Below are 137,182 nucleotides of genomic sequence, written 5' to 3' on the forward strand. Positions count from 1 at the left end.
TTTTTAATCAACAAATCTTTGTTTTGCATTTCTAAGACCCTAGCACTCTTTAAATAGTTAGCATTTACCAGAGGGATATTTTAAATTCAACACACTGCTTCCTTACTGGAGAGATTAGGAAACAGGACACCACATTACAGCCTCACCGCCCCTGTCCGGGGCTCTCGGAAATTTGTTTTTGTTACATCCATGCAGCATGGAGAAGGGCTTTCCCATGCTTGTCTCCAGCTTCATGAGATCTTTTCTCCCCAAAATCAGAACATTTACAGCTCATAGGAACCAAACCATCTACTGAGACCATGTGAAAAACATCTCTGTGCAAAGATGGGAGAAAAAGTAACGGTGTCACAGACATCTTTTATGAAAAATCCTTTCCTTAGGATTTTTCTTCCTGAGAGGCCTCAGGAACAAAATGTAAACATTGATTATCTGCTGCTGTGGAATGCAACAAGTAGATCTTTGATTAGCCCATGTTGGTTGTTTCTAATTAATGGCCAGTCACAGTCAGCTTGCTCAGACAGACTCCGAGCCACAAACCTTTGTTATCATTTCTTGTTTTTCTATTCTTAGCTGGCCTTCTGATGAAATCCTTTCTTCTATTCTTTTACTGTGGTTTTAATGTAATATATATCATAAAATAATAAATCAAGCCTTCTGAAACATGGAGTCAGATCCTCGTCTCTTCCCTCATCCTAAGAACCCTGTGAACATGGTCACATAACGGGAACAGCACAAGGACACAGTCTCAAACTACGTCAGGGAAGGTATGGGTTGGATATTAGGAAAAAGTTTTTCACCAAAAGAATAATAAAGCACTGGAATGCTCTTCCCAGGGAGGTGGTGGAATCACCATCTCTGGATGTGTTTAAACAAAGCCTGGACATGGCACTGGGTGCTATGGTCTGGGTGAGGTGTTGGGGCACAGGTTGGACTCGATGATCTCAGAGGTCTCTTCCAACCTCATCATTCTGGGATTCTGGGATTCGGGGATTCTGTGATTCCTTGTGACCTCCAAATCCCTGAGGTTGGGAAAGCCCTCCAAGATCATTGGATCCAACCTGTGACCTGTCCCCACTTTGTCGACCCAGAGCCCTGAGTGCCACCACGTCCAGCTGTTCCTTGGGCACCTCCAGGGATGGGGATTTTACAGGGGCCTGGATCTTTCAGGGGCCCTGACGGGCACCCAAATATCCCTGTTGAGAGGAGTTGGGGCACAGGTTGGACTCGATGATCTCAGAGGTCCCTTCCAACCTCATCATTCTGTGATTTTGTGATTCTGAGAGTCTGCAGCAGGCCCATGAGAACCTCTGCCCACCATCCCTGGGGCATCCTTGCCCCCATGGCCCAGAGGAGCTCCTGCAGAGCAGGTTCTGGGCTGGGCTGGGCACGGCTGGGGCTGTCCCCGCTGTCCCCCAGCACTGCTGGCCCGTGCCTGGGGCGTGCCAGGCTTCCCCAGCGTGCTTCCCCCTCACCAACAGTGCATGTGAGCCAGGGGGGCTCAGCTCCCTGCTCGGGTTTCAAGGTCAGCCTGAAAGCAGAGACGTTGGGATCCTCTTTCAGGCTGCACAGGGACCCCTCCTTGCTCAGCTTGCTTGGCACAAATGTCAGGGCTGAGAATAACCCGGGCCAGGCCTGGGGCGAAGGTGCCCACGCCAATCATAGGAGAGGCAGCAGAAAATGCCCACAGGGAATGGCCCCAACCCACAGGGAGCAGCCTCAGGGCCCTGGGGGTGCTGTGAGGGGCCAATCTGGACCCAATCCTAGTGGGTTTGGTCTGGAATCCTGCTGGGAAGGGGCTGGGTGATCCTTGTCCTCACAGAGGACACCATTCAGTGCTGCTGCCTGCTCTCCCCCTGGTGCCACAGATGTGGCACTTGGGGTCAGGGTGTGACACTCATGGATGTGATTATGGTGGCGCTGGGTTGGTGGTTGGACTGGATGATCCTGGAGATGTCCGTCGTTGATGATTCTGTGCCTGTGGTTGTGCCAGGCTGGTGACAAATGATCAAAGGGCCACTGGTGCAGGCTCTCAGCAGGACAGTGACAGCAGGGAGGGTGGGGACACAACCAACAGCCCTTTGGGCTGGAGCAGGTGGAGGAGGACAAGGTGAAATCTTCAGACCAGGCAGAGGGGGATAAGGTGCTGGACCAGGTGATGGGGGACAAGGTGACCTCTTCAGACCCCTCTCTGCAGTGGCGACAGGCCCAAGCCTCCCCACTGCTCACTCACCCCCTTCCCCCAGGCCAGCAGCACGACCCTCGCGTTGGGGATGAACTTTCCCCTTCTGACGAACTCAGCTTGGCCCCGGCACCTCCTGAGCTGACCCTGGGCCGGCAGCCGAGCCCCCTCCCCACCCCTGGGACCCCCTGCAAGCAGCATAAAAGCGCCCTGGGCTCGGGGATCGCTCCAACACCCTCCCACGCAGCCGGCCCAGATCAAAGCCAGCGCCAGGAATCAAAGCATGTGACAGGCAGGTGTCCGTCCCCTCGACAGGGCCGCGATTAATCACAGGGTCTATCCCACAAGGAGATCAAACCGGCCCTCCTGCGGCTGCTGCTTAAAGCCTGCCTTCAAGTTAGCCTAATTAAAGTTTTCCCCCGGCCTCCCCCGTGCCTGCCCGGCTGACTGCTGTCCCATGACCGCCCCTTTCACTCCCTAAAACAAAGGATGCACTCAGCAGCTCCGGGCAGCCGGAGCGCCTGCCCTGGCCATGCTTGGCCGGTCCTTTCTTCTGGAACCTGGCAGGAGACCCTTCCCCACATCCCCACCGCACCGAGCCCTGCGCCCACCCGGGCACAGCCTCCCCACCTTTACATCACCCGAAATTCCCCATTTATTCCACCTGGAACTCCCCACTTTTCCTCCCGCTAAGCTGGGAGAGGATCAGCTGAAAAGCATCACTCAGAAGTATTTTCAGAACCCACAGAACGGCGGTGGGACCTCATGGTCTCCATCCCCCTCGCCGAGATTCTCCTCTTGCCGTGACATCAAGAGCGGCATTTTGATGAGAAGCAAAGGAATTGCTCCCCTCCAGCGAGGCTTGGCTTTGAAATGCTGCAGGGCTGCATAAAAGCGATGCAGGGGGAGAACCAAGCCGTTTCTGTAACCAAAAACTCGGGGAAGGGGGGAGGTTAAATGCACATTTTAGACATGTCACGTTATGAAGAAGTTTTCAGGTTTTTTCCCTTCCCCTTAAATGTGCGCGGGGGGAAGAAGAAAGGGGAAGATCACACGGTTTCACGGCGAGGCCACTCACAGTGGGGAAATCAATCATTGCCATGGCAAAACCCACTCCAAACAGCTCCGGCACAATCAGGGTTCACCCCTGGCTGCACCCGGGGAAGGACAGAGGGACCGGGAGGAACGACTGAGCCGGGGATGCTCAGCTTGGTTACAGCCCCTCACTCTGCTCTCGCTCCTCGCTCACCCAGGGCCAGCAGAGCGGAATGAGGCTGGTGGAGATTGATGGCCATGAGGCAGAGCAGGAACCAGCCTAGGCTGACTCTGGCACGGGCACAAAGCACCTCTGACAGCCTCCCTGCGCTCCTCCCCGTCACCGCTCCAGCGCCTGCCCCAAACCTGACCTTTTTTTTTTTATTTCCACAGGAGCGTTTCCAAAAGCAGCGTTCCTTCCCCAGCCCCAGCACAGGGATTTGGTGGCTGTGGTCTGAGGAGGTCACCTTGTCCCCTTGTACCTGGTCCAACAAGGTCACCTTGTCTCCCTCCACCTGGTCTTGTCAACCTCCACCTGGTCCAACAAGGTCACCTTGTCCCCCTTCACCTGATCTGAAGATGTCACCTTGTCCCCCTCCACCTGGTCTGAAGAGGTCACCTTGTCCCTCTCGCACAGATTTGGCAATTTGCACAGCTGCTCCTCATCCCCGCTTTGATGTCCCCCCTCTCTGTTTTCCTGGCGGGGTTCCGGGGGTCAGGACAGCAAAAAGGGTTCAGCAGGAGGGTTCAGGGCAGCACCCAAAATTTCAGGTTCTTCCCAGTGCCCAGCACAAGCATCCTCCCACTGAGGCTCCTGCAAAGCTTGGAAATTTGGGCTGTCCCAAATTAACAGGGGAGTCCCCTGTTAAAAAAAACAAAAAACCAAGGCAGGGGTTTTGTGCAGCTCACACACACACAGCCTAATGCAATGTTGTTCTGGTCTTGGCCTTACATTATTAATAATAATAACTGTAAAATTCTGTTACCCACAACGTGGATTTAAGTAGCCAGATAAAGGCCTGAGAGCTGCACAATCTGCTCCTGGGGGAGCTTGTAATCTAAATAAGATTTTTTTTTTAAAGCCCAAGATAATAATGATAATGCTAATAACAATAATATAATAATTCCTCTTTTTAGCCTGCTTCAAGATCTAGATCTTATCCTAAACAAGAAAGTCATTCTAAACCCTGGAGAATGCATTGAGAATTAATATTGATTATTAGGAATAATATTCATACCAGGAATGGCATTGCAGTGTCTAGGGAAAGGATTCCTCCAGGGCCAGGTAATAATCACAATCATATTTAGTGTCTGCACTGTACTTTGTGTCCCAAACCTGATTAACCCCTTCTGCACCACATTCCTGGAGGCAGCACTTGCGCCACTGGAACACCTTTCATGGGAGAACTCCCCAAACTTGGAACACCTGACCCAGTAGCAAACACGACCCCAGGAGGGCTGGGAGGGTCCTCAGGAGCCAACAGGGTCCTGCTGCCCCTCCAGCCACCCCAACCCCTCCAATCTCAGCCCCCTCCCCTGCTCCAGCTGTGCCAGGTTCTCTGGGAGACCACACAATGTGCCTGACATGCCATTTAATACAACACAATGAAATATTGAAAAGGCTTTCAAAACTCAACGTGTTGAGGCAGAAATCTATGGAAGATGTTTAATACTAATTCTATTAGGCATCTGAGTTAATGAATCACAACTGTAAGAAATCATGATAATCCAGCAGGCATTAGTGACAGATTAGCTTCAGAGCTACCATAAAAGTGCCATAATGCTTACCTAGCGGGGTGATTAATGCCACCAATCCATAATGGCATTATGAGGGATGGAGCAGCACGGGCTGGCAGCCCCTCTGCCCCTCACCTCACACCTCACAGCCTCCAGCAGGCTCTGCCTGAATAGAAACCCCCATGGGGCCCGCCCTGTTCTGCTCTCCCTCATCCCAGCCAGGGATGCTGCAGGTGCTGGCACTCAGGAAGGGGTGGGAGGTCACAAACAGGAGCTCAGGAGCCCCAGTCCTGGTGTGGGAGCTGCTCCGGGGGCTCTGAGGGTCATGGTAGGAACAGCAGGACTTGGTGAGGGAGGTGCTCACAGGTGTCAAAGAGAAGCTCCTGTGCTGTGATGTTCCAGCTGTTCCTCCAAGGCACTCCCAGCTGAGACTTCAAAGTTTGGACTCCCTGATTTTGGAGCCCTTTTCCATCCTAAGTGATTCTGAGTCTGTGATTTGGCAAACCCTGAAGGTGGACTCAATGATCTTGGAGCCCTTTTCCATCCTAAATGATTCTGAGTCTGTGATTTGGCAAACCCTGAAGATGGACTCAATGATCTCGGAGCCCTTTTCCATCCTAAATGATTCTGAATCTGGGATTTGGCAAACCCTGAAGGTGGACTCAATGATCTTGGAGCCCTTTTCCATCCTAAGTGATTCTGAGTCTGTGATTTGGCAAACCCTGAAGGTGGACTCGATGATCTTGGAGCCCTTTTCCATCCTAAATGATTCTGAGTCTGTGATTTGGCAAACCCTGAAGGTGGACTCAATGATCTGGGGGCCCTTTTCCATCCTAAATGATTCTGTCTGTGATTTGGCAAACCCTGAAGGTGGACTCGATGATCTTGGAGCCCTTTTCCATCCTAAGTGATTCTGAGTCTGTGATTTGGCAAACCCTGAAGGTGGACTCAATGATCTCGGAGCCCTTTTCCATCCTAAATGATTCTGAGTCTGTGATTTGGCAAACCCTGAAGGTGGACTCTGATTTTGGAGCCCTTTTCCATCCTAGATGATTCTGAGTCTGTGATTTGGCAAACCCTGCAGAGCTCGCCTGGCCCCAGGGCTGGCGCTGCCAAAGCTGGAGTCCTTCTCCACTGAGGGTCACACCAGCAGGGCTTGGTGGCTCTCAGCTTCCTTGGCACCTTCCTGGGCACTGTATGTGCCCTCCTGGCCGGGCACTGGCAGTGCTGAGTGTCAGCACAAACCTGAGAGCAAGGAGCTGCTGTTGAATGGAACTCGACGTCTCGTTATGGCTCTTCAGGATTGTTTTCCTACATCTTTATTGCTCAGGTTTGCTTAATTCTGGAGTGGATGTCTGCCAAATTGTCTATCAAATTACTTACTGGCAAGTAAACCAAGATTAGTTCACTTGAGTGCGGCCCTCTTATATTTGACTTATAGCCAAGCAAAATATGGGTTTAATCAAGGGATAAATTGGACATGATGTTTCAATGAAAGATAGCAGGGCACTCTCTGCTCAGCGGAAACAGGGGAAGACAGCACCTGAGGCAGCAGCAGAGGAGGCTCCACGAGAACCAGCTGAGGATGGTGGCTCTGAGCAGCTTGGGGACACAGAAACTCACCCTGCAAACTGCTCGGCTGTGTCCTCCCTCTTGCTTTTTGGTCTCCTTGGTGGGGATGAAATGATGTGGGGACCCTAACTGGGCTTCCCAGTCATTTGTTCCCCACAGTGATGTCCCTTTCTGAGGGTCCCAGGATGATGCAGCTGTGTCCTGTCCAGGTCCTGTCCTCCAGGAAACCCCTCCTGTCCCAGGAGCTGGGTCAGGAGCAGATCCTGCTGTGGTTGCCCAAGGTAGAGCTGAGCAGAGTTGGTGAACTCACACTGACTCAGACTCAGTGGTTCTGATTTGGTGTCTGAGGGAAGAATTTCACCCAGGCCCTGCAGATCCAGAGCCCAAACTACTATAGGATGGGCTTGGTTGGGAGCTGAGGAAGAAGATGAAGATCCTGTGAGGAGCAGGTACCCCACATTTAGGGTTTGTGCTAGCACATCAGCAGCTATGGCTGAAATCTCCATCCAGCTCCTTGTGCTTCACTTTGAGCTTTGAGGAACCAGAGTGAGACATGGGCATGTTCCTGTGCCCCAAAACCTGTTGGCTCTGGGATGGTTCTCTTATGGTATCACTTTTAACACCCAGCTCCATGTGGGCACATTCCTCTTCTTTTCTTCCTCCTCCCCTCCTTAATTTTAAACTCAAAAATCTGATTCCTGAAGGCTAAAAACTGGAAGGTAAATAAAAATAACCCCAAAGTTAATTATACACTTAACAAGTCATGATTTTTTTTAAACCCAGCTCGTTCCTTGTGGGGGTCTGACTCATGGCTCTGAGCACTTGCAGTTGGCGATAATATCTTGCTGTAATTTGAATTAAACCACTTGTAGCAGCGCTCTGTTCTCTAATTTCATTTAGGCCCAGTGGGTGTCCTGTCTTCCTGGAATTTGTTGGCTATCTAATGAGAAGCAGCCCAGCAAAGCCAGCTAATGAAGCAAGGCGGTGTCTGCTGGGGCGAGAGGGATGGCGGGAGGGCTTTGTGGGGCTGCTGACGGGGGCTCCTCGGGCATCAGGTGCTGCCTGAGCTGTCCCTGTGTCCCCATGGTCCCTGCAGCAACCTCTTGACCCAGTGCTGAACTCAGCCCCGAGCTGCAGAGGTGTGTTTGATCCTTGCCATCTGCCCCAGGTCTCCCGTGAAAGGGCTCCTTGATGCTCAGGGCTGTGCCTGAGGGGCCACCGAGGCTGGGGGAGCAGGAGGGAACATGGTGCCCCCACAAACCCTGTGACAAGTGTGGGACACTGTGGGACACGGGTGTGGGACACTGTGGGACACGGGTGTGGGATACTGTGGGACACTGTGTGACCCTGTGGGACACTGTGGGACACGGGTATGGGACACTGTGGGACACGGGTGTGGGACACGGGTGTGGGATACTGTGGGACACTGTGGGACACAGTGTGTGACTCTGTGGGACACTGTGGGACACGGGTGTGGGACACTGTGGGACTCTGTGGGACACGGGTGTGGGACACTGTGGGACACTGTGGGACATGGGTGTGGGATACTGTGTGACACAGTGTGTGACCCTGTGGGACACTGTGGGACATGGGTGTGTTACCCTGTGGGACACTGTGGGACACGGGTGTGGGACACTGTAGGACACAGGTGTGTGACACTGTGTGACCCTGTGGGACACAGGTGTGTGACCCTGTGGGACAATGTGGGACGTGGGTGTGTGATCCTGTGGGACACAGGTGTGTGACCCTGTGGGACACTGTGGGACATGGGTGTGTGAGAGTGGTGGCATGGGGGTGCGACACTGTGGGACACGGGTATGTGACCTTGTGGGACGCTGTGGGACACAGGTATGTGACACTGGGGGACAATGTGGGACATGGTGTGTGACACTGTGGGACATGGGTGTGTGACACTGTGGGATGCTGTGGGACACAGGTGTGTGACACTGTGGGACACGGGTGTGGGACCCTCTGGGACACTCCCCTCCATCTCACAAGTCCTGCCCTGCTCCCCTCCACCCCACATGTCCCACTCCCCTCCATCCCACACGTCCTGCTCCCCTCCATCCCTCATGTCCTGCTCCCCTCCATCCCTCATGTCCTGTTCCCCTCCATCCCACAAATCCTGTTCCCCTCCATCCCACCCATCCCACTCCCCCCATCCCTCATGTCCTGCTCCCCTCCATCCCCCTGTGCCCAGCCCCACGTTGGAGCTCCAGCCCCATGGAGCCGCCTGCTCCCCGTTACCTTGCAGAAAGAACAGGGAGGCTGCAGCCAGTGCTGTTCCTTCAGGGGGAGGAAAAAAAAAAAACAGAAAAAAGAAAAAAGAAGGAAAAACATTTGGGTTTTTATATGTTAAAAAGAGCAAGGGGAGGAAAAAAAGAAAAAAATAAAAAAAGAACAGGCTTGCAAAGAGTTGCTGAGTTGAATTACGGGGGCTGGGGTCGGATGATTAACAACCCTCCCGCATTTCGGCATCGCAGTCATTACTCACTCCAAACCTGAGGCTTCTCAGTTACATACCCCGGCACAGCCCGACCATTTTTTCCATTGACTGAAAACACATTCTGACTGAAAACAAACTTTCGATCCCCGAGGCTTGGCACGCTGCGGGTCCTTCACCGTGTTTAATCAACGGGAAGCTAAACACTTTCAATCTGTGATGGCTCATTTGGAGAGGGAGCTCTGGGCCCTCGCTAGGTGCCAGATATAATAACTCTCCCCTTTTCTTTTCTGAGGCCTACTTTTATAATTTTGCTATTTTTCAATGTCAGACCCATCTTTTGAAGAAATTTTATTGGATTTCCTGCTAGACTTCAGCAAGGATTTTTCTTTCTTTGGCAGAAATATCAAGCAGAACAGGGGAAAAACTCAATCATAATCTTGGAACAAGGATTATTATTAGTTGGGATTTCTTTGTCTGTTTGCACAAACACATTATTTAAGAGCCCAGCAGGTCAGCAAACCCCCAGCTCTGGGGCTCCAGGCCCTGCTGCTGCTGGTCTGTGCTGGGAGGGAGGCAGAGCACAGCAAGGAGAGGCTTGGGGGCTGTTCCCTCCTCAGCCAGGGCATTCCCAAAACCTTTCCAAGGCTTTAAATCTTTGCCCAATCATTCAGCTCTGTGCAAAGCAGGGTCTGGGGGCAGCCAGGTGTTTGGGGGGCTTCTCTGTGCAGGCAGGTCCTGCTGGGTGCAGGCACAGCAGGTGCTGGGAGCAGGGTTTGTGCTGACCCTCCATTTCCCAGCGGGCATTAAAGCCCAGGGGGACCTGCAGGGATGAGCTCATTTCTTCTTTAGCTCTGCAAGTGTCACTGGATGCTTCTGTGCCTCCATCCCAGCTCCCTGCCCATCCTGCTCTGGGGGTCCTGGCAGTCAGAACAGCTTTGGAACCAAAGCTGGGTGTGAGTGAGCACCAACCAGCCCCATCCCTGGGCTCTGGGGTGTGGAACCCACATCCCTGCCCTCCTCCCAGCCCATCCCACCAAGTCCCTGCTGCTGGAGTGAGCTCCTGCCCTCCGAGCTGAGCAGCTTTTGCTGCCTCAAGGTTTTCCAGGGGTTCTCAAGGCTTTCCTTCTTTTTTTTTTTCTTTTTTTTTTCTGCCGGTGTTTGAGGTTAAGAAGAATGCTACAGGATTCAATAAATCGCTTGGCATGGCGTAGGCCAAAACAAGAAAATGTAATTCAGATTAAAGTCACCCTCTGGCTAAACTGATAGTTTATTAAATAAACTGCAGCGCTGCCAATCAACTCTGCTGGCAAGCAATCCTCTGACATTAATCTTTTCTGATGTGATTTAGGGTACACCTGGGCCTTTGTAGAGTATCTCCCATAATTTCTTTCCCATCTCTCTGGATCAAGCTGCTGTGCTTGGCTCCGTTGACAAATTCCCCAAGTAATCCCTCAAAAGATTGGAGAAATGCTCCAAACGCTCCATTAAATTTATTTTCCGTGCTTTAAGAGCCCCAAAACTATGTCCAATAAATAAGTGTTCGCTGTGATTTATTGAAATGCTGCTCTGATTTAGAGTTATAGGAGGGGGGAAATATGTCACCCCTGGGAACTGGGAGCCCAGCCCTGCGAGCAGGACCAGATGTGCTGGTGTGGGCGGGGGGAACCAGCCAGGCCAGGGGGGGCTGCACAGCCCAGAGCTGGACCCCGCTCCCAAGCCCTGCCCCAAAAGGGCCTCCGCTCGAGTTTTCTTGCCTGCAAAATTTATTGTGGTTGTAGTTATTGGGAGAGCCATCAAAAGAGTAATTCTGGCCCTTGTTTTTGCACAGGCCTTTTGATAAATATGATACTTAGAAATATGCCTCCCCCAAGACGGGAAAGCCATAGAGTTAAAATGAAGTAATCTGTCAGTAAACTCGCTGGAATCGAGGCCAAACCGAAACCTGCGAGAGCAGGAGGGGGAGAAGGGAGCCCGTGCTCCGTGGATTTGTATCACTGCAGATAAAAGTGAGGATTTATTGCCAAAGGGCTCTGCTCTGGCTGCTCTGCTGCTGCACGGGCTCCTGCTCTGTGCCCTGGGGGTCCCCTGGATCCTCTCAGGGTTTTGGGGGGCTCAGCCTGGGGGATGCCCCAGCTGGGTTTTCATGCCCAGGGTCTGCAGAGCTGGGTTTTCATGCCCAGGTCCAGCACCTGCAGCACTGGGGAGCTGCAGCTGGTGGGGCAGAAACACTGAAAACACTCAGAGATCTCTGGACAAGGGCAGCTCGTGTGACAGCAGCGATGGCCCCGATAACTCCAGCAGGAGGCAACACAAAAATCCAGTCTGGAGCTCCGGTGTGTGAGCACAGAGAGTGCCTCTGATCCACAGCCAAGCTCCCTGGGTGCTGCTGGGGAGGGGCTGTGCCAGGAGAGCCTGGGGATCAGGAATCAGGGATCAGGGATGTGGGATGTGGGGTCAGGGATGTGGGATTGGCTCCAGACCCACAGTGAGGTCCATGCCCACCTGCAGCCCCCCCTGGGGTACCAGTGCCCCAATATCAGTATGGTGCCCATGGGGTATCTGTGCCCCAAAATCAGGAGGTGTCTGGAGGCATCTGTGCCCCAAAATCAGCATGATGCCTGGGGGGTACCTGTGCTCCAAAATCAGGAGGTGCCCGTGGGGTACCTGTGCCTCAGATTCAGGAGGTGCCCGTGGGGTATCTGTGCCCCAAAATCAGCATTGTGGCCATGGTGTACCTGTGCCCCAAAATCAGGAGGTGCCTGACGGTATCTGTGCCCCAAAATCAGGAGGTGCCCAGCACGTGGCATGTTCCACTTTTCCATCAGCCAAACCAAAGGTGCCATCCACGAGTGAGGAGGCTGCAGATGCACAGGGTGACCTGGACCCAGCCTGGCACCCAAAATGCCCCCAAATCCTGCACCCCCAGGCTGTTCATGTGGCAGAACAGGGGCCAGTGGGTGCTCTGGGCACCCTGACCCTGCCGAGGCCCACGATGAAGAGGAGGATTTGTTATCACAGCTGCCCCACAGCCCTGGGACACTGCAGAGCAGAGGGAGCAGGGAGGGTTTTGGGGAGTTCTGGGACCCTGTCCAGGATCTGGGTCCTGGTGTGGAGAAAGGGGAAGGCAACCAGAGGGGCTGAGCAGGGAGAAGGGGGAAGGAAAGCAGCGAGGAGGAGGCGTGTGTGTGACTGTTCAGAGAAACAGGATTCATGGTAATTTCCTGCCAGATGCCTGAGCTCCTCCGGCACGCAGACGTTTCACATGAGAAATATCAAAGCGTTCCCAGTAACAAATGTACTTCCTGCAGTTCCTCAGATCTGCCTCGGTGCCAGGGAGCGGGGCCGCCCGAGGAGCAGCGCTGCCGCCGCCGTGGGGTCGGGCTGGCTCGGGTCCAGCCCGGCACGGTCCGGTCCGGCTCGGTCCGGGGGATGCGGCACCGCCGGCTCCGGCTGGGAAAGGCACACCGAGATTTTTGGGAAGTGCTGCCCGCTCCTGCCCGGGTGGTTGTGCGCAGATTGGTCCTGACAGCTCGAATTAATCCGTCAGAGTGTGCGATCCGCGCTGGCCCCTGACCCCGTCAGCACCGGCTGAGCCTCTGCCGGCCTCTGTGCCGAGCTCTGTAAACATCCTGATGTGGGGCAGGGAGAGAGGAGGAGGGGGAAACACCCCCAGCACCGAGCTGGGATGGGAATGGGGGAATGTGGGAATGTGGGAATATGGGAATACGGGAATATGGGAATATGGGAATATGGGAATACGGGAATATGGGAATATGGGAATACGGGAATACGGGAAGATGGGAAGATGGGAAGATGGGAAGATGGGAAGATGGGAAGATGGGATGGGAAGATGGGAATAGGGGATGGGATGAGAATATGGGATGGGAATATGGGATGGGAATATAGGATGGGAATATGGGAATATGGGAATATGGGAATATGGGAACATGGGAACATGGGAACATGGGAATATGGGAATATGGGATGTGATGGGATGGGATGGGAATATGGGAATATGAGATGGGATGGGAATATGAGAGGATGGGAATATGGGAATATGGGAATATGGGAATATGGGAATATGGGATAGGATGGGAATATGTAATGGGAATATGGGATGGGAATATGGGAATATGGGATGGGAATGTGGGATGGGATGGGATGAGAATATGGGATGGGAATATGGGAATATGGGAATATGGGATGGGATGCAAAGGAATGAGAATATGGGATGGGATGCAATGGGAATATGGGAATATGAGAATATAGCAATATGGGATGACAGTATGGGAATATGGGATGAGATGGGCTCTCCTGGCCCCTTAAAGCCACCCCCAGAGCTGTGGGTGCTGTTCACTGGCTCCCACCAGCCCAGCCTCAAGATGTCCCTGCTCTCTGGGTTTTTTTCAACAATGTCTCATAGTTTCCCAGTTTTCTTTGCAATTCTTTTTAATGCCTTGAAAAGTTGGTTCAGAATCCCAGTGTAGATAAAACCCACCCAGTGAACTTGATCTGATGATGTTTTTCAAGCTCTTCTCATTGAGAAGGGGAGAATTTAATTTGATTTAGCATTTTTAGTGTGTGGTAAGAGCTGGAAGATGCTGCCAGTGTTCTCCAAGCAGTCAGAGGGCCTTGCCAGGTGCCTCAGCCCTGTGGACCTTGCAGCAAACCTCTTTCCCTCCTGCTAGTGCTTCTCAGCCCAAACAAATGCGTGAGCCTTGTGGGCACAGAGCTCCTGTGCCTGGGAGAAACTCATGCAAAAGACCCAAATAATCATAAATCAATATTAACTCTGCATTGCTTAATATTTCCTGTTTATTGTCTCTTGGCCTGAGAAGTTGGTATTGACCCAGTCAGAACAAAATGCCAATAACTGCAGCCCTTGAAGGTCGGGGAAGATTGATGCCAATGAAACTCCCTGGCCAGTGGTGTGGGCTGGAGCAGGGATGAGCCATGGTGGGACAGAGGCAGCTCCTGATGGGAGGAGTTCAGGCAGGGAGGAACGTGCCATGCCAGAGCCTGGGAATAATCCTCCTCTTGGTCCTCTTGAGTGGTTCAGGGAAGCAGAAAACCTTCCCCAGGTGAATGCACCAACACCTGGAGCTGTTTGTGCCCCTCCTCTGCCAGAACTCTGAGGGACAAGGCTATCACCTGCCCTGGGGCAGTGTCCCCAGGGTTACAGCCCTGCCACAGAGACTTGGCATGACACGGGCCCCAAACTGGTGGGATTCAAGGTGAAAAATTGACTCCTTCCCTCCAACCCATCATTCTTCTCCTTCCCTGCTCATTCCTTGGTGTTTCCCTGCTGTCGGTGTTCCTCTGCCTCCTGCCAGATTTCCCTGATTTCCCACATTTCTCAAATTTCCCCAATATTATGAGAATATTAAATATATGAGAATATGGGATGGGAATATGGGAATATGGGATAGGATGAGAATATGGAATGGGAATATGGGATGGGAATATGAGACTATGGGATGGGAATATGAGAATATGGGATGGCAATATGGGAATATGGGATAGGATGAGAATATAGGACGGGAGTATGGGATAGGATGAGAATATGGGATGGGAATGTGGGATGGGATTATGAGAATATGGGATGGGAATATGGGATGGGATGGGAATATGGGAATATGGGATAGGATGGGAATATGGGATGGGAATATGGGAATATGGGATAGGATGAGAATATGGGATGGGAATATGGGATGGGAATATGGGATGGGAATATGAAAATATGGGATGGGAATATGGGATGGGATGGGAATATGGAAATATGGGATAGGATGGGAATATGGGATAGGAATATGGGATGGAATGGGAATGTGGAAATATGGGATAGGATGAGAATATGGGATGGGAATACGGGATGGCAACATGGGAATACGGGATGGCAATATGGGAATATGGGATGGCAATATGGGAATATGGGAATATGGGAATATGGGAATATGGGATGGGAATATGAGAATATGGGATGGGAATATGGGATGGGATGGGAATGTGGAAATATGGGATAGGATGAGAATATGGGATGGGAATATGGGATGGGATGGGCTCTCCTGGCCCCTCCGCGTCCCCTCAAAGCCACCCCCGGAGCTGTGGGTGCTGCTCACTGTCCCCAGGCCGGTGCCAGCACGCCGGCACGGGGCAGAGCTGGGCAGTGTCCTGGCAGAGCTCCTGCCTTGGGCCAGCCGAGCAGCAGAGCGCGGAGCCGGCGCCGCGGGAAGGGGGGGACGCGTCCCTGGGGAGCGCGGGGCCGCTCCTGGAGCCTGCCCGCTGCCTGTCACGTCTGTCACTTCTCGTTAGTGCCCGTCAGGCGGGTAACACGACCTGACTGATGTAATGGGGCCGACACAGCGGCACAGAGCGGCTCTGGAAATTTTACACCACGCGCTTTCCCGGCCTGGCTCGTTCCTGGAAGCTCGGAGGCGACGCCGTGCCCGGCACAGGGCACAAAGTGTGGCAATGCCACGTGCTGGCCTCCCCTCCTCTCAGGATCTGAGCCTCTGAGAAATGTTAAAAGTCTCTTTTCTCAGCCCGAGAGAAAAGAGACTCTCTCTCTTCATTTCTCGGTCTCAAGGTTGTTTATTGCATCTTATCTATAAAAATTTTTCTCCTGCCCTGCCCAGGTCCATCCAGCAGGACAGTTCCAGGCACTCTGCCTGCCCCCAGGGCGGTGTTATCTTTTTATACTAAAAACTACGTGTACAATATTTACAATAACTTCCCAACACCTATCACCTGTGTTAGACAGTGAGCTTCTACTCTAAACCAATCCAAAAGTGCCACCATCACAGCAGGAGATGGAGGCCAAGAAGAAGAAGGAGAAAGGCTGGACATGCCCAGATCTCTCTATCTCGCTCCCTGGACCGCCATTCTAGAAACCCCAAAATCCACTTTTTTACGCCATGATAACTTCACTATTATTCTGCTTAAACTGTTGAGGCCTGCTGCTCTTCACATAAGGTTGGTAATTTGCTCCATGGGTCATAATCAAACCCACAGGTGTTTTGGGCTCCATGCCAGGGCTTCTGAGCCCCCTTGGCCATCCTAGACAGACAGAGGGATGTCCTGGCTTCCCACACCCTCCCAAAACGGGCATCTCACAGCAGCCCAGGGCGCTTGGGCAGGGCTGGGCTCAGCCCGATCTCGGCTGCCTCGGAGGGAAGGCGCAGGCAGCGCCCGGCCCGGTGCCAGGGCAGGGTGTGGCAGAGCTCGGTGCGCCCTTTGAAGCCAGAGCCGGGCTCGCACCTCACTCGCACCTCGCTGCTTTGGCCCCGGCAGCTCCTGACGCACCGTCTGCTCCATCCCGGCCCCGCGGCGCTCCTGGGGCTGCCGGAGCCGGGATTTGGGGTGTTTTGTGGTGTGGGTCTGGTGGGGAAGGGGGTGATGGAGTGGGGAGTGCTGCCATCCCTCTCACCTCTCTTGCAACCCCTTGCCACGGCACCAGCTTGGACCCTGGGAACCCCCAAAGTGCTTCAGGAGGGTTTTGCTGGAAGGAGGAATAAAGGCATTGGGATCTGGGCTGAGTGCCACGTCTGTGGCAAAAGGAGCGGGGAGAAAACCTCCTCCTGCTGTACCAGGCATGGCAGAGCCTCCCAGCCAGCTGACTCCAGGCAGAGCCATGCAGAGATGGGCTAGGGCCAGCATGGGACGTGGGAATGGGTCTGGAGGGAGGATAAGAAATTAGAAAAGGTGTTTGAGTCCCCTAAGAGTTTCTGTGGGGTGAGGAATGGCAGCACTGAGGTCTCCCCACTCCCTCCTCCCCACCCAGGGCTGACAGCTGCGCTTCCCACATCTGGAACAAACCCCAACAGATACAATTGCATTAAAAGTGCATCGTGTCAGTGCTCCCAGGGAAATTCCTCCTGCCTGGGGAATTTCAGGTCTCCATCCTGGTGCTGGGGCAGGGCAGTACCCACCTTCCTCCCATCATGTGCACAATGGGAGAAAAAGGGATTGCAGCCAGGGTGGGTGGTGGGGACATCACTGGCACTTCCCCACAGCCTTTCTGGATCAATTTACATGGCAGGTTTGGGTGGTTTGTTTGCCAAAAATAGTTGATCACTGCAAGCGAGGAGGAGCAAGCGCATCCGGCACTCCGGGCAGATCGATCCCTCTGCGGTTGTAAATATCCCGGGAAATCAATGGGGGTGGAAAATGGATCTTGTCCATTTTCACTTTTAGCATCTCTTTGGAATAAAAACTGCTATTTTCATAGATGGGAATGGGGAGGTTCACTGGGCAGAGCTGGGTTTTTGTCATTCCCACCGCCATTCCCTGAGCTCTGCTGGTGCAACCCACTGGATGAGGCTGAGCTGTTCCTTTTCATCCTCTGTCCTTCTCTCCTTGGCTCCCTCTGCTGCTCCAGGGCAGCTCCCCGTGCGAATCCTCCACATTTCCAACCCTCCCAGTGCCTCCAGCAGGGATTCAGCCCCGTGCCGAGGTGTGTGGGTGGCAGCCCCTGGCACAGGGTGGGGTTTGCTCTCTCTGATCCCACCAGCTCTTCCCTTCGTTCCAGGTGAGTCCTGACCCCACAGAATGACGTGCACCAAGGGCCTAAACAAAATATTTTCTTCCATTGATGGAAAAAAAACCCTTGAGTCACCCTGGGTAGTGCTGGAAGTGGAATCTTCACCTCTTTGTAATTGCTGTGCAACAGCCACTTGTTAATTACAACATAAAACCTCTTAACCATGTGAGAGATGGATTTATGGATGAAATTCCCTGATCAATATTCACAGCAGCGCCGGGAAGAAACGTGGAGGGGTAGCGGGGAATATTTTTTTTTTTTTTTTAATTCTTTTTAGCAATTATTTCTCTCTGGTTTAATACTGCCCTGACCTTGGAGAACGTAAAAGGAAAAGGCTGAACATGGGAGCCTGTCCCAAGGGAGATGATGTTGCCCATGAAAGAACAAGACACCAAAACTCCTTTGTGGTGCCATAAAACCCTCTCTTATTGCCCAAGGAGATGGGGATGTGGGAGAGTGGCCAGGGCAGGGCAGCTCCAGGGTCCAGGGGCACCTCCAGGGTGCAGGGCCAGCCCCTGGTGTCGCCTCCTTCCCCCTCCAGAAAGGAAGGCAAGGGCTGTGCTGCACCCCAAGGCTGGGTTTGGGAGAAGGGGTTGGGAAGAATGAATCCCAAGGGAGCAGCCAGCCCTGTGGCATTGCCCTGCGTGGCTTTGGCACCCTCCCTGGCAGACCTGCGGGGTTCTGCAGCTCCCGTTCGCCCGGGTTATCGCCGGCTATTGGGGCGGTTTCGGGTGCTTGAACTCTTCCAAAACCTTTGTGAGGCGGCTCCATCCGCTGGCTCGGAGCAGGGAGGGAGCTCGGAGCGTCTCCCTTTGTCTGGGAACGCGGTGCCCATGGCCAGGTCGGTGCCTGGACGTGCCCGGGCAGGCTCCCAGACATTCCTGGAGACGCGCACCCGAGTCCTGGGAGTTCCCAGGGCAATTAGCATCTCTGTGCTCGCCGTGGGTTGGTTCCTCCTCTGTCTAGGCAGCTCCTCCATCAAGGTGTGGAGCTGCCGTGTCTGGCAGTGACGCTCCAGAGTTTAATCAGCGACTTGGCACGACGAGGCAATGCTTGTGCAGCCGTCCCGCGCTGCCCCAGGCCTTCAACCTTGGAGAAAAGATCTGGGGCTGCCTCCAGCGTGTGCAGCATCCCTGTCGGTGCTGCTGGAGCCAGGTGAGGGTGGAACCACCCCAGGCCACCACTCCAGACGCTGATAGGTGTAGAAGCCCTGTCCCCATCACCGTGAGCATCTCTGTGCTAACTGTGGGTTTGTCTCTCCTCTGTCCGGGCTCCATCAAGGTGTGGATCTGCCGTGTCTGGGGGAGTTTAAGCAGTGACTTAGAGCCAAAGCTTGTGCAGCCATCCCGCGCTGCCCCAGGCCTTCAACCTTGGAGAAAAGATCTGGGGCTGCCTCCAGCATGTTCAGCATCCCCGTCGGTGCTGCTGGAGCCAGGATGGGCTGGAATCATCCCAGGCCGCCACTCCAGACACCAATGGGTGCAGCAGCCCCGTCCCCATCACCGTGAGCATCCCTGTGCTAACCCTGGGTTTGTCTCTCCTCTGTCCAGGCTACATCAAGGTGTGGATTTGCCGTGTCTGGGGGAGTTTAATCAGCAACTTAGAGCCAATGCTTGTGCAGCCATCCCGCACTGCCCCAGGGCTTCCTCTGTGACCGTGTTCACAGGGATGAGGGAAGAGATGAGAATGTTGACTCCATGTTTCAGAAGGCTTGATTGATTATTTCATGATATACATTACATTAAAACTATACTAAAAGAATAGAAGAAAGGATTTCATCAGAAGGCTGGCTAAGCTAAGAATAGAAAGGAATGAATAATAAAGGTTTGTGTCTTGGACAGAGAGTCCAAGCTAACTGGGCTGGGATTGGCCATTAATTATAAACATCCAAGATGCATCTGTTGCATTCCACAGCAGCAGATAACCATTGTTTGCATTTTGTTCCTGAGGCCTCTCAGCTTCTCAGGAAGAAAAATCCTAAGGAAAGGATTTTCATTAAAAAATGCCTGCGACATCCTCACCTGGACAAAAAGCGACCTGGGGCTGCCTCCAGCGTGTGCAGCATCCCTGTCGGTGCTGCTGGAGCCAGGATGGGCTGGAACCAGCCCAGGCCACCACTCCAGACACCAATGGGTGCAGCAGCCCCGTCCCCATCACCGTGAGCCGGTGGCACCAGGCAGAGACACCTCTGATGTCTCCAGGGGTGGAAGTCAGCACATGGATAATTACAAGGCAGGGCATCTCCATGCCCTGTGACTAAGGCAGCATGTAGAGCAAAGGTAGAAACGAACCACCAGAAGAGCAAATAAATAAAGAAGGGAGCTTTAATAATGGGGTAATTACCCAGCTTAAGTACACAATCATCTCGCATTTTGCTAAACTTTATGACACATGATGACAAGTTAATAAATGAGATGTCTTACCAGCAGTAAAACAGCTGTTAGCAGCCACCTTGTATGTCTGAGTAGCCCAGAGCAAAAAAACCCACCAAGCCAAATGAAAAGAAACTGGTTATTTCTGTTTGTGAAATAGCCCGGGTAATAAATCACCATTAATGATGCTGTCACTTATCAAAGGGAAAGCTCTTGTTGCAAAAGCCTTTGAAGTCATGGCACCTATAATTTCCTAACTATAAAAAGGTACCTTTGTGCGTGTGTGTGTCATACCTGGAGGTGCCGGGAGTTCAGCCCCGCCCAGCCCCGCAGTGAGGAGGGGGTGCCTGGGCTGCACGGAGCCCTGGATCTGGCAGGGATCGATTAGTGATGGCTTTAAGGTGGTTTTCCTCTCCTCCCTGCGCCTAATAGCTTGTTTAGCCAGGGATATTAGGGTGGTTAATTCATATTAATTAACAGGGATCTAATGCGGTTAAAATAATCAACTTGACATCTGCAGTGGTGGGATGGGCCGGGAGCAGAACTCAGAAGGAGCTCACTGCCCTTGCCCAGCTCTCCTGGGGCAGCACGAAGTTTATAAACGGTGGCCCAGCTGTCACATTGCAGCGAGGATCCTCCTCCCCAGCCTGTCCCAGGCACTGCAGTGCTCTCCCTGCTGCCCCAGCCCTTCACTGCTCAGCCACCGAGCCCGGGGACACGCCAGGGCCACGGTGACAAACGCAGCCCTGCAGAGGAGCAGGCTGGCTGTCAGTCGAGATTAAATCCTCTGTCAGCACGGAGCAGGAGGCACCCGGCTGGAGGAACCTCTCCCTCAGGTGTGAGAGCAGCAGGTAACAGAGCAGAGCACGGGTGACAATGCCCTGTGCATGTTGGGGACAATGAGGAACCAGCAGGGCTCTGGCCTGGGCTGCACAGGGGTGGTGAGGGCAGGGCAGGGCTCCCTCCTGACCCCTCACAGATGGGGAAATGGCATCCATGGTGAGATCTCAGCACCAAAACTGAGCTGGTGAGAGCCCAGAGCTGAGATGGTGAGAGCCCAAAGCTGGGCTAGTGAGAGCCCAAAGCTCTGAGCTGGTGAGAGCCCAAAGCTGAGCTGGTGAGAGCCCAAAGCTGGGCTGGTGGATGCCCAAAGCTGAGCTGGTGGATGCCCAAAGCTGAGCTGGTGAGAGCCCAGGGCTGAGCTGGTGAGAGCCCAAAGCTCTGAGCTGGTGAGAGCCCAAGGCTGAGCTGGTGGATGCCCAAAGCTGAGCTGGTGAGAGCCCAGGGCTCTGAGCTGGTGGGAGCCCAAAGTTGAACTGGTGGATGCCCAGAGATGAGGCTGGTGGATGCCCAAAGTTGAACTGGTGGATGCCCAAGGTTGAGCTGGTGAGAGCCCAAAGCTCTGAGCTGGTGAGAGCCCAAAGCTGAGCTGGTGAGAGCCCAAAGTTGAGCTGGTGAGAGCCCAAATCTGGGCTGGTGAGACCCCAAGGCTGAGCTCACCCCAGCATCACATCCAGCCAAGCCCACCCTGTTGAAGGGGAGGCACAGCCCTGAGTTTGGAGGTTTTTGGCACTGCCAGGGCCAGCAGGGTCACAGCAGGGCAGTGCTGGCCCTGCCCTTGGCTCTCCAGCACAAAGAGGGGAGTTCTGCTCCCCACAACATCCATCTCTGGAGCAGGAATGTGTTTCTCTCCTGGAGACCTAAGGAGGGGGTTTTATTTCCTCCTCCTTGACTACTAAATGAGGCAGCTCCTCTGTAGCTTTGTCATTTCTCTCCTGCTGAAGACACTTTCTTTTCTTCTCATCTGAGCGGCAGGCACCTCACCCGCCTCATAAGCATCTGCTGCAAGGAGTCTTCACCTGTCACCTCTCCCCGAGTGACTTGAGAAAACAGGATAGGAAAGCTATAAATAATTAAGACCCATCCAACACAGGTGCAGCACTAAATATCAAACCTGCCTGAGCATCTCCAGCACTCCCTTGATAGCCAAGGGGAAGCTAACCTAGTTTGGGAGGAGGAGGAGAAGAAAAGCGGGAGCCACATGTGAAAAATTGTGGCCAAACTGGTTTCAGCCCCCATCAAGGGCTGCTGACCCAGGAATAACCCACTTGAGCTGGGCCAAAGGTTCACATCATCCCAAAAGAGCTTGGACAAAGCGCCCAGGAGAGAGGAGGTGCCTGGGGGAGGCAGCCTGTCCTTTCCCCTGGTGTTTGGGGGGCAGAAACAGGAACCTGCTGCCCGCCCGTGCCTTTCCCTGTTAGCTTGCACCATTTCCCACCCCATCCTCTCTCGCAGCTTGTAAGAAGTTAACATCAAAGCCCTGGCAGGGAGGCGATGGCAAGCGCTGGAGAGAGATGTCACATCAGTGTCTGGCTCTCCCAGAGCTGCTGCATTTGAAGCTTTGCTCGTCAAGGCTTCAGGGGAGGGAAGAGAGGCCACATACAAAGAATTCTCCTCCTCGTGGTCCTGCCCTGAGAGCTCAGGAGGGCAGGAGTGCCCTGCCAGGGCCACATACAAAGAATTCTCCTCCTGATGGTCCTGCCCTGAGAGCTCAGGAGGGCAGGAACGCCCAGCCAGGGCTCCTGGGCACCTCTGAGGCTGTAAATCTGCTGCCATCAGGGCATGACGAGATAGGAACTTCCCCTTTGGGCACTTTTCTGTAATTGTTGGTGAGGGCAGCAGCTCAGCAGAGTGTGATTAAATTCCCAAGCGAGCAAGCAGGGAGATAATTAACTTTGGGAACAACTTACCTGTGAGACCAAGTATTCATCACTCGAGGTCTTTGAGGAGCAAGTGATACCCTGCTGAAAGCTCCTGGAGGTGACCCCGCAGCCCGGCCAGTGCGAAATATCCCCCAGGGGTTGGAAAATGCTGATTTACCCAAATCTGAACGATCTGGCAACAAAAGAGAGGCCAGAATTGAATTCTCAATTCTCAGCGGCAGAATGTGCTGTCAGCCTGGGGACAGCAGGGTCACCCCAGCACAGCCACCACCCTGCTCCCCATCCCTGGAGTGACATTCCAGCTCTGCCACCACCCCACGGGGCTCTCTCCACCCACACACAGGCATGCCTGGTATTTTGATTTATTTTTTATGTCTGATTTTCCCCTGGTTCAGGTTGAAATAATGAGCGTTTTGGGGGCAGAGTGTGCTGGGTAGAGCTGGGCTGTCTCTCCTGTCACTTCTGAATTCTGGGAGTGTGCAGGGAGCCTGGCTAGGTGGCATTTGTCTCTCCAAGCACAGAACCAATAAGGTTTTGCCCCAGGGGATGAAGTGCCCAGGTCCTTTTGTGTCTTGGTGGCAGAGGGGCAGGAAGGGGGAAAAGCACCCCACAAAAACCTTTCCAAAAGGTGCAAAACACCCCAAAAACCTTTCCAAAAAGTGCAAAACTGCGCCAAGAAATGAGCTCACAGCCAAATGACTCCTCTGCTCACCCTGTGCAGGGAGGTGACCCCAGCCTGAGCCCCTGCCCTGCTCTCAGCTGCCCCTTGAGCTGCTTTTATTTGGGCTCCGTGGCACAGCCCCAGCAGATTTACAGCCAGGGCTCCTTTGATGTGAGCCCCTGATAAGCATCAGGAATATTTTCGTTCCATGACAATGTCAGCCCCTGGCTCTGCCCGAGGGAGGGGGGGGTTTATGGGCAGCGATGTTTCCTGCAGCCATTGAGGCTGCCGCATTCCTCGGGCAGGCCAGCCAGTAAAAGAGAATCGTAAAACCCCCTCTGGAAGGGTTTATAAACAGAGGGAAGCTTCTCCTTTCAGGGAGAGGATCGGGGAGTATTTCCATTTCAATCAGGGGCATCTCTGGAAGCAGAGCACAAGCAGGCCCGCAGAATTTGTCAGGGGATTAGCTCAGGAACAGAGCAGGGCAGGGTTTTTCCCCTTCACACTCACTGCCTGTTATTCCAAATTAGGCTCTTGGTGCTGGGCCTGGGGGAGGGAGATGGAAAGCAGAAGGAGCTGGGAGAGCGTGGCTGGGGACAGGGACAGGCTGGAGGAGCCCTAAAGCAGGACAGGTAGGGCAGCCGGGCACTCCTGGGGCACACAAGGACACGGTGGCTCAGCTCCTTTTGTTAAAAATAGGTTAGAAACTGTTGGAAAATAATTGATAGGTGGTTAAGCATGTAGTGTTAGTTTGGTTATTGTATTGTAGAAGGGGTTAAAAGGGAAATCCAGTACTCAAGGTACCATAACACACCTCAGTAAAGCGCACCACGAGCCGGCCTGGACAGAACTGTAATGGCCAATCAAGGCCTAAAACCTTCATGCAAATGAAATATACAAAGAAACCAATCCAAAGGGTTGGAAAACCAATCCACGGGTTGGTACTTCGCTGCTGAAAGGAAAACCCAGCGAAATAAAACAGAAACTAGAAACCCAGATATAATATATATAATATATAATATAATACAGATAATATAATATATATATATTATATATTATATAATATACATAATATAATATATATAATATATTATAAAATATAATATATAATATAATATATATAATATAATATATATAATATATAATATGTAATATATAATATATTATATATAATATATAATATATAATATATTATATATTATATATTATATATTATATATTATATATTATATATTATATATTATATATTATATATTATATATTATATATTATATATTATATATATAATATATTATATAAAATATACAATATACTTTATAATATGATTAAAATAATGTATAATATAATCAGAAATATAATAAAATATATAATATATAATATAATTAAATATAAACCCAGTTATAATAAATAGAATATAATCTATAAAATATAATATATGTAATATAATAAAATATAATAAAATATACAACATAATAATATAAAACAATATAATAAGAATATAATAATAAATAATATATAATGTAATCAGAAATATAATAAAATAAGAAATATAATAAAATAGAAACCCAGTTTCTATTTTAACACTCCGGCGCTGCAGCATCCTCGACAGGAACGCTCCTGCTCAGCCCGTGCGTCTGCTTGCTTTAGGCCTTTCTTTTTTTATACTAAATGCTGAAATCACTTTTGTACCAGGAGCCTGCTCTCATTTTTATCACTCTCCTTCCCTCCAGGTACACCGGGATGGCAGGAGAACCCCCCTTGGGCACTTGTAGCCGGACGGATGTGGGGTCCTGGGGTTCCCCCCACCACAGCTCTGCTCCCTGACAGCTGCTGCTGTGATTTATTGGAGGTTTCAGCTCCAATCTGTAAGGCAAAACCGCCGAGCACATTTCCTCCTCTTCCTCCTCCTCCTCGTTGTTCCGCCCCCGCCCCGCCGCAGCTCACACCTGGTATGAACAACCATAAAAACACATCTGCAGTGCTTGGGCAGGAACACACCCGGGAAAGGAACCCCCCCAGGGGCCCTTTGCAGCCTCCAGAGCCGAGTTCCCATTTCCCTTGGGGTTTGGGGATGGATTTTGGGGCAGAAATAGGGATCCCTTGCTCACACATCCCTCCTGGGATTGCCACACTTTGTTTTCCTCCAAGGGTGGTATTACCATCCCTCCTGCTAATCCCAGGCCTGAGTTCTGGGCTTTAAAGACAAATTATTACTGCCCAAGACGTTTGAAGTGCCCTATGGTTGGGAGATTTATGCAGTGATGGTTTTCCTGAACTTTTCCCGATACCACAGGGTCAGGGCAGTGGGGATATTTCAGTCCCTGGAGCAGCAAGGGCCCCTTGGCCTGGTGGTCATGGAGAAGGAGAGCAGCAGCTCCAGGAGTGCAGGTGACCCACCCAGAAAGGGACTGGAAGCACTGGAGGCTCCATCTCTCCATCCCCCTACTCTGGAGGCTTTTCCACAACCTCTCTCTCCTGTTGATCTTCACCTTTCCCATCATTTTCCAGCCTCAATCTTTGTCGTGGCTAATTCATCCCCTTTTTTGTCCTTGTGCCAGTATTGTCCTTTCACTCAGCCAGCTCATCCCCTGCCTGTTGTTTACCCAGCCCTGGCTGTTTGTGGGAGCCATCATTTCCCTGCTCATGGATAAACAACCCGAGCTTGGATGGTTTGCAGGGTTTGCATTTCTTCCCTGGCACCACTGCCATGGGACAAATCCTCATTTCTGCAGCTCCAGCAGCAAGGGAGGTGAATTTTGGGGTGGGAAGGGCACTGTGCCAGCTCCTGCCAGCACCACGGTGAGACTGGCACACAGACTGGCACGAGGAGGAGATGGGGCACTCCGTGCTCAGAGCTTGGGAAGTTTCTTGGCTGGTAGTTTCTTGGTTTCTTGGCTCCTCAGCAGGACAAACAGGTTTGGTGGGTGGTGTGGAAAAGAAGGAGGGATAAAAGAATCCCAACCCAGCAGCTGTCAGTGTCCCCTGCTCTGTCCCCATTGATGTCCCCATGACATTTCTTTCTGCCACGGCTTTCCATAAGTCCCAGGGCAAGGAGGAGCAGAGCTCCCAGCCCAGCCTCCTCCTGCCTTGGCCCATATTTCATCCCCATCGGCCGTGCCTGCGGAGGGAAACCAAGAACTCCGAGCAATTTTAAATGAACTTTCAAAATGATGAACAAAGAGCCCTTGTCCGCGTTCTGCGGGAAATAAATCACCCCAAAATGATAGTTGTGATTCCCAAAAGTACACAGAGAATTGATTTTCTGATGACATTTATCATGATAAACCGGTATGGCAGCACACAGGCACATCTTAAGCTGCAGCTGCTCGGCTCCCTCCCATTTATCACCTGTCCCATCTTGGCTGGCCACGTTTGCACGGTTGCACAAGCGATTATTGCTGCTCAGGACAGCAGTCCTGGGCCAGTCCCAGCTCAGCCCAGGGCTGAGTCAGGCCCAGCCTCAGTGGGAGCAGGGCAGGGAGGCACTGCCAGAGCTGTGGAAACTGCCCGGCTGGACACGAAGCACCTGCAGATCCAAAAACAGGTTGGGTCTGGCTTGGTTTTAAGTCTCCCTCCAGATCTGGGCACTCCAGGAGTGAAAGCTCCCACCTGAAATAGCTGATGTGGGTGTGGGGTGAGGGACTGGGGGTCCTGCTGTGCCAGGGGTGAAGATTCCAAACTCTTCCCATTGCAGCAGGCAGGGCTCTGCCATCCTGAGGTGGCAGAATCGTGGAATCTTTGTGTTTGGAAAAGCTCTCCAAGATCAAATCCTGTCAAATCTGTGCCTGGTTTAAGCCTCCCTCCAGCCCTGGGCAATCCCAGGAGTGAAACCTTCCACCTGAAATAGCTGATCTGTGTGTGGGTGAGGAGCTGGGGCAGGGATGATGATTCCAAACTGCTCCCGTTGCAGCAGGCAGTTGTGGTTCCCAAAAGTGAATCCTGAAGTGACAGAATCATGGAATCAGTGTTTGGAAAAGCTCTCCAAGATCAAATCCTGTCAAATTCACAACCCTGCCACCTTCACCACTAATCCCTGTCCCCGGGTGCCACATCCACATGTTTTTTCAACACTCCCAATGGTGGTGACACCACCACTGCCTTGGGCAGCCTCTTGCAGTGCTCACCACCCTTTCCATGAAGGGATTTTTCCTGACATCCAGCTCACACCAGCTGGGCTGATACCAGCATGAAACTGCCTTGGTTTGGCTTTGGCTCTGCCCAGGAAATCAGGGAATGTGCTGGTAGGGGCAGCATGGATGGGGAGCACAGCCAGTGCCCCCAGACATCCCAAAAAAGAGCTGGAAGTGCAGTTGGGCTTCACAATAAAACCCAAAACTTCCCAGAAGCCAAGGACAGAAAGGAAAGCAGCTCAATTAGGATAACCCTGGATCAAGGAATGTGCTGGTAGGGACAGCATGGATGGGGAGCACAGCCAGTGCCAGAGCCCAGACACCCCAAAAAAGAGCTGGAAGTGCAGTTGGGTTTCACAATAAAAGCCAAAACTTCCCAAAAGCCAAGGGCAGAAAGCAAAGCAGCTCAATTAGGATAACCCTGGGTCAAGGAATGTGCTGGTAGGGGCAGCATGGATGGGGAGCACAGCCAGTGCCAGAGCCCAGACACCCCAAAAAAGAGCTGGAGGTGCAGCTGGGCTTCACAATAAAACCCAAAACTTCCCAGAAGCCAAGGACAGAAAGGAAAGCAGCTCAATTAGGATAACCCTGGATCCCCAGGCAGGGACTGGAGCTCTCAGGGCCGTGCATCTCCCTTTGTCAGAGCCTCCCCCCTCACCTTTATTTGTCTCGCTGCTGCAGCAGCAGGGACGGATTGGCTTTGCAGTTAGTGATTGCACGTCATCACCTGCCCAATTTACAACCCCAGACCCCAAAGAACAGATGTAATAAAGGCAGGCCAGGAAACGGGGATGTTATAAAGCTCAGCAGCCGGCGCAGAGCTCTGTGCAGGGAAGGAAATATTGCAGCCCTGCTCGGGAGCTGCTGAGCAGGGATGGGGGATGTCTGTCTGTCTGTCTGTCCCACAGGGATGGGGGGGGGGTTCGGTCCTGGAGCTGCTGTCCTTGTTTTTAAAATTTTAAAAGTTTAATAGGAGTAAAATGGTTATAAAAATAGGAATACAGTTAGAGTAATAATAATTTGGACAGTTTGAATTAGGACAATATGAGACAACAAATACAAAGAGTTACAGACAGTCTGGGTACCTTTTCTGGTCAAAAGAAGCCCGAAAAAGGACACAGTTGACAAAGGATTAACCCTTAAAAACAACAGCCTGTTGCATATTCTTACACCTCATACATGGTGCATAAATTCCATTCAAACACGGGATTCTGTCTGGGCAGTGTCAACTTCTTCCTCTGAATCCTAACAGCGCCTTTGAGGAAGGAAGAAGTTCATTTCTTCTGATAAAAGAGCATTAAATTCTTTTTCTCTGAAAGATTCAGGTGTCCTGTGGCTGCTATTTCAGTCCCTTATTTTTAAAAAAGTATCTTACATAGCATCATTTCTATTTCAACATTTTGTTATAACCTATAACTGTATTTAACACACTACTTAAGAGAATTAATACAGAATATTATAATTAGAATTATTAATTAAAATTAACAAAATAAAAATATTAATTAAAATTAATAGTTTCGAACACAACACACATAATATTCATTTTAATATTTGCGAAAATCACAAAATAGGCATTTTTCACAGAGGGGCTGCAGGACCCAGGTGGGGCTGGGCACAGTGGGCACAGCTCTGGGCACATGAGGGTTTCTTCCAGAGTTAAATCAGCATTTCCATGGTCTTGGTGCTGTGTTGAGCCCTTGGCTCTTCTCACCAAGGCGAGGGGGGCTCTTATCTCCAGAACCTTTGGAGAAGCCCAGAGCTGCTGTACCAGGAGATGCTCTGTACCCAGAGCAAAGATTTCTGCTCTGTTATTGGCAGCCCTGGAGATGCCAGCCCTCCAAGGGGGGACAGGATAATCACAGGCAGAGATAACGGAGCTGATAACGGGCAGGCCTGGGTCTCCCCCCCTTCCCCAAAGCCACCGCAGAGATCAACTCATTATCGGCAAGTTTTTGTTTAATAACCCAGGGTAATAAAATGCACCTCTGGAGGGCTTTGCCCGGATAAAAGAATGCTTGTGGTGATAAAGAGTTTTGAATTTAGCTGCCACAAAGGAGGCATTAAAGCCCTTTGTCCCGCCAGGCTCTGGGGGTGACCTTGGCCGTGGCTGGACAGACAGCTTGGAAGGACTCACGGATTTCCTGGGGGTCCCCAGGAGCTGGGGTGGGCCTTGTGTTGGTGGTGACAGCAGGATGCAGGTCAGCATCTTCCAGGGAAATGCGATTCCCCAGCAACGGGGTGGGGAAATTGGTTTGGGGCTTTCTCCAGTTCTTTCCCAAAGCTCCAGAGCCAGAGCCTTGGGAAAGAACTGGAGAAAGCCCCAAAACTGGAGCCAGAGCCTTGGAGATGGCACAGGGCAGGAGCAAAGCCTCACCCATGGACCAAAAACACAACCTGGCTACGGTTAAAAATAAGAAAAATAAAAAAGGGGTGAACGGCAACAACAAAAAGTCCAATCCCATATTGCACATGCAGTTTGGAAAGCGACGTTATGCAAATGAGTTCGCTTCAAAAGCTAATCACTTAGAAAGGTCAAAACTCCCAGTCATAATCGGACTAAACAAAAAGCTAATTAGAGGCCTTTGTGTGCCTAAATGAGGCCGGGGAGCTGCCCCTGCTCCCAGGGGTGCCCAGGAGGGCTCTGGCAGGATTACTGGGAGGTGTTTGCTGGTGGAAGCCGCTCCCGAGTGAACGGGAATGATGATCCGGGAGCGGGGCCGTGGGCTGGAGACACAGCGAGCTCAGGGATGAACCAGGACAGGCCCGGGATGGAGCTCTGGGGGTGCGGCCAACACGGGAGTGACGGTGCTGCTTCCTCGCCTTCATCTTCACCTTCATCCCAGCTCCATCCTCACCTTCATCTTCACCTTCATCCCAGCTCCATCCCAGCTCCTTCCTCACCTTCATCTTCACCTTCATCCCAGCCCCATCTCAGCTCCATCCCAGCTCCTTCCCAGCTCCTTCCTCACCTTCATCTTCACCTTCATCCCAGCCCCATCTCAGCTCCATCCCAGCTCCTTCCTCGCCTTCATCTTCACCTTCATCCCAGCTCCATCCCGGCTCCATCCCAGCTCCTTCCCAGCTCCTTCCTCACCTTCATCCCAGCTCCATCCTCACCTTCATCTTTACCTTCATCCCAGCCCCATCTCAGTTCCATCCCAGCTCCATTCTTGCCTTCATCATCACCTTCATCCCAGCTCCATCCCAGATCCTTCGTCACCTTCATCCTCACCTTCACCTTCATCCCAGATCCATCTGCAGCTCCAGCCTTGCCTTCATCCCCAGCTCCATCCTTCCTTCATTTCAGCTTCATTCCCAGCTCCATTCCAGCTCCATCCTTGCCTTCATCTTCACCTTCATCCTCAGCTCCATCCTTGCCTTCATCTTCACCTTCATCTTCAGCTCCATCCTTGCCTTCATCTTCACCTTCATCCCCAGCTCCATCTCAGCTCCATCCTTGCCTTCATCCTCACTCTCATCCTCAGCTCCATCCCAGCTCCATCCCAGCTCCTTCCCAGCTCCTTCCTCACCTTCATCTTCACCTTCATCCTCAACTCCATCCCAGCTCCATCTCACCTCCACCCCATCTCCATCCCAGATCCATCCCATGTCTATCTCACCTCCATCCCAGCTCTATCTTCACCTTCATCTTCACCTTCATCCCATCTCCATCCCATCTCCATCCCACCTCCATCCTCCATCCCATCTCCATCCCAGCTCCCTCCCATCTCCATCCCACCTCCATCCTCCATCCCATCTCCATCCCATCTTCATCCCATCTCCATCCCAGCTCCATCCCAGCTCCATCCCAGCTCCTCCTCCTTTCCCCGCCCCTCGGTTCCGCTGGGTTCCAGAGCGGGGCTGAGCTCCAGGACCCCTCCCCTGTTTTTCCCCGGGCTCTGCCGGTACCGGGGTGGCCCCGGGGCTGCCCCAGAGCCCCACATTCCTCCCGGTGCTCTTTAACCCTTTAACACCTCCCCAGGAGCAGCCCCCGGGCTGTCAGCGGCACCATCGTTCCAGCCGGAGCCCTGTTGCCAAGATATGGATTTGGTTTTAATAACAGTTAGTGCAAACATTGTAAATTTACTGCTGCTAGAGAGAGTTTTTGAAAATGTCCAACTCTGGCCATAATTTTTCACTCGCTCCAGCTGTTTGTGCTCTGCTCATACCTGACGTGCTGCTTTGAAATAGCAATCACTGTATTTATAAGAAGGGAAGGACTCATAAATATGTCAGGAGTGGAATATACAATGCCATATTTCACCATTTTCTATTTTAAAATTGTGAGTTATGGCTACAGAAATGTGGTCCCATTAAAGGTGATATGATGTATTTTGTGTCTTGTTCAGGAGCCCATCCATCACCCAGACAATAAAGAAAACCGCACTTACTTTTTTTCCCTGTAGTCTGTAATTTATGATGCCCAAAAAGCTGTAACCTTTTGGCAGGCTTTGCAGAAACTGCTGCACTGTTAGCAACTAAATAACCTTTTATAAGGTTTTAAATGTGTTGCTACAGTCTCAATGCACTTGCTGTATTGATCCAGAAGATCCTGCAAAAAAGGGGAAAGGAACATGATCTATAACAGGATCGATAACGGTGTATGGATTGTTGAAAGATGCTCCTAATGATTTTTGCCAGCCATCATCGTTCAGCGTGCTGCTCCCCATCTTTGGGGTTTCAGTCTGTGCTCAGATTAATTAACCTGGCCGTGCCAGGGCTGGGGAGGATGTGCTGGGTTCCCAGGGAGACAGGGGGGTGATATTGGGGATCCCTGGGCAGGGAACCACCCCAAACCTACCCCAAGCAGCAGCTTGGGAAGGAGCAGGGTGTGCAGGAGAAACCCTCTTGCAGAAACTTCAAGGAGGGATAATTCTGGTTTTTCCCATGGCAAAGCTCTGTCCTTTCATGTGAAGCATCGGGCATCCATCCACCTTTGGGCACCTCAGGAATGCCCCCAAAGCTGGTGACACCCTGTGTGCCAGCTGCTGGTGCTCTGGCTAGTGGTGTGTGCAGGATTCAATCATTAATCCTCATCCCAGCCTTAAAAGTGCTGAGTGGAAAGCAATTCCATGGAGAAGTCGCTGTGTTCAGAGGGGATTTAATGGAAAATCAAAGGCAGGAGGGGCATGGCCAGGCTCTGGAGAGCCCAGCAGAGCCTCCCTCCCGCACGGCCACCTCGCTCTGTCATTGCTGCTTCCCCCCCCAAAGCAGCCACCAAATCATTATTAACGTTATAAATAAAACGAGAGGGCGAGTTATTAAATGTAAAATATGTGGAGTCCTCCTCGAACTCGCGGCGCAGTTCATAAATATGATGGCTTAATTTCATCTGTAATCCGAGCGGCTGATGAAGCATTACACAGCTCCCTGTTAATTGAAGTTGTTAACAAAGCTGAAGAGGGAGATTATTATGTATAGACTTTTATCCTTCAGGGGTATCATCATAACAGATCATAAATGGAAATGAATTCAGCGCTCCCACGCGCCATCCCAGCTCACGGTTTAGTGCCAGCCATGGGCATGGGACATGGGGTGATGCCCCTGTCCCCTTCCACAGCCCCAGCCAGGCTGGCCAGGGCCCTGCTCTCCTTGCAGCACCTTTGGGATGAGTTTCGGGGTTTGCAGAGCCTTTGGAAGCCTCTGGCTGTGATGTGTGATCATTGCCATGGGCTGGGGCACGCCGTTCCTCAGGGGAGATGGAAAATCCATTCCCAGGCTGCTGAATCCCAGCTCCTCTGAGCTGGGGCCAGTTATTTACTGTGGGGCAGAGGCAGCTCCTGAGGGGGCACCCGGGGCTCCATTTATTTCATTTATTTCCCAGCTCCATGCACAGAGGGTCATTACCACCCCAGACAGGAGCATCCACATTTCCAGCACATCACTCAAAGCAATATTTTCCTTCGGCCTCCAGCTGGCACTGGGCTGTTTGTTATGTGGAGAAGTGGCTGCCAGGTGTTGGAGGCTGTCTGGGAGCAGAATCTCCCTTCCTGTGGCATTCCCTGGTCACTCCTCACACCCCACTGTCTACCCTGGTTTTTAAGATTTTCTAAGCCTTCTGATGCTCACATTCTTGTGGTGAACTTTCTCACACATTTTCTGTAAACAACTCATTGTTTTGCATTCTTTTCTGGAGGAGGAGAAAGTCGATGGAGTGTTGGTTTGCCCAGTGTCATTGGAGAGGTGGCACTGTCACCGTCCAACCCGCTGTCACTTTCGGAAAACTATAAATGTTGGGGTCAGAAAATAAGTTTCCCTTTTGTCTTCTGTAAATAACTCATTGTTTTGCATTCTTTTCTGGAGGAGGAGAAAGTCGATGGACTGTTGGTTTGACCAGTGTCATTGGAGAGGTGGCACTGTCACCCTCCAACCCGCTGTCACTTTTGGAAATCTATAAATGCTGGGGTCAGGAAATAAACTTCCATTTTTTCTTCACCTTGAGAACAGTGGTGTATTCTTGTGTTTTTTCGTGTCCTATAGTGACACCCCACAAAACCCTGGGAGATGCTGCCACATCAAATGGGTGCCAATGCCCAACCCAGGCCCCCAAAACACCCTGTGCACAGCCAGGGGAGCCAGCCAAGGGCTGCAGCCTCCATTTCTGGCTCTGCTGCTTCCAGGTGCACTTATGAAAACACACAATGGCCTTTCCTTCTCCTGGACCCCATCAGCTTTTTCCATCCTGCACGTTATCCAGGAAATTCTCGTCTATACCTTAGAGGAGTTACTGTGATTATCTGGAACACGTTACTCCGCACGCAGCAAATGCAAATTAATGTAGTCCTCACATTTCGCCGTGGCAGTAAAGGGGAATGTTGACATCAGCCTGAAAGTGGAATTAACTTTTGCGTGATGTGGTGCGAGCGCGAGGTGTTGAAACCCGCGGCCGAGGCTTTCCAAGGCACAGTAAAGAACTGTTCTGGCAGCGTTTCCAGGAGCAGAGAGGTGAGCTGAGTGCTCTCTCTGTTCCAGCCTGGATTATTGCTTTCCAAACCCTGCCATTTTGTCTCGCTTACCTCTAATGTGCTCCGTGGTTTATTGCAAGCTCATCTCCTTAGGAGGAGAGAGTTATGGCGCTGTCAGGCTCTCTGATAACGCACCGGCAGCTCCTCCCCAGCTCATCCCTCCTCATCCTCACCTTGGGGACCATCTGAGCTGGACCAGGCAAGGCTGGAGGGCCGTGCCCTGCATTCCCTGGCAGCCCCAGCCCCGCGGATCGCTGTTAACACCTTGTCCCACGGCTTAAATCAGCGGCGAGGCTCAATGGGAAGGAACGGGGCTGAGAGCGCCATCGATCCCTTCTGCTGCCTCCCAAATCCCACAGCCAGCAAAAAAACTGGTGTGGAACATGTCAACAATGTCCTGGGGGCTTCGGGTCTGAGTTCCAAGAGCCCAGAGACTATCTCCAGTCTGGGGGAAGGTGGCACACAGAGCAGCCCAGCATCTTTCCACAGCATGGGGAGACTCTGACTGCTCAACCCAGGAGTCAGCGCCTCCATCCACGGGCTCCCAAATCCCACAGCCAGCAAAAAACCTGGTGTGGAACACGGCAAGAATGTCCTGGGGGCTTCAGGTCTGGGTTCCAAGAGCCCAGAGAGCACCCAGAGTCTGGGGAAAGAGGGTACAGAGCTGGCTGCTTTCTTTCCTTTCCAGACTCTGGCTGCTCATTTTGGCCCTTCCAGGGGTCAGCATCTCCCTCCACGGGCTCCCAAATCCCACAGCCAGCACAAAACCTGGTGTGGAACATGACAAAGATGTCCTGGGGGCTTCGAGTCTGTGGCTCCAGGATGTGCCAAGGCCCCAAGGAGCATCTCCAGTCTGGGGAAGGGGACGCACAGAGCAGCCCAACACCTTTCCACTCCGGCTGCTCATTCTGGCCCTTCCAGGGGTCAGCACTTCCCTCCCTGGCCAGGCTCCAGGACAATTCGAGCTGAGTGGGCTGTAAATGATGAAGAAGGGAAAACAAATGATGCCAGCAGCAAGTGAAGGAAGTGTAGGAGCATTATGTAAAATATTAAATTTAATGCTATTCCATTTTCCATCTCAGTTATTAAATTAACTGAGGACTATGCTTGCGCTTAAAAGATTCCTGTCATATTTTATGCACACGATGATCTCAGAGTAATTCGTGTTAGAAATATGTCATGTTAAATTACAGATCCCAATAAACCTTGCTCAAACTCTGCATTGATCATGCGTGGGAGATAAACTCCTCAGGGCCAGATCCCTGGGCTGGGATGGGACAGAGTGGGGGACAGAGGGGGGAATTTCCTTTCTTCCATCCCCACCAGCTCCAGCATCTCCAAACGCAGGGCTGGGGCCAGGCAGGGCCAGTAGGAGCTCAGGGGACACAGGGGGGACACAGGGAGGACACAGGGGGGGCCATTCCAGGGACAGAAGGCATTGCCTGACATGCTGGCAGAGCTGAGGGGTGACGGCTCTCCCTGCCAGGTGACACTGTTATCAGCAAAGATTTGGTATCGGACATGACACAATGACAATGTCTCTGTGTGGTGTCACCTCTGTTGTCCCAGCTGTCCCCTCCCCACAGCAGCCTCAGTTTCTCTGCTGAGCTCTACAAAGCCCCTGTCCCTCTCCAGTGCTGCTCCAAGACGGCACCCACTCAGAGACAGCCCTCACCCTGCAATGGGGATGCAGCCCTGGTGGCACCCCAAAACCTCAGCCCATGGCTGTGGGTGAGCTCCCAGAGCTGCCAGGCATCAGTGCCTGGCACGGGAGGGCTCCTGAGAGGCAGCCAGAGCTGCATTACCCGGCGCCAGGCTCAGCAGGAGAGGGAAAATGCCAATGATAGTAATGATAGTCCTGGGCTGAAGGGGGGCATTGTCCCTCCCTCCTGCAGCCTCTGGGCACCAGGAACCCAGGGATGCTCCTGCTCTGGGACCACCTGTGGGAGCAATGGGGGTGGGACGGTGGGGATAGATGGAGATGGGAGATCTCTGCAGCCAGGGCTGGGAATTTGGGGTTCATTGCAAAGGGCCCTGCTGGGAGCTGCCAAACACAGCTCAGAGCAGGACCCAAAAGAATTAAGAGAGTGGTAAAGAGAGAGAAGGCAAGAGAGTGGTAAAGAGGATGAGAGTGAGGTTCCCATCCCAATACAATAAATCTTCTTCTGTGTTGAATATTCTGATTCTCACTAACCAATCTAGTCCAAGGTACAAATCCTACAGCATTTACATACAGCCCATAAGAATCATTACATTACCATCCTGTGTTACATTTTGAACCCTACAAACTCCTCTTTGGGCCCTTCTGCCAAGCTGTAGGGTCTGCTCTGAGCCTTGGAGCTGTCTGCAAGCAGAGGGTGTTGTTCCATCCAAAGGGGATCACCTTCAGCCAGCCACACCATTGTTTTCCAGTTGTTCAGTAACTGAGGGATCTCAAAGCTTGCTTTCATTTCCATCTCACTTATAGTTTCTATATTCTCAAAATCTTTTGCCAGGCAATCATATTGATAAGGCTTTCCTGTTCCATCTTCCCCAGCAAGCCTCCTGTGAGGACAGAGCCCCTCTCCCCTGGGGCACAGCCAGCACAGGGGACAGCAGAGCCCTGGGAGGGACACGAGCACCCAGCCCTTGCCCAGAGCCAGCCTGGAGCCTGCCCCACTCCCACAGCCCCCATGTGATCCAGGGCTTGGCTTCTCCTCGCTGAAATCCCCTGCCTGTGCTCAGGAATCACAAGCTCTGCCTGCCCCGAGGCTGCTCCGAGGCTTTTCAGGGCACTTTGGCTCCTGCCTCCCCTTGAAGAGCAGCGTTTGTTCCCTCGGGAGGGCTCCAGGGCCTCCCACCCACCTCCGCACCCTGCCAGGACAGGCTGGGCACCTCCCTGGTGAGGGCTGGAGACCCCCAGCTCTCCTCACCTCGATGGGCACACCCAACGTCCCCAGGCTGCTGCTGCTGAGCCAGAGCCGAGGAGCACCTGGAACCTGTGGGTTCCCTTCCCTTGGAGGGCTCCCCAAGAGCAAAACCATCTCATTATCCATCTGTGACACCAGGGACCCTCAGTGGCACTGGGGTGACCCTGCCAGACCCCAGCCCCACACTGGGGTGACCCATGGTGACACTGGCTGTGATCCTGTGACCCTGGAGACCCCAGCCCCACTCTAGGGTGAACTCTGTGAGCCTGGGCTGTGTTGGGGACCCCAGCCCCACTCTGGGGTGACCCTGCCAGGCCAGGCTGTGTTGGGGACCCCAGCCCCACACTGGGGTGACCCATGGGGGCACTGGCTGTGACCCTGTGACCCTGGAGACCCCAGCTCCACATTAGAGTGACTCATGGGGGCACTGGCTGTGGCCCTGTGACCCTGGAGACCCCAGCCCCACACTGGGGTGACCCTGCCAGGCCGGGATGTGTTGGGGACCCCAACCCTGCACCAGGGTCACCCTGCCAGTCCAGGCTGTGCAGGGGACCCCAGCCCCACACTGGGGTGACCCTGCCAGGCCAGGCTGTGCTGGGGACCCCAGCCTTGCACCAGGGTGACCCTGCCAGGCCAGGCAATATTGGGGACCCCAGCCCCACATTGGGGTGACCCTGCCAGTCCAGGCTATATTGGGGACCCCAGCCCCACACCAGGGTGACCCTGCCAGGCCAGGCTGTATTGGGGACCCCAGCCCTGCACCCCGCAGCCTCTCCCGCTGCCAGGGAGTAATTGGGTGCAGCAGCAAAGCTGCGGGGCTGCTTTCATCCTGCTCCAGGTGGCTGCAATCCAGTGCAGGATTTACAGTGCCCTGACCCTGAGCTGTCAAGAAGGAACAGCCAGATTAATGGGGTGGGCGGGTTCGTGCAATAATCGTTTGTTTGATGTGACAAGCCTGATAGGCGTTGATTTACTTACAGACTGATAGGCTTTTAATTGAGCACCTCCGTCCCAGTCACATCAAAGGCAGAGGTTGACAAGGGGCCCCTTTTACCAAAAGCTGCCGGTGACTGACAGACCCTGGATGCTAATTCTCCCGGGGAGGGGGTTCCCTCTTTTCTCGTGTTTTACTCTCAGGCTGGGCCGGGCCGTGCTGAGAAAGTTCCCGTTCTGCAGCAGAGCCCTCCACTCCCACAAACCAAGATTTTGTTCGTCTCCATCAGAGTTTTGGGGTGCCTTTCCCCCTCCTGCTGCCAGGTGGAGATGCCCGGGGTGTCACAGGGGTTTCCCTGGCACCCACCTCATTCCTGGAGTGCCCTTCTTCACCCCTTTTCTTGGCTACTGAGCCTTTGGGGTTGCTCTGGGTAATAATTCCCCTCCTAAAGGAGAGGAGGGATGTGACCCTCTGCTTGTCACACAGGTCAGTGCCTCGCTGACCCCTCAGGAGCAGCCCAGGTGGGCACTGAGCTCCTGTGCAGCCCATGCCCATCACCTGGCACACGTCTGTGCCACCAAAATGACAAAGGGTGGTGGAAATGAGCAGGGGAGCAGAGGCAGAACCAGCCCACGGTTGGTTTGTGGGTGGTTTTGGGTTCACCCAGATTGTGTGAGTGACCCTGGCTGGGCACACAAAGTCACCTCAAAGTGAGCGTGAGGTGTGTACAGAGCAGGTGTGCACCCCCAGCCCACCAAAACCAAACCCAAGTGGCTCAGACATTTTGTGAAAGACTTATTATTATTATTATTATTATTGTTGTTGTTATTATTGTTATTATTATTATTATTATTATTATTATTATTATTATTGTTGTTGTTATTATTATTGTTATTATTATTATTATTACTATTATTACTATTATTACTATTATTATTACTATTATTATTATTATTATATTAAGATTATGCTCTTAATGGGAAATTTATGGGAATAAAGCACAGCCTTTAACCTGTGGTAGCTGGCTGCACACCCAGCTCCTTTCCCTGTGCCCAGAGGGAGGCACTGACCCCAACAGGAGCAGCCCAGGTGGGCACTGAGCTCCTGTGCAGCCCATGCCCATCACCAGGCACACATCTGTGCCACCAAAATGACAAAGGGTGGTGGAAATGAGCTGGGGAGCAGAGGCAGAACCAGCCCACGGTTGGTTTGTGGGTGGTTTTGGGTTCACCCAGATTGTGTGAGTGACCCTGGCTGGGCACACAAAGTCACCTCAAAGTGAGCGTGAGGTGTGTACAGAGCAGGTGTGCACCCCCAGCCCACCAAAACCAAACCCAAGTGGCTCAGACATTTTGTGAAAGACGACTTATTACTATTATTATTATTAATATTATTAATATTAATATTATTATTATTATTATTATTATTATTATTATTATTATTATTATTATTATTATTATTATTATTATTATTATTATTATTATTATTATATTAAGATTATGCTCTTAATGGGAAATTTATGGGAATAAATCACAGCCTTTAACCTGTGGTAGCTGGCTGCACACCCAGCTCCTTTTCCCTGTGCCCAGAGGGAGGCACTGACCCCAACAGGAGCAGCCCAGGTGGGCACTGAGCTCCTGTGCAGCCCATGCCCATCACCTGGCACACGTCTGTGCCACCAAAATGACAAAGGGTGGTGGAAATGAGCTGGGGAGGAGAGGCAGAACCAGCCCATGGTTGGTTTTTGGTGTCACACGCCCAAATTCTGAGAGTGACCCTGGTGTCTACAGAGCAGGTGTGCACCCCCCAGCCCACCAAAACCAAACCCAAGTGGCTCAGACATTTTGTGAAAGACTTATAGGGGATTATGCTCTTAATGGGAAATTTATGGGAATAAATCACAGCCTTTTCCTCTAACCTGTAGGGTAGCATTTCCCTGAGCCTTTGGGCTGGATTAGCTCTGTCTTATTTATGTTTTAAAGACTGATGTGTTTTTCGCTATCAAAATATAAATTATTTTTACCGTATCAATGATTAAATATTTTTTTTCCTTTGAGATCATAGAGTCCAAAAAAATAAATGTTTCTGAAGAGGCATTCAAAAAATTTAAAAGAAGAAAAAAATCCCTCTGAGAACCCCTTTTGTCATTTGCAACCAATAAAAATGCCTATTGTTATGAAGGGCTCATAAATAATCTGATTTTGGCATGCTTTCATACCATACAGAAAATGAATAAATTAAACTTGATTTACAGCCTTTTTCATTTTTATTAGAGTTGCTCCAAACATTTTCTGTGACGTTCGTGCCAGATGAGCTGCACTGAGTGGTTTGAGGCTCTGGCCCTGGTATTACACAAATTAAGTTGCTTTCATTTGCATAGTTTAATTAACTAATACTGGCAAAGAAAAAAAGGAAACCAGGGGTGAAGGTGAATTTTTTTGGTGGGTGAATGAAAGCACCGAGGCTGATCCCCCAAAGTGCCAGCACAGGGACACGCTGGGGTCCCCATAGTGATTTTGGGGGGGGCCCACTGCGATTTTGGGGGTTCCCATAGCAATTTTGGGGGGTTACCATTGCGATTTTGGGGTCCTCACAGCGATTTTGGGGGAGTCCTCACCGATTTTGGGGGTCCCCATAGGGATTTTGGAGATCCCCGTAGCGATTTTGTGGTTCCCATAGTGATTTTGGGGGTTCCCACAGCGATTTTGGGGTTCCCACAGCGATTCTGGGGATCCCCACAGTGATTTTGGGGGTTCCCACAGCAATTCTGGGGAGTCCTCACAGCGATTTTGGGGTTCCCACAGTGATTTTGGGGGTCCCCAGAAGGATTTGGGGATTCCCATAGTGATTTTGAGGGTCCCCACAGCGATTTTGGGGTTCCCACAGTGATTTTGGGGGTCCCCATAGCGATTTTGGGGGTTCTCATAGTGATTTTGGGGATCTTCATAGCGATTTTGGGAGGTCCGCACCGATTTTGGGGTCCCCACAGTGATTTTGGGGTCCCCACAGTGATTTTGGGGTCCCCACAGCGATTTTGGGGATCCCACAGCGATTTGGGGGGTCCCCATAGCGATTTTGGGGATCCCCATAGCGATTTTGGGGGTTTCCACAGCGATTTTGGGGATCCCCACAGCGATTTTTGGGGGGTGCCAGTGCTGACAGTGATGGAGATTGAGGGATCACCATCACCTCACCTTTAGAGATAAGGGAAACTGAGGCACGGGAGCGTGGCCAAAAACCTGGAAATAAACAGGCAAAACCCCCCAAAACCTGGAAATAAACAGGCAAAACACCCCAAAACCTGGAAATAAACAGGCAAAACACCCCAAAACCTGGAAATAAACAGGCAAAACCCCCCAAAAAGGCCTATTGAAGTGACTCTGACCCCAAGCTCCCTCCCTGCAAAGCTCCTTGGTGAATGTGGGATATTCTCCTCCCTCCCCTTTGTGCAATTTATCCCCTCAGAATTCCCCACCAGGAAACAGCTTCATTACACCAACAACAGGAAGACCCCACTGATTTGTCACACACGGAAAAAAAGCAGCTGTTAGTCACACATCAAGGGAGGGGGGAAAAAAAAAATAAAAATAAAAACCTTCACCTTTTTTGTGCTTTAATGTTTGCAGCATTAATGGCTCTGTGGAGGGAAACAGTCCTGGCCATTCCATAACTAACCATCACCAGCGAGGATCAGTTAATATCCAAGTGTCTTCCTGCTTTTCCTGCTACATGATTGCTTTGGAAAGGAAAGATTAATTCCAACTTTAAAAAAGAAAACACTATTTTTATCATTGCCAGGAGTCTATACGGGCTTAAAAAAGAAAAAGCACTTGCTTGTCGTTTTACATCTTGCAATTTTGTCAGTTGTTTTAAAACATGTCTCCTGTAATAAATAAGATCATTTTTATGCACTTGTTCTGCAGCTAAAAGCGAGGCCTGGTGCTGCGTGGGGAGTGGAGGGGCTGGGATGGAGCAGGGCAGGGAAAAAAGCGCTGAGTCGGGAGGATTTGGTGCCATGGAGCTGCAGGAGGGGATGCAGGGGGGTGAGGGAGGGTTTACCTGGGAAAAGCAGGAGGAAAACAGGCAGTGAGGGGCAGAGAGAGGCTCAGATTTAGGGAGGATTCACCTGGGAAAAGCAGGAGGAAAACAGGCACTGAGGGGCAGAAAAAGGATCAGATTTTAGGGGGATTTACCTGGGAAAAGCAGGAGTAGAAAGGGGCAGAGAGAGGCTCGGATTTAGGGAGGATTTACCTGGGAAAAGCAGGAGGAAAACAGGCAGTGAGGGGCAGAAAGAGGCTCGGATTTAGGGAGGATTTACCTGGGAAAAGCAGGAGTAGAAAGGGGCAGAGAGAGGCTCAGATTTAGGGAGGATTCACCTGGGAAAAGCAGGAGGAAAACAGGCAGTGAGGGGCAGAAAAAGGATCACATTTAGGGAGGATTCACCTGGGAAAAGCAGGAGGAAAACAGGCACTGAGGGGCAGAAAAAGGCTCAGATTTAGGGAGGATTTATCTGGGAAAAGCAGGAGTACAATGGGGCAGAAAGAGGCTCAGATTTAGGGAGGGTTTACCTGGGAAAAGCAGGAGTAGAAAGGGGCAGAGAGAGGCTCAGATTTAGGGAGGATTTACCTGGGAAAAGCAGGAGGAAAACAGGCAGTGAGGGGCAGAAAAAGGCTCAGATTTAGTGAGGATTTATCTGGGAAAAGCAGGAGTAAAACAGGCACTGAGGGGCAGAAACAGGTTCAGATTTAGGGAGGGTTTACCTGGGAAAAGCAGGAGTAGAAAGGGGCAGAGAGAGGCTCAGATTTAGGGAGGATTTACCTGGGGAATAGCAGGAGTACAAAGGCACTGAGGGGCAGATTTAGGGGGGGAGCAAGGGAGGATTTACCTGAGGAACAGCAGGAGTACAAAGGCACTGAGGGGCAGAGAGAGGCTGGGATTTAGGATGTGCCTCACATCCTCCTGCAGCAGGGGCTGGAGCCACCCCCAGCTGCCCCCACAGTGACAGGAACCTCGGTGGGACCCATCCCAGCCTGGCCCCCACACCCCTCACACCTCCAGCTCCCCTCATCCTGCCTGCCCTTAACCTGTGTCCAGCAGCAATGAGACAGGAGAGGTTTATTCCAGAGCCCAAGCCCAGCACAGGAGAGGCCCAGTGATTTAAATTCATATCTTGTCTTATCATATCCCACCAAATTCTCTGTGCAAGCTGCAGCTCCTCCACCCTGCCTGCTCTGCACCCCCTGGCACTCAGGATAGGACACAAAACTCCCTGCTCAGACCCATCCCGAGTTACTGGAACATCCTGAAGTTCAACAAAAACCCAATTCCCCCTTCCCCAGCCTCGCTTCACAGGTCACGAAGACATCAGAGTCCCTGGGCTTCATTAGGGCTCTGCATGGGAACTCGTCCTTGGCAAAATCAAACCAGGGCAAGCCCTGCTTGGGGATGAAAACATCATCAGTCATTGGTGAAAGTGCTCCCCGAGGCTTCTGGGCTCCTTTGGCTTTGCTTCTATTCCAAATATTTTGCTTTTCCTTTGGTGCTGGTGTTATTTTTTTTGGGCAGGGGTCTCCCTGCTTTCATTTGAACTTGTGCAAGCTCTGAGCAGAGAGGGGCTTGTCATGGAGCAGGATTGGACGTGGAACAGGGAAATTTAACTTTCCCCCCTCTGGTTACTGTTCTTAATGGAAACATGGGGCTTTAGGGGAAAGGATCCAACCTGCAGCAGGACGTGGATCCATCACTACCCTCTGATGAAGGAAGGGCTGTTTGCTTGACTCCAGCAAACACAAACTCATCCAGAATGGTGTCTGTGTGCCAGGATCAGGCCTTGGGCATCAGGGGAAGGACAAACAGCCCCGGGGGCACCACAGGAAAGGACAAACAGCCCCAGGGGTATGACAGGAACAGGGAAGTTTAAGTTTCTCCCCTCTGGTTACTGTTCTTAATAAAAACAGGACCCTCATGGGTTTTGGTGCAAAGGATCCAACTTGCACCAGGACGTGGATCCATCACTACCCTCTGATGAAGGAAGGGCTGTTTGCTTGACTCCAGCAAACACAAACCGATCCAGAATGCTCTCTGTGTGCCATGAGCAGGCTTTGGGCATCAGGGGAAGGACAAACAGCCCCGGGGACGTCGCAGGAAAGGACAAACAGCCCTGGGGACCGCGCTGCTCCTGCCCTCGCTCACCCCAGCGATGCTGCCCTTACTCACTCATCCCACCTGGTCTTGGGTTACTCGGTGAGGGCCGTGTTGTTGTTGTTGGCCAACAACCCGAGTGACTTTGAGGAAAGGCTTTTTTTTTCAGTTTCCTCCTTCCCTGAATGGCTCCTTTGAGCGGCAGCGCCTCTCCGCTCACATCCCGCTGTCCGGATTGAATCAATCTTGCGGTCAGCTTTGGGAGGGAGGGGAAAAAAGAAAAAAAAAAAAGAAGAAAAAAGGCTCACAAAGAGGGAGAATTGACAGGTCTGACCCCGGGTGTGATTGATAGGGGTTGGAGGAGCGGGACTGAGCTGGGCCATGCCAGCACTCGCTGGGGAAATGCAGCAAAGCCTTTTTTCCCAGAACCCGGAGCAGCGGGCTCGGAGAGGGGTGGGCACATGAACTTAATAATAGCAACATTGTTGGAACATAAAGCATCTGTCAGGAGTTAATATGATTAATTAGAGGTGTCTGTCTCTCCCCCTTCCCCCCCTCTCCCTTTCTGCGTAGGCAGGAGGGACCTGAAACACAAACCCCTGGAGGGCAGAGGTGGGGCTGGATGGGCACCTGGCCCCACATCGCCTTTCTTTAGGCCAAAGGTGCTCAGTTCCTCAATTCTCATCCCATCCTGGCCCCCAGGATTTTATCCACACCCCCATCCCTTTGCACATCTCCCCTCCAGCCCCCATTCTCCCACCTGAAATCCAGGAAAGGAGCTCTCACCCCGCCTCACATGCAGGACATCACTTGGACAGAGCTCCACGATTTATCCGTGGCTCCTCTGGACAAATTCTGGCTGAGCTCGGCTGTTTTTCACCCCCCTGCAAATCTGAAGCCCCAGGGGTTTGTGGAATTAATTCAAGGATGTCTGGAAAAGGTAACTAGAAATAGGAAGTTAATTGTTGGTGGTTAATTAGTTATACAGCAGCCTGCGCTGGCACCCGAAGATTTTTAAGACTCAGCAAACCAAAGAAAGGAGAAAATGACTGGGAATGAGGAGCTGTGGGTTCATAAGGGAATTGTCACTTTGTGAGAGACCGTTGTGAGGTCAGGCCCCTGGCCTTGGGTGGCACCAGGACGGGCACAGGTGTTGGCTGGTGGCAGGGTACAGCCCCTGGGTGCAGCTTTGGGTGCGGAGCTGTGCCAGGCTGAGCTTATCTAAGCCATGCCATGGCAGCAGTGCCATGCTGTGGTGTGCCAGCTGAGCCATGCTATGCCATGATCAGCCACGCTGGGCATGCCATGCCAGCCGAGCCGAGCTGTGCCACTCCAAGCTGTGCCATGGCGTGTCAGCCACGCCAAGGTGTGTTAGCAGTGCCCTGCTAAGGTGTTCCAGCCAAGCTACACCCAGGTGTGCCAGCAGTGCCATGCCATGCCATGGTAAATTGTGCCAGCAGTGCCATGCCATGCCATGATAAGTTGTGCCAGCAGTGCCATCCCATGCCATGCCATCCAAGCCATGCCATGCCCAGGTGTGCCATGCCATGCCATGGTAAACTGTGCCAGCAGAGTCATCCTATGCCATGTCATGTCATCCAAGCCATGCCATGGTAAATTGTGCCATCAGTGCCATGCCATGCCACACTGTGCTGGCAGTGCTGTGCCATTCCGAGCTGTGCCATGCCATGGTAAACTGTGCCAGCAGTGCCATGCCATGCCGTGCTGTGCCATGCCGTGCCGTGCCGAGCTGTGCCATGCCACGCCGTGCCAGCAGTGCCATGCCATGCCGTACTGTGCCATGCCACGCTGTGCCAGCAGTGCCATGCCATGCCGCGCCGTGCCATGCCGAGCCGTGCCAGCGGCATCACACCGCGCCGTGCCATGCCGCGCCGTGCCATGCCGAGCCGCGCCAGCGCTGCCTCTGCCGCTCGGGCCGGTGCCGCGGTTCTCCCCCGCGCGGCGGCGCGGGGCGGTGGCGGCGGAGCGGCGGCGGCTCGCCCCCCCCCCACCGGCGGCTCTCCCCGCCCCGGGGGCCCGGCCGGGCGCGGATTGGTGCGCGGCGCCGGCCCCCTCGGAGCGCGGCCGCCATCGGGGCTATTTGACGTGTCGGTGGGGCCGGGGAAGGGCTTCGTCTCGCCGGGGCCGCCGCCGCCGCCGCTCCGCCGCCCGCCCGGCCCGGCCCGGCCCCGCGGAGCCCGGGCACCCCCCCCCTTTCCCCCGCCCCAAATGAGCGGCGCTCCCGGCGGGCCCCGGCCGAGGACCCCGCCGAGCCGCGGAGCCGCGGCCGCCCCGTCGCCCCGGCCGCCCCCCGCCGACCCGCTGCGCCAGGCCAGCCGGCTGCCCATCCGCGTCCTGAAGATGCTCAGCGCCCACGGCGGCCACCTCCTGCACCCCGAGTACCTCCAGCCGCTCTCCTCCACGCCCGTCAGCCCCATCGAGGTCAGTGCCCGCCGCCCCCGACCGCGCCTCGCAGCCCCGGAGCCGCGCTCCCGGTCCCCCCGGCCGGGCTCTTCCCAGCCCGGTGCTCCCGGCCGGGCTCTTCCCGGTGCTCCCGGCATTCCTGGCCGGCGCTCCCGCTTCTCCCGGCCGGCTGCTTCTCAGCCTGGCTCTCCCGGCTTTTCCCAGCCCGGCGCTCTCGGTTCTCCGGGCCGGGCTCTTGCTGGTTCTCCCGGCTTTTCTCGGCCGCCGCTCCCGGTTCTCCCGGTTCTCCTGGCCGGGCTCTGCCCTGCCCGGCTCCCCCCACCCCGTTCTTTCCCTCCCCCGCCGCCGCCGCAGCCCCGCTCCCCCTCACCCCACCCGGTCCCTGTTCTCCCCGGCCGGGCGCGTCCCCCCGCCCCGTCCCCCCCATCCCCGCGCCCTGGCTCGGTGCCGGGCCCGGCCCCGGGCTTTCGCCGGTGGGGGGAGGCCGGTGCGGGGGCGCCGTCGGGGTCCCCCCTGACCGGCTCCGCTCCGCCCGCAGCTGGACGCCAAGAAGAGCCCGCTGGCGCTGCTGGCCCAGACCTGCTCGCAGATCGGCAAGCCCGACCCGCCGCCCTCCTCCAAGCTGAACGCCGTGGCGGCCGCCGCGCCCGCCGCCGACAAGGAGCCCTCGGCCCGGCCCGCCGCGCTGAAGCCGCCGGGCAGCGGGGACGCGCCCGCCGAGGACAAGTCGAGCTTCAAGCCCTACTCGAAAGGCGGCGGGGAGCCCCGCAAGGAGGGCGGCGCGGACAAGGCCGGCTTTCGGGTGCCCAGCGCAGCGTGCCCGCCGTTCCCCCCTCACGCCGCCGCCTCCTCGCCCGGCGGTTCCCGCGGGGCTTCGCCGCAGCACCCCGAGCCCAAGGGCGCCGAGGAGAAGAAGGAGCCCGAAGGCGGCAAGCCCAGCCCCGAGGGGACGGGCGGGGCGCTGGGGCGCGGGGTGGTGGAGGCCGGGGCGCACGGCGAGCCCCCCTCGGGCCGCAAGTCGGAGCCCCCCGCGCTGCCGCCCGCCGGCCATGTGGCCCCCGTGTCGCCCTACAAGCCGGGCCACTCCGTGTTCCCCCTGCCGCCCTCCAGCATCGGCTACCACGGCTCCATCGTGGGCGCCTACGCCGGCTACCCGTCCCAGTTCGTGCCCGGGCTGGACCCCACCAAGCCGGGGCTGGTGGGCAGCCAGCTGCCGGGGGCGCTGGGGCTGCCGGGCAAACCGCCCAGCTCCAGCCCGCTCACCGGGGCCTCGCCGCCCTCCTTCATGCAGGGATTATGCCGGGACCCGTACTGCCTGAGCTACCACAGCGCCTCGCACCTGGGCTCCAGCAACTGCTCCAGCTGCGTGCACGACCCCGGCAGCCTCAAGAGCGGATACCCCTTGGTGTACCCCACGCACCCGCTGCACTCGGTGCACACCACGCTCTCCTCCGGCGGCACCCCCAGCCTGCCCGGCCACCCCCTGTACACCTACGGCTTCATGCTGCAGAACGACCCCCTGCCCCACATATGCAACTGGGTGTCTGCCAGCGGACCCTGCGACAAGAGGTTTGCCACCTCGGAGGAGCTGCTCACCCACCTACGGACCCACACGGCCCTGCCGGGGGCCGAGAAACTCTTGGCGGGTTACCCTACCTCCGGGCTGGGCTCCGCGGCCTCCTGCCACCTGCACCTCCCGCCCGCCGCCCCCGGGAGCCCCAACACCTTACCGGCCTCGCTCTCCTTGAGGAGCCCACACACTTTGGGACTAAACAGGTACCACCCCTATGGCAAGAGCCACTTGCCCACGGCCGGCGCCCTGCCCGTGCCCTCCTTGCCAGCTGCCGGACCTTACTACTCCCCGTACGCTCTCTACGGCCAAAGACTCACGTCAGCCTCGGCTTTGGGATATCAGTAACCGGCTCAGCCCCAGCCCCTCGCGCCCTCCTTGGACTCTGTATTTATTACTGTATGTTAGCTTAAAGCTGGGAATATAAGTGCATTATACACCAATGAATCAATGGTATGCAAAAAAAAAAAAAAAGTCTGTGTTCCAAAAAAAAAAAAAATTAACCCGAAAAAAAGAAAAAAAAAAAAATTTCCCTTCTTTACTTTGCAGGTGTGGGGCTTTGGTTTTCCCCTTCTGTTTCTTTTGAATTTTTTTTTCCTTCCCCTTCTTAATTTCCCCCAAGAAATTCTTGCATGACATGGAAAAGCAAAAAAAACAAAAAAAAGGCATTTTCCTCCTTCCCCTCTGCGTTTATCGCTCTGGGATTCTGTTCTCTGCATTTGTAACTTGCAGATGTAATTTTTTTTTGGACTTTTTTCCTTATTTTTAATCTTTGGGGTTTTCAAATTTTTTTTTTCCTTTTAAAATTTTTGTGGTTTATTTTTTTTTTTTCAATTTTACTCCTTCTTTTTGGTTTTTTTTTTTTTTAATTTTTTGCGCTGTGTCCGGGGCCGGGTGGGCTACACCGGTTGGGTGATGCTCACCCCCAGGCCGTGCCCCGCCGGGGGCTGCAGGACCCCGCGTGTCCCCGCTGTGTCGGTGGGGGGACCGGAGGAGCGGCAGGACCGGCGGCCCCGGGCGGGCGGACGAGCCCCGGTAAGTCTGATTTTGTTAATAAACGCCTCTTGGTTGTAACCCACGCTCTGGTGTCGTCTCGTCCCTGCCCGGGGGTCCGGCGGGGTCCCAGCACCATCTAGCGGCGGTACCGGAGGAGCCCCGGGTGCGCTGCTGGCTCCGCGTCCCCGGTGTCCCCATCCCCGCGTGTTCGTGTCCCCCAGGCGTGGCGGCGGAGAGGGAAGGTTCCAGAAGGCGTTTGGCGGGATCGGAGCGGTGCCCGCGGGTGGGCACCCCCTCCCGGGGTGCAGATTTGGGGGTGCAGTTGTGTTCTGGATATCGGTGCGGGGGGATCCCACACCCTGCTGCCGTTGGATGTTTGTGCGGGAGGAGGGTGATGGATGGCTCTGACATGGTCTGGCTCCATCCCCACCGTGCTGGGGGGCTCTGCCTGCTCCATGCCCCAAGGAAAGCGCTTCCACTCCAGCTCTGGGACCCCTTTTCAAGCTCCCCCTGCATGCCCCATTGCCCCACATCACTTATTTTTTTTTGTCTGCCTCGTTCCTGTTGCATTTCAGTGAGTCACGCAATTAATCCCTGTTAATTGCCTTCTCGATATTGCTTTATGCCCTGCGTTTAAATTCCTTTGTGTCCTTTGAGCTGAAAAATAACGCGCTGAGAACAGGGACTACTTTTGCCAAAGGGATTTTGATTTCCCTGTGCCTGAGCGTGCGGCCGCTGGGAGGGCCCAGCTTGGGTTTCCTGTGGCAGTGGGAGAAATTTGGTGGTCTAGGGACCAGTTTGGCTCCGTGCTGAGCTCCCCAAGGCTGATTTTGGGGGTCTGATTTTGGGGGTCTGTGGCTTGGGGATGTGCGGACGTGGCTGGGCTCCGGTTGTGCCCGTGGTGGTGTTGCTCCTTCCAGGTGGGATGTTTGCTGGATGAGAGCTGGGGTTTGCACAGAGGTGTTTGCAGGGCTGGGGCTGGCACAGGGGGTGCTTTGCTGTGGGTGTTTGCTCTGTCCTGTGGGCACAGCAGGAATGGGGTGCCCAGCCCAGGCTGGTGCAGCCCCTCCGGTGTCTGTGCTGGGTGCTGAGCCCTGTGGCAGCTGATGCTGGCCGTGGAGCAGGGTGGCACGGGCGGTGGGCACAGCAGCCCCAGAGTGTTCTCTCTGCTGGCACAGGAGGTACCCAGACCCCCTGGCCCTCGGGAGCATCGCTTCTCGCTGGATGTGGCTCCCGCTCCCCGCAGTGATGCCGCTCGGTGTCGGCCTCACTCGGGCACTGCCAGTGCCCATCGTAAATCCTGGCTGTGGCTTCGTGCTGGGGCCTGTCTCAGGTTCCTGCGCTGGAATTTTGTCCCACCGTGCCCATCCCTGGCTGTGGCTGGGCGCCTCGTGCTACGGGGTGGGAGGATGATGCTGCAGACCCTCAAGGCGCAGTAGCCCAGTGCCAAAATCAGCGCACCTGGCACGGCCACTCCGGGTTTTGGGGGCCGTGCCAGACCCCAAACCACGGAGCAGCCAGGGCACAGAGCAAGGAGAGGCTGCACAGCCTCATCCTGCCAGAGCTGCTGGGGGATCCCTCCTCACGGCAAAGCTCCATCCCCTCTTTCCCCCAAACCTCCTCGCACCAGGATGGTCCCTGCTCCAAAACGAGCCCACACGCCTTCCCTTCACCCACGGCAGGGCTGGGTGCTGCCTGGATGAGTCCTGCTGTGCAGGAGGTTCCCTGAGGAATTTTTTTCCCCTCCCTAAGGACTGCAGCAGTGGGGCCAGACCGTGTAAACACCGCGAGTATCATCTGATAGCGGCGGCACTCGGGCTGAGCTGCTGGGGAACGGTCGCGTTGCCGATATATTAAATAATTCCCTGTGTAATGTATGCCCAGGTTATTGCGGAATTCATTTTATAATAAGAGCACTGGGATGCACTTTATTAATCATTCTGTCTAACAACCTGCACTCCACAGTTTCAGTTTGATTTGATTCAATCCTGTCTTTCTGCAAAATATATGGCTGAGTGGGTCGGATAATGTATGGCTTAATTTAGAGTTGTATGGGTTTGAATTACCATTTTCATAATGTGCTGTGCATTAATGTGTTGCATCATTTATACAGAAAAATGTGCCAGGTTTCAAACCTCTCCAGGAGGCAAAAGTCACCTAAAGGGAACGCGGAGAGACACAAAAAGACCTTCTCAAATCCAGCTGGGGCTGGGAGGACACCGGTGGGTGTCGGACGTGGGGACAGCAGTTTTGGGGCTGTGCTGGTGGCTCTTTTCCCCGTGGCACAGCAGCACCTTCTCCGTGTCACCCCGAGCTGCCGGGGACCTGCAGCGCTTGACTCGCCGCTGACCCCGGTGCCGCCGAAGTCGCGCCCACCATCACTCGCGAGGAAAAAGCTCTGATTATCCAAATACAGTCATTAAAGGGGAAATGTGTTTTTTAGGACTGTCAGAGTGATTAATGAGGGTTAGCAATCCTTGCAAATGCACTTGTTTAGTCTAACTGGCAGCCTCTCCTTTCCTATTGATTTATGGTGGCAGTTGCCGGGGCCGCGGTGTGTGTGGAAGGAGCGGGGCTGCGCCGGGGCACGGCGAGGGGCCCGGCCGAGCAGCACGGCACGCTCTGCTGTGCCCGAGGCAGCTGAACAAAGGCAACATTATCCCCTGTGCCGGGGAAGGAATGACTTGGACGCACACGCCGAGCCGCTCCGCGTGCCTTATAAATATCCCCGTCTGTGAAGGCCGAAGCCCAGCTGACCACAGCCACGCCGTCCGCCCAATAAATACGTGAATGAAAGAGCCAGGCCCTATTTTTTTCTTGTTGTTTTTCCTTTCCTCTCCTGCACAAAAATCCCCGATGTCTTTTAGGTGATGCAGAGGTGGCTGCCCGCAGACGTACAAGGCGTTTCAGAGCGCGGAGCGGAGCGCGGCGTCCTCGAGGGCTGGAGCCTGCCCAGGGGTCAGGTCGGGATGCAGAGCCATGGTGGGTGGATGAGAAGTTCCTCAGCTGCATAAAGCAGCTTTTCTTTCCACGTGAGCACTGGTGGAAGCCACGGAGAACATGGGCTCTGTTTGTCCTCCAAGCCAGAGTGGCACGGGCACCTCCTGTCTCCTCGCCAGCATCCCCGTGCCCAGCCTGGCGTCAGGGTTTGCTTTGGGGCACACTTGGTGCTGGATGAGCTGAGAGCAGACCTGGAGGGACAGAGCCATGCTTGGAGGTGGCAGTGGAGGTCCTGTGCCAGGCTGGGAGCTGGAACCCTGCAGGAGGAGCAGCTGAGTGGTGACACAGCGGTGACACAGAGCAGCCGGGCAGCACCACGGTGTGGAGCTGTGTGTGCCCACCAGAGCCCCACACTGCCCTGCTGTGGGGCCACCTCCAGCCACTCCAAGCAGTGGGACAGCACAAGTGACAAGAGGCTGGATGAGGTGAGTGGAGAAGGACAAAGACCTCGAGGTGCCAAAGCCAGAAGAGTGTGGGCAAGCACCCAGGGCACTGCAGTGGCCAGGAATGCCACAAGTTGGAGTGGACTTTCCTCTGGCTCTGGATAACAGCTGAAGATCTGCTGCTGCCTCTGCCCTGGCCATGGATTGGTGTGTGCTGCAAACCCTCCAGCAGCTCTGATTCCAGCTTTGACAAGGATGCACTGACGTGTTCCTCACCACACCAGGACACCCGGCCTTGGCTGGTCACCAGTGACCCACGGGAGGTCCCCAGTGTGACCACAGCCATGGTTTCCCTCTTGTGCAGTGTGACAGTCCAGCACAGGGCCCTGGCAGGTGACAAAGCCCTGGGACCACGGCTGTTTCCTGACACAGGAGTGTGGCAGCGATGCTGGGTCACAGTCACCCTGTGTTTATTGTGGTGACAAACTGAGGAGTGCTGATCCTCACACACCAACACTTCAGCTGAAGCTCCCTGGAGAGCAGGGGAGGGTGCTCAGCTGACAGCTCTGTGCACAGAGCAGGGTCCTGGAGCTCGAGTCCCAATAACACAGATTTACACAGATGATTTACACAGACCCCTGTGTTTTCTGAAGCTGTTCATGGAAACCTCCAGCAGTAGCTTTGCCATGACTTCATCCCACCTTCCAGCGTAGTGCAGGGAGACAGGACAGGAGGATGTGACCCACAGCCTTTGCCAAAGGTGATGGTGGAACACTGGCCCCAACAGGCTGAGCAGAGCTGGACAGGACACCTGACACTGTGCATGGTGCAACGTGACCTCTTTAACACCTTGTGGTCCCAAAATTCATGGATCACCCCTCCTGACCTGGCAAAATTGGGAAGGAGATGAAGGATGCAGCATCCTGGGCGTCTGGTGGCTTCTGACAGACCCTTCCTGCAGACACCTCAGTGGAGAAGAGAACCAAAATGGCCTTTTTTGTGTCCCCCACAGCTGCAAAGGTGCCCACCACAGCACCCCTGCATCTCCAGGTTACATCCCTGGGAGAGGGAGATGCTGCTGCATCAAAGAAGATGGGGAGCAGTGAGAGCCTCAGGTGCTGGTGCCACCCCATGAGCAGCTCCTGGAGGACTCTGAGAGAGGACAGGACAGAAATGGGGACTGTTAAAGATCTTTCTTGCTGAGCTCTCACCGTCTTCTCTGCACCCAAAATAGTTGCTGTTTTCCTGTCTGGATGAGAAGGATGGGGCTGGATGAGAAGGATGGGGCTGCTCATCACCCAGGATGGCGTCCAGGCTCTGCTCCTCTGGCCACAGCTCCTACCAAAGGGACTCCTGGTTTCTGCTGGAGCAGCGTTGCCTTTGTGGGGTTCGGTTTTGTTCCCATCCCCTGCACAATCCCAGTAACATCCAACAGGCTGGAGAAGGACAGTGCCCCTCAGAGGTGAGGAGAGCCCAGTTCTGGGCAGAATGGAAATGGAGCCTAAAGCCTTTCCTTGCTTCCCACAGTCTCTGGGACTCTGCTTGGGGTTTGTTTTGGGAACAGCTGGCACGGATGGGGCTGGCTGGGTGCCTGCTCCTCTGGCTGCAGGGATGTGCTCTGTCCCCTTTGCTGCTGCTCCTCAGTAATTCCCAAGCTTTTCCCAGTTGCTGTGCTGGCACAGAAATCCTGCAGCACTGGGGCAGCTCGAGGGGTTCCTCACAAGGGGAGCACCAGGATCCAGCAGCTCTCATGATTTTGGGATGTCCTGGTTTGGGGCAGATCCTGAGCCCTCCTGGCCATGGGGGAAGCCCTCAGGGCATTGGGACTGTCCTGCTGGGTTTGGGGACTGGCTCTGAGCACTGGGGTTTGCACAGCACCCACCCACTGCAGGTGATGGGGACCAGGGCAGGGCTGGCAGCTCCAGGGTGCTCCGTGCCTCCATTTCAGGGCACAGAGAGAGCCTCAACACCACAACCAGGGGGTGGGCAGTGGGCACAGCACCCACGCACTGCAGGTGAGTCCAGGGCAGGGCTGGCAGCTCCAGCAGGGCACAGAGAGAGCTCAGCACCACAACCAGGGGTGGGCAGTGGGCACTGCCCCTCACCTTTAATCACACCCCAGATGGCCACAAGCCCCAGGGCAGTAATGGGCTTGGGGGGACTGATCTCTGTGCGCTGTGCCAGGGATGCTGCCCCTGCTCATCCCTCTGGCCCTGCCCTTCTCCTGCCACCAGCAGTGGCGCTTTCATCTCCGGGGGAGGTACAAATGGAGCTGTCAGATGCCATCAGCCCCGTGATATGACAGGCTGTGGGGCCAGGGCCCCTCGAACAGAGCAGCCTTGTCTGTCAGAGCCGCCTGACACTCCCCATAATGGCCAGATGGATGAGACTCTGAAAGTAGGGCCCGGCGCGTTTTCAACTCTATTTTGGGTGAAAACACTTCTTGAAAGATCTTGAAAGGAGCTGGCAGTTTAGTAGTTCAGATGATTAATGAGCACTGGCTCTGGCGGGTGGATTTCTCGAGCCGTGCCAGCAGCTGGGCTGCTCCAGCGGGCCAAGACACGCCGAGCGCCCCCCGGCCCCCCTGGCCTTCCCGGAAATGACACCGAGGCGACAGGCCCTGCATATGGAAAAAGTTAAATATAAATTACTGCTGAAAGAGGCCTCGCCGAGCCGAGTTAGTTAAAAGATGTTTATGGATTCAGAAACACGGGCCTGCATATGTATTTAGGGATGACAAATGTGATTCAATAAGTCAGGAATTTCTCCGTGGGCTGAGGCGGGACCCGCTCTGCTCTGGGCTCGGCTGCTCCGTGCCATAAATCCTGCAGGCAGGCTCCTCGCTCCTCCCCGGCCTGCTTGGGGTTGATTTCTGCCTTTTTCCTGCAGCTCACCAAGTCACTGGAGATCCCAAACTGTGTTTGGGAGCAGCCCTGCTCTCTCCATGGGTTTGGGGGATTGGGAAAACCCATGAGGGCACTGGAGGCCATGCCACCACCAGTGCCAAGCACATCCTTTTCCCTGGGTTCTCTGTCCCCCCAGAGCTGCTCTGGGAGCAGCCAGGCCCTTCAGGACTGTCAGCAGATGATTTATGACCAACCTCCAGAACAAGTTTGGGATTTGACCTGGTGCTTCACCCTAATTCAGTTCAGCCCTAATTCTGCAGCCCCTTCATGTGGGGCAGCTTGGGGGCACCCATCCAAGCTGCCCCCTGTTCCTGCTGCTCTTGGGGTGCACCACAACAAACTGAAGCAAGAAAACCTCTAAATTAAACTCCAGCTGTTTTGGTGGGGGCCTGGCATGGGTGCCAGGCCCATGGCGGGGGTACCAGGTTCACGGTGAGGGTACCAGGTCCATAGTGAGGGTGTCAGGCCCATGGCGGGGGTGCCAGGTCCATGGCAGGGGTGCCAGGTCCATAGCGGGGGTACCAGGTCTGTGTCAGGGGTACCAGGTCCATGGTGGGGGTACCAGGTCCATGGTGGAGGTACCAGGTCCATGTCAGGGGATGCTGGATTTGGATTTAGGGTGACAACCCCCAGCAGACCCACAGCAATGGGCAGTGCAGGATCCACCCCCTTGGCTCCCCTCATCCCACACCTCTGGGAGGCTCAGAGGGAAATGCTTTTCAGGGGGTCAGGGCCCGGCCAGGCCTTGGACCCACATCCACATTCCTTTGGCCTGATTTTATTCGTTAGCAACATTTGGCCTGGATATGGAGACAGCTAATGAGGGACGGAGTTTATTGCAGTTTGATTTTTCTGTTAAAACAATACAATAAAATAAATGCACTTGGAAATCTGGTCTGTGTTTGTACATAGGAGATTTATGGCTCTGAAGGCTTCCAGAGAGACGCAGCCTTTCATTCCCTTCCTTATTGGAACAGATCATGTTGCAGAGTTTAAAGGCCTCTGGAGCTGTGATTTATTTGAAGGGAGAAATAAGGGAAATCCAACTATCTGTTCCCTGGCTCGGATCATCCACTAACTCCCAGCCAAGGGGACGGATCTGCACCTCCTCCACAGATTTTTTTTTTTTCTTCTTTTTTTCCCTCCTGTCACTTACATTATCCCGCTCTAAATATATCACCGAGCCAGGGATGGCTCCTGACCTGGGCTTCAGCACCTCACAGAGGTTTCCCCAGCCCTTCCTGGAATCCCACAGATAAATAAATCTCTCTCCTAGAGCCCTGTCTGAGCTCCTCCACGCTGCTGATGGGATGGGACCTGTGTGGGGCCGGCTGCTGCCTTGATCCAGAGCTGAGGCAAAGGCAGGATCTTGGGGTTATCTCTGGATTCAGGTGATAAATTTGCATCACCTGTTCCTGCTTCCCCTCCCTTGCTGCTCTCCTGGGCAGAGCAGAGCACGGAAGCAGCTTAGAACCAGGTCAGGATTTGTGCCTGCAAACCTTTGCCATGAACTTGGAAACTCAGCAGGATGATGCTGCAGCTCCCACACTCCAGGGGCTGCCACAGCCACCTCCCTCCCACTCATGGAGGAAAAGTGTGTTTTCCCCTTCTCTGAGGTTTCGTGCTGCCCAGGGATGAAGCACCTGGAAGGCTCCAACCCATCCCAGTGGATCCTCCCAGCAGGAGCAAGGTGAGATCCTTCCCTGAGACATTTTGGAAGCATTTGGCATTTACAGGCCGGAGTTTCCTGGGTTCTCCTGCTTCTCCCAGGTGTCTCCTGGACTTCTGGGAATGGTGTTGGTGCCATCAGCACCATCCATCCTTTCTTGTGCTGTTTGGACACACGCGAGAGGAGAATTCCCTTGTCCATCTCACTGCAGCCCAGGGAAGGAGTGACAGGATCCCAGCTGGGGAGGGGACCTGGCTGTGCCAGCCACTCTCCTCCTCCTGGAGCTCCATCCCAGCTCCTCCAGCCCATGTTTTTGGCGGGCTGCTCCCTCCCCCTGCACACAGACGGGCTCTGTTTGCCATTAGCTCCCCCCCCTCTGCCCCAGGAGCCCATCCCAGCACTAATTCTCACGCATGTTTCGGGTAAATCTACTTTCTTTGCCGGCCTGAATTGTGGTTTCCAAGCACCATTAATCATTTCCCTTTAGAAAACAGCATTGGGGGGCTGGAAACACATTGCTCCTTTCTTTGCTGGGGGATGACCTGGCACGCTGGCACCCGGCCACGGGGCTGGCGCCTGCGGGACGTGGAGAGCAGCCTCGGGGAGAACTCCCCTCCTGTGCTGGGAACTGGCTCCCAGTGGGATCAGCGAGCCCAGGACAGAGCCCAGCTCCTGCCCAGGGGCTGGGGAAGGACGGGAGGAAAGGCTGGGAGTGCCAGTTCTGTAGGGCTTTCCCCAGAGCCTCCTCCCAGGGGTTGCTCGCTGCGAGCTCGGTTGTCTCCCTGCTCTCTGCCCACCCCACACGCCCCTCTTGTGGGTCCTCAGCTCATGATTTGGGAAGGAAGGAAGGGGGCACAGTGACCACGTGTGAGCTCTGGGCTGTCAGGGGATGATTAATGGCAAACGCCACCGAGCTGCCAAGGGCTGCATTGTTAGAGCTGACACGGAACGAGCCCCGACACTCTGGAACACAGCTCTGCCCCATAATCGGCAAATAACCTTCCGTGGAGGCAGCTGGGGGAGTGTTCCCCCTCCCAGAGCAGGAAAGGGCCCAGCCAAGCAGGCTGCAGCTCCTGCCAGGGATTTCCCTTCCTGGGATCCACTGCTCCTTCAGGTGTCAGCTAGGGGACAGCTGGGATGGAATAATGGGATGGAATAATGGGATAGGATGGGATAATGGGATGGGATCCATGGGATGGGGTGGGATAGGATCCATGGGATCCATGGGATGGGGCAGGATGGGATCCATGGGATGGGGTCCATGGGATGGGGCAGGATGGGATCCATGGGATGGGATGGGATCCATGGGATGGGATGGGATCCATGGGATGGGATCTATGGGATGGGATGGGATGGGATCCATGGGATGGGATCCATGGGATGGGATGGGGTGGGATGGGATGGGATTGGATCCATGGGATGGGATCCATGAAATGGGATGGGATGGAATCCATGGGATGGGATCCATGAAATGGGATGGGATTGGATCCATGGGATGGGATCCATGGGATGGGATCCATGAAATGGGATGGGATTGGATCCATGGGATGGGATCCATGGGATGGGATCCATGAAATGGGATGGGATCTATGGGATGGGATGGGGTGGGATTGGATCCATGGGATGGGATGGGATCCATGGGATGGGGTCCATGGGATGGGATGGAATCCATGGGATGGGATCCATGGGATGGGATTGGATGGGATGGGATCCATGAAATGGGATGGGATCCATGGGATGGGATCTATGGGATGGGATGGGATCCATGGGATGGGGTAGGATGGGATGGGATGGAACTGGAGATGGAGGCAGAATTTGAGATGGGCTCGGGGACAGGATGGAAACGGAGATGGAGGCAGGAGTGGGGTTGGGGCAGGACCGGCTTTGGAGCAGAGCTCTGCCCCCCCCGCTGCAGCTGCACAGGTAACCTTAAACGCCAGAGCAGGAGCGCGGGGACGGAGTTTTTCCAGCCCTGTTCGCAGCTGTCAGGAGGTGATTAATGGCCAACAGCCTCGGAATTGCCTTTATTGCCAGCGCGGCATTGTTACAGTGACAGCTAACGAGGGCAGACAGGCTTTACAGCGCGCCTTGCCCCGCCCCGCTGGGACCGAGCCGGGACCGAGCCGGGACAGAGCCGAGACAGAGCCGGGACAGAGCCGGGACCGAGCCGGGACAGAGCCGGGACCGAGCCGAGACCAAGCCGGGACAGAGCCGGGACCGAGCCGGGACAGAGCCGGGACCGAGCCGGGACAGAGCCGGGACAGAGCTGGGACCGAGCCGAGACAGAGCCGGGACAGAGCCGGGACCGAGCCGAGACCAAGCCGGGACAGAGCCGGGACCGAGCCGGGACAGAGCCGGGACCGAGCCAAGACAGAGCCGGGACCGAGCCGGGACCGAGCCGAGACAGAGCCGGGACAGAGCCGGGACCGAGCCGGGACAGAGCCGAGACCGAGCCGAGACCGAGCCGGGACCGAGCCGGGACAGAGCCGGGACAGAGCCGGGACAGAGACGGGACCGAGCCGAGACAGAGCTGGGACCGAGCCGGGACAGAGCCGGGACCGAGCCGGGACAGAGCCGAGACAGAGCCGGGACCGAGCCGGGACAGAGCCGGGACAGAGCCGGGACAGAGACGGGACCGAGCCGAGACAGAGCTGGGACCGAGCCGGGACAGAGCCGGGACCGAGCCGGGACAGAGCCGAGACAGAGCCGGGACAGAGCCGGGACCGAGCCGAGACAGAACTGGGACCGAGCCGGGCCCATCCCGCCCGGGTCTGCCCCCGGGGAACCCAGCTGTGCCCACAGGGAACTCAGCTATGCCCACGGGGAACCCAGCTGTGCCCAGGGCTAACCTAGCTGTGCCCATGGGGATCCCAGCTGTCCCCACAGGGAGCCCAGCTGTGCCCATGGCTAATCCAGGTGTGCCCATGGATAATCCAGCTGTGCCCAGGGCTATTCTAGCTGTGCCCACGGCCATCCCATCTCTGCCCACGGCCATCCCAGCTGTGTCCATGGCTATTCCAGCTGTGCCCACGGCCATCCCATCTCTGCCCACAGCCACCCCAGCTGTGCCCACAGCCATCCCAGCTCTGCCATGGCCACCTCAGGTGTGCCCACAGGTAACCCAGCTGTGCCCATGGCTATCCCAGCTGTGTCCATACCCATCCCAGCTGTGCCACGGCTACCCCAACTATGCCCACAGCCATCCCAGCTGTGCCCACAGCCATGCCAGCTGTGCCATGGCCATCCCAGCTGTGCCCCTGGCTATTCCAGCTCTGCATGGCCATGCCAGCTGTGCCTATGGATAACCCAGCTGTGCCCATGGCCATCCCATCTCTACCCATGGCCATCCCAGCTGTGCCCACATCTATCTCAGCTCTGCCCTCATCCCACCCAGGGCCTGCCTGGGTCCCATCCCAGCTCCATCCCCACGAGTCCGGACCCACAAACACCCAGAGCCCCCCCAAATTTTCTCACTCAACTGCACTGAAAACCCCCCAGGATATTTTCACAAGGGCAGCAGGATGAGGTAGGGATGAAGGAGCTGGAGAGAACTGGGTGCAATAACCCATTTATCCCTCCAAACCATTTATCCCTCCAAACAGCCCTGTTCAAACCCCAAGCACCGTGGCACAGACACCACTGAATGTTCCTGGCCTCCAGTCCAGCGGTAATGATTTTTTTTTTTGGCTTTTTTTTTTTTTTTTAGGATTATTACAAATAATATTTACCTTTGTGCTGGTTCACATCTTGATGCTGTTAAACACGTGGCCACAGCTGGTTTCCCGCTCAGGGCAGTGATATAGTGCTGGTGTTATGAAGCAAAACCTCTGCTGCGAGCCAGAACACCCCACATTTAAAAACCTATTACTTTTCAATATTCCATGGATGCATTTTGCTCCAGCTCAGAGCAATTTCCTAGTTTACCCTTATTAAACTGAGAGGGGCTGAGCAGAGCCTTGTGATTTATGAAACACATACTAGATTCATTAAAACCTTTAAAGATTTAATACATTTTATCAAGGCCTTAAATCTGGGCAACCGCCTTTAAAAAAACACCAACTGCAGGGTGTTTTTCATCTCTGGCGCCCTTTTGGGCTTCTTTAAGAGCTGTAAAATTTGGATTGACAAATATCGTGGATATTTCATTCCTTATTCCTAAATGGCGCTGAACCCTCCTGACAGGGTTGTTATATATAACCTCAGAGATCCATCACGAGGAAAGATCAAATCATTCTGCTTTAGTGACGTTTTTTTACGTGGTTTTTAAGGCTCTTTCCAGGATTTCAGAGCTGGATGATTCTGGTTGCTGGCCCGTCCCGTTTCCTGTGATTGCCCAAACGAGCAGGGGGGTCTGTGTGGGGGGCAATGCAGGGAGAGGTCAGAGATGAAATAAAAAATGTTGTGGCTGAGAAATAGAAATGTTGTGGCTGAGAACAATAATTGACAGAGGGGGGATTTGGGTTAGATATTAGAGTCAGATCTCCAGTAGCATTTGGACAAGGTGGGATTGTTGGGGTGGCCGTGCAGGGCCAGGAGTTGGACTGGATGACCCTGTGGGCCCTTTCCAGCTGAGGGTCTTCTGTGGGAAATGTGGAAATAAGTGGAAAAGTGGGAGAGTAGAAAAGTGGTGGAAATGTGGAAAAGTGGGAATGTGGAAAAGTGGAAAAGTAGGAATGTGGAAATGTGGGAATGTGGAAAATGGGAAAAGGGGAAAAGTGAAAAAGTGGGAAATGTGGAACAGTAGGAATGTGGAAATGTGGAAAAGCGGTGAAGTGGGAATGTGGGGAATGTGGGAAATGGGAAAAGGGGGAAAGTGGAAAAGTGGGAAATGTGGAAAAGTAGGAATGTGGAAATGTGGAAAAGCGGTCAAGTGGGAATGTGGGAAATGTGGAAATGTGGAAGTGTGGGAATGTGGGAATGTGGGAAATGGAAATGTGGAAATGCAGAAATGTGGAAAAGTGGGAGTGTGGGAACGTGGAAAAGTGGATGTGGGATGTGGAAAAGGGGAAAAATGGGAAATGGAAATGTGGAAAAGTGGAAATGTGGAAGTGTGGAAATGTGGAAAAGTGGGAATGTGGGAACGTGGAAATGTGGGAATGTGGAAAAGTGTAAAAGGGGAAAAGTAGGAATGTGTAAATGTGGAAAAGGGGAAATGTGGGAATGTGGAAAAGTGGAAAAGTGGGAAATGTCCCGGCCTGTGAGGGTCTTCAGTGGGAAATGTGGAAAAGTGGGAAAGTGGAGTGGGAAAGTGGAAATGGGGAAAAGTGGGAAATAGAAGTGTCCCGGCCCGTGGCAGGGGCTGCAATGGGATGAGTCTCGACTCCTCCGCCTCTCTCTGTCCCCCTGCCCGGGGGTCTCGGGGGTCTCCGCACCCCAACCCCTCGGGCGGGCGCGGGCGGGTCTCGAACCCGCGGCCTCCGGCTCCTCATTCCCCGCTCCTCCATCGCCCCCTGGCGGCGGCAGCGCGGGGGAGCGTCGCGCGGTGATGACGTCAGTGGCGCGCCGCCGGTGCCGCCGCCGCCGGTGCCGGGCATGGCCCAGCTCGGCGCCATCGCCGCCCTCGCCCTCGGCGTGGCGGCCGCCGCGCTGCTCTCGGCCGTGCACAAGATCGATGAGGGGCACATCGGTGTCTACTACCGGTGAGGCAGCCCGGCGGGGCTCCCTGCGGGGAGAGAGCCGCGTACCGGCCAGCCGCCGCCGCCGCTCACGGTTCCCTCCCTCTTTCTCTCTGTCTCTCTCCCGTTCCCTCACAGCGGCGGAGCGTTGCTGACCTCCACCAGCGGGCCCGGCTTCCACCTCATGCTGCCCTTCATCACGTCCTACAAGTCAGTGCAGGTGCTGCTGGGCGCGGGCCCGGGCGGGGCGGGCACCGGGGGGCACCGGGGCTGCTGTGGCCGTGCCCGGTACCGCGGACAGGCGGCTCTCGGTAAAAAAACCCCGGGGAAATCCCTCTCTTAAGCCTCTTTTCTTCAATCCCTGCAGACCACGCTGCAGACGGACGAGGTGAAGAATGTCCCGTGCGGCACCAGGTGAGATGGTCGGTGATTGCCAACCGGCTGGGAGCTGCTCGGAACCGAGCTTAAACCGGGGACACCGGCAAAAGCGAGCTGCTCCCGAGCCCAGACCGGGGACAGTGACAAAACTGAGCTCCTGCTGAGCCCAAACTGGGGATAATGGCAAAACTGAACTCCTGCCCAGCCCCAAACTGGGGACAGTGACAAAACCGAGCTGTCCCCAGCCCCAAATTTGGGACACTGGCAGAACCGAGCTCCTCTCCAGCTCCAGACTGGGCTCACTGGTAAAACTGAGCTCCCCCCAGCCCCAAACTGGCAAAACCGAGCTCCTCTCCAGGCCCAAACTGAGGAAAATGGCAAAACTGAGGAAAATGGCAAAACTGAGCTCCTTCCCGTCTCCAAACAGGGGAAATTGGCAAAACCAAGCTCTTCTCCAGCCCCAAACTGGGCTCACTGGCAAAACCCAGCTCTTCCCAGCCCCAAACTGGGCTCACTGGCAAAACCCAGCTCTTCCCAGCCCCAAACTGGGCTCACTGGCAAAACCCAGCTCTTCCCAGCCCCAAACTGGGCTCACTGGGAGCCCCAGAGGGCACAGTCCCCCTTGGAGCCCCTCAGCCTCCTGCAAAGCTCATTTTGTGTTTTCTCTGTGGTTTTTTTTTGGCAGCGGGGGAGTGATGATTTACTTCGACAGGATCGAGGTGGTGAATTTCCTCATCCAGAGCGCGGGTGAGTCACAGAGCTCTGCCCTGGGGCTGGGCTGGGCTGGGCTGGATTTGCATGGAGAGAGCCAGGAGGGGCTGGAATTGCCTGGAGAGAGCCAGGAGGGGCTGGAATTGCCTGGAGAGAGCCAGGAGGGAATTGCCTGGAGAGAGTCAGGAGGGAATTGCCTGCAGGGAGCCAGAAGGGGCTGGAATTACCTGGAGGGAGCCAGGAGGGGCTGGGCTGGGTTTGGTGGGAGTCAGCCTGTCCTACAGGGGGTGATGAGTTTGGAATTACCTGGAGGGAGCCAGGCTGTCCCACAGAGGGTGCTGGGCCGGGTTTGGAGGGGCTGTTCCACAGCCAGGCTGTTCCACAGGAGGGGTTGGAATTGCCTGGAGGGAGCCAGGAGGGAGCCAGGCTGTCCCAAAGGTGGGGCTGGGCTGGATTTGGAGGGAGCCAGGCTGTCCCCAAGAAGGGCTGGAATTACCTGGAGGGGGCCAGGCTGTCCCACATGGGGTGCTGGAATTACCTGGAGGGGGCCAGGAATCCTGGAGGGAGCCAGGCTATCCCTCAGGAGGGGCTGGGCTGGGTTTGGTGGGATCCAGGCTGTCCCCAGGAGGGGTTGGGTTTGTCTGGATGGAGCCAGGCTGTCCCCAAGAAGGGCTGGAATTACCTGGAGGAAGCCAGGAATTCTGGAGGGAGCCAGGCTGTCCCAAAGGTGGGGCTGGGCTGGATTTGGAGGGAGCCAGGCTGTCCCACAGAGGGTGCTGGGCTGGGTTTGGAGGGTGCCAGGCTGTCCCACAGCTGGGGTTGGGTTTGGAGGGAGCCAGGCTGTCCCCAGGAGGGGTTGGGTTTGTCTGGATGCAGCCAGACTGTCCCACATGAGGGGCTGGATGAGCCTGGAGGAAGCCAGGAATCCTGGTGGGAGCCAGGCTGTCCCCAAGAAGGGCTGGAATTACCTGGAGGAAGCCAGGAATCCTGGAGGGTGCCAGGCTGTCCCACAGGAGGGGCTGGGCTGGGTTTGGAGGGTGCCAGGCTGTCCCCAGCAGGGTTGGGTTTGTCTGGACAGAGCCAGGCTGTCCCACAGCAGGGGCTGGGTTTGGAGGGTGCCAGGCTGTCCCTCAGGAGGGTAGGGTTGGGTTGGGTTTGGAGGGTGCCAGGCTGTCCCACAGCAGGGGTTGGGTTTAGAGGGTGCCAGGCTGTCCCACAGCAGGGTTGGGTTTGTCTGGACAGAGCCAGGCTGTCCCACAAGGGGTGCTGGGCAGGGTTTGGAGGGTGCCAGGCTGTCCCACAGGTGTGCCCTGAGCTCTGCCAGTCACCTCTGCCCCCTCCCCATGGAATTTTTGCTGTTGATTGTTTCTACCCCAGCCCCCCTGAGCTTTGTGCAGCAGGTTGGAGTCCCAGGGCGTTCAGGGGCTGTGAGCAAAAGCTCCTGGAGATCCACCTGGGCAGCCTTTGCCCAAATCCTTTGGGTTTGAGCATGGGAATGCAGCAGGGAGCTGTGTGTGTGTGTGTGCAGCCCCAGCACTGCCTGGGGGTGCTCCAGACAGGGCAGGGGACAGATATTGGTGAGGAAAACACCAGATTTTGATGCCACAAAAAATAGCAGCAGTGAATAAAGCTGCCCTGAGCAGAGGGTTTGAGAGCAGGGAGTGCCTCATTTCATTCTGCACTGAGATTGAGCTGCAGGGCTTTCCCTGAGAGTGCTGAGCCTGCTCTCCCTGCTCCAGCCCCCCTGATCCCTCCAGGGTATGTCAGGGAAGGGTTAGGGTGGATATTAGGAGAAATAATAGAAATAGGAATAGAAATACAAATACAAATACAAATACAAATACAAATACAAATACAAATACAAATACAAATACGGAAGGGTTAGGGTGGATATTAGGAAAAATAATAGAAATAGGAATAGAAATACAAATACAAATACAAATACAAATACAAATACGGAAGGGTTAGGGTGGATATTAGGAGAAATAATAGAAATAGGAATAGAAATAGAAATAGAAATAGAAATACAAATACAAATACAAATAGGAATAGAAATAGAAATAGAGTAGGAATGGAATGGAATGGAATAGAATAATAGAATAGAAGAATGGAATGGGATGGAATGGAATGGGATGGAATGGAATGGGATGGAATGGAATGGGATGGAATGGAATGGAATGGAATGGAATGGAATGGAATGGAATGGAATGGAATGGAATGGAATGGAATGGAATGGAATAGAAAGGAATGGAATGGAATAGAAAGGAATGGAATGGAATAGAAATGGAATGGAATAGAAATGGAATGGAATAGAAATGGAATAGAATAGAATAGAATAGAATAGAATAGAATAGAATAGAATAGAATAGAATAGAATAGAATAGAATAGAATAGAATAGAATAGAATAGAATAGAATAGAATAGAATAGAATAATAAAGCACTGGAATGTTCTTCTCAGGGTGGAATCACCATCTCTGGGTGTGTTTAGAAAAAGCCTGGACATGGCACTGGGTGCTGTGGTCTGGGTGAGGTGTTAGGGCACAGGTTGGACTCAAGAAATCTCTTCCAACCTCATCATTCTGTGATTTTTCTGATTCTGTGGTTCCTCTTCTCTCCCAGTGTACGACATTGTCAAGAACTACACGGCTGACTATGACAAGGCTCTCATCTTCAACAAGATCCACCACGAGCTGAACCAGTTCTGCAGCGTGCACACTCTGCAGGAGGTGTACATCGAGCTCTTTGGTGAGCTGCTGCCTCTGGGGCTTCTCCCTGTGGGCTGTCAGTGCAGAACCCCCAACTGTTGGGGGGTTTTATCCATGTTCTAGCCATGAATCCCAAGTGTTGGGGGGATTTATCCATGAATCCCAAGTGCTGGGGAGTTTTATCCATGTTTTGTCCATGTTTTGTCCATGTTTTATCCATGTTCTAGCCATGAATCCCAAGTGTTGGGGGGTTTTATCCATGAATCCCAAGTTCTGGGGAGTTTTATCCATGTTTTATCCATGTTTTATCCATGTTTTATCCATGAATCCCAACTGTTGGGGGAGTTTATCCATGTTTTATCCATGAATCCCAACTGTTGGGGGGTTTTATCCATTTTTAATCCATGAATCCCAAGTGTTGGGGGTTTTATCCATGAATCTCAAGTGTTGGGGGGGTTTTATCTGTGTTTTATCCATGTTTTATCCATGAATCCCAACTGTTGGGGGGTTTTATCCATGTTTATTCATGTTTTATTTGTGTTTTATCCATGAATCCCAAGTTCTGGGGGGTTTTATCCATGAATCCCAACTGTTGGGGAGTTTTATCCATGTTTTATCCATGTTTTATCCATGTTTTATCGATTAATCCCAAGTGTTGGGGGGTTTTATCCATGTTTTATCCATGAATCCCAACTGTTGGGGGGTTTTATCCATGTTTATTCATGTTTTATTTGTGTTTTATCCATGTTTTATCCATGAATCCCAAGTGTTGGGGGGTTTTATCCATGTTTATTCATGTTTTATTTGTGTTTTATCCATGTTTTATCCATGAATCCCAAGTGCTGGGGGTTTTATCCATGTTTTATCCATGAATCCCAACTGTTGGGGGAGTTTATCCATGTTTTATCCATGAATCCCAAGTTCTGGGGGGTTTTATCCATGCATGCCAAATGTTGGGGGGTTTTATCTGTGTTTTATCCATCTTTTATCCATGTTTTATCCATGAATCCCAAGTGTTTGGGTTTTTTTATCCATGTTTTATCCATGAATCCCAAGTTCTGGGGGGTTTTATCCATGTTTTATCCATGAATTCCAAGTGTTGGGGGTTTTATCCATGAATTCCAAGTGTTGGGGGTTTTATCCATGAATGCCAAATGTTGGGGGGTTTTATCTGTGTTTTATCCATCTTTTATCCATGTTTTATCCATGAATCCCAAGTTTTGGGGGGTTTTATCCATGAATCCCAAGTGTTGGGGGTTTTATCCATGAATCCCAAGTGCTGGGGGGTTTTATCCATGTTTTATCCATGAATCCCAACTGTTGGGGGGGGTTTATCCATGTTTATTCATGTTTTATTTGTGTTTTATCCATGTTTTATCCATGAATCCCAAGTGTTGGGGGGTTTTATCCATTAATCCCAACTATTGGGGGGTTTTATCCATGTTTTATCCATGAATCACAAGTGTTGGGGGGTTTTATCCATGTTTATTCATGTTTTATTTGTGTTTTATCCATGTTTTATCCATGAATCCCAAGTTCTGGGGGGTTTTATCCATGAATCCCAGATGTTGGGGAGTTTTATCCATGCATCCCAAGTGTTTGGGTTTTTTTATCCATGTTTTATCCATGTTATATCCTGAATCCCAAGCTGGCCCTGCTTGCAGCAGGGTTCTTAGCCAGCTGCCATACTTTATCCCTGTTATCTTTTGGAGCTGAGTGCCTCAGTTCTGTTGTAACAACAAACTGCACAGCCAGCCCTGCCAGCAGCCTCCCTTTAGGGAAGGGAGCAGCAATTCTGTGCCACTCTCTGTGCATGTGCAGCAGCTGGCATGGATTGAATTGGTCACAGGACTGTCTGATGCACGTGGAACAGCCTGGCTGTGCCTTCCTGCTCTCACAGAAACTCAGCACACACCCCTGGCCAGAGCTTTGGGCTGTAGCTGTGCCCACAGGGCTGGCAGGAGCTGCCCTGCCCAGCAGGCACGGGGCAGCAGGGAATGAGGGGATGCTGTGGTTTCCTGCAGTGCTGAGTGTTTTGTTTCTGGCTCTGGGCTCACAGGAAATCCTCGCAGTTTTTGGGCTGTTGGGGGCCCAGCAGGACAGGTTTTGTGTCTGGGTGAGCTCAGGGTGTTTGCAGGCTCCTGTTGGCTCTTCAGCCTGGCTTTTCCATGGAGCCTTCCCACACTGGGGCTCAGCTCCCCCCAGTTCCCAGCTCCTGCTGGTGGCTGGGTGAGTTCCTGGCTCGTGGAGGCTCCAGATGTTGGCAGCTGCTGCTTGAAATGGGCTGAAAGCTCCTGAACTTGTGCAAACTCCCTGCAAGCCCTGGGGCTCTGCAGCCCCTCTGAGCAGCCCTGTGCCCCCACATCTGCCAGCAGGTGCAGGGAACTGATAACAGCTGCTTCCCAAACTCCTGGCTGGCCTTCATCAGGAGGTCCAGAGAGGAAACTGGGACCAAAGCAAACAGTGCAGGAGTGTGATGTGATCCCTCTCAAGGCTGTTACTGTTTGATTTTTTCCCTCTGCACTTCCCAGCAGGCCCCAGCTGGAAGCTCTGCCCTCCTTGGAGCTTTCATCAGAGCAGGGTTTAGGTTATGTTTCCTTTTGAAATCCTCAGCTGTGCTGGAGTTCTGGGTCTCCTTGAGCCAAAGAGACATTGCTGATGATTTTTGCAGCCTGTTAAAGCAACTGATGCTGCCATTTCCCATTCCTGCCTTTCCATTTGCTGGCACAGGTCACAGTCAGTCAGGATTTACCTCATCACTCCAGGATTTAGTGGGGAATTTCAGTGGGGAAGGGGTTAGAGCACAGATTGCTGGTTGTGAAGATGCTGGATGTGGCTCGGGAAGATTCCAGGCTGCAGGTTAAGGGAAACTTCAGGGTTTCCTTTCATGCCTGCCACATTCCTGTGGTGTGTCCCATAGCTGGGAGCCTGCCTGGGGTCAGCCCAGCACTTCTTCATCCAACTCCCATTTGTGCTTTCCAGGAATGAGAAATGTGAGCCATCCCAGCTCACATCCCAGGAAACTGCTTTGGGGGATCTTTCATTCCCTTCTCTTTTCTCCCCAATCAGATCAAATTGATGAAAACCTCAAACTGGCTTTGCAGCAAGACCTAACCACGATGGCCCCTGGATTAATTATACAGGTAATCAGGGTTTGATTGAGATATTGAAGGGGCAGATTGTTGTGGCACTAGAGGCTCTTCAGAAGTTGGGGAGTCAAGCAATAAGATTGTGAAGAGGGGAAAGGGCTAAAAGGAAACAAGAAACTGAGATTTCTTTAGGAAATTGCTTTACAACACAAATTTCATTTAACCTAGGGAGTAGGAGCAGTGCCCTTCCTGTCCCCTCCCAGTTTTGGTGTGTTGAGTTTCTCCTGGGTGCTCTTTGCCCAGGTTACACTCTCCTGTCGTTTCAGGAGACCTTTCAGTGCTGTTTCTCTGTGGGGTTTGGGCCTGGTCACAATCTGTGGCCCAGGTTCTCTGGTGTGTCTCTCCCTGCAGGCAGTTCGAGTGACAAAGCCAAACATCCCTGAAACCATCCGGAGGAACTACGAGCTCATGTAAGTGCCCAAAGGGACCCAGAAGGGCACAAAAACTCAGGGTTGGGGCATTGTGGTGCCCTCAGCCTTCTTCCCCTCAGGATGGGGCTGAGGAGGAGCAGCTCTGAGCACTTCAGCCCTTGAGCACAGGCAGGGTTTGCCCTGGGGCTCCTTCCCCTGCTGAGCCTGAGTGGCAGAGGGATGGATTTCACCACTAATCCTCTTGTTTGACTGGGATGGAGAAACTGTTGATTCAACAAGCTGAAGACTTGCAAAGCTTTGAAATAACTCTCTTTGACAGCACTTGACAGTGCTGATCCCTCTGCAGTGCCCTGAGCCAGCTGCCAGGATTGGATCCCTCTCATCCACTCTGCTTCCCCAGCACTGCCTGTCACCTTTTGGGCTTGCTTGTGCTAAATCCTGTGTAATAAATACAGCAGGATGTGCTGAGAGACTCAGTTCCAGGGTCTCTTCCCTGACTGGGAGCAGGAGCAGAGTTTTTATTTATGTTCACTTAAAAAAACTCATGAATATAAGTAAAAACCAAAAAGATAGAAAAGGCAGCAGGGCAGCCTGCAGGGATTGTCACAGGGAAATCTTCCTGCTGTGGAGAGGAGGAAAGAATGTTTTGATTCAAGCAAAAAGCTCTGTGCAGACATTGCTGATCCCACATGCTGGAAGGAGGGGAAAGGCAGCAGCTCGTTCTGGGGCTGTGCTGGGAGTCCCACAGCATTGAGGTCCTGGTTTTAACTGGTTTTTCTGCTCCCCAGGGAGAGTGAGAAGACAAAGCTGCTGATAGCAGCCCAGAAGCAGAAGGTGGTGGAGAAGGAGGCAGAGACAGAGAGGAAGAAAGCTCTGATAGGTCTGTGGGGCTGGGTTGGGAGAGGGAAAGGGGGGACAGAGAGCAGAGACCCCAAGGAGGGAGGGATGGATGCACCTGCTTCACTGAGACCTTCCCTGATCTGAAACATCCCCAAAGAAACTCAGGAGTTTCTCAAGTGGGTTCCAGCTTTGGAAATTGTTCCCACCGTTTATTTGCACCTGAAGTGGGTGATGAGTGAGGATTTTCCAGGGTGAGGCTGCTCCTGGTGTTAGGAGAACGTGTGATGACAGCGTGGGCGTGTTCTTGTTTGCATTGCAGAGGCAGAAAAGATTGCACAAGTGGCTGAAATAACTTATGGGCAGAAAGTGATGGAAAAGGAGACAGAGAAGAGGATTTCAGAGATTGAAGGTGAGTGAGGGGTGAGCTTTCCTGTGGGTAAATCCTGAAGGAGTTCTTGAAGTGTGTGCTGACTGTTCTTCAGTCCAGGCTGACGTTCTCGGGGGTAAAGTTCCTGACCACAAGCAGGAGTAGGAATTTCTTTGCAGCCTGTGCTTCTTGAAACTCCCTTTCTCAAGGTGATCTTTGCAGGAGTCTGAATTTAAGAAGTTCTGATAAACTGCTTTGTCAAAGAAACTCCAGGGCGTGGAGAGGGCTCTGCAATTCCAGCTTGGGAGTGGCAAGGCCTTTTCTCCCCTTACATTCATTAGAGGCCCTGACAAGCTTTGCAGAAGCCATTGAGGAGCCAATTAAGAGTTTTACAGGTCAGCAGCTTCTCATTAAGAAGCTCTTTGCAGAAATACAATGGGATTTATTTCTTATAACTGTGTCAGCAGGTGTCAGCCCTCAGTCTGGCAGAGGATTCCTGCCTCCTCCTTTTTTTCCTGGTGTCTCTGACTGGGCCCAAGCTCTGCTTTTAGCCAGGAGAGGAAGCTGTGGGCCAGACCATCCAGCTGTTTACAGGATCTTGAAGTGCAGCAGCTCCCAGGCCTCCCTGCTAGGGGAAGTAAACAAATGGTTTATCCAGCTGTGCAGCTCTCAGATGTTGCAATTGCAAAAAAAAAATTGTGTGGCTCCATGCCTCAGGGGATGGGCGGGATTCCACTCATTTTATCTTTTCCCTGCTGGCCTGATAGCCATCATTATTTATCACTGGATGGATGCAGAGGCAGAGGGGGAAAGGAGTGCAGAAAAGGGGGAATGTTCCTTAAGTGTCTGTGCCAGGAGTCAGGAATTTCAGCATCCACAGAGTCAGAGCCTTGGAGCAATTGTTGATACAGCAGAGAAAAGGATTCAGAGATCCTGGCCAGGATCTCTGCAAGGGGCAGAGCCTGTAGAAGTTAAAATCCCCTGCTCTGCCTGCCAGAACTTCATCTGCACATCCCAAATCCCATCTGGGAATCCCATCCACAGCCCAGAGAATCTGCTGGGCTGCCCAGGCTGCTGCTGGCCCTGGGCAGGGGCTGTGGGTAAATCCCACGTCTGCAGTTCTGCATTTCAGCACCAGAGTCAGCCCTGGCTCGAGAAGAAAGGCTCAGCTCTGCCCACGTGATGGGGATAATCAAACCCTGATGTTTGTCAAGTTCTTGGAGCTCGGCACTTGCAGATGCAATTTGCTTCTTGGTGCTCTCATCCTGCAGCCATTTAGCTGTAAATTGAGCTCCCATTTCTGGGTTTCCCATTTTGTTCCCTCTTCCCTGTGTAGTTCAGAGGTGGCTCTGGCCACCTTCTGAAGAGTTACCAGCTGCAAACAGTGCAAAGGGAAATAAAAATGTGATTGAGAGCATGTGTTTGCTTCCAGATGCTGCTTTTCTTGCACGAGAGAAGGCAAGAGCTGATGCTGAGTGTTACACTGCAATGAAGGTGGCTGAGGCCAACAAGGTACTGTGCTCTCCTTTGTGGTGCCTCAGGCTGTAGGGAAATACCAGCACCAGGGCAGGCAGTGATCCTTGTTTAAGTCAAAAAGCAAAGCAAGGCCGTGTCCTCTCAGCAAAGCTTTCATCTGAAACAGTTAGTCAACAATTAGATCCTTATTTGCAAGTTCATTTTGTTCTCTGCAGGGATCAGTGTCAGGGTGTGTGAAATCTCTGCTCTGTCAGGGGCTCACAGGGCTCTCTGTGGAATATCACTTTCAGTGCTGCCCTTTCACACTGTTGTGATGAGAAATGTGCTTTCATTCCAGTCTCAAGTTGGCAGGGAGATCTCCAGGGTGACAGGCAGGGGCAGAATAAGGGAAAGAACTGATCTCAGACACCCTGGGAGAGCCTCAGTACTGCAGAAGTAAAAACAACAAAAAATCCAACGTGCAAACAGAAAAATTACATGGATAGAATGGCCAGGTGTGTTCCTGCCCACAGTAAGTTCCCAGCACATCCCAGCAGGACATTTCAGTTGTGTGGTGGTCAGGGAGAAGGAGCAGAGAACTGGGGTGTTTGTGCCCAGGGTTTGTCCTCTCTTAAAATGTCATTATCCTGAAGGAATGAGCCAGATTCACCCAGAGTCACTGGTGGATCTGCTCCCAGGAGAGAGCCAGGGATGTTTCCCTCCTCAGAACCAGGGATGTTTCCCCCTCATAGCCAGGGATGTTTCCCTCAGAACCAGGGATGTTCCCCTCAGATCCAGGAATGTTTCCCCCCTCAGAACCAGGGATGTTTCCCCCTCATAGCCAGGGATATTTCCCTCAGAGCCAGGAATGTTTCCCCCCTCAGAACTGAGCCAGGGATGTTTCCCCCTCAGATCCAGGGATGTTTCCCTCCTCAGAACCAGGGATGTTTCCCTCCTCAGAACCAGGGATATTTCCCTCAGAACCAGGGATATTTCCCTCACAGCCAGGGATGTTTCCCCCTCACATCCAGGGATATTTCCCTCAGATCCAGGGATGTTTCCCCCCTCAGATCCAGGGATGTTTCCCCCTCAGATCCAGGGATGTTTCCCCCTCATAGCCAGGGATGTTTCCCTCAGAGCCAGGCATGTTTTCCCCCTCAGAGCCAGAGATGTTTCCCCCCTCAGAACCAGGGATGTTTCCCTCAGAACCAGGGATGTTTCCCCCTCAGAACCAGGGATGTTCCCCTCAGAGCCAGGGATGTTTCCCCCCTCAGAACCAGGGATGTTTCCCCCTCAGATCCAGGAATGTTTCCCCCTCAGAACCAGGGATGTTCCCCTCAGAGCCAGGCATGTTTTCCCCCTCAGAGCCAGGGATGTTTCCCCCCTCAGAACCGAACCAGGGATGTTTCCCCCTCAGAGCCAGGGATGTTTCCCCCCTCAGAACCAGGGATGTTTCCCCCTCAGATCCAGGAATGTTTCCCCCTCATAGCCAGGGATATTTCCCTCACATCCAGGGATGTTTCCCCTCACATCCAGGGATGTTCCCCTCAGAACCAGGGATGTTCCCCTCAGAACCAGGGATGTTTCCCCCCTCAGAACTCTCCTTGCAGGGGCTGCAAGGGATGAGCCCTTGAGCCATCTCCATGCTTGGACTGAGCCTTTCCCCAGCTGCTCCCTTCCCTTTCCATTCTGCCATTTATTCTCTGGCATCTGGAGCTGCCCTCAGCCCTGCTGGAGGAAATCCTGGCTCTGGGCACTGTTTTCCCTGGGAAGGGCTGGCCATGCCCTGTGGAAAGCCTCATGTGCTCAGGTAGGGATTCCCTTTTCCCAAAGCTGAGCTGTTGTGACTGATTTTCTCTCCGTGCAGCTCAAGTTAACTCCTGAGTACTTGCAGCTGATGAAGTACAAGGCAATTGCAGCCAACAGCAAGATCTACTTTGGCAAAGATATTCCCAACATGTTCATGGACTCTGCAGGGAGCCAGAGCAAATCTGCAGAGGGACTGGCAGAAGGAATCCAAGAGGAGGATGGAGCAGGAACCAGTGAGGACACAAAACTACTTCATAACATCAACTGAAAAGAAAGATTTCTATTCATTTTCTATCAAAAAATCACGAACTGGGAAATTCCTTTTAGTTTTCTCCCTTTTCCTGTGCTGAAAGAGATGAATCAGATTTAATCCTTTCAATCTTTTATATGACAATTAGACCACAAGGACTTTGGTATTTATGGGGTGGGTTTTCTGGTAATTTCTAAGCTCCAGGTATGTTCTGTAGCTGCACCACCTCCCCAGCTCTTGGGTCACCCAGACCAAGGATTTGGGAGATGCTGTCAGGGCTATCAGCTGGGTGGGAACCTCATTTGGGATTGAAGTTCAGAGCAGTTGCAGCTAAAGAAAAGTTGATGTTTTGGAAGGAGGGGAATTGCTGCTACAACTTGTTTTGGGGTTTTTTTTGTTCCTAAAAATTCCAAGTACTTTATTTGAATCCCCTCTGAAAATAAGGTGCTAGATTTTGTACATTACATACAAGTGGCTGCTCCAGGCTGGGGCTGCTGAGCCCACATGAGGTGACCCCATGAGGGACAGAGGAGCCCTGCAGGTCCCACCCATGGGGGGATCAAAGCCTTAGACCACATCACACTGAGAGTGACCCAAAAATCTTCATTTTCTGTGTCCTGACTGCTTTGTTTTCCATTTGTCATGTTGTTGTGGGGCACAGGAGAGTTGTCCCAGCAGTTCAGCTGCAGCATCCTGGAGTGCAGAGCTGGGTGAGATTTTCAGTGAAACGATGGAAATTGTCACAAAAAAAAAACAGAAAGAAAAGAATTTTTGTCTCAGGGACCCTGACTGTACGAAAGGCCTTGCTGGGGAGGAGCTGCTGGAGAGTTTTTCAGTTTGTTATCTGCACTGTGGGAGCAGCTGGATCTCAGTGTTTACAGTGTCTGACTAGAAAAAGGACCTTCAGGTGAGCTGAAGTGATCTCCTGTGGGATTGGGGCTGACTGGACCTTGTGGAAGGAAGATTTCAGGACAAACCGTGATCCTGAGACAAGCAGCTCTTCCTGAACCACCCAAAGATGGATTCCCCTTCTTGTCTCAGAGCACTTTTCCAGAATGTACCTTCCCCTCCAGAGAGCTGATCAGCTCCTCACATCCCAGGTGCAAGGAGGGAACAGAGATTTCTTTTCCACACGTGCAAAATTGGAGGATTAAAGTCCAGGCCTAGAGAGAACACTTTTTTTCCCTACCCAATCCAGCAGCAGACCCTGGTGATTAATTGCTGATGTAATTAGAGGCCAGGATGCTCTTCTGAGATGATGCCAGTGCTCCTGCCCCAAATTTTTGCTGCCTGGTCTCACCTTTCAGTGTTCAAACCTTCATCTCTCTGTGTTGCTCTGAGAGAGAGCTCAGGTGAATCTCAGCTGCTGCCTCCAGGGTTTTTACAGCAGTTTTCTCTTCCCTGTTGATGCTTGAAAATGCAAAATAGAAATGAAGCATTCGAGTCCCATCCTCTTTGTATTTCTTAGAAAATATGAACCTACATCAGACTCAATTCCCTCCCCAGGGAGGCTGTGATATTCCTGACTCATAATTAGGTCTGTGCAGCCAGATCCTAACAGGGAATAGCAGAAATTTCACCATGAGGATGAGCTCAATTGAGATTGTTCTGTGTTCATGCTTGAGGTTTCCATCAGCAACTAACACCTCCTTTTACACAAGTATTTTTCACTAATGAAAGGACCCTACTAAGCCAAAGTGGTATTATAAAGGCTTTTTTTTTTTAATGTGTGATTTCACAGCAAGATAATAGCTTGGGATAAAGAGCTCTTAATGATTTTTTTTTTAATTAAAACCCTGACTGCTGAAGTATTAGTGTAATTTAGTTAAGTTGTTCTAAGAGTAAAAAACAAAAGCAAAGTTGAGAGAGAGTGTGTCAGTTTTCATAAGCCAAAATCCTTTGTTGTGTCTTCATTCAGGTTTTCTTCACTCTAAAATGTGCTGAATGTTCCAGAGTGGATCAGTCTCCATGTAAACCTTTACTCCTCTGTTTTTAACAGGCAAGTTGTCCTGTTTATGTAATCCTGAGATGAAGATCTGAACTTTAAACCCACTCTATAGCAAAGGGAACAGAGGTTTGTGGCACTGCTGATAGCTGGGAGCACGGAAGTGCTCTGCCAGAGCAGTCCTTGATCTTCTTATGTACTGAATTCAAAGAAGCCTTTTTATTTTGGTATTTGCTATGACAATAAAATGGCCTTTGATTTTAGAATCTTCCAATGTTACCATCAGGGTTTGTGGATGGAATTTAGTAGGAGATGTTTGCAGAGGGAAGGTCAAGGGGATTGGGGGGCTCTGGGGTGCTGGGGGTAGGGCTGGTTCTCCTTTTCCAGTGAGGAGGAAGGTGGAAGAAGGAATCCCATTTCTGTCAGCGCCTGCTTTGCTACGGAATGAGCAAAACCACCAGATTGGAGCAGCAAACACCTCGGATTTGGTGAAGTTCGCAGAAAATCCTTGTGTTTTACCAGACAAAGGGCAGGAACCTTCTGGGTGTTTTTAGCCAGCTGTGTCAACACGGGATCTGCAGAGGGCCCGTGAAGTTCTGCACATTAAGGCAAATATTTGAGTTAATGTGTTCCAGCCGGCGCTTTCCCGGGAGCTCCTCCATAAAGCCGGGCCTTGTCCCGGCCCCTCCGGCTGCCGTGCGGCTCTGGCCGCGCTCCAGGCGCTGCCCACACCTCAGGCAGGGCCTGCGGGACAATTCCCGTTCCCTGCTGCGCTTCCATGGCGCTTTTCCCCCTCACAAATTGAAACTGAGCCCCTTGCAGGCGGCTCCTCGTGCAGGGATAGCAACATCATCTTCGGGGGTGGGACCGTGACGGTGGGGTGGGCTGGTGGCAGGGCTCGCTGCTGTTCCTGCGGGCACGGAATGATTTGGATTTGTCACCCAAACCCAGGGAAGGGAAGGGAACAAGCGGGGATCCGCTGTCAGCGCCGCCATGGCGGCCGCGACCTTCCCAACATGGCGGCTTGGCCCCGCCCCCTGCTCCCATTGGCTGACGGCGCTGTCGGAGCGATCTGATTGGCGGAGAGCGGGGGCGGGGCAGGTGTGTGGCGGAAGTGGCGGCGGGGGGGATGTGGAGAGCGGGCATGGCCGCCGGGGACGGGCTGGGCCCGGCGCTCCGCGCCGTCACCGAGCAGGTGCAGCAAGCGGCGGCGCGGCGGCCGCAGGTGAGCCCCGGGGACACGGGGGACAACCCGGCGGGACACGCGGGGCGGGGTTACTGCGGCTGCGACAGGCCTCAGGCACCATAGGGACGGGCCCGCGCTGTGGGCACAGGTCGGCGGTGACCGTGGGGACAGGCCCGCAGTGGGGACAGGCCCGCAGTGCCACCGGGATGGGTCCCACCATGGGAACAGGTCACCGGTGACCGTGGGGACAGGCCTGTATTGCCACCGGGCCAGGTCACTGGTGACCGTGGGGACAGGCCCGCAGTGCCACCAGGACTGATCCCACCATGGGCACAGACCCGCAGTGTCACTGGGATGGGTCCCACTGTGGGCACAGACCCACAGTGCCACCGGGACTGGTCCTACCATGGGTACAAGCCGCTGGTCACCATGGAGACAGACTGGCTGTGCCACCAGGATGGGTCCTACCATGGGCACAGACCTGCAGTGCCACCGGGATGGGTCCCACCATGGGTACAGGTCACTGGTGACCATGGGCACAGACCCGCAGTGCCACCAGGATGGTCCCTACCATGGGGACAGGTCACTGGTGACCATGGGGACAGACCCGCAGTGCCACCGGGATGGGTCCCACCATGGGCACAGGACACCCGTGACCGTGGGCACAGACCTGCAGCGGCACCAGGATGGGTCCCACCATGGGTACAGGTCACTGGTCACCATGGGCACAGACCCACAGTGCCACCGGGATGGGTCCTACCATGGCTACAGGTCACTGGTCACCATGGGCACAGACCCGCAGTGCCACCAGGATGGGTCCCACCATGGGGACAGATCACTGGTGACCATGGGGACAGACCCGCAGTGCCACCGGGATGGGTCCCACCATGGGCACAGGACACCCGTGACCGTGGGCACAGACCCACAGTGCCACCAGGATGGTCCCTACCATGGGGACTGATCACCGGTGACCGTGGGGACAGACGCACAGTGCCACCGGGATGGGTCCCACCATGGGCACAAACCCACAGTGCCACCAGGATGGATCCCACCATGGGGACAGGTCACTGGTGACCATGAGGACAGACCCGCAGTGCCACCAGAACGGGTCCCACCGTGGGCACAGCTGTTCACCGTGGGCACAGACCCGCAGTGCCCAGGGCCAGCACACCGGGGTGTGGCCGTGCCCACCCCCAGCAGCGGAGCCGGCCCCGCTATCGCGACAGCGCTCCCTCCTGTCGCGCCGGCACTCCCCGCCAGGGCCGGGCTCCGCCGTTCCCCCGGGGCTGGGCTGGGCTGGGCTGGGCTCCCCGTGCTCACCGTGTGCTCCCGCAGGGGCTCCCGGCCGTGCAGCCGCGGCTCGTGGCCGTCAGCAAAACCAAACCGGCAGAGATGGTGATGGAAGCCTACAGCCACGGGCAGCGCAGCTTCGGGGAGAACTACGTGAGTGGGGGGGCTGGGGAGGGTCTGGGGGGCTGGGAAGGGTCAGCAGGGCTGGGATGGGGTCAGCAGGGATGGGAAGGATTGGGGGGCTGGAAAGGGTCAGCAGGGCTGGGAAGGGTCAGCAGGGCTGGAAGGGTTTGGGGGGCTGGGGAGGGTCAGCAGGGATGGGAAGGGTTGGGGGGCTGGAAAGGGTCAGCAGGGATGGGAAGGGTTGGGGGGCTGGAAGGGGTCAGGGCTGGGAAGGATTTGGGGGCTGGGAAGGGTCAGGGCTGGGAAGACTCAGCAGGGCTGGGACAGGGTCAGCAGGGCTGGAAGGGTCAGCAGGGCTGGACAGGGTCAGAGGGGCTGGGAAAGGTTGGGAGGCTGGAAGGGTTTGGGGGGCTGGAAAAGGTCAGGGCTGAAAGGGTTGAGGAGCTGGAACAGGGTCAGCAGGGCTGGAAGGGTTTGGGGGGCTGGAAAGGTTTGGGGGGCTGGGAAGGGCCAGCAGGGCTGGGACAGGGCCCCTGCAGAGGACACAGAATCCTAAAATCATTCCAAGCCCTCCAAGGACATCAAGCTGTGCCCAATCCCCACCTTGTCACCCAGCCACCTCCTGAGTCCTTCCTTGGACACCTCCAGGGATGGGGACTCCAGCAGCTCCCTGGACAGCCCTTTCCAATGCTCAACAACTCTTTCTGGGAAGAAATTCCTCCTGAAGGCCCTGGGCCAGCTCAGTTTGGGTGGCTCTGTGGTGACACATCATTCCCTGACCTCGTGTTTGTGAGGCTCAGCTTGGCCCCAAGATCAACATCCCAAAGACACCAATCCTCTGCCTGCTGTGGGTTTGACAGAATTTAATTCTCCTTCACTCTCCCAGGTTCAGGAGCTGCTGGAAAAGGCATCAGACTCCAGGGTAAGCACAGGGTTCCCTTCATGCTTTTTTACCATGTATAGCTGTGTCCTGGGAGCTGCTCAAAGTCCTGGGCTTTGTTGGGGATTTGGTTGGATCCTTATCTGTGCAGATAAATGCTGGGGTGGGTTATTCTTGGCTCAGTGCCTCTGCCCTGCTCCCCCTCCTGCCTTGCTGGCTCCATCTGCCTCAGTCATGATTTGTCTGCACAGAGCTCTGCCTTTTGTGCTCTCTTTAGGAGAAGCACAGTCCTTGTTGAAAAAAAAAAAACATGTTAGCACTCAGTTTGGGGAAAATATCATTTTATGAGTGTTGCACAACGTTCCCATAGACAGCAATCCCTGCAGCCACAAACCCATCCCTGTCCAGGCTCAACCTCAGCACAACCACAGGCTGAGCCTTCAGGATCAGCAAACAGAGAAATTGGGTGTCTGGTATTTGGTTGTGGGCAAACTAAGACTGAAATGCTGCTTGTGGGGAAGAGGGAATTGTTGTTCCAATTGTTGTTCCAACCTGAGCATTCCCTCTGCTTTCAGATTCTCTCATCCTGCCCAGACATCAAGTGGCATTTCATTGGCCACCTGCAGAAGAACAATGTCAACAAGCTGATAGGTGAGTGCTGCTTGGTTTGGTGTGGGCAGTGATCCTCCAGTGCTCAGGTGTGTCAGGATTTCACAGAAAGGCTCTTCCCCCAGAGGGTGCTGAAATGGGCACAGCCCTGAGGCTGCCAGAGCTCCAGGAGGGTTTGGATAATCCCCCAGGATGGGATTTTGGGGTGTTTGGGCAGGAGCAGTTGGACTCAGCCATCCCTGGGGATCCCTTCCAGCCCTGAAATGATCCCCATGAGCTCCCAGACAATCCCGTGCAGAATTCCCTCAGGCTTTGTTCTCTCCCCAGCTGTCCCAAACCTGTTCATGCTGGAAACAGTGGATTCTGTGAAGCTGGCAGACAGAGTGAACAGCTCGTGGCAGAAAAAAGGCTCACCCCAGAGGCTGAAGGTCATGGTGCAAGTTAACACCAGCGGGGAGGACAGTGAGTGGCTCTTGGTGACAAATGCCTGGCTTGGCAGGGAACTGGGACAGGCTGGGCTCTGAGAGCAGAGCTGGGCACTGATCCCCCTGTGCTTTTGCAGGCAAGCATGGCCTTGCCCCTGGGGACACCACGGCTGCTGTGGAGCATGTCATCAACAAGTGCCCCAGCCTGGAGTTTGTGGGGCTGATGACCATTGGCAGCATCGGCCACGACCTCAGTAAGGGGCCAAATCCCGACTTCCAGGTAAGGTTTTCTCAGAGCAAATGTCACTGTGGGCTGGTTTCCTGGCACAGTTTGTCTGTCCCAGTCAAATCAGGGTAAGTGAGGCTGTCAGGAGGGAGGAACACCTTGTGCAGAGCCCTCAGTACTGCAGTGAGAGTCCTATGTGTTGGATAAGTGAGTCCTGGTTATTCCAGATGAGCCACAGCTGTGAAGTCCTTGGTTGGGCAGCAGCTGTGGCTTGCAAAGATAACTGGGATAAAAGGGGTTGGGTTGAGAGCCCAGGAGGAGCCATGAGGGACTGCACAGCAGAGAGGAGCTGCATGGTAGAAAACCAGCTAGAAGGTGTGGACTTTAGGAATAACATAACAATAGTATGGGACTCTAGAAATATGAAATACAATAAGATAGCAACAATACAGTACCAGTGTCAGTGCAGGTGGGAGGAACACCTTGTGCAGAGCCCTCAGTGCCAGTGTCAGTGCAGGTGGGAGGCTTCTTTCTGCTCCCAGGGTGTTGCTCCCAGCCATGCTCTGAAGCTGCAGCCAGGATTTTGGAGCCCCAGGTGAGGTTTGAGCCTCCTGTGTGCTGTCAGTAAATCTGGGCAACCTCCAGACACTGTTGTGGTGCTTCCATGGGAAATGTAGGAGCTGCAGGTCCTGTGTGGAGGAGACATCAGGGACAGGCAGCAATCAGGATCAGTGGAACAGAGCTGGTGTGGCTGTCCAGGTGTGTCACCCCTGCTGTCCCCTGTGCCCTGCAGGTGCTGCTGTCCCTCAGGCAGGAGGTGTGTGAGAAGCTGAACCTGCCCCTGGACAAGGTGGAGCTGAGCATGGGCATGTCCACAGACTTCCAGCACGCAGTAAGTGTGTTCCTGCCCCTTCCCTGGGCCTGCACCCCAAATTCCAGCCCAGGTGCCACCCAGACAGGCCTCTAAAGCTTCCCCTTGGGTGAAGATCCCAGTGCAGCTCTCCTGGTCCTGGGGGAGATTCCTGGCATCAAATCAGCCCCTGGGTGTAGCTGTGGGTGCTGAGTCCATGGGGAGCCATCCTGTGAGAGCTGTGGGGTGCTGGCAGCCCTGCCCTGAGCTGCTCCTCTCTGTCTCTTGCAGATAGAGGTTGGATCCACCAACGTCAGGATCGGGAGCACCATTTTTGGAGAGAGGGATTATTCCAACAAAACCACTGGAGGCAAGGCTGCTGCAGGGGGTGGAGGCCAAACAGAGGCTGTGACAGTGCAGGGCCACTAAAGGGAACACAAGTGGCCTCAGCAGAGCAGAGACCTCACTATGCATTTTACCTCCCTCCGTGTCGGCACCCACCCTGATGGTGAGAGGGAATTCCTCAGAGCAGGGGCCAGAAATGCCTCATGATCATTGTGATTCTAGAGTAGCCCTAAAAACTGGAGATCTGCATAACCAACAAGGAGATGGAGGCTTGGAAGTGGCTGTGGTGTCTTGGTTCCTCAGGGTCATCAAGGACAGAGACTTTGGGGTAACTGGGCTGCACAAACACACACCCAAAGGTGTTTGTCAGGCTGGAGTTGCTGCTGAGCTGAGCGAGGTGGGTGGCACTGCAGCAGTGCTGGTGGTTGTTTTTGCTGAGGACTTCATTCAGCACGTGATGATCTTGCCAGAAACCTGTAAATGTTCCCCCAAATCCAAGTTTTGCCCGTGGATGGTCACACAGGAGCTGGGATGGGGCCCAGGAGAGGCCATGGGGAAGGGTGAGTGACAGGCACAGGGGACTGAGGAGCTCAGCTGCCACTGTGAGTTCATGCTGTGAGGCTTTGGCTGCACATCACAAGTGTGGGAGTGACTTTTCAGCTCAATTTTCTCCTTTTCAGGCTGACACTAACTTTTCCCATGGCTGCCCAAATGTGGAATGCTTTCCCCCCTTCCCCTCCTCTGTTGTTGGGAATTATTTTCATCCTGCCTGGTAGCTTTGCTGCTGTTTTTTTGGTCAGAATGGGGGCTTTCTGCCAGCTTGCTGCTGCTTTCCAAGGTGATTCCCTCATGGTTTGGTGCCTGTGCCATCCCCTTTACACCTGTGTGAGGATAACAGTGCTTGGCTCAGGGCAGAATAATTCAGAAAAGGAACTTTTATTGTCTCACTGCATTCTGGCTTCCTGAAAAAAAAAAAACATTTGGCCACTGAGAGAGCTTCTAGGCTGTGTCTTAACATCTTCTCATGCTTTTGGAAGAGGGAAATGGGAAATGCAGTAAGTTCCTGCCTCATCCTGTGTTGCTCAGCCAGTCTCACAACCCATGTCCCAGCTGATTTTTGGGCTTTTTTTGTCTGCTGAGAGGAGGAGGAGAGCTCGGCTGCCAGCAGGACCATCCTCCCCAGGCTTTGCTCTGTGTGCTCCGCGTGGTTCCACCTCGCTGTTGGTTTCACTCTCTCCAAAATCTGAATGTAAATGAGAAGAGAACTCCACCCCCAACCTGTCGTAGCTCCGTGGTTTAGAAGCACCGAGGGGTCGGGGCCGCCCCCCTCGGCTGCACCGTGTGTGGTTCATAGTCCTGTAATAAACAGTGCTCAGTGCAACGCCATCTGTGCCAGCTCAAAAGCTATTAAAGATGTTATTTTTATGTCCCAGCGTGGTGAATAAATGCCCTGAGCTGCCCTTGGAGCTGCTTCCCCAGCCTGGGGCGGGGAGAGGAGGGTGAAAAGCGTCTGGGATGGAGCTGGCAGAGGAAGCGAGGCGGGTTTGGGTCGGGATGGTTCAGAACTCGCTGCCGTGTGTCACAAGCTGTCGTGTGTCGCCCCTGGGTGGCGCTGCCCGCCCGGGCACGGGGCCCGAGCCCCCAAAATCGCCCTGTGCCCACCTTGCTCGGGTGCTGAGACACTCGGGGATGCGCTTTGCCCAGGACACCTCTCTGGGCTGCTCCACGAGGCCATCAGGGACAGCCTGGGTGACTGGGACCGTGTTCACAGGGGTCTTGTGTTGAGGGAAGAGACGAGGATCTGACTCCGTGGTTCAGAAGGCTTGATTAATTATTTAATTATATATATATGACATTAAAACTATACTAAAAGAATAGAAGAAAGGATTTCATCAGAAGGCTAGAATAGAATAGAATAGAATAGAATAGAATAGAATAGAATAGAATAGAATAGAATAGAATAGAATAGAATAGAATAGAATAGAATGATAACAAAGGTTTGTGGCTCGGACAGAGAGTCTGAGCCAGCTGTGGTTGGCCATTAATTAGAAACAACCACATGAGACCAATCACAGATGCACCTGTTGCATTCCACAGCAGCAGATAACCATTGCTTACATTTTGTTCTTGAAGCTTCTCAGCTTCTTAGGAGGAAAAATCCTAAGGAAAGGACTTTTAATGAAAAGATGCCTGCGACAGGTGACAGCCTGGGGACAGCCCGAGCTGGGCTGTGACAAAGTTCTGGACAGGATCTGCGGCAGCTTCTGCTCCTTCCTCGCAGCTTCTTCTCCCATCCGTGCAGCTTCCAGCTGATTTTTCTCGTCGTGCACCGAAGGTTTGCCTGCTCCCCACGGCTCTGAGGAGCAGGGGGCGCTGCCCAGGGGCACCTCCTGGGACGGGCGGGGATGCGGCATCGGTGGCACTGGGCACAGGGCTCAGACCACCCATCCCCTCTGCAGATGGGAGCTGCTGGTCACTGGAGTGCAGCCAGCGGATGAAAGAGCCCTGAAAGGATCCTGAAAGAATCCTCGGCCTCGGGATGAACCTCAGCCCCCGCCCCCGGCTGGGTTCACGTCCAGCCCAGCCCCGGCAGAGGCAGCTCGGGCTCCCTGAACCGGCCCTGCCTTGCAGGACTCTGCCACCCTCGTGATTTCCAGTGGCCAGCGGTGCTGGGTATCCCCAGAGGTCCCCTGAGGTCACCACATGTCCCTTGGGTGGGGATGGACCAGGCTGATCCCCCTAGAACCTCAGCACTTCACATGCTCTGTGACGAAAAACTTCCTGGGGCCTTGGAGCATGGCCATGGGCAGAGCTGGCTGATTCTAGGGAGAATAAACCCCTTGATGGTGCTGGATTTGCTGCTGCTCCTGGGAAATTATTCATCCTCACCCTTGGGGAAGCATCAGGACCCAAAGAGCAGAGATGGGGAGGTGGGGTCAGCTCCCTGCTGCTCCTGGTGGGAGCTGGGACAGCCAGAGCAGCTCGGATTTGGCTGATTCTAGGGAGAGTAAACCCCTTGATGGTGCTGGATTTGCTGCTGCTCCTGGGATATGAGTTATCCCCACCCTCAGGGAAGCACCTGGGCCCAAAGAGCAGAGATGGGGAGCTGGGGGTCAGCTCCCTGCTGCTCCTGGTGGGAGCTGGGACAGCCAGAGCAGCTCAGATTTGGCTTATTCTAGGGAGAATAAACCCCTTGATGGTGCTGGACAGGGCGATTTGCTGCTGCTCCTTCTTCATCTCCTGGGAAATGAGTTATCCTCACCCTCAGGGAAGCACCAGGACCCAAAGGAGCAGAGATGGGGAGCTGGGGTCAGCTCCTTGTGGGAGCCGGGACAGCCAGAGCAGCTCGGATCCCCCTGCAGCCCTTCAAAGTGGGAAGTGTGTTTATTTCTGGGATATCGCCTTTCCGGCAGGAAGGACGGCCGCTGCCAAGGTTTTTATTGGATCCCAGTGAAAGGAACTGAGAGAGTCTCGTGCTTGTTGTCTTTCCCCGTGCCTGCAGTTAAGGGGGATTTTTTACCTTCGAGTGGGAGGGAGGGAGGGACGCAGGGATTTGGCCTGCAGCACCGTGGAGATGGAGTTTCAAACCCTGCCTTGTCTCCTGGGCTGGAAGCATCAGGAAGGGGTCAGGGCTGGAAAAGCAGGGAGAGGGGCTTGGAAGCACTTGAAAGAAGCTGAAGTCTCAGGCTCAAAGCATGTGGAAAGTGTTGCTTGAGCTGCTCTCCTCCAGCGGGGCTGGGGCAGGGTATTCCACACGTCGCAGCTTGGACAAGGTTCTCACTGTTCTTGGAGGGAGTTTAGAGGCTGAAATTCTGAAGGGCAGGCACAGCAGTGTGATTGCTTCAGAGTGTCACGGATGCAATTCCAGTGCTGGAGCTCCTGGACACTCAGATTTCTTCATTTTGGGGTTCATGCAGTGGAAGGAGGTGGCTGTGCCTGGTACCCTGAGGAGTTTTTGGGGTGTCCCTGTGTGGTGATGTGTTGGGTGTGTTGTGAGAGACTCCTCTCCCGTGTGGGAATGCCCAGGGGGAGCAGCAGGCTCCAGCCTGGAGCTCATCATCCCCCAGGCCACTCCTGTTCTGGGCAGTGCTGGAAAGGGGCTTTGGGAGTGTCACAGACATCTTATGAAAAACCCTTTCCTTTGGGTTTTTCCTCCTGAGAAGCTGGGAGGCCTCAGGAACAAAATGTAAACATTGATTATCTGCTACTGTGGAATGCAACAGGTGCATCTGTGATTGGTCTCATGTGGTTGTTTCTAATTAATGGCCAATCACAGCCAGCTGGCTTGGACAGAGACCCACCAGGATCGTTGGTGCTGCACAGAACAACCTCAGGACAATCCCACCCTGTCCCTGAGACCCCTCGAGCCAGGGGTGTCCTGTGCCAGGGCTCCCTCCTGGGGCAGCGCCATTCCCCAGGCAGGGAAAATTCTGCTCAGTGGAAAAAACGGGAATAAAAAAAAAAAAAAAAACAACAAAAAACGGAAATACGTGGGACACCTCATTGTCTCTCTCAGCAGCAGGATGATGATGATGCTGCTGCTCTCCAGGGCTCCACAGCTGATCCCTGGTGCCAAAGTGGGAGGTCTGTAGGGGTGGGACTGGCCATGGAAGATCCCTTGAGGCCACAATCCTTGTCCCTGCCTGGGGCAGGAGCACATGTGGGAGCAGCCTGGGCTGTGAATTGAGCAGCTCTGGGTGTCAGCTGAGCAATTCTGGTGTGAGCTGAGCAGTTCTGGGTATGAGCTGAGCCGTTTTCTTCTCCCCGGCGCCCTGTTCTGCCACGCCGGCTCCTATTTATTTAAAGAAAGGAGTAAATTTCTTTTCCCCTCCAGGAACTGTTGGTCCTGGAGAGAAACCGCATTCCCAGCGTCGTCTCGCCGTCCTTCCATGACCCTTTCCCTCCGCTCCCTCCTGGCACGGGGTCCCGCAGGCTTCGCTGCCGCCTTTTGATCCCTTTTGATTCGGCGCTGCAGCGAGCCGTGGCCTCGGAGCAGCCGAGCCCCGGGGCGGCCGGGAGGGCTGCGGGGACGTGGGAGGGGGGAACGGCAAGGAAAATATTGAATTTAGTGAGAAAAGCAGCGAGGCAAACAGGAAGCTGGGAGGGGACAGGGCAGCGTGACCACGGAGTGAACTGTGAAAGCTGCGGGACGGCACAGAACTCCCAAAAAACTCACAAAAAGAGCTCCTGGGTGGGGAACGCTGGAGGGCCTCAGGCAGGTGACACCGGGCTCTCCATCCCACTCGTGAGCTTTGCTCTCAGGGCCCTTCCTTGTGTGTCAGCCCCTCTCAAACACTCGTGGGGACTTCCAGTTTTCTGTCAGTTTGTGTTTGGGGAAATCATCCCGTGCCACATCCCCGCTCCGGTGCCTGCCCAGCCGTTCCCTCCACGCTGCGCTTGTCACAGCCGGGATGTCACAGGGACCCTGCGGGCTCTGAGCCACGCTGGGCGCGGGCTGGGAGCACCGGGAGCGCTCCGTGGGACCGGGGCATCGCCACTGCCGGTCCTGCGGGACTCCACGGGGCTCTGAGCCACACCGGGCTGGGCTGGGACCGGGGCATCGCCACTGCCGGTCCTGCGGGACCCTACGGGGCTCTGACCCACACCGGGCTCAGCTGGTACCGGGGCATCGCCACTGCCGGTCCTGCGGGACCCCACGGGGCTCCGGCTCGGTGCCGTCGGCGGGGCCGGGGCGGGCCGGGGCGGGCCGGGGGAGGCGCCAGGGCCGGCGGCGGAGCGCGGAGAGCGAGCGGGGGAGGCGGCGCCGCCGGAGCCGCCCCGGGGATCGGGGCGGCGGCGGCGGGCGCGGAGCCGGAGCCCGGAGCCGTGGCCCGGGGCCGGGGCCATGCGGAGGGCGGCGGCGTTGGTGCTGCTGGCGGCGGCGCTGAGCGGCCCCGGGGCCGGCGCTCGGAGCTGCCCCGCTCTCAGCCTGGGCTGTAAGTGCGCGGCCGAGCGGGCCAAGGCGGGCGGCGGCCCCGGAGCGGCCCGCAGGAGGGTGGTCTGCAGCGGAGCGGGGCTGCCCGCGCCGCCCGAGCCGCAACTGCTGCCCGAGGGCACCGTCACGCTGTGAGTACCGCGAGCGGCAGCGGCCGGGCATCCCCTGTGCCCCGGGCACCTCCCCCGGGCACCTCCCTGGGCATCTCCCTCGGGCATCCCCCCTATCCCCGGCATCTCCCCTGGGCATCTCTCCCGGGCGTCCCCTTTGCCCCGGGCATCCCCCTCTGTCCCCGGGCATCTCCCTGGGCATCTCCCGCTGCCCCGGGGCACCCCGAGCGGGATAAGAGCAGAGCCCACGCGTGGCTGGCGCTGTGCCCTCTCCGTGCCCGGCGGATGCTGCGGGGACTCGGGCAAAAATTCCCTTTTTCCTCTCGGTGCACCCGCGGAAGGGTCGCCTGGTGCTGCGTGGCGTGGTTTAATCGCGATAAAGGGTCGCTCTGCGCTGCGCGGTTTAAATCGCGATAAAGGGGTGTCGCGGCTCTGCGCTGCTGAGCTGGAAACGCAGGAAACGCGCTCCTTCTCCCTCCGCAGCGTTCTGCGTGCTGGGGAACATGTTTTTGTTTGAAAGTCCCTGGAAATATTTCCTGCGAGGCCATCGGGAGCGGTAAATGGCTCTGGCTTTGCCGCTCCATCCCCAAAGGCTCCTCTCTCTCTCTCTCCGTGCCGGAGCTGGCAGCCGTGTGCTGCTCGCTGCAGGGTTTATTTATAACTCCAGAGGAGATGTTTGAATTAAAATCTGGATTGGAGGCTGGGCTGGCGGCTCTGCAGCTGGGGGGAGCGTGGCTTTTCCCCAGGCTGTGCTGCAGCCTTGCCCTCCAGCCTGGGGCTGGGACAGCATTGGGTCTGGGGGTGCCTCACATGCCCGAACCCACGGGCTGTGTTGGCATTGCTGTGGTTTTTTGGGTGCTGCTCGCTGCTTTGGGGTGATGGTGGCGCTGAAAGTGACCCCAGTGGCGCCACTGTCCCCACTGGAGTGTGGCTGTGAAGGCACCAGAGCCACAGACGGTGCCATGAGCAGGGCCTGAGCACAGCAGCCACACCAAAAGCAGAAATTGTCCCAGAACAGCAGCGCTGGTGGGTGTCTTGTTCTTCCCGTGGTGGGACACACCGGGCTCTCCATCCCATTTGTGAGCTTTGCTCTTTGTGTTTTTCCTCTTGGGGCCCTTCCCTTGTGTGCCAGCCCCTCACAAACGCTCATGGGGACATTCAATCCTTTGTCAGTTTGGTTTGGGGAAATCCTCCCCTGCCACATCGCTGCTCCCAGCTGTTCCCAGCGGTGCAGGGGGCTGTGCTGAGCTCTGCTGGCTGCCTCGGAGGGGCTGGGATGACCGTGCAGAGGCATTAGGGCATTACACGATCCCACTAAAACGTGACACGAAACCTACAGGCGTAGGCAGAAACCTACAAATATGCGGTGACCCTGGCTCTGCTCTCGTGCAGTAAACATGATTTATTCCAAACCCTTTCCAGATGCGACAATCAAAACCAGAGGCTCCGACGTTGGGAGCGTCTCCTGGAGCCACTGGGGTGCGGGCAGGGAGTGGAGGGGCCCAGGCATGTGGCAGGGGCTGCACGTGCCTGGGGGACATCCTGCTGGGGACGGGCAAATCCGGAATTCTGAGGGTGAGCTGGGCGTGAGCAGGGGTCCTACGTGTGCTCCAGGGTGCCAGGTCCTGTCTGTGCCAGGTCCCGTCTGTCCCCAAGGCTCCAGGTCCCCTCTGTCCCCAGGGTGCTCAGCAGTGCCGTTGTCCCTGCTTCAGGAAATGTGTTGGTGGCAGTGACACAAATCTTGAATTTTGGGGATGAGCTGGCTGTGAACAGGGCTCCTACGTGTCCTCCAGGGTGCCAGGTCCTGTTTGTGCCAGGTCCCCTCTGTCCCCGGGGTGCTCGAGTCCTCTCTGTCCCCAGGGTGCTCAGATCCCCTCTGTCCCCAGGGTGCTCAGATCCCCTCTGTCCCTAGGGCTCAGGGTCCCCTCTGTCCCCAGGGTTCAGGGTCCCCTTTGTCCCCTCTGTCCCCAGAGTTCCAGGTCCTGTCTGTGCCAGGTCCCCTCTATCCCCTGGAGTTCCAGGTCCCCTCTGTCCCCCAGGGTGCTCAGGTCCTCTCTATGTCCCAGGATGCTGAGGTCCCCCTCTGTCCCCAGGGCTCCAAATCCCCTTTGTCCCCAGGGCTCCAGGTTCTCCCTGCCCCCAGGGTTCCAAATCCCCTCTGTGCCCCAGGGTTCTCAGATCCCCTTTGTCCCCTCTGTCCCCTCTGTCCCCAGGGTTCAGGGTCCCCTCTGTCCCCCAGGATTCTCAGATCCCCTTTGTCCCCTCTGTCCCCAGGGTCCCCTCTGTCCCCAGGGTTCTCAGATCCCCTTTGTCCCCTCTGTCCCCAGGATTCCAGGTCCCCCTCTGTCCCCCAGGGCGCTCAGGTCCTCTCTATGTCCCAGGATGCTGAGGTCCCCCTCTGTCCCCAGGGCTCCAGGTTCTCTCTGCCCCCAGGGTTCCAAATCCCCTCTGTCCCCCAGGATTCTCAGATCCCCTTTGTCCCCTCTGTCCTCAGGGTTTTCAGATCCCACTTGTCCCCTCTGTCCCCAGGATTCCAGGTCCCCTCTGTCCCCAGGGTCCCCTCTGTCCCCTCTGTCCCCAGGGTTCCAGGTCCCCCTCTGTCCCAGGGTGCTCAGGTCCTCTCTATGTCCCCAGGGTTCCAAATCCCCTCTGTCCCTCAGGGTTCAGGATTGCCTTTGTCCCCTCTGTCCCCAGGGTCCCCTCTGTCCCCAGGGTCCCCTCTGTCCCCCAGGGTTCCAGGCCCCCTCTGTCCCCTCTGTCCCCTCTGTCCCCAGGGTCCCCTCTGTCCCCTCTGTCCCCTCTGTCCCCTCTGTCCCCTCTGTCCCCAGGGCCCTCAGCGCTGCCGTTGTCCCCCCTGCAGGAAATGTGTTTGTGGCAGCGTCACTTCAAAGCGGAGCCGAGCTGCAGCTCCCATCCGGCCCAGCCTGCAGCCAGGAGCGCTCGGCACGGGGGAGGCTGGGATGCTGGCCCTGCCCGTGTCCAGCTGTCCGTGCTGGGGACAGACAGACAGACAGCCAGAGAGGCCTGGGTGGCTGCAGGAGCTCTGTCACCCTGGGGCTCCCCTGGTGCTGCCTCCCATTTGGCTTTTCCCGCATTCTCCCTTTATTTATCTTTAATTACCAGCCTGTGCCGCAGCTGCTGCATTGGGGAGGGGCAGGGCAGGGCAGGGGCACCAGGGACAGGGGGTGGGCGATCCCTGTGCCCCCAGGGACCTGCCCTGGGCTCAGCATGGCCTGGGTGTCCCAGGGATGGCTGCGAGCTGAGCTGCGGCTCCTCTGCCCTCATAGGGACCTGCAGGGAAGGCTGTGGGGTCCCCTGTGGGGTGCAAGGTTCCCTCTGGGGTGCAAAATTCCCCTCTGGGATGCTGTGGGGTCCCCTCTGGGGTGCAAAATTCCCCTGTGTGATGCTGTGGGATCCCCTCTGGGATGCTGTGGGGTCCCCTCTGGGGTGCAAAATTACCCTCTGGGATGCAAAATTCCCCTCTGGGATGCTGTGGGGTCCCCTGTGGGGTGCAAGGTTCCCTCTGGGATGCTGTGGGGTCCCCTCTGGGGTGCAAAATTCCCCTGTGTGATGCTGTGGGGTTCCCTCTGGGATGCAAGGTTCCCTTTGGGGCTCTGGGATCTCCTCTGGGATGCTGTGGGGTCCCTTTTGGGGTGCAAGGCTCCTTCTGGGGCGCTGTGGTGTCCCCTCTGGGGTGCTGTGGGGCTCCCTTTGGGGCTCTGGGGTTCCCTCTGGGGCGCTGTGGTGTCCCCTGTGTGATGCTGTGGGGTTCCCTCTGGGGTGCAAGGTTCCCTTTGGGGCTCTGGGATCTCCTCTGGGGGCTGTGGGGTCCCTTCTGGGATGCTGTGGGGTCCCCTGTGTGATGCTGTGGTGTCCCCTCTGGGGTGCTGTGGTGTCCCCTCTGGGGGCTGTGGGGTTCCCTTTGGGGCTGTGGGGTTCCCTTTGGGGCTCTGGGGTCCCCTCTGGAACGCAAGGTTCCCCTGGCTCTGGGGAGGGGGTGATGCTCACACATCCCCAGCAGAGGTTTCCCTGTGTGTACTCTCCATCACCCACCCCATTTTACACCCGTTTGACACCCAGGCTGTGCCCAGCTCCCCGCAGGGAGGAAGGAGGGGTGCCAGCCTCGCTGCTTTGTCGCCCGGCTGCGTTGGCAGCCCCGGGGGCATTTGGCACCTCTGGGCCGTGCCTGGGAGGTGCGGGGGTGCTGCAGACCGGGATTATCGGGGTTTAATCCTCCAAATGAGCCCGTGCTGGTCGCCCCATGGAAAAAACGCCACCGCCCCGAGGAGGGCCGGGCCAGCCCCGCTGTCACACGGGCGGGAGCCCAAAGCTCTTCCAGATGTGGAATCCCAGCCCTGGCCTCATTTATGTGCACAGCTTGATTGCGCCGAAATTACAGATTGTCTGCAGGGAATAGAGGGCTTTGACTTATGACCAATTTCCAGTTCTACTTGAACTCCCTGCTCCGAGGCTGCTCCATCCCGGGCCCTGCACATGGTTTCCTTCTCAAAGCCTCTTCAGCTCTTTATTTGTTGTTCCTTGGGGCTGCAGCTCCGTCGGGTTTGGGTTTTGCAGGGGCTGCGGGTCGCGGTGCCGGCTCGGCAGGCTCTGCCCCTCTCTCCGGGGCTCCTTTTTCCTGCGCTAACAAAAGCCGAGGCTTGGAACAATAATTGTCACCATCCGAAATAGGCCGGAGTGAGGCGAGGCTGCAGGGAACGCCCGGGCACGGCGCGGGGAGGGGAAGAGCCCCCGAGCACCCAAACAGGGCACGGAGGGAGGGCAGGACCACCCCGGGCTGGGCTTCTGCAGCCCCGCAGGGTGGGAAGGTGCGGGGTCCCCTCTGGGGCCTGTGGGGTCCCCTCTGGGGTGCAAAGTTCCCTCTGGGGTGCTCTGGGGTTCCCTTTGGGGTGCTCTGGGGTCCCCTCTGGGATGCAAGGCTCCCTCTGGGATGCTCTGGGGTCCCTTTTGGGATCCAAGGCTCCTTCCTGGGGACTGTGGTATCCTCTCTGGGATGCTCTGGGGTCCCTGTTGGGATACAAGGTCCTCTCTGGGGTCCCTTCTGGGATGCTCTGGGGTTCCCTTTGGGATGCAAGGCTCCTTCTTGGGGGCTGTGGGGTCCCCTCTGGGATCCAAGGTTCCCTCTGGGATGCTCTGGGGTCCCCTCTGAGATTCTGTGGGGTCCCCTCTGGGATGCTGTGGGCTCCTTCTGGGTGCTGTGGGCTCCTTGCTGGAATGTGGGTTCCCTTTGAGATGTTGAGGGCCCCTCTGGGATGCTCTGGGGGCCCCTCTGGGATGCAAGGCTCCTTCTGGCATGCTCTGGGGTCCACTTTAAGATGCAACGTTCCTTCTTGGGGGCTGTGGGGTCCCCTCTGGGATGCTGTGGGGTCCTTGCTGCAATGTGGGTTCCCCCCGGGATGTTGAGGGCCCGTTTGGGATGCTCTGGGGTCCCTTTTGGGATCCTTCTCGGGGCTGTGGGCTCCTTGCTGGACTGTGGTTCCCCCTGGATGTTGAGACCCCCTCTGGGATGCTCTGGGGTCCCCTCTGGGTGCTGTGGGCTCCTTGCTGCAATGTGGGTTCCCTTTGAGATGCTGAGGCCCCCTCTGGGATGTAAGGTTCCCTTTGGAATGCTGTGGGGTCCCCTTTGGAATGCAAGGTTCCTTCTGAGATGCTGTGGGGTCCCCCTTGGGGGCTGTGGGGTCCCCTTGGGGGCTGTGGGGTCCCCTCTGGGATCCAAGGTTCCCTCTGGGATGCAAGGCTCCTTCCTGGGGGCTGTGGGATCCTCTCTGGGATGCTCTGGGGTCCCCTTTGGGATGCAAGGCTCCTTCTTGGGGGCTGTGGGGTCCCCTCTGGAGTGCAAATTCCCTCTGAGGTGCTCTGGGGTCCCCTCTCTGGGATCCAAGGTTCCCTCTGGGGGCTGTGGGCTCCTTGTTGGACTGTGGGTTCCCCCAGGATGTTGAGACCCTCTGGGATGCTCTGGGGTCCCCTCTGGGTGCTGTGGGTTCCCCCGGGATGTTGAGGGCCCCTCTGGGATGCAAGGTTCCCTTTGGAATGCAAGGTTCCTTCTGAGATGCTGTGGGGTCCCCTCTGGGATTCAAGGCTCCCTCTGGGTGCTGTGGGCTCCTTGTTGGACTGTGGTTTCCCCAGGATGTTGAGGGCCCCTCTGGGATGCTGCAAAGCCCCCCTGGGATGCTCTGGGGTCCCCTCTGGGTGCTCTGGGGTCCCCTCTGGGTGCTTTGGGCTCCTTGCTGCACTGTGGTTCCCCCAGGATGTTGAGGCCCCCTCTGGGACGCCTCAGAGCCCCCCTAGGATTCCATGGGGTCCCCTTAGGTTGCTGCTTGTCCCCCCCCGGCTCCTCCCTCCCCGGTGGACCCTCCCGCAGCTCTCGGCAGCCCCGGGGCCCCTCTGTTCCCTTCCCAAGGCCCGGAGCGGAGCAGCGGAGCCGCGCCGGGGGCTCAGCCCGCTCCGTGCCTGCCGCCCCGGGCATCTGCTCTCAATTACCGGGCCGGGAGAGCGGGGCCGGGCCGGGTCCTGCCCGCCCCCAGCGCGGCCCCCCGCCCTGGGAACCCCCGTCCGTCCGTCCGTCCGTCCGTCCGTGCGTCCGCCTCCCCGAGTCCTTTTTTGGCTGGGTCCAGAGGAAGTTTATTGTTTCAGCAGCCCGGTTTCTGGAGCGGTTATTTATCCAAGTGGATTCCAGCACGCTTGAAAAAACAATCTTGGTGGGGTTTTTTTGGTTGGTTTTGTTGTTTTTTTTTTTTTTTCCTCGTTTTTGGCTCCTCTCTTTTTGAGATGAAAAAAAAGAGGAGAAAAAGAAGAGAAGGGATCTGTCCAAGCCCCCCCCCCGGATAGGGGAACATCAGAGCCATGTTAGAACTCAGGAAGCCAGGATCATTTTTGTTTAGAATTGTAGAACCACTTAGGTTGGAAAAGACCTCTAAAATCATCGAGTCCGGCCATTAATCCGTGCTCACCATTAACCGTGTCCTCAAGAGTTTGTGCATTTTGCATTTATTGATGTTTCAGGTGTGTCCAAGCCTGCATCCCCGTGGTGGGAGGATGCTCCTGGGGTTGTGGGCACAGTGACCCCATTGTGTTTTGGGGGGTCTCAGTTGATTTTTGGAGGTTCTCAGTTCATTTTTCGGGGTTCTCAGTTAATATTTGGAGGTTCTCAGTTCATTTTTTAGGGTTCTTGGTTAATATTTGGAGGTTCTCAGTTAATATTTGGAGGTTCTCAGTTGATTTTTGTGTGTTCTGAGTTAATATTTGTGTGTTCTGAGTTAATATTTGGGGGTTCACAGTTAATTTTTGGGAGTTCTCAGTTAATATTTCGGGGTTCTCAGTTAATATTTAGGGGTTCTCGGTTAATATTTGGAGGTTCTCAGTTGATTTTTGTGTGTTCTGAGTTAATATTTTGGGGTTCTCAGTTAAATTTTGGGTGCTCTCAGTTAATATTTGGGGGTTCTCAGTTAATATTTGGAGGTTCTCAGTTAGTATTTGGGGGTTGTCAGTTAATTTTTTGGAGGTTCTCACTTGATTTTTGTGTGTTCTGAGTTAATATTTGGGGGTTGTCAGTTAATATTTGGGGGTTCTCAGTTAGTATTTGGGAGTTCTCAGTTAATTTGGGGGGGTTCTCAGTTAATATTTAGGGGTTCTCGGTTAATATTTGGGGGTTCTTGGTTAATTTTTGGAGGTTCTCAGTTAATAATTGGAGGTTCTCAGTATTTGGGGGTTCTCAGTTAATTTTTTGGAGGTTCTCAGTTAATTTTTAGGGGTTCTGAGTTAATATCCTGTAAGGGGACAGTGCCAAGGACCCACACACAGCTCTGCTGCCTGTGGCCATGTGGGAATGGAAAGTGCTGTGGAGCCTGATGAGAACTTCCTGGGGAAAAAAAAAAAAAAAAAAAACACCACCAAAAAATCCCTTAAAAACCCAAACACAAAACAATTTGGAACATAATCTCCATGAAACTGGAGAAAACAAAACAAACCCGTGCTGGAGGATGTGGCTTGTGACTGGGGAGTGCGACCCAGATGGCTGCTGTGGGACAGGGAAGAAAAAAGGAAAAATTTTACAGTGAGGGGGAAAATTTGGGCAAACCATCACTGTCAGCAGAGCATTTTTGTGCCAAGGCCTCCTTTTTTAGTCAAGGATTTCTGCTCCTGGGTGCCCTGAGCTGGGCAGGGGGACTTTCTCTGGAGGGGCTCCGGGGGTGGATTTGCAGCCTCGGGTTGGGCTGGAGATGGCAGGGGCTGCAAATCCTGCTGGAAATGTTTTGAGGAGGGAGTTGTGGTGTTGTGGCAGAGGTGCAGATGGTCCTGGGGGTCTGAGCGAGCACTCTGGGCTCGGTTGAAGTCTGTGGGTCCGGGGCTCCGGTTCTGCCCCCATGGCCGTGGATGCAGGCCCATGTTGGGCTGGAGATGCCAGGGGCTGCAAATCCTGCTGGAAATCTTTAAAAGGAGGATTTGTGGTGTTGTGGCAGAGGTGCAGATGGTCCTGGGGGTCTGAGTGGGCCTCCCCGGGCTCAAATGAAGGCTGCGGGTCCGGGGCTCCGGTTCTGCCACCGTGTTGGGCTGCAGATGCCAGGGGCTGCAAATCCTGCTGGAAATCTTTAAAAGCAGGAGTTGTGGTGCTGTGGCAGAGGTGCAGATGGTCCCGGGGGTCTGAGCGAGCCTCCCCGGGGTTCCGGTTCTGCCCCCACGGCCGCAGCCCGTGCCCTCGGTTGTGAAACCTCCTGGAATGAAAAAAACCCCTCGGAGCCCCCGGGAACAGCTCGGCCTTGAGCAAATCCCCCCCCGATGCCGCGGTGGGGAGCCGGGGCGCGCCAGGGGCTGCGGGGGCCGTGCAGGGACAGCCCTGGAAGCTGCCCCTGCCCTGGGGCGAGCCGAGCCCCGGCACAGAGCGCTCCCGGCGGGGAGGAAGGGCCGGGCACGGCTCTGGCCGTGGCGTGTGGAAGCAATTTGCAGCCGCCGGGGCCGCCGGACGTTTCCGCTCCCCGCCGGCCGGTGCGGGGCCCCGGCGGCGGCTCCTGATAATGAGCGCGGGATGCGGGGGCAGCGCTGCTGGACCCGGCCCTTCCCTTCCCTTCCCTTCCCTTCCCTTCCCTTCCCTTCCCTTCCCTTCCCTTCCCTTCCCTCCCCTCCCTCCCCATCCCGATCCCGATCCCGGTGCCGGTGCCGGTCCGAGCCCCGCGGGAGGGCCCGGGCGGAGCACACGGCGCCCATTGAGCCGGGCCCGCCCGTGTGCCAACAGCCCCGGGCCGCCCTCAATGAGCCCTTTCTGCAGCGGCTCCCCCGGCCCAGCCTCCAGGATGCCCTCCCGGCCCCGCTCCCTCCGCCGGTGCCCGCACGGAGTTCCGCCGGTCCCCGAGCGCCGGCTCTGGCTCTGCTAATTGGGCTAATGAGCTTTAATGAGCGCCTGGCTGCATCTCCGCGGGCCGGTGCCCTCCGTCCGTTCCCGTCACCCCGCGAGGGGCCCTTGGGAGGGCAAAGCTGTTTGGTTTGGGGTGAGATCTCAGTGCTGGGGGGCTCCTTGGGGCTGGGGTGGGGGTCACCTCCTGCCCCAGGAACTCCTGGCACCAAGGTGATGCCCCGAGAGGCAGCAGGGGGATCCTATGGCAGTCAGTCTGTGTGTCCATGGCAGTCAGTGTGTCCATGGCAGTCAGTCCGTGTGTCCATGGCAGTCAGTCCGTGTGTCCATGGCAGTCAGTCCGTGTGTCCATGGCAGTCAGTCTGTGTGTCCATGGCAGTCAGTCCGTGTGTCCATGGCAGTCAGTCTGTGTGTCCATGGCAGTCAGTCTGTGTGTCCATGGCAGTCAGTCCGTGTGTCCATGGCAGTCCGTATGTCCATGGCAGTCCGTGTGTCCATGGCAGTCAGTCTGTGTGTCCATGGCAGTCAGTCTGTGTGTCCATGGCAGTCTGTCTGCTCCATGGCAGTCAGTCCATGTGTCCATGGCAGTCTGTGTGTCCATGGCAGTCAGTCTGTGTGTCCATGGCAGTCAGTCTGTGTGTCCATGGCAGTCAGTCTGTCTGCTCCATGCCAGTCAGTCTGTGTGTCCATGGCAGTCAGTCCGTGTGTCCATGGCAGTCCGTGTGTCCATGGCAGTCAGTCTGTGTGTCCATGGCAGTCAGTCCGTGTGTCCATGGCAGTCAGTCTGTGTGTCCATGGCAGTCAGTCCGTGTGTCCATGGCAGTCAGTCTGTCTGCTCCATGGCAGTCAGTCCGTGTGTCCATGTCATGAGGAGCACACAGAGCATCCCAGCCCAGCTCCTGCATTCCCTGCTCCCACCTGGCCGTGCAGGGGACACCTCCGTGGCCACCACAGTGGCACCGCCATGGGTGTCTGTCTGTCTGTCCTCGCTCCTGCCAGCCCCTGGGCACTGCTGGGGGCTGTGGCACGTGAGGTGACAGCGCTGCCCCTCTCCCTCTGCTCTTCCCACAGGCTGCTGAGCAACAACAAGATCACGGTGCTGGAGAACGGCTCCTTCTTCGGCCTGCGGGCTCTGGAGAAGCTGTGAGTGGGGCTGGGGGGCACCGGGGGGGCTTCCAGGGTGGGTGGCAGCGCCCTCACTCACACTCTGCCCCCGATGTGCTGCAGCAGGAGCAGCCCTGCAGTGCAGAATTTGCCCCTGGCACCGCCGGGCGTGGCGGGGTATGAAAAGCGACATTGTCCCCCCGAACAAAGTCAACTTTCTTATCTCTCCATGAAAGGCATCTCTATGGAGGGAGCTGCGAGGAGCGGAGATTTATGGCCCCCAGATGGGTTTGATCTGTAGGTATGCAGGCGCGGGCACCGGCACTGAGGGCGTTTTGTTCCCCGCTGCCGCGGCCCTGAGAGGGTCCCACACATTCCTGAGCTCTGTGGGCTCCGTGGAAACCCCCACAGGAGAGGCAGCACCTTGGGGACACCATCCCACAGAGCAGAGGCACGTAGCTCTGCACCCCCTAAAGGTCTCCGTGTCCTGGGGGGTCTCGGCTGCCCCAGGGAGGAGCAGGGCCCTGCACCCCTTGTGAGTCTGGGGTCCCCTAAAGGTCTCTCCATGTCCTGAAGGGTCTCAGCTGCTCTGCACCCCCGAGAATCTGGGGTCTCCCTAAGGGTCTCCATGTCCTGGAAGGTCTCAGCTGCCCCAGAGAGGAGAGGGAGGAGCAGGGCCCTGCACCCCCTGTGAGTCTGGGGTCCCCCTAAGGGTCTCTCCATGTCCTGGAGGATCTCAGCTGCCCCAGGGAGGAGCAGGGCTCTGCACCCCCATGAGTCTGGGGTGCCCCTAAAACTCTCCATGTCCTGGAGGGTCTCGGCTGCTCTGCACCCCCATGAGTCTGGGGTCCCCCTAAGGGTCTCCATGTCCTGGGGGGTCTCAGGTGCCCCAGGGAGGAGCAGGGCTCTGCACCCCCATGAGCCCAGGGTCCCCCTAAGGCCTCCATGTCCTGGAGGGTCTCAGCTTCACCAACAAGAGTCCTCTTTCCACAAACTCCCATCCTACAAACCCCCAGGGAGGAGCAGGGCTCTGCACCCCCTGTGAGTCTGGGGTCCCCCTAAAGGTCTCCATGTCCTGGAGGGTCTCAGCTGCCCCAGGCACTGCACCCTCATAGGACATGGGAAGGAGCAGCCAGGGGGGGACATCTGGAGAGGAACAGGGCTGGGGTCCCCCTAAGGGTCTCTGTGTGCTGGAGGGTCTCAGCTGCTCCAGAGAGGAGCAGGGTTGGGGTCCCCCTAAGGGTCTCCATGTCCTGGAGGGTCTCGGCTGCCCCAGGTAGGAGCAGGGCTCTGCACCCCCTGTGAGTCTGGGGTCCCCCTAAGGGTCTCCATGTCCTGGGGGGTCTCAGGTGCCCCAGGGAGGAGCAGGGCTCTGCGCCCCCCGTGAGCCCAGGGTGCCCCTAAAGCTCTCCCTGTGCCGGCAGAGCAGCTGCCCCAGGTCACCCCCTGCCCACGCGGGGTCAGAGGGGCCCGGGCCGGGCGGGCAGCGCTCCCCCAGCCCCGCCGCGCCTGATTGCCCCCGACAGGAGCCATAATTGCTCTCGTGGGGTCGCTCCGGGGCCGTGCCCCGTGGGGAGCCCGCCTTGGGGGCTGCAGCGCCCCTCGCCCCCCATCCTAAAGCTGGCAAGGCCTCTGCCCACCCTGGCACCCACCGCGGGGGCTTTGGGCTCGCAGCAGAGCGGGGAGAACCCCATTCCCTGCGTGTCAGGGGTGCCCCCAACCCACCGCCTCCCCCCGGCTTGGCATCCGCGGTGATTTGTAGCGGCCTAATGAGATTAATGAGTCCGAGCGGGGACGGTATGCGGCGGCTCATTAGCAGAGAGAGCCCCGCTTGGGAACGGCCCCGGGGGGGTGCCGGGGGGCTCGGTGGGTGACAGCGGGGACAAGGATGGGCTCTGTCCGTCTGTCTGTCCGTGCTGGGCTGCAGTGGGCACACAGGGAGTCGTGGGCTCACTCCAGGCAGTGATTTTGGATGGTTTGGATCCTTGGGGACGGGGTTTGCTGCCGTGGGGTCTCTGTGCCCTCGTGGTGATTGGGGTCCCCTTGCAAAAGTGACACCGAGCTGCTGCTGCTGCTGGCTCTCCTGCCTCTGCCTGGGGGAGGAGGGGGCTCGGGACCGCAGGAAATGCAAAAGCAAACGCGCAGAGCGGGGAAAAGCGGAGCTTTATCGGAAATCAGCAGCAGCAGCAGGGCCGGCCCGCGGGAGGAAGTGCCGGGGTGAGGAAGGGAGGAAGGCCAGCCTGGCTGCGAACCCTGGGGCCCAGCACGGTGCCCTGTGTGTCCCATCCCCGGCTGGGGGGGTCCTGCAGCCCCCAGACCCCCCAAAGCCGAGCCAGGTTTGTCACTGGAGATGTGTTCTGGCTGGCAGGGTGTGCTGGGGGGGCTCTGGGGGTGGGAAACCCGGCTGGACGGTGGCCGGGGGTTTGCAGGATGGGGTTTGTGTGATGGGGTTTGTGTGATGGGGGTTTGCAGGACGGGGTTTGCAGGACGGGGGTTTCTAGGATGGGGTTTGCAGGGCAGGGTTTGCAGGACGGGGGTTTGCGGGTGGGGGTTTGAAGGATGGGGTTTGTAGGACGGGGATTTGGGATTTACAGGATGGGGGTTTGCGGGACAGGGTTTGCAGGATGGGAATTGCAGGATAGGGGTTTGTGTGATGGGGATTTTGCAGGATGGGAATTGCAGGATGAGGGTTTGAAGGATGGAGGTTTGTGAGTTGGGTGTTTGCAGGATGGAGTTTGCAGGATGGGAATTGCAGGATGGGAATTGCAGGATGGAGGTTTTCAGGATGGGGATTTGCAGGATGGGAATTGCAGGATGGGGTTTGTGTGATGGGGATTTTGCAGGATGGGGTTTGCAGGATGAGGGTTTGAAGGACGGGGTTTGCAGGATGGAGTTTGCAGGATGGGGATTTGCAGGATGGGAATTGCAGGATGGGAATTGCAGGATGGGAATTGCAGGATGGGGGTTTGTAGGATGGGGTTTGCAGGATAGGAATTGCAGGATGGGGATTTGCAGGATGGGGGTTTGTGTGATGGAGGTTTGCAGGATGGAGTTTGCAGGATGGGAATTGCAGGATAGAGGTTTGCAGGAAGGAGGTTTGTGAGTTGGGGGTTTGCAGGATGGAGTTTGCAGGATGGAGGTTTGCAGGATGGGGGTTTGCAGGATGGGAATTGCAGGATGGGGGTTTGCAGGATTGCAGGATGGGGGTTTGTGAGTTGGGGGTTTGCAGGATTGCAGGATGGGAATTGCAGGATGGGATTTGCAGGACGCGGTTTGCGGCAAGGACACTCCTGCGGGTGCAGGTGGCGGTGCAGGCGAGAGCGGAGCTGTTCCTTCAGCACCAGCGCTCACCTGTGCGCACCTGCCTGCCCAGGGCGGCTGTCTGTCTGTCTGTCTGTCTGTCCGGGAGCGGCGGCCGTGCTGGGCAGGGCTCTGGCATCAGCCGAGAGGGCCGGGGTGCCCCGGCTGCGTCTCCTCCGGCCGAGGGGCCCCTCTCGTGTCTGCCCCTCGCACCCCGGCTCCCCATCCCGCTTGGGGGCTGTGCCTCACGGGGTGTCCCCAGAGCTGCAGAGACCCAGCGAGGAGCAATAAATCAACACGGCTCCACACGGGTCCCATTTCCTCTCCCGGACATCCCCGGTGCTCAGCAGAAGCTGCCGCGGGTGCCAGGGGGTGCCCAGAGCGGCCGATGCCACCAGTGCTGCCCATGATGCCACCAGTGCTGCCAGGCGAACCCCTGATTAGATGTGCGCCTGTAATCAGGCTAATTGCTCGAAGGAGCTGTCAGGGGCTGCGCTCTTATCGCGCACAGGGGAGATAAGCCGGCGGGAGGAAGCAGTGTGGGGCTGGTGCCAGCAGCCACACCCACAGGGCACCCATGGGCTGGCATCCCCTCGGGATGCCCCTTCCCTGCATCTCTCGGAGGGATAACGAGAGAGAAATGGGATGGAAAGCTGCTCGAAGGCCTCGCAGGGGATGGGCAGCACCGTGGAGTGTGGGAGCATCGGGGGTAGGATGGTGGGGATGGGTGGAGATGAGAGATCTCTGCAGCCAGGTCATGGAATTTGGGGTTTATTGCAAAGGGCCCTGCTGGGAGCTGCCAGGCACAGCTCAGAGCAGGCCCGAGAGGAGAGGGGGAGAGAGGGTGAGAGGGTAAGAGAGTGAATTTCCCCTTACAATACAATAAATCTTCTGTGTTGAATATTCTCATTCTCACTAACCAATCCAGTACAAGATACAAATCCTACAGCATTTCCATACAGCCTATAAGAATCATTACATTCCCATCCTGTGGTACATTTTAAACCCTAAAAACTCCTCTTTGTGCCCCTTCTGCCAAGCTGTAGGGTCTGCTCTGAGCCTTGGAGCTGTCTGCAAGCAGAGGGTGTTGTTCCATCCAAAGGGGATCACCTCCAGCCAGCCACACCATTGTTTTCCAGTTGTTCAGTAACTGAGGGATCTCAAAGCTTGCTTTCATTTCAATCTCACTTATAATTTCTATATTCTCAAAATCTTTTGCCAGGCAATCATATTTATCAGGCTTTCCTGTTCCATCTTCCCCAACAATGGAGGGGATTGGGTGGGGGTGGCACGGGTGTGCTCATGCTCTCAGAGCTGTGTCACCTGGGGATGGGGCTCCCCAAAACACCCCCAGAACCGTGCCTGTCTCCCCCAGGGACCTGAAGAACAACCTGATCAGCACGGTGCAGCCCGGCGCCTTCCTCGGCCTCCCCGAGCTGAAGCGGCTGTAAGTGCTGGGGCTGGCCCTGGGGACAACAGCGGGGACAGTGGGGCACCCCCAGCCCTGATGGCCCCTCCGCTCTCCCGGCAGGGACCTCTCCAACAACCGCATCGGCTGCCTCAGTGCCAGCGTCTTCCAGGGCCTCCACAACCTCCTCCGGCTGTAAGTGGCTCCCTGGGGACATCCTGGCCAGCCCTGTCACATCTCCTGAGAGCCAGGGGGTGTCCCTGGTGTCCCCACAGCTGTCCCCTCTCCCAGCAGCAGCCCCCTGGCCACCTCCATGCCATCTTTCTCTCCCATTTCACAGGAACATGTCTGGAAACATCTTCTCCAGCCTCCCGCCCGGTGTTTTTGACGAGCTCCCCTCGCTGAAAGTTGTGTGAGTTGGTGCCCTGGGATTTCAGTGCCTGGGGAGAGGGGGTCCCTGCTGAGGGTCTCAGGGCCGGTGGGTGCCACCATCCCCTTGCTTTGCCACTCTTCTGAGGGTCTCAGGGCCTGTGGGTGCCCCACCCCTGCAGTGACACCATCCCTGCAGTGACCCCTCCTGAGGGTCTCAGGCCCTGCAGTGCCACCATCCCTTGCAGGGACTGTGCCACCCTCCTGAGCGTCTCAGAGCCAGTGGTTGCCCTACCCTGCAGTGCCACCATCCCCTTGCTTCACCACCATCCCCTTGCTTGCCACCTTGCCAAGGGTCTCAGGCCCTGCAGTGCCACCATCCCTTGCAAGGACTGTGCCACCCTGCCGAGGGTCTCAGTGACACCATCCCTTGCAGGGGCTTTGCCACCTTACCAAGGGTCTCAGGGCTGGCAGATGTCCCATGGTTACCCCTGCCCTGCAGTGACACCATCCCCTTGCTTTGCCACCCTGCCAAGGGTTTCAGGCCCTGCAGTGACACCATCCTGGGTGGGTGGGTCCCCCAGCCCTGCAGTGCCACCATCCCTTGCAGGGACTTTGCCACCTTGCCAAGAGTCTCAGGGCTGGTGGTTGCCCCTGCCCTGCGGTGACACCATGACTTGTAGGGACTTTGCCACCTTGCCAAGGGTCTCAGGGCCCATGGGTGCCCCATCCCTTCAGTGCCACCATCCCCTTGCTTTGCCACCCTCCTGAGGGTCTCAGGCCTTGCAGTGACACCATCCCTTGCAGGGACTGTGCCACCCTGCCGAGTGTGTCAGGCCCTGCAGTGACACCATCCCCTTGCTTGCCACCCTGCCAAGGGTTTCAGGCCCTGCAGTGCCACCATCCTGGGTGGGTGGGTCCCCCAGCCCTGCAGTGCCACCATCCCTTGCAGGGACTTTGCCACCTTGCCAAGGGTCTCAGGGCCCATAGGTGCCCCAGCCCTGCAATGACAGCATCCCCTTGCTTTGCCACCCTCCTGAGGGTCTCAGGCCCTGCAGTGCCACCATCCTGGGTGGGCGGGTCCCCCAGCCCTGCAGTGCCACCACGCCTCGCCTGGACTTTGCCACCCTGCCGAGGCTCTCAGTGCCACCATCCCCTTGCAGGGACTTCGCCACCGAGTACCTGACGTGCGACTGCAACCTGCGCTGGGTGCTGCGCTGGGCCCGCGAGCGGCCGGCGCAGCTGTCGGAGCGCACGGCGTGCGCCTTCCCCGGGCAGCTGCGCGGCGTGGCGCTGCGAGGGGCACGGGACGGGCAGCTCCGCTGCGGTGAGCCGGGGCCGGGGCGGGGGACGGCGGCGGCGGCGGCGGCGCGGGCTCACCTGTGTCCCCCGCAGCGGGAGCCCCGGAGCTGCACACGCACCAGCTGATCCCGTCGCTGCGCCAGGTGGTGTTCCAGGGCGACCGGCTGCCCTTCCAGTGCACGGCCACCTACCTGGACAACAGCACGCAGATCCGCTGGTTCCACAACCGGCAGCCCGTGCGGGAGGACGAGCAGACGGGTGTCATCGTGGAGGAGAGTCTCATCCATGATTGCACCTTCATCACCAGGTCAGCGGTGGGGCCGGGATTGCCACTGTTCCCTTGCTTTGGGATGGAGATGGAATCGGGATTGAGATAGCGATGATATGGGAATGGAGATGACCGCGGGAGTCACGGGTGTGTGGGTACCTGTGGGAATCCACAAAATCAGAGGGTTTGGGGAAAGCTGCAGAAGGCAGGCCTCAGACACAGCAGAACTATGATTAGAGCTAAGCAGCAGCCATCAGACAGGTCAGCAGAAAAATTATTTAAAAGAATTATAGTAAATAATAATTATTTACTGTAGAAAAGCAAGGACAAGTAAAACAGTAATCTGTATATTAACCCTTATCTAGAATAACTCTCTAAGATACAGAAAAGTTTATCTAGCAAGATATTAGGAAGGTTGAAGCTTAATAATGGAGCTCTGTGCCTTGTGTTTTAAGGCTTACAAGCAGGGATTGTATTTGACATAAGCAAGCCTTGTTTTAATCATGTGTGCTTATAGGGGTTGGATAGAACTACTGTCAATGTGCTTTTGCTTGGTGTGATTGGTCAAAAAACTTATAAAGTGAGTTGTAACATTAAGTTCTCGGTCTGCTGCCCGGGATGTGAGCTGGTGGCACCTTCCCATTGTCATAACCATGGAATGAGCCTGATGCTGGAAAATCAAACAGCTCAAGGCACATTCCCAGCAGTCCTGTCCTGTTTGGGATTTGCACAGAGCCCCCAGCTGGGGTCAGGTACAGAGTGCTGTGGGTGGGCACCTTTGGTGCTCCATGGCCTGTGTTCCCATCCCCAAGCCTGGGGGATCACCGTGCCAGCCCCTCTCCTGTGCCCGCAGCGAGCTCATCCTCTCCAACATCCACGTCTCCGCCAACGGCGAGTGGGAATGCGCCGTGTCCACCTCGCAGGGCAACGTCAGCAAGAAGGTGGAGATCGTGGTGCTGGAGACCTCTGCATCCTACTGCCCTGCCGAGAGGGTCACCAACAACCGCGGGGACTTCAGGTGAGGCCCTGGGTGGCCCAGGTGTGGCGGCAGGGGGGACACACGGAGGGTGAGCGGTGCGTGCGGGGCCCCGCTGGCCGCAGGTGACCGCGCGTCTGGTAGCGATTAACGGGGCGGCTTTTGAAGGGCTTCCCGTGCCGGCGGCGCAGCCTGGCTCCAGCAGCAGAGGTGTTGGAATTTCTCTGGCACGAGACGAAAGGCTCCGGGCGGCCGCCGCAACCCCGGCGGGGCCCTTACGGAATATAAATTATTGGCACACGCAATGTGGATTCAATTAGCAGTGCCCCCCACTGCCCGCTGCTTCCCCGGTGCTGCCGGAGCCGAGCAAGATACGGGGATGGAGAGGCTGGGGGGGGTTTGGGGGAGCACCACATCAGCAGCCCCAGAGCCCAGGAGCGCTGAGGGTGCTGTGGTGTTGCGGTGTGATGTTAATGGCCTGTTTCAGTCGTCCTGGTTCTTTCCCCAGGTGTGCCAATAACCTCTCCCTCGCACAAAACCGCGTGGTTGCTGTGTCTTTTAACCCCAGGGAGAGGGAAGGGTTTTAACCCCAGGGAGAGGGGAGGGAAGGGATAGGGATCCCACCAACCAGGTAAGGTAGGGGGAAGTCTCAGGGGACAAATGACACCCAGATTGTGGGATCTCAGCACCTCAGGACTGATGTGCCGAGTCACCGAGACCACCTTTGGGGGGCTCGGAGGTCCTGGAATGTTGCCAGAAGTGTCTGGTGGCTGCACTTTGATCCTGCACGGGAGACGACACCTGTATGAGGATGGGAGGATCTCACTGGGATAAATGGTGAAGGGATGGGTTAATTGGAGTGTAAAACACAGGGTTTAGAATTTCGGTACAAGGGGGTCTGGAGAAGTAAGATGGAGGAATTGGGGCGTGTCCTGTCCTTCTTCTTCTTCTTGGCCTCCATCTTCTGTGGTGGTGGTGGCACTTTGGGATTGATTCTTACTAAAAGTGCACTGGTCAATAAGGGTAAAAGGTATTGGGGAAAATAGGTAAATATCTTATACGTAGTTTTGGGTATAAAGATAAGTGACCGCCCCGGGGGCTCTCAGTGTGCTCATGGCTGGCTGCTGTGCGGACCTCTGTCGGGCCGAGAGAAAATCTTGTAGATAAAAAACTAATAAACACTGAAGACCAAGAAAAAACCTGAAGACTCTTTTCACCCTTTGGAGCGCGGGCTGCCCAAGGCCATCCCGAGCTTTTCCAGGCCATAAAAACAGCCGAGAAAGAGACACCAGACGGCCCAATGTCCCCAGGGCTGAGAGGCATCTTTTGAACTTTGCCAATCACTCGAGGCCCTTGCTGGAATGCCAAGATTGACAGACAGCTCTAAGCAAGGGAGGGGAAGGGAGAGGGTATTGGCACACCTGGGCAAAGAACCAGGATGACTGCAACGGGGCATTACATCACACTGGGGCACAGGGGCAGCACGGGGGGAGCAGGCTCGGGGCAGGGCTGCCCCGGGGTCACCGTGTGGTGCCCACTGCAGGTGGCCCCGCACCCTGGCGGGGATCACGGCCTTCCAGCCCTGCCTGCAGCACCCGTTCGCCGCGGGGCCGGCGGGCGCGGGCGCGGCGGGCGAGAAGCAGGCGTGGCGGCGCTGCGACCGCACCGGGCGCTGGGAGGACGGCGACTACTCCCACTGCCTCTACACCAACGACATCACCCGCGTGCTCTACACCTTCGTGCTGGTGAGTGGGGGGCCCGGGGGCTCGGCTGTGAGCCCCCAGTGAGCCCCCAGTGACACACCGTGGCCGTGCCACCCTGCAGATGCCCATCAACGCCTCCAACGCCCTGACCCTGGCTCACCAGCTCCGCGTCTACACGGCCGAGGCGGCCAACTTCTCAGACATGGTTGACGTCCTCTACGTGGCCCAGATGATCGAGAAGTTTATTGGTTATGTGGATCAAATCAAGCAGGTAAGGAGCACTGCGGGTGTCCCCTGCCTGCCCCAGTGCAGCCCGGTGGTTTTGGGGCAGAAAAGCGTGAATTGGGGTGTTTCCTCGGGGGACGGCGGTAGCTCTTTGCAGAGCTGCTTGCTGTCCCCAGCTGACAGAAGTGATCGTGGAGATGGCCAGCAACATCATGCTGGTGGACGACCACATCCTGTGGATGTCCCAGAAGGAGGAGAAGGCCTGCACCAGCATCGTGCGCTCCCTGGAGAGGATCGCGGCGCACACGCTGGGCAGCAACTCCCAGCACATGGCAGTGGTGAGGGGGAGCACAGGGGGCTGGGTGGGGTCTCTGGCCATGCCAGGGGCTCTGTGCCCATGCCAGGGCTGACGATCTCTCCGTGGTGCTGGCAGAACTCTCGCAACATCGCCTTCGAGGCGTACGTGGTGAAGCCCGAGAGCTACGTGGGGCTGAGCTGCGTGGCCTTCCAGCGGTGGGATGGGACCCCCAGCCCCCCAGGACGGCCCCCCCAGGCCGAGCGGGGGGCAGAGCCCACCCCTGACCAGCAGCTCCGGCTGCGCTGCACCACGGGGCGCCCCAACATCTCCCTGAGCAGCTTCCACATCAAGGTACGGGAACGAAATTTTTGACAAAATTTTTTTTTCTCAAATCGTTAGACCGTATATCCCTACGTTTTCCAAATCACTTGTCATCAATCACTTTCAATTAGCCTTCCTCTATATTTCTTAGTATCAAAAACAATAATCAACTGTCATCATCACTCCATAACCACCCCCAAACAGACATGTCCCTGAGCAGCTTCCACATCAAGGAATGGGCTTGGGGGGCTGGGGCTGGGGGCTGGGGTCGAGGGGATGGGCTTGGGGGCTTGGGGTCAGGGGCTGTGCTTGTAGGTACCCTCCCATCCCACATCACATCAATCCAAAACTCCTCCACACCAGAACATCTCCTCATAGCCCTCCACATAATCCCCGCGATGCTTCTAATCCTTAAACCCAAACTAATCTCCAGCATCCCCATGTGCAAGTATAGTTTTAACCAAAACATTCGACCTTGACTCTAAAAATAGAAGTTAAACCCTTCTTACCTGCTGAGGAGAGGTAAACCCAGCCAGAACTGCTAACTCTTGTATCTGAGTATAAAACCTCAGTCTCCTCACTTTCAAAGGATAATAGTAATCCAATGGTCTTAGGAGCCACTCATTTTGGTGCAAATCCAAGCGAAAGCAATGGACCTCTCACTAGTCCTAAACCTCAGAAACACCCCCAGCACAATCACAAACACAGTTAAAGCTTCTTTTTGAATCAGGGAGGTCGAGGGGCTGGGGTTGGGGGGCTCGGGGTGCTCACCAGTGCCTGCACCCGCAGAACAGCATCGCCCTGGCCTCCATCCAGCTGCCGCCCACCCTGTTCTCCAGCCGCACCCCAGCCACACGCGGGGCCGACTGCAAGCTCCAGCTGCTGGTGTTCCGAAACGGGAAACTCTTCTGCAGCACCGGCAACTCCTCGCGCCTGGCCGACGATGGCAAACGCCGCAGCGTGGCCACGCCGGTCATCTACGCCGGGACCTGTAAGGGCGGCATGGTGGGGGGCTGGGGGTGCCCCGTGGGGCTCCTGGGGCATTGTGCTGCTGTTTGGGGTGCCCCGTGGGGCTCCCTGGAGCTTTGTGATGGTGCTGAGCCGTCCCTGGGGTCCTCATGGGGAGGTGGCAATGTGTGGGATGTCCCCTGTGCCCAGCCCCTCTGGGGTGCAGGTGGAGGGGTGTCACTTGTCCTGCTGAGCTGGTTTTCTGTGGCTGCAGATGGCTGTGGAGTGGGGAACCTGTCCGAGCCGGTGGCCGTGTCCCTGCGACACCCCGGGGAGGGCACGGACCCCGTGGCTGCCTACTGGAACTTCGAGGTGCTGGGGGGCATGGGGGGCTGGAGTGCTGAGGGGTGCCAGCTGGCTGCCCGTGAGCCCAACGTCACCTCCCTGCACTGCCGGCACCTCAGCAACGTGGCCGTGCTCATGGTAGGTGTGGGCACAGCACCAGGGGGAGGAGGGAGGGTGATTGTGGGGGTGTCAGGGGCACAGGGCTGCTCTGTGGGCTCTGACGGGCTGTGCTGTGCTGTGCAGGAGCTCAGTGGCTTCCCCAGCGAGGCACAAGGAGCTGTGGAGGTGCTGCACCCGGCCATGTACACCTGCACGGCCGTGCTGCTGCTCTGCCTCTTCACCACCATCATCACCTACATCGTCCACCACGGGTGAGGGAGTGTTTGGTGCCTGTGCTGCTGCTCTGGGCGCTGGGCTGGGGGTCTCTGTGGGCAGCAGGAGAAGCTCCCCAGGTGCCCCAGCTCCCCAGGTGCTTCTCCCCAAGCCAGGAGAAGGTGTGTGGGCATGGCCATGCAGTGACACGGCCCTTTAGGACAGGGGTTCTCAGGACAGTGAGGGAGCACATTTTCAGAGAATGTGCCGCTCTGCAAGTGGCCCTGGGTCCTGCTCCTTTACCTGTGTGCGTGCACCTATCTGCACATCCCCTGCAGGCTGCTGGTGCCTCCCCCAGGTGCAGCATTTGTGGCTCGCTCAGGACAGGTCGGATCTCACAGGTGTGCCCTCTGTGCTCTCGCTCTTGCAGCACCATCCTCATCCCGCGGAAGGGCTGGCACATGCTGCTGAACCTGTGCTTCCACATCGCCATGACGGCCGCCGTCTTCGCGGGAGGCATCACCCTCACCGGCTACCGGGCCGTGTGCCAGGCCGTGGGTACCGGGCAGCGCCCAGCCCTGCGCGGGCACCGGGCACCGTGGCGCTGCGGCGTCCCCGCGCCAACCGCCGCCTCCTCCCGCAGGTCGGCATCATCTTGCACTACTCGTCGCTCTCCACGCTGCTCTGGATGGCGGTGAAGGCGCGAGTGCTCTACAAGGAGCTGAGCTGGAAGGCGCCGCAGCAGCCGGACAGGGACGCGTCCCAGGCAGCCCCCAGACCCATGCTGCGGTATGGACTCCCTGCCCCCACCTCCAGCAACCCTCTGCACCTCCATCCTCTTCCCTCTTCTATCCAACGACCTCAAAAATACCCCCAGCACAATCAAAACTTCCTTCTTAATCAGCCTGATCCCAATAACAAATTACATCCGCTCCGGAACAGAAAGCCTCACCTCCTTCTGGGAATGAAAGTTCATCATCAACTTCAAAATAAGTTTATTGATAAAGTCCCCATCAGGCCCTCAGAGGCTCAAGGGGCTGGGGTGGGATTTGCTGCCCTGGACGAGGCCATGCCGTGCTCTCCAGGTGTGCAGTGACATTTCCCCTCCCCGCAGGTTCTACCTGATCGCCGGCGGGATCCCCCTCATCATCTGTGGGATCACAGCAGCTGTCAACATCCAAAACTACCACGACAACAACCCCTAGTAAGTGTGTCCCTGCTCAACCCTTCCTCCCTCCCCAGCAGGTGGCTCTCTCTGCTGGGGCAGGGAACTGGTGGCACTGGGAATCTGGCATCGAGACCATCTGGTATTAGCAGACATCTTTCAGGTGTAAGCTGAATGCTTTTTTTTTAAGCTACATCTTGGTAGCCTAAGTGCACCTTGCAGTACACTTACCTTGTTACGACTTACCTTGTTACGACTTACCTCATCTTTGGCTGGATAGCTCGCGAGCTTATGAGAGCCCTGCCATGAGGGCAGAGGTGCCCTCTGAGCAGCTCCAGGCCCCTCAGAGCCCCTCTCCTCCCTCACAGCTGCTGGCTGGTGTGGCGGCCCAGCCTGGGAGCCTTCTACGTCCCCGTGGCCTTCATCCTGCTCGTCACCTGGATTTATTTCCTCTGTGCCGGGCTCAGCCTCCAGTGCCGCCCCTCGCACCAGAAGGACATCCCGGAGCCGCTGGAGCCCCCGCCGCGATTGGGAGCCGCCGGTGACCTCCTGACAGACTCTGGCTCCATCTCGGTGACGCTGAACTCGGGGCCTCCCTGCCCTGAGGGGGACGGTGTGTACTCCCTGCGGGTGCAGTTCTGGGCTCTGGTGGCCACCCACGCCCTGTACGTGGCCCTGTGGACGTTCGGCGCCATGGCCGTGTCCCAGCGCTGGTACCTGAGCATCGTCTTCAGCTGCCTCTACGGCGTCACCGCCGTGGCGCTGGGGCTCTTCATCTTCATCCATCACTGCTTGCGCCGCCGGGACGTGCTCAGCTCCTGGTTCTCGTGCTGCCCCTCGTACCGCAACGCGCTGCCCATGCAGGCCTACGTGCACCCCGGGCTGGGGCCGGAGGATGGCTCGCAGGTCTTCATCGGCTGCGAGCCGGAGGCCGCTCGCTCCGGAGCCTCCTCATCCTCCTCACCCAGCAGCGCCGGCTCTGCCGGAGGCCGCTGCAAGCTCACCAACCTGCAGGTAGCCCAGAGCCAGGCGGAATCGCGGCCGCCGCCCTGCCCGGAGCCGGACGCTGCCGATGGGAAGCCCGTCAGGCCCAGCAGCAACGCGCACGGCCGCAGGAGCCACCGGGGCAGGACGAAGCCGTGCCGCGACGGGAAGCATCACCGCTTGAAAATGCTGCGGGGCCCCTCGGAGCACCCGTCCAGCGAGAGCGGCAGCCTCCACAACAGCCACTCCGAGAGCTACCCCAGCGGCAGGACCAGCCCGGCCAGGATGGGGATGCCGCAGGACGGGGATGCGCTGCCCAGCCCCTCGGAGGGCAGCGATGGAGGGAGGAGGATGGCCGACATCAGCGAGGCTCGCCGGAGGAGCGGCAGCCGGGACAACCTGCGGCCGGGTGGAGCTGAGAGGGAGGCGAAGCGGCGCTCGTACCCCCTCAACGTGGGCAGCCACAACGGCGGCCTCAAGGGCAGCAAGTACGACATCAACCTGGCCAGCGCTGACAGCGTGGCCGGCATGAAGACCGGCCTGTGGAAGAGCGAAACCACCGTGTGAAGGTGGGGAAGGACGGACGGACGGACGGACGGCGTTTTCCCGTTTTCCTCGTGCACTAGCAGGGATGGGCGGCACAGCCGGGGGGCACAGCACGACCCCGGGCCCACCCATCGCCCCGAGCTTTTCCAGCAGCGGTGCAGGAATTGCAGCCGTGCTTTAATCGCTCCTGCATGTCACTTGAGATTGATCCTAAAATGCTATTTTATATTCTACAGAGGAAATGTCTATTTTTCAAAGCTATATTATTGAATGTATATATGTATAGACAGAGCCGTAGGTGACGCCAGGGCCCCGCTCCCGGCCCCGGGTGCCAACGACTGCAATATTCCCGCCGAGGGACCACTCCAAGTGCCCTTCACGTGCAGGCACGCAGCCCCAGGATGAGCACACTGCTTCTGGAGAGCAGCTGCTGCCTCTGGAACGTTCCTGCTGTGCCAGCCCTGGGGGCTGCGCCGTGCCAAAGCCATATTGCAAAGCCAAGCACAAGGTAAGAGGAGCCTCAGCTCCAAGGTGAGGTGATTGTCTGCACTGCTTTAATGCCAGACACTAAAATAAGGGCCTGGAAAGGCTCCAGACACTAAAACCACAGCCAGAAAATGCTCCCAAGTCCTCAGAGGCTCAAGCCATGCAGTGGGGTGGGCTGGCAGACCTGTGCTGCTGCCAGGACTGACCCTCTGTGCCAAAGCACCAAAGAACCAAGAGGTGGGAGAGGCCCAGAGCAGCTCTGTGTCCTTAATCCAGGCTTCAAGCCCAGAAAATACCTAGGCTTGCTCTTAGGAAGGCAGAGGCCGTTCTGGGGAGCAGGGAGCATTCCTGGGAACACAAGAGAACGATGCCAAGGAATTGGGCACCTTCCTCGGACGGTCAAAGGGCTGGAACCTGGATAAGCACTTATTGTTCCCATTGGAAAACAAATTTCCCCTTTTTCCCCAGCACACAGGTAAACCAGCCAGGCTGCAGAGGAGGAAGGTGGGAGCCTGGTGCCTCCCCTGCCCTTTCCAGCCTCCCCTGCCTCAGTTTCCCCCGCCTGCAAATGAGTTTAATGACATAGCTACCTCCGAGGGGTCGTGGGGCTGGCAGGGCCACTAGCCAGGGGAGGAAAAAAGCACTTAGGGGGGATAGGTCCCACCTGGGAACCACTCACCTCACAGGGCTGGGGCACCCCTGAGCTCAACCTGCCACTCCCTGCCTGCCTCGGCTTCTCTGCCCGGTTAAAAGTTTAAATATTTCATTGTCCCTGGGATTTAACACAGTTCAAACCCTTCCTGCAGCTCCTGCAGCCTCTCCCCAGCCTGGCTGATGCCCCGTGGTTCTATTGCTTGCTGCATTGTGACAGTATTAGAGAAAAAGCTTTGTATTCTTAATTACACTTTGTGTGTTTACAAGCCAATGACATATCAACAGAGCTTCCTGCAATATCCGGGGGGAGGGGAGGGAAATATGCCAAAGAAATGTCTTTAAAGGGGTCTTTTTTGCATTTTTATATGAATAGAATGTTTCTAGCAGATATGTTTTGTTTAATATATTAAAGATATGCCAATCTGCCAAGATCTACTGTGTGATTTCCCTCAGACTTTGTGTTCAAATGCAGTGTTTGACCTTCACAAAGACTTTCTGCTGAAGAATGAGAAATCCAAGGTGAGGCTGCCCTGGAAAACCTGGCACCTTTTGTGCTTTTATTTACTTACAACAGAAATGTAAAATAACCTGAAGCAGTCACTCCATAAAATGCCCCATTCTCTGGGCGACCGTCCCAGCAGCACAATCGCTCTGTCCCCGGTGGGCTTCACATTTCTGGTCCCCAAATTGTCCCTCTGGGCCAGGGACACCTTCAGGACCAGGCCTTGGCCCTCCTGAAGGCTCTGATCTCCTCGGGGCTCCTCAGGTACTGCTCGATCTCGCTGTCTGAGATGGGCTCATCGCCCGTCACGGCCGCGCCCGCAGCGCTCGGAGCCGCCGCCCGCAGCCTCTTCCTGGGCTGGAGGAGGCAGGGGGGCAGCAGGGGCCTCAGGGTGCCCCTCTGCTGCTGCTGCCCTGCCCAGGGACTGCCCTGCTGCTGTGGCACTGCAGGAGAGCTGGGGGGAGCCTGGGCTGGGGAGTTGTTATTCACAGAGTCCTTATCCAGGGAGCCCTGGCTCACAGAGCCTTGGCTGGGGGAGTCCTTATCCAGACAGCCATTATTCAGGGAGCCCAGGCTCACAGAATCCTGGCACCCCTGGCTCAAAGAACCCTGGCTCACAGAGCCCTGGCCTGGGGAGTCCTTATTCACAGAGTCCTTATCCTGATAGCCCTGGTTCAGACAGCCCTGGCACCCCTGGCTCTCAGAGCCCTGGCACTCCTGGCTCTCAGAGCCCTGGCACTCCTGGCTCTCAGAGCTCTGGCACTCCTGGCTCACAGAGCCCAGGCTCACAGAACCCTGGCACTCCTGGCTCTCAGAGCCCTGGCTCTCAGAGCCCTGGCACTCCTGGCTCACAGAGCCCTGGCTCTCAGAGCCCTGGCACTCCTGGCTCACAGAGCCCTGGCTCACACAGCCCTGGCACTCCTGGCTCTCAGAGCCCATGCCCAGGCCCGTGCCCTGCTGCTCCAGCCCGTCCTGCTGGCTGAAGGCACGTCTCAGCAGGAGCAGCCGGTGCTGCAGCAGCTCCCCGATGTGCTTCACCACCGTCTTCTTGTCCAGGCGGAAGCCGCGCAGCCAGGAGAGCTGGGAGGCCATCGCCAGCAGGATCTCCAGCAGCTCCTTCAGCCTCAGCTGGGCTGGAGGGGGCAGCTCCACCCCTGCCAGGCGGCAGAACCGTGCCAGGGGGCACGAGAGGCGCGGGCCGGGCCGCAGGGACTGCCAGGCCAGGAACGCCGCGGCCGTGACCACGGGCACCGGGTGCCGCCCGGTCACCAGCCACGTGGCACTGGCCAGCTCCACAATGGCCATGGTCCGGGCCACCAGCTGCTCCTTGTCCTCCAGGAAGGGCCCAGGGATGTTGGCACTGGGCTGCACCAGCCGGAAGCTGCAGGGGGAAAGAGCCACGGTCAGGGGGAGCATCGGGGACAAACACATCTGTCATTGTCACATTTTAGGGAAAAATCCCTGGGAAGCTGGAAAAGTCTGTCCTGGGAAGCTGAGAAGCCTCAGAGAAGAAAAGCAATAATTATCTGCTGCTGTGGAATGCAACAGGAGCATCTTTGATTAGTTGTTTCTAATTAATAGCCCATCACAGTCCAGCTGTCTCAGACTCCCTGGTCAGTCACAAGATTTTATTATCATTCTTTCCTTTCCTTTCAAGCCTTCTGATTAAATCTTTTCTTCTATTCCTTTAGTATATCATTTTCTTTTAATATAATATTTAACATAAAAGAATAAATCAGCCTTCTGAAACATGGAGTCAAGATTCTCATCTCTTCCCTCATCCTGGGACCCCTGCAAATACCACGACAAATCCCTCTGCCAGGATTTCTCTGCTGGGAAGCTGAGAAGCCTCAGAGAAAAAGGAAAACAATATTATCTAATTTGTTTCTCCTGTGTTTTGCTGCTTTGGAGTGTGGTTGGAGATTGCTTCATTGGTTTTGTGTGAATTTCTTTTAGTTATTGGTCAATGATGGCCAAGCTGTGTTGGATTCTGAGGAGAGAGTCAGGAGTTTTCATTATTATCTTTTTAGCCTTCTGTATCCTTTCTGTATTCTTTAGTATAGTTTAGTATAGCAGAATAGAATAGAATAGAATAGAATAGAATAGAATAATAAATCAGCCTTCTAAGAACATGGAGTCAGAATCATCATTCCTCACTTCATCTGGGAACCCCAAAAATCCAAGACACACCCTGCTCCTGCCATGGCTGCTGCTTGAGGACACCAGGAGGAGTTTCTTTATGGAAAAGGTTCCAAAGCACTGGAATTGCTGCCAGGGAGGGAGTGGTGTCCCCATCCCTGGAGGTGGCACTCAGTGCTCTGGGCTGGCTGACAATTTGGGCATCGGGCACAGGTTGGCCTCAGAGATCTTTTCCAACCTCAGAGATCTGGGATTCCCTGATCCATGGGGCCTCCCTGAGCAATCTGTGAGGAGAATGGAGCAGGATGAGAATCACAGCCTGTGACGGTGTTCACAGGGGTTCTTGGATGAGGGAAGAGATGAGGATCTGACTCCGTGTTTCAGAAGGCTTGAGTTATTATTTTACGATATATATTACATTAAAACTATACTAAAAAGAATAGAAGGAAAGGTTTCATCTCAGAAGGCTGGCTAAGCTAAGAATAGAAAAGAAGAGAAAAGAATGATAACACAGGCAGCTGCCTCAGACTCTCTGTACAAGCCAGCTGACTGTGATTGGCCATTAATTACCAACAACCACATGAGACCAATCACAGATGCACCTGTTGCATTCCACAGCAGCAGATAACCATTGTTTACATTCTGTCCCTGAGGCCTCTCAGCTTCTCAGGAGGAAAAAAATCTTAAGGAAAGATTTTTACTGAAAAGATGTCTGCGACAACAGCCCAGCTGTGACAAGGGAGGGACAAACGCCAGTCTTTGTCACACCCCATCCCCTCCACCCACCAAAGGCTGCCCCCTCACCTGCTCAGGTGTGTTGTCACCAGGTCTGCCAGGCTCAGGGCAGGCACAGAGAGCCCCAGCTCCCTCTGCAGGCTCAGGAAGACGCTGGCAAAGAGCTCCTGCTTGGCGTAGAGCAGGGAGCACACGGTGCCCATGGTCAGCGGCCAGCGGCGCTGCCGGCACGTCACCAGCACACAGCACCCCCCCAGCAGCTCCTTCTTCTCCAGGCTGACCAGGTGGAAGGCAGGCAGCTCCAGAGCCCTCTGGAAGTAGGACACAGCCGTTTCCTCAAAGGCTGCTGGCAGCTTGAGCACCTTGCAGAGGTCCTGCACCCGCCGGATGCCTGTGGGGGAAAAGGAATTTCAATTTCTGCTCAGAATATTGTTTGGAGCAGTGTGAGTTGCTGCTGGCATAGTCCAGGGTAAGGAGGCAAAAAGGACTTTTGCATAATATCCACAGATGTTTTACCTGTATCATTTTATTATCATTCCTTCCCTTTCCTTTCAAGCCTTCTGATGAAATCCTTTCTTCTATTCTTTTAGTTCATCATTTTCTTTTAATAAAATATATATCATAAAATGATAAATCAGCCTTCTGAAACATGGAGTCAAGATTCTCATTTCATCCCTCATCCTGAGATTCCTGTGAACATCACCACAAATCCCTTTGCCAGGATTTCTCTCCTGGGAAGCTGAGAAGCCTCAGAGAAAAAGGAAAACAATAATTATCTCATTTGCTTCTCCTGTGTTTTGCTGCTTTGGAATGTGGTTTGGAGATTGTTTCATTGGTTTCATGTGAATTGTTTTTACTTATTGGCCAATGACGGCCAAGTTGGATTTTATCTGTATATATTTATCTGTATTTTTATCACCTGAGAGGTTCAGGTGAGATGTTCAGGTCCCAGCAACCACACACAGAGAAAGCACCGAAAAAGCAGCAACACACACACAGAGAAAGCACCCACACACACACACAGAAACCACAGAAAAAGCACCCACACACACAGAAATAGCACCTACACACACACACAGAAAAAGTATCCACACAGAGGAAGCCCCCACACACAAAGAAAGCACAGAAAAAGCACCCACACACACAGAGGAAGCACCCACACCCAGACAAAGCACCCTGCAGCTTTCACCCTACAGGGCCCTGGGGGCTGTCCCTGCTCTCACAAAGGTGAGGGCTGATCAGGGAATAGGGGAGGAGTGGCTCAGAAACACAGGAACAGATGTAGGAACAGGGGAAGGAGCCAATGGGGTCTAACAGCTTTTTGAGGGAAGCTTCTTGTGTCTCCCAAAACCAGGGAATGCCCCCACAGGATCTCCACAATGCCCTGGTTTTTATATTAAAGCTTCTTTTATTATTAAAGCTTTTTGTGTACTAAAGCTTTTTTATATTAAAGCTCTTTTTTATATTAAAGCTTTTCTTTTATTATTAAAGCTCTTTTTATATTAAAGCTTTTTTATATTAAAGCTTTTCTTTTATTTTATTATTAAAGCTTCTCTGGAGGATCAACTGAATCAACACAAAATGATGACAAAAACAAGCAGCACTCACCCAGCCCTGCAGGCAGCACCAAGGGCACTCCCCTGGATCAGTTCCAGGGGTTTTTGGCATTTTTCACTGGCAGAATGAGGTGAAACAAACCGGAGGACGGGGAGTTTCTCTTACCTCGCTGCAGGCAGCGGCTCAGCTGCTCCTTCTGCCCGGTGCTCTGGGAATAGGCGACCTCTGGAAAACAGGGAGGGGAAATCTGTCAGTCCTGCAGGGAATGCAGGGACACAGAGTGTCTGTCAGTCCTGCAGGGATGCAGACATTTGGTTTTGGGGCCAGCAGGTGCCCACAGAACCGAACTGCAGCAATCAGAGCTGTTTGAGGGCACTGAAAACAGGTAAAAGTGAGATCGTGGATCTCCTCTGAGCTCCAGAGAGAGCCAGCAACAACCTCAGGGCTGCTCTGCTGCACTTCCAGCTTTTCTAAGAGATTCCAGTGAGATTTTAATAATAAGATATTAATTCACTTGAAATTTGAGATTTCAATGAGATTTTAATAATCCCTTTTAACGATAAGAGATTCATTAAATTTAAATTTAAAAATTTCAATTCAATTAAATGTAAAGCTCATCACCGGCTCCAAGCCAAACCTGGCCGCGAATTGCTGCGGGTGGGCTGGAAACCCCCGCTGGTGTTTGGGGGGATGGAGAGAGGGGTCTGCCCGGTCTGACCCGACAGTGCCCGGTACAGACACAGCTCGGAGCGCTTCGCTGCTCGGGCCGGCTCGGTCCTGCCCCCCCCCGCCCCGGTTCCGGTAGCGCACCCCTCAGATGCTCCTCGTCGGTGTAGGTGGTGGTGAGGAGCCCCTCGGACAGGACGCAGCCGCAGGCGGCACACACCAGCTGCTGCTGCGCGTAGTGCGCGTCCTCCACCAGCGAGCCCGAGCCGCACTCGGGGCACCGGCCCCGCGCCGCCATCGCCGCCGCCGCGCTGGGGGAACACCGGGGCGGGTGCACCGCCAACAGCCAATGGCGGCGCGGCCCGCGGTCCGTCCCCATTCCTGCCCGGCCGCGCCGCCGCCTCTGCGCGCTGCGTTCCGCCCCCCGGTAGTTCCGCCGGGGATGCTCGGGGACCGGGGGACAACGCGGCCGCCACAAAGGGGAACCGGGGCCCTCATGGCCTCCTCCTCCTCCCATCACCGCTGCCACGACGACCCCGAGTGCCTCCGCGCTCCCTGGTGCTGCTTTACAGGAACCTCCGGGGCTGCCGGTGCGGATGAGCCCGTCCGAAAGGTGTCCCCAGTGTGAAAAATGCATATTTTATGATTGGCTTGTCGCAAATATTAAAGTGAATATTGTATGTGTTGTGTTGGAAAGTGATGCAGTGTTAATTCTCTTAAGTAGTGTGTTAAATATAGTTTTAGGTTATAACAAAATGTTAAAATAGAAACGATGCTATGGAGGATACTTTGTTTAAAGAAAGGACTTGCAGGGAAATTGCAGCCACAGGACACCTGAATCTTTCAGAGAAAGAGAATTTATTGCCCTCTTATCAGAAGAAATTAACTTCTTCCCACCTCGAAGGTGCTGTCAGGATTCAGAGGAAGAAGTTGATGATGACCAGACAGAATCCTGTGTTTGAATGGAATTCATGCATCATGGATGAGGTGTATGAATGAATATGCAACACTTGAGTCTGAACATGAACTACTGTCTCAAGTGCCTTCAACCCAGACCCAGAAAAACCCACAGCTGGAACTGCCACAGGGGATGAGCAGAGAGGCACAAGGAGGGGACAAAGCCCTTCAGAACAAACACAGGGTGCTCAGAACTCTGGGTTTAAATTGTCTTTATTTTAGTGTTCCATAAAACCAACAAGTGTTTAAAACCAAACAAACAGTACCTGGGCTAAAAGCAGAGAGTACAAACAGGGAACACGCACGAAATCCTTCAATAACAAACAAGAAATTTGATTCTTAAGGCCCTTGAGGATGTAAAATGCCAGTCCCCCCCACATTAAAAGAAGGATTTAATGAGTGTTGTCAATAAAAATGAGGTGTGAGGGCTGAGGGGGTCGAGGACTGGGACCCCCCCTGTGCCCCCAAGGACAGCAGAGCTGGGCTCAGCTTGGGTTTCACCCAACACCCAGGGCTGCAACTGGCACAGAAAGGCTGCCCAAGTGTTAAGGCTTCATCTCTGCTAACAGCAGAATATTATTAACTTTCTGCATAATAATATTATTTTCTGCATGATAATATTATTTTCTGCATAATACCATTATTTTCTGAGTAACAGTATTATTTATTGCTTTGGTTCTGTGCAGGTCACTCTTCCCAGCGGAGAAAAAAAGTCTAAAATACAAATTGATCAGTGAGGTACAGGATCCTGTGTGCAGAGAGGAGGAAACAAATCAATCCTTCATCTTCCTCACTCGAGAAGGCACAGGAGGGAGCAGCAGCAGCACTCAGAATGAAACCACCACCAAGGCTGCCTCACTCAGAGCAGAGGGGGCAGCAGGAAGGACAGAGCACCCTCACTGCTCACATAACACTAAAATGAGATTCAAAGATCTGAAGTCTTGCAAGACTCTCAGCTCTTAAGGCTTGTTTGAGGTCAGAGCTCAGTAAAGCTCCAGATTTTGGTAACAAGAACAAAAATGTCATTTAGAGCATTTCTTTGATTGTTCTAATAAATGTTTACATCTCTGTGCAAATCTATCAAACTGCTCCTGGCTACAAAATCCAGCATTTGGGATCTCCAGTGGTTTGTGACATTGCAAGCAGACTGCTCACAGGGTGAGAGCTGCTCCAGTCCCCCAGTAAAGTGCTTTCCTGTGGAAAAATGGAATGAGAAACTCACCCCTGGGCCAGGAGTGACCCCACAACCCAACCATTTCCAAAGGCAGGAGTGTTTATTTCCATAGAATTAAGGCTGGAAAGGTTTGAGCTTTGGTCCTCATGAAGCTTTGGTCCTTTGCAGGGCTCTGTTGGTTTCCCAGCTTCTCTCTGAGCCTTCCATGGACTCTCCCTACCCTGGTAAACCATCCTTTGGAAGGTACCTTTGGAAAGGCCTTCAAGGTGAGCCCCAGCTCCAAACACCAAAGGATTTCTTTCTCAAAAAGGAGAAGGTCAGAGAGCTCCCAAGGGCACAAGGGGCAGAGCCAGGGCAGCTTCTGCCTGCTCTGAACAAGCTCCAGAGCAGAAATTTAAGACACTAAGAGAATACTTTCTGATTTAAAATGTACCTTTGGAAGAGTCCTCAAGGTGAGCCCCAGCTCCAAACCCCAAAGGATTTCTGTGTCCCTCAAAAAGGAAAAGGTCACAGAGCTCCCAAGGGCACAAGGGGCAGAGCCAGGGCAGCCTCTGCCTGAACAAGCTCCAGAGCAGAAATTTAAGACATGAGAGAACAATTTCTGATTTAAAATGTACTTTTGGAAGGGCCTTCAAGGTAAGCCCAGGCCCAAACCCCAAAGGATTTCTTTCTCAAAAAGGAGAAGGTCAGAGAGCTCCCACAGGGCACAAGGGGCAGAGCCAGGGCAGCCTCTGCCTGCTCTGAACAACCTCCAGAGCAGAAATTTAAGACATGAGAGAACAATTTCTGGTTTAAAATGTACCTTTGGGCTAAATTAATGCCATTCCTATGGTAGAAACATACCATGAACTTCAATGTCTCTTACTCCAAAAAACCTGAAAACTTTCCCTTGAAGGACTCTTGGGAATGTCCACTTGATGAGATGAACTGAGATTTGGTCAGCTTACAGTCAGGGCATTAATTCCTTTTAAATTAAATTTAAATTCCTTCAGCCCTCTGAAGCTGGGCCATCTTTGGATTTCTCCAGTGTAGTTAATTATTATTATTTTAAAAACAATCAAATCCTCAAGCTCTACTGTCCAAGGATTTATATTGCACTACAACTTCAGATGTGGAAAGAAAAGAAACTGATCTCTAAAAGCTGCTACAAAACAAAACAATTTAAAAAAAAAACCTTCCTAAAGGATCATCAGTGCCTTGCTGGGAAGCAAAACACATCAAAAACCCTCCTCCTTCCCATCACAGCCTTGGCATTAATGCCTGACCTTCCCAAATAATGGGAAGAAACCAAGAAAATAAATACAGCAAGGTGACCTGAAGGAACTATTAATCAATCTGAGGGTTGCTCAAGGCAGGAACAGGAAAAACTCATTTTCTGTGAGCAGCACGAGCAGCACCAGCAGCTCCTCACCCTCCCCTGAGGGGGATTCAGTCCTTGCCCACCAGACCCTTCACATCTTCCCAGCTTTTTTGTTGCCAGACACGGAGACTCTGAGGATGTTTGGGGTTTCCTCCATGACTCTGACCAGCAGGTTGTCGATGTAATCCTCGAGCTCCCTCACCTGCAGGTCCTTCCTGGTAATGGTATCCTTCTGTCTGAGCACCAGCTGGATCAGCTCATCGTGTGTCAGCTGAGCATAGGCATAGGCAGGGTCTGAGGGATCATATTTCTGCAGAGGGAGGCAGGGGAGGCAGGCTCAGAGCAGGCACAGCACATTCCAGAGCAGACACACAACACACGGGGACAGCTGCTGCCAGACAAACCTGCAAAACCTTCAAGCAGCTGCTCAGAAAGCCAAATTCAGGTTAGACAGCAAGAAACAGCCACCCAGGCCTTTGCTGGTTCTTCTTATTGCTTTGAAAAATCTGGTTTTAAGCCTCAAGCAGCATGGGAGGTACTGGGCAGCTTGAGGGTTAAAACCAGATTTTTCAAAGGAAAATTTTAAAATCTGGTTTTAAGCCTCAAGCAGCATGAGAGGAACTGGGCAGCTTGAGGGTTAAAACCAGATTTTTCAAAGGAAAATTTTAAAATCTGGTTTTAAGCCTCAAGCAGCATGAGAGGAACTGGGCAGCTTGAGGGTTAAAACCAGATTTTAAAACCAGATTTTAAAATTTTCCTTTGAAAAAAATGGTTTTAAGCCTCAAGCAGCATGAGAGGTACTGGGCAGCTTGAGGGTTAAAAGCAGATTTTAAAATTTTCCTTTGAAAAATCTGGTTTTAAGCCTCAAGCAGCATGAGAGGTACTGGGCAGCTTGAGGGTTAAAACCAGATTTTTCAAAGGCAAATTTTAAAATCTGGTTTTAAGCCTCAAGCAGCATGAGAGGTACTGGGCAGCTTGAGGGTTAAAACCAGATTTCAAAACCAAATTTCAAAATTTTCCTTTGAAAAATCTGGTTTTAAGCCTCGAGCAGCGTGAGAGGAACTGGGCAGCTTGAGGGTTAAAACCAGATTTTAAAATTTTCCTTTGAAAAATCTGGTTTTAAGCCTCAAGCAGCATGAGAGGTACTGGGCAGCTTGAGGGTTAAAAGCAGATTTTAAAACCAGATTTTAAAAGCAGTCAGCTTCTGCTGACTCCTAGAACACTGCCCAGGGAAGGAGTGTGAGCACAACAGGCTCCTGAGGGGCATCACACACAAGTGAGGTGCAATCAGAACACCCATTGCAAGTTTTGAACCCTTTGTTGCAAGTTTTGAACCCTTTCTCAGTCTGAATCTCTCAAATCCCATCCTCTCCCCTCTCACCAGGAGGAGGCACTGCTGTTATTTCAGTTCTAAATTCCCCATTTCATTAAAAAAACCCTGACAGACCTTAAGGGGAGCTGGGATTTTCCCTGCTGAGCCAGGGATGCTCCCAAGCTTTCATTTCAGCCTGCAGGGAAGCTGTGCCTCAAGCCTGGAGGTCTCTTTTGAGGCCAGGATTAAGCTGAAAGCTCCTCTCAATCCCACTGCTGACCCAACTGAACAACTGTGCTCCAAGGAAGTGGCTGGGCTGAGAATTTCCCCCACAAAAAATGAGCCCCAACTCTATTTATAGGTCAGTCAGCAAAAAAAAAAATAAGAATTTTTAGACTGCTCCCACTCTTGGGGGCTGACCAAAAGGACATTCATACACAAACTCTTCAAATAAATCAAAGCTTGGGCAGTGAAATTGCCACTTCCCTCCATACCTTCACACTCATTTCCAGCAGCTTTTCATTCATGGTGCTGATGACATTCAGGTTCTTGCTCTGAGGTTTGTTTGCCATGGCATTCATTGGCTTCACAGGATGGAGTCTGTAACAGGAAAAAGAAAGGGTCCTGTTGTGCAGGCAGGAGAGGAAACAGCAGCATGACAAAGATCTTTAGAATGAGAACAAATACAGCAAGAAATTGGGGATGATTCCCTCCCTGCTCTATCTCCTGAAAGAAAAGAGATTCAGCTTCAGGAAGGCAAGGTATTTCTAAGCCACAGAGGTTCTGTAAGTATTTTAAATATTTTCCAGTTCTCTGCTGTCTTTACTGACTTAAGGTGTTGGAGATAAAGCAGCAGCAGGAAGGGAAATACATCCTGTGTGTGTCATGGAAGAAAAGCCAGGTCAGGCTGCACGAGGAGACAGAACACAGGGCAGCTACTGTGATCCCTCAGAAACTGGTATTTCAGGCTGCCTTTCCTAATCAGAACATATTTGTGATCTTACAACACACCAAATACTTCTGCTGGCCTGAGACAAGTGTCAGGCCTTGGCCAAGCTGAACTGACACCACCAGCTGCAAGGAAGTGCTGGCATTATTTGCCTACACGGGACTTACAGCACACGGGGACAAAAATTTATTTTTATTCCAGCAAATATTGGCCCTGAGGTGTCCTAGACCCCAGGCAGAGCTCTGCAGGTGAAGTCTCAAGGGCTGACAGGTCAGTGGCACCACTCCACAGAGCAGGTGAACCCTGAGGAGCCCAGAGAGGCAGAAAATGAAGCACCACCTCATTTATCAGGTGTCTGACAAACAGCTCAGCCCCAGGCCCTTCTGCCAGTGGGATGGAATGGTTCCATTCCCCCTGCACTTTCCCTAAGAGCTGTGAGGAGCAGCTGCTCCCCTGAGGAGCTGCACAGACCCTCCTGCAGCCAGCAGCAGCCCCTTGGCAGCCAAGCCCTGACAAACCCACTGCCCAAAGGAATCAGGGCTGTCCTGGCCTCATGCAGCAGCCTCAGGGACAGAGGGCAAAGCAAAGCTCAGAGCTGCTGTGATCCCCACATGTCTCACCTGTGCTGGGGAGACACGGTTTCACACTGTTAGGGAACATTTCAGAGGGTGAAACCCATGCCTGGAGAAGATTTTTCTCCTCAGTGTGCTCCCCTTGGCAGCCAAGCCCTGACAAACCCACTGCCCAAAGGAATCAGGGCTGTCCTGGCCTCGTGCAGCAGCCTCAGGGACAGATGTGCACCCAGAGGGCAAAGCAAAGCTCAGAGCTCACTGCTGTGACCCCCACATGTCTCACCTGTGCTGGGGAGACATGGTTTCATGTGGTTAGGGAATGTTTCAGAGGGTGAAACCCGTGCCTGGAGAAGATTTTTCTCCTCAGTGTGCTCCCCTTGGCAGCCAAGCCCTGACAAACCCAGCCCCCAGATGAAATCAGGGCTCTCCTGGCCTCATGCAGCAGCCTCAGGGACAGATGTGCACCCAGAGGGCAAAGCAAAGCTCAGAGCTCACTGCTGTGACCCCCACATGTCTCACCTGTGCTGGGGAGACACGGTTTCACCCCATGGGGGGTGGTTAGGGGACGTTTCAGAGGGTGAGACCCGTGCCTGGAGAAGTTTCTTCTTGCCCGAATTTGGCGCTTTATCTGCGAAGCCCTCGGCTCTCGGCTTTTTCGGAGACTCTGCTCTACAACTCAGGGTGTCAGAGAGGAGGGGATGAGAGGAAGAGTGGGGCTGGCAAGGACTTGACAGGGAGGAAGAGAAAGCAGAAGGCTCAGAGAAGTCACACTCTGCACGCTCCTCAGCACCTGCACTGCTCTCCAGCTGTTGCTTCTCAGAATGAGATGTCACAGCTAAACCTGAGTCAGCTCCTTGGACAGAGACCCTGGGAGCCCCCAGTGCAGCAGGCAGCACAGCCAAACTCCCTGGCAGCTCAGCCAAACTCCCTGGCAGCTCAGCCACACTCCCTGGCAGCTCAGCCACACTCCCTGGCAGCTCAGCCAAGCTCCCAGGCTCACAAGCACCAGGCATGGAAGCTCCTCCCGGAGCAGCAGCAGAGCTATCAGAGAGCTGTCTCTGCTCTCCATGCAAAGCTGTCACACCTCTGGGCTGCCCCCCACTCCCCAGAACACCTCTGTCACCTGCAGTGGCCCCACAGCTGTCCTGGCAGTCCCCCAGCAGCTCCTCATCAGAGCCTCCCTCAGGGATCACGGGCAGCACCGAGCCGCGCTCCCCAGGAACGGGAAGGGCAGAGCTGACATTTGTCAGACAGACAGACAAACCATCACCACCCTCCTTTTCTACAGGCCTGCTCTGTCCTCTCTGGGGACTGACACCTCTGGGTGCCACTGCAGGGGTGACAGTCCCCAGGGAGCCCCCCTGAGCAGCTGAGGCCTCAGGGAATGGGAGCCCTGGGGTGGGATTTGCAGCATCCCCTGGAGCAGGAGCATCGGCCTGGGGGGTCCCTGGGGGTCTCCTCAGCAGCACAGCCACTCGTGGGGCTGGCTTGGGGGGCACAGGGAGCTCCCTGCCAGCCCTCCCTGCACCCCCTTCCTTAGGGGACACCCTGCAGGCTCCCAGTGTGGGCTGGACTGGAGGAAGTGGCTGATTGCCAGCAGGTGGAGGTGCCTGGGGCTCTGACATGGGCACATGTTCTGCCCGCTGCTTTCCACGGGGCTCCTGCTCCTCCCTGAGCTCACTCTTGGGGCATTGTGCCTGCTCAGCCTCTGCCACGAGGCTGTCACTGCACTTGGAGAGAGACACAAAACCTTTGCTCACACCAGTGACCTCCACAGCTGCTCCATCACTGCTCCAGGTGGGATGTGTGCTGTCCCCAGAGAGCTCTGCTGATGGGTCACCCCCAAACCCTGCTGGCTCTCCTGCTGCCCCTGAGCTCATCTGTAACCTCCCCCTGGGATCCAGGGGCTGCTCTCCACCTGCATCACCTGATGGAACACCCTGCCATCCCCCAGGGACAAAGGACACACATTTCCCAGGGCCTGCCTTGCTGCTTGCCAAAGAACCCCCAGGCTGAAGCTGTGCAGAATCCCAGCGTGGCTCTGGAGCCAGCCCAGGGGGGCCAGACAAGGTGCCCAGAGGGTGTGGCACAGCTGTGACATGGCTGGTCAAAGCCACCTGTGCAGAGCCCCCTGAAGCACCACGAGCAGGGGGTCCTGCAGAGGAACAATCCTCCCCAGCAGGAAGGCAGGAAGGGGCAGAACCAGCCCGGGCAGCTGGCACTGCCTGTGCCCCACGCCTGCACACGAAGGGATTGCTGTCATTGAAAGGACAGCCAGAGGGGACAGAAGGGGTGTGTGGGTCAGAGAGACCCTGGGAAGCCTCAGAGCCCTCAGGACCCTGCCCCCAGTCAGCAGCAAAAGGATTATTGCCCCTGGCAGAGACCTGCCCAGGAAGAGGCACTGAGGGAACAGAGGCTGCAGGATGATGGGATGAAGGGAAATGGGTGGTGCTGTTGGGATCCAGGGCTCTGGATGCCCTGTCCCACTCAGCACTGAAAGGGTTCTTGTCATTCCAGAGCTCTGCAGCAAAAGCAGGAGAAGTAAGAGAGGCAGGAGTGATGTTTTCAGAGTCTGGCACTTGGACTGTCTGCCCCACTTCAGAAATAAAAGGATTATTGGCACTGCTGATAGGGTGCACTGACAGGAAAGCAGGGAGGGGGGCAGGTGCAAGGGTGGGAAGCGTGGCTTTGGGTTCCTCCTCTGGAGACAGGCCCAGTCTGCAAAAAGGGACAAAAAACTCGCATGTCACTTGCAGATGCAATACGAGGCAGGAACAGACAAGCTTTAGCACCAGCCTCCATCAGCTCTGCCCCTGGAGATGAGCTACACCTTACAGAGAGAGGTGTCCCCTTGTCTGGGAGACTTTGCATCCTTAACTGCACCTTTATAAGCACTGGGCTTATGCCAGAACTCTCCTGTCACAGACCTCTTTTATGAAAAAGCTTTTCTTTAAGATTTTTCCTGCTGAGAACCTAGGAGGCCTCAGGAACAAAATGTAAACAATGATTATCTGCTGCTGTGGAATGCAACAGGTGCATCTGTGGTTGGTCCATATTGGTTGTTTCTAATTAATGGCCAATCACAGTCACAGAGAGTCTGAGCCTCAAGCTTTTGTTATCATTCTTTCTTTTTCTATTCTTATCCAGCCTTCTGATGAAATCCTTTCTTCTATTTTTTAGTATAGTTTTAATATAATATATATCATAAAATAATAAATCAAGCCTTCTGAAACATGGAGTCAGATCCTCTTCTCTTCCCTCATCCTCAGACCCCTCTGAACACAGTCACACTCTCCTGCTGCAGAGCTTGGTTTTGCTGCTTTAAGCACCCTCTCTTTGCACCCCAAGCAGGTTTATTAGTATGTAAAACACTGCACAGGCAAGAAACTCAGACTTGAGAAGCACTGAAAATGAGGAGTTAGGGGGACACACAAAACACAGCCTTATTAGTAGGGCACACCTACAAATATATATATTATATACCTCATACACAATTTATATATTTGTATGAGGGATAAAGGAGCAGAATTTCCGAAAAAGCCTCGTGACCAAATCCACACCAAACCCCTCTGTGCTGCTGTGAGCAATGCCAAAAGCAGAAGGGCTCCAAGGCCACCCTTTGGGAGAGCACAGCCAAGTAGGGAAGAGGAAAGCAGAGATGTTAGAAGGGGCATTTCAGACCCTGGGGAGGCTGCAGCCACACAGCTCTGCCAGAGTTAGTTTGTGCAAGAGATCCAGCAAGAAAATTCACCCCTTCAGCACCTGCACAGGTGCCTCCTGAGCTAGAGAACCACTATTTCAAGGAGCACCCCCACATCCATCTTTTACTCACACTGAGGAAGAACTTGGGAGTTGTTCTTTGCTCTCAAAGCTCCCAACACCAGAGTAAAACCCACAGGCACCCACAGAGCAGCACCTGAGCCCAGGTGTGGCAGACACAGCCTGCTGCCACCTGCCACCAGCAGTGCCCATGCCACTCCTGCCAGCAGCTGGGGCTCACCTGGGTTTCACAGCTTTGGTCTTGGCTGCTGCAGCTTTCTCAGGTTTCTGTTCCTCCTCACAAGGGCTGAGTTGCTGCTTGGTTGTGATGGCCTCCTCTGCATGGTGAGCATCTCCTGAGGGGCTCCCTCTGCCCACATCTGCTGGGGCTTCAGGGCATTTGGTCTCCTCCTCACTCTTCTCTTCTGGAATTGTATTTTCCTCACTCTGCAGGGTCCTGTCAGGAATAATCTCAGCATCGCTGGGCTTCACCGTTTCCTTCTTCCCAGTGACCAGGGAGAGCAAGGCAGACTTTTTGTGGTCTGGTTTTTTGGTCTCTCTAAGAGGCTCAATGCTTGGTGGAACGCTGGTGTCCAGGTGCTCCTCACTGCTGAGCAGTTTGTATGATGGCAAAGTCATGGATTTGAAGGTCTCCAAGGATGTGGAGCCAGAGAATGCCTGCCCAGGAGAGGTTCTCCCCATCTCTTCAGGTGGTTTAGTGGACCTGGAGGACAGGTTCTCCTCTGAAGCAAAGAGCTGCTTCCTCCTGAGGTTGTGAGGAGAAGGGGAGGAGGTTGGAGTCTTGTCCTTTGTCGTGGTCTCTTCCATATAGACGTGACTGCCATTGATGCACAGACTGGACTTGGACACGGGATCGTTTTTGGATTTAAGGCCACTGAACAAAGAGAGCCCATCCTTTTTGGTGTGGTTGGTGGTTCCCTGGGTTAGCTGCCTACTGTCCAAAAAGGCTGGTTTACGAGATTTGAACAGAGGAGAAGGAGCTGGCTTCTGTTCTGGCACGCTTTCAAAGGATCCTGGGAAAAAAAAACAAAACAGGGAGAAATTGAAGATGCAAGAACAATCCTTTCTCTGACACTACTGCCAGCCTCAGTGCTAGCAGGGAGGATTTGGTCAGAAAGGAGAATTTAACCAGGGCTGTGAGAAGTGCACAGAACCCTTTGGGGGAAGGTTTTGTGCCAACACTCACGTTCTGAGGCAGGAGAGGTCTGGGACTCCTCCTCATCCCACTCCCCTCATCCTCCTCATCCTCATCCCCTTTTCTACAACACTACTGCCAGCCTCAGTGCCAGCAGGGACTTTCTGTGGATTTGTTCAGAAAGGAGAATTTAACCAGTGCTGTGAAGAGTGCAAAGAACCCATTGGGGGAAGGTTCTGTGCCAACACTCACGTTCTGAGGCAGGAGAGGTCTGGGACTCCTCCTCCTCTTCATCCCACTGTGCCTGGAAGTCGCTGGGCCGCAGGCGAACCCTGGGGGTGAGGGGCTGCTGGGTGGGCAGCACTGACATGGACTGGGACAGCGATGACTTCTGCAGGCCAGGCTTGGAGAACAGCGCTTTGAACTTGGATTTCTTCTTCTCCTTCTCCACTGCCTCATCCTCGCTGTCAGCAGGGGAGTGGGAGGTGCTGGGGACGATGGCTGACGCTGTGTCTGAGAGACCACTGCTCCTCTTGCCCTTGAGTTTGTCTTTGAGCTTGCCAAAGGGAGAGCGGGGCTTGTCCTTCATGGACAGATCGAACATGCTGGCTGTCATGTTGCTCCTCATGAACTGGATGTCCACCTCGATCTCCCCTCTCTCCTTTTCCTTCTTCCCAGGTTTGGAGCGAAGCTTGTACCACCTGCAGCAACAAGGAGGTTTCTTTAACCACCAGTGTCACAGACATCTTTTCATTAAAAATCCTTTCCTTAGGATTTTTCCTCTTGAGAAGCTGGGAGGCCTCAGGAACAAAATGTGAACAATGGTTATCTGCTGCTGTGGAATGCAACAGGTGCATCTGTGATTGTGGTTGTTTCTAATTAATGGCCAATCACAGCGAGCCACAAACCTTTGTTATCATTCTTTGCTATTCATTCTTAGCCAGCCTTCTGATGAAATCCTTTCTTCTATTCTTTTAGTATAGTTTTAATGTAATATATATCATAAAATAATCAATCAAGCCTTCTGAAACACGGAGTCAGATCCTTGTCTCTTCCCTCATCCTCAGACCCCTGTGAACAGTCACACACCAGTAATTGAGAACACAGAAGGTGCTTTATGGCTGAAAAATCAAATCAGCCCACAGTGCAGGAAAAGAAAGACTTTAATCTTATGGTGACGTCACCTTCACGGCCCCAGGTGCCAAAGAAAACATTCCTTATCATACCAAAGTGATTAATAAGATTTGGTTTTGAACCAGATAAGGAAGGGTTAAAAAAAAGGGAGAAAAAACAGAGGCACAACATGGAATGGAATTCCTGCATTTCAGCTCAGCCACTCTCCTCTGCCCTTTCATCTCTCCTCCTGACACGGGGCAGGGGCCACAGCTTTGAAGTGGAGCAGAGCAGCAGCCTCAGAGCTGCACACGCTGTCCCACACCCTCATACCTTTCATTCCAGCTCCTTAATGCCTGCTAAGCCAAGGAACCCCTAATCAAGAGCAGAGAGCCAACCCCAGGCTCCCAGAGCTCGGGCATTTCCAGACGGGCACGCACCAGGCAGGGCATTGCTCAGGCAGAGCCCTCTCCCTGCCCACACACAGCTCCCCAGCAGTGCCCAGGGCACCCCAAACCACAATCCCACCACCCACACGCCCTCAAGCACCCCTTGGTGACACCCAAACCGCATCTGAGGCAGCACAGAGGATGAGCAGCACTGCACACCAGCGTGGTTCTGTTTGTTGTAGCATTCCCAAGCCCACAGAAGCCATAGGAAAAGGCTGCCTGGAAAGTGATTGGTTTCTTCCTCCAAATAAAGGCAGCAAACAGAGCATGCAAATGCGCCCTGCCATCAAATTTGCACTTCAACCTCCAAAGGTATACTGGAAGCAATAAAAGAGAACAGGAAAAGGTGACTTGCTCCAGAGAAAATGCAAAACTAATGGGGATAACTGAAGGAGATGGACGCAGGAATCTGCTACGGACACTTCAGAGGGAAATGTGGAAGAAATTCTTCCCTCTGAGGGTGGTGAGGGCGTGGTCCTGGAGAAACTGTGGCTGTCCCTCAAAGTGTTCAAAGCCAGTTTTGGAGCAATGTTCCAGTGGAAGCTGTCCCTAGGCAGGGCAGGGGGTGGAACAAGATGGGCTTTGAGGTCCATTCTGGGATTCTGTGATTCTAAACGAACTGGGCTTAGAAGACACCCAGGGAAGGGTTTTTATCAGGAGACCAAGGCTTTGCCCAGTCCCTGGAGCTGCAGCAGCCCCAGAATCACAACCCCTGTGCCTTTAACACGAGCCAGCTCCGGGCACTGTTGTTCCAAAGTGATTTCTAGGGGCATCCCGTGCCACAATCGATCCCGTGTGCTCAGCAAAGGCAGCTCAGCCCTGCCTGAAAGCAGCACCCCTGGGGGTGTCTGGAAGGAAATCACCGACTGACAGCCCCCAAACCACAAAAAAAAAAATCTCATTAGTGGCATTTATGGTGTTAGCAAGCACCTGTCAATCAACATTATCTATTTTCCAAATAAAACTACTCCTTTATGGCTACACATCACCATGGCAGCAAGAACAAAACAGGCTTCAAACAGGAAACCGAGGCCTGCAAACAACTGAAAACACCAGAAATTTCCTCAGGAGCACCAAAGCCGTGTTTTGTTTGTTTTTTTTTTTTTTTTTTTATTCTCCCTCTCAATTCTCCTTTGCCCAGACACAAAGGAATGCCTGGGAGCCCCGAGGCACCGGCCCTGAGCTCTGCTGACCAAGGGGCTCTGCAGTGTAAACACAGCCCAGTCTGACACAGCCTTAATGAACCTAATTAAGCCTTGATGAACGGGACGGCTCGGCGGCGCTCAGGTGAGGCAGAGGAGGAGGAAGGTGACTCACCAGCACATTACAAGGCTGCTGACTCCCAGTAAAACCCTCCCGGGCACCACCCCTGGGTTTCACCGTGCCCGTGTTTGTGTTCAAAGCAGCGAGTGTGTGACACACACAGAGCTGGAGCTGGGCAGGAGCGGCCCGTGGAAGGTGGAATTACCCACCCTGACACGCTTCAAGTGTTTGTTAGCAAAAATTAATTAGAGCTTGGTCTGTGCTGGAAGGGGCAGCGCTCTGAGGACATCAGATTTCGGGTTCAGGCTGGCTGTTTTCTCTGGCAGTGTTTGAAAATCAAACCCAAGGACCAGGCAGGACTGGATGGAAAAGTTGTCTCGGGGACCCGCAGCTTCCTCCAGGGGAAGGCATTCCCCAGCTGTGGGGGCTCTTGGGGTGGGAGGCACAGGTCCCTTCTAAACCTCTCCATGAGCCTGAGAGCCCCCCCAAAACCTCCTCTCCATCCTCTGCAGGACCCAGAGGGGCCTCTCCATCCTCCTCCCCAGCTCCTGTGGGGCACAAAAATCCCCTCACCATCCTCCACAGACCTTCATGGGACACAAGGGTCCCCCCCAAACCTCTCCATGGCCCTCGTGGGCCTGAGAGCCCCCCAAAACCTCCTCTCCATCCTCTGCAGGACCCAGAGGGGCCTCTCCATCCTTCTCCTCAGCTCCTGTGGGACACACAAATCCCCTCATCCCTCTCCCAGCCCTCTGTGGGGTGCACAGGTCCCTCCCAAACCTCTTCGTGGCCCTCGTGGGACGCACAGATCCCCTCCAAACCCCTCCATGACCCCCGTGGGCCCCCAAAACCGCCTCCACATGACCCGGAGGGGCCTCTCCATCCTTCTCCCCAGCCCCCGTGGGACACAGAAATCCCCTCATGGCTCTCCCAGACCTCAGTGGGACGCCCCAAATTTCTCCATGATGCCCCCCAAAACCTCTCCATTCTTCTCCGCAGCTCCTGTGGGGCACACAAATCCCCTCCAAACCCCTCCATGACCCCCCTGCGCCTAAGAAACCCCCCCAAAACCTCCTCTCCATCCTCCTCCCCAGCCCCCGTGGGACACAGAAATCCCCTCATGCCTCTCCCAGACCTCTGTGGGGCACACAGGTCTACTCCAAACCTCTCCATGACCCCCCAAAACCTCCTCCCCATCCTCCACATGACCCAGAGGGGCCCCTCCATCATTCTCCGCAGCTCCTGTGGGGCACAGAAATCCCCCCACCGTCCTCCCCAAGCCCCGTGGGGCACAGAAATCCCCTCCAAACCCCTCCATGAGCCCCGTGCGCCTGAGAGACCCCCCCAAAACCTCCTCCCCATCCTCCGCATGACCCAGAGGGGCCTCGCCATCCTCCTCCCCGGCCCCCGTAGGACACCGCAGCCCTCACACCCCTCTCCCTGCGGGTCCCCATCCCTCCCGGAGCCCCCCGGAGCCCCCCGGTCGCACCTGGTGTGCCGCCGGCCGCCGTCCTCCCTGAGCGGGCCCAGCTCCACCTCGGCGCGGCCCAGGAACTTGTCGGCGCCGGTGAGGGCGCGGTGCAGCACGGTGAGGCGCAGCGCGGCGGCCTTGGCGGGCAGCTCGAACGTGGCCTCCTCCCGCCACAGCGGCTCGCCCCGGCAGCGCTCGGCCACCGACGTGCGGAACTTGTCGCGGCCCAGCGCCATCACCGCGTACGCGTCGCTGCCGCCCGCCGCCGCCTTGGCGCGCAGCCCCCGCGCCCGCAGCACCGTCACCCGCACGTGGGTGGGCGCCCAGCCCGGCGCCGCCATGGCTGCGGGAGAGCGAGCGGCGGCACCGGGGATGGGGATGGGGACGGGCCGAGAATGCGGCGGGACGGGACGGGATGGGATGGGACGGGAGCGGCGGCGGCGGGCGGGGAGCGCCGCCCCGCCCCGCCCCTCTCGCGAGAGCGCGGAAAGGGCGGGGCCTGAGGGGCGGGGCCTGGGCGGACAGGTGAGGACAGGTGAGTGTGTATAGGTGTGCAGGTGTGTGCAGGTGAATGCAGGTGTGTGCAGGTGTGTGCAGGTGTGTACAGGCGTGTACAGGTGGATACCAGTGGGTACAGGTGTGTGCAGGTGAGTACAGGTGGGTACAGGTGTGTGCAGGTGTGTCTATAGCTGGGTACAGGTGAGTACAGGTGTGTATAGGTGGGTACAGGTGTGTGCAGGTGAGTACAGGTGAGTACAGGTGTGTAAAGGTATGTACAGGTGAGTGTGTACAGGTGAGTACAGGTTATACAAGTGTCTATCCATGGGTGTGTACAGGTGTGTACAGATGAGTACGGGTGTGTACAGGTGAGTGTGTACAGCTGAGTACAGGTGAGTACAGGTGTGTACAGGTGAGTAAAGGTGTGTAAAGGTATGTACAGGTGAGTGTGTACAGGTGAGTACAGGTTATACAGGTGTCTATCCATGGGTGTGTACATGTGTCTATCCATGGGTGTGTACAGGTGTGTACAGCTGAGTACGGGTGTGTACAGGTGAGTGTGTACAGGTGAATACAGGTGTGTACAGGTGTCTATGCAGGTGTACA

General features: G+C 55.0%; 6 protein-coding genes across 8 annotated transcripts; 4 read left to right on the forward strand and 2 right to left on the reverse strand.

The window, feature by feature from the left end:
- Positions 1–46,572: 46,572 nt before the first annotated feature.
- Positions 46,573–55,021, forward strand: ZNF703 (zinc finger protein 703). 2 transcript variants are annotated; one of them, XR_009115820.1, is made up of 3 exons: positions 46,573–46,785; positions 47,306–49,372; positions 51,447–55,021. XR_009115820.1 is itself a non-coding variant. In XM_058042530.1 (2 exons), the coding sequence occupies exons 1-2, from the start codon at positions 46,573–46,575 to the stop codon at positions 48,683–48,685; spliced, it is 1,593 nt and encodes a 530-aa protein (XP_057898513.1). In that variant the 3' UTR covers positions 48,686–49,415. The 2 variants fall into 2 exon arrangements, 1 of the variants encoding a protein (XP_057898513.1); XM_058042530.1 differs by lacking the exon at positions 51,447–55,021 and having other exon boundaries at positions 47,306–49,415.
- A 7,791-nt stretch (positions 55,022–62,812) lies between these two features.
- ERLIN2 (ER lipid raft associated 2) lies at positions 62,813–76,801 on the forward strand. Its single transcript, XM_058042379.1, has 11 exons — positions 62,813–62,930; positions 63,045–63,126; positions 63,274–63,320; positions 63,970–64,031; positions 66,616–66,741; positions 69,771–69,844; positions 70,202–70,260; positions 71,010–71,101; positions 71,381–71,470; positions 72,861–72,940; positions 74,751–76,801. Exons 1-11 carry the CDS (start codon positions 62,824–62,826, stop codon positions 74,958–74,960), a joined length of 1,029 nt encoding a protein of 342 aa, XP_057898362.1. The 5' UTR covers positions 62,813–62,823; the 3' UTR covers positions 74,961–76,801.
- A 1,215-nt stretch (positions 76,802–78,016) lies between these two features.
- PLPBP (pyridoxal phosphate binding protein) lies at positions 78,017–84,246 on the forward strand. The gene is made up of 8 exons (XM_058042432.1): positions 78,017–78,112; positions 79,409–79,516; positions 80,373–80,408; positions 80,942–81,017; positions 81,303–81,437; positions 81,538–81,680; positions 82,420–82,518; positions 82,768–84,246. The coding sequence occupies exons 1-8, from the start codon at positions 78,017–78,019 to the stop codon at positions 82,903–82,905; spliced, it is 831 nt and encodes a 276-aa protein (XP_057898415.1). The 3' UTR covers positions 82,906–84,246.
- A 4,420-nt stretch (positions 84,247–88,666) lies between these two features.
- On the forward strand, positions 88,667–115,373 carry ADGRA2 (adhesion G protein-coupled receptor A2). The gene is made up of 19 exons (XM_058042500.1): positions 88,667–88,887; positions 99,302–99,373; positions 104,010–104,081; positions 104,166–104,237; positions 104,383–104,454; positions 105,575–105,738; positions 105,807–106,020; positions 106,835–106,999; positions 108,501–108,702; positions 108,782–108,931; positions 109,062–109,223; positions 109,319–109,534; positions 110,294–110,495; positions 110,727–110,935; positions 111,041–111,168; positions 111,540–111,663; positions 111,753–111,898; positions 112,224–112,313; positions 112,643–115,373. Exons 1-19 carry the CDS (start codon positions 88,667–88,669, stop codon positions 113,823–113,825), a joined length of 3,864 nt encoding a protein of 1,287 aa, XP_057898483.1. The 3' UTR covers positions 113,826–115,373.
- A 73-nt stretch (positions 115,374–115,446) lies between these two features.
- On the reverse strand, positions 115,447–120,841 carry BRF2 (BRF2 RNA polymerase III transcription initiation factor subunit). Of its 2 annotated transcripts, XM_058042502.1 has the most exons (5): positions 120,688–120,841; positions 120,043–120,102; positions 118,390–118,711; positions 116,236–116,827; positions 115,448–116,187 (listed from the first exon to the last, which is right to left on the reverse strand). In XM_058042502.1, the coding sequence occupies exons 1-5, from the start codon at positions 120,839–120,841 to the stop codon at positions 115,657–115,659; spliced, it is 1,659 nt and encodes a 552-aa protein (XP_057898485.1). In that variant the 3' UTR covers positions 115,448–115,656. The 2 variants fall into 2 exon arrangements, with proteins under 2 accessions (XP_057898484.1, XP_057898485.1); XM_058042501.1 differs by having other exon boundaries at positions 115,447–116,827.
- A 3,281-nt stretch (positions 120,842–124,122) lies between these two features.
- RAB11FIP1 (RAB11 family interacting protein 1) lies at positions 124,123–136,419 on the reverse strand. Its single transcript, XM_058042426.1, has 7 exons — positions 136,097–136,419; positions 132,035–132,483; positions 130,868–131,660; positions 127,856–129,585; positions 127,387–127,774; positions 125,841–125,946; positions 124,123–124,344 (listed from the first exon to the last, which is right to left on the reverse strand). The coding sequence occupies exons 1-7, from the start codon at positions 136,417–136,419 to the stop codon at positions 124,126–124,128; spliced, it is 4,008 nt and encodes a 1,335-aa protein (XP_057898409.1). The 3' UTR covers positions 124,123–124,125.
- Between the last annotated feature and the right edge of the window lie 763 nt (positions 136,420–137,182).

This window comes from Melospiza georgiana, chromosome 31 (genome assembly GCF_028018845.1).
Source record: "Melospiza georgiana isolate bMelGeo1 chromosome 31, bMelGeo1.pri, whole genome shotgun sequence".
Lineage (NCBI taxonomy): Eukaryota > Metazoa > Chordata > Aves > Passeriformes > Passerellidae > Melospiza > Melospiza georgiana.

Excerpts from the sequence above, each read along its gene's own strand:
- ZNF703 (XM_058042530.1), top strand. The coding sequence starts at position 46,573 with ATGAGCGGCGCTCCCGGCGGGCCCCGGCCGAGGACCCCGCCGAGCCGC. Across the intron at positions 46,786-47,305 it reads CGCCCGTCAGCCCCATCGAG|CTGGACGCCAAGAAGAGCCC; the intron begins GTCAGTGCCCGC and ends CTCCGCCCGCAG.
- ERLIN2 (XM_058042379.1), top strand. The coding sequence starts at position 62,824 with ATGGCCCAGCTCGGCGCCATCGCCGCCCTCGCCCTCGGCGTGGCGGCC. Across the intron at positions 62,931-63,044 it reads CACATCGGTGTCTACTACCG|CGGCGGAGCGTTGCTGACCT; the intron begins GTGAGGCAGCCC and ends GTTCCCTCACAG. Across the intron at positions 70,261-71,009 it reads CGGAGGAACTACGAGCTCAT|GGAGAGTGAGAAGACAAAGC; the intron begins GTAAGTGCCCAA and ends TCTGCTCCCCAG.
- PLPBP (XM_058042432.1), top strand. The coding sequence starts at position 78,017 with ATGTGGAGAGCGGGCATGGCCGCCGGGGACGGGCTGGGCCCGGCGCTC. Across the intron at positions 79,517-80,372 it reads GCAGCTTCGGGGAGAACTAC|GTTCAGGAGCTGCTGGAAAA; the intron begins GTGAGTGGGGGG and ends TCACTCTCCCAG. Across the intron at positions 81,438-81,537 it reads TAACACCAGCGGGGAGGACA|GCAAGCATGGCCTTGCCCCT; the intron begins GTGAGTGGCTCT and ends GTGCTTTTGCAG.
- ADGRA2 (XM_058042500.1), top strand. The coding sequence starts at position 88,667 with ATGCGGAGGGCGGCGGCGTTGGTGCTGCTGGCGGCGGCGCTGAGCGGC. Across the intron at positions 106,021-106,834 it reads GATTGCACCTTCATCACCAG|CGAGCTCATCCTCTCCAACA; the intron begins GTCAGCGGTGGG and ends CTGTGCCCGCAG. Across the intron at positions 111,664-111,752 it reads ACCGGGCCGTGTGCCAGGCC|GTCGGCATCATCTTGCACTA; the intron begins GTGGGTACCGGG and ends CTCCTCCCGCAG.
- BRF2 (XM_058042501.1), bottom strand. The coding sequence starts at position 120,841 with ATGGCGGCGCGGGGCCGGTGCCCCGAGTGCGGCTCGGGCTCGCTGGTG. Across the intron at positions 120,103-120,687 it reads CGACGAGGAGCATCTGAGGG|AGGTCGCCTATTCCCAGAGC; the intron begins GTGCGCTACCGG and ends CCTGTTTTCCAG. Across the intron at positions 116,828-118,389 it reads GTGACAACACACCTGAGCAG|CTTCCGGCTGGTGCAGCCCA; the intron begins GTGAGGGGGCAG and ends TTCCCCCTGCAG.
- RAB11FIP1 (XM_058042426.1), bottom strand. The coding sequence starts at position 136,419 with ATGGCGGCGCCGGGCTGGGCGCCCACCCACGTGCGGGTGACGGTGCTG. Across the intron at positions 129,586-130,867 it reads ACCAAAGCTGTGAAACCCAG|ACTGGGCCTGTCTCCAGAGG; the intron begins GTGAGCCCCAGC and ends CCCTTTTTGCAG. Across the intron at positions 124,345-125,840 it reads TGCTGGAAATGAGTGTGAAG|AAATATGATCCCTCAGACCC; the intron begins GTATGGAGGGAA and ends CTCCCTCTGCAG.